General features: G+C 46.5%; 2 protein-coding genes and 1 long non-coding RNA gene across 4 annotated transcripts; 2 read left to right on the top strand and 1 right to left on the bottom strand.

Moving 5' to 3' along the window:
* Positions 1-82,592: 82,592 nt before the first annotated feature.
* hnrnpua (heterogeneous nuclear ribonucleoprotein Ua) lies at positions 82,593-105,437 on the top strand. The gene is made up of 14 exons (XM_085979785.1): positions 82,593-83,481; positions 87,901-88,027; positions 88,114-88,187; positions 91,261-91,400; positions 91,492-91,591; positions 95,232-95,344; positions 96,402-96,665; positions 97,276-97,395; positions 98,827-98,955; positions 99,423-99,591; positions 100,841-101,107; positions 101,965-102,173; positions 103,484-103,588; positions 105,088-105,437. The coding sequence occupies exons 1-14, from the start codon at positions 82,680-82,682 to the stop codon at positions 105,142-105,144; spliced, it is 2,676 nt and encodes an 891-aa protein (XP_085835911.1). The 5' UTR covers positions 82,593-82,679; the 3' UTR covers positions 105,145-105,437.
* An 11,502-nt stretch (positions 105,438-116,939) lies between these two features.
* LOC147120942 (uncharacterized) lies at positions 116,940-123,456 on the top strand. Its single transcript, XR_015075913.1, has 2 exons — positions 116,940-120,109; positions 121,051-123,456. It is a non-coding gene; the product is annotated as an uncharacterized LOC147120942 (long non-coding RNA).
* A 2,733-nt stretch (positions 123,457-126,189) lies between these two features.
* cox20 (cytochrome c oxidase assembly factor COX20) lies at positions 126,190-136,278 on the bottom strand. 2 transcript variants are annotated; one of them, XM_085979784.1, is made up of 4 exons: positions 136,077-136,278; positions 133,357-133,471; positions 130,576-130,639; positions 126,190-126,866 (listed from the first exon to the last, which is right to left on the bottom strand). In XM_085979784.1, the coding sequence occupies exons 1-4, from the start codon at positions 136,107-136,109 to the stop codon at positions 126,713-126,715; spliced, it is 366 nt and encodes a 121-aa protein (XP_085835910.1). In that variant the 5' UTR covers positions 136,110-136,278; the 3' UTR covers positions 126,190-126,712. The 2 variants fall into 2 exon arrangements, with proteins under 2 accessions (XP_085835910.1, XP_085835909.1); XM_085979783.1 differs by lacking the exon at positions 136,077-136,278 and adding an exon at positions 134,883-135,729.
* Between the last annotated feature and the right edge of the window lie 7,901 nt (positions 136,279-144,179).

Here is a 144,179-nt window from a genome sequence, read left to right as displayed (position 1 = left end):
GGCGTACTTACAGATGGAAGTTGAGGAAGAGTCACGCCAGTACCTCACGATCAACACGCATAGAGGCTTGTACCGGTATAATAGACTGGTTTTTGGAGTGGCATCGGCTCCAGCAATTTGGCAGAGGGCCATGGAGCAGGTATTACAGGGAATTCCAGGCACACAATGTTACCTGGACGATATTCTGATTACAGGAGATGGTGACGAGGAACACCTCGCAAATTTGGAACTGGTGCTCATCAGATTGAAAGAATATGGACTTCGAGTTAATCGGCAGAAATGTGAGTTCTTTCAGAAGCGGATCTCGTACTGTGGCCATGTCATTGACCAGGAGGGACTTCATAAGTCTCCTGACAAGATCGACGCGGTTGTGAAGGCTCCCGCTCCGGTTAATGTATCTCAGTTGAGGTCGTTCCTAGGATTGATTAACTATTACCATAAGTTTCTGCCAAATTTATCCATGGTACTGCACCCGCTGAATGCTCTTTTGCAGAAGGGTGTACCATGGGAGTGGAGCGAGGACTGTAAAAAGGCCTTTCGCAAAAGCAAGGAATTGATAACCTCAGAGGAAGTGTTGGCTCACTTCAACCCAACACTGCCTATTCGTTTGCCTTGTGATGCTTCTCCATATGGTATTGGAGCAGTACTCTCACACAAGTTGCCAAATGGCACGGAGAGGCCAGTCGCGTTCGCATCCAGATCATTGACCTCCGCTGAGCGCAACTATGCTCAGATAGATAGGGAGGCTCTCAGCCTTGTGTGGGGAGTAAAGAAGTTTAATCATTACCTGCAGGGCCAAAAGTTTACGCTTCTGACAGACCATCAGCCGTTGGTATCCATTTTTAACCCTAAGAAGGGTGTGTCGGTGATGACAGCACAGAGACTCCAGAGATGGTCCCTTTTCCTAGGGGCACATCAATATCAGATAGAATTCAAAGGTACAAAGCAGCATGGTAATGCTGATGGGCTGTCGCGCCTGCCACTACCTGAAGAAGAGGAGACAACGAAGGTTGACCCTGTTGAGTTATTTCACTCGACCATCATCGAGTGTTTACCAGTCACCAATGCAAGTATTGAAAGAGAAACCAGGAACGACCCGACACTGTCCCGAGTCTACGAGGTGACAGTGAAGGGATGGCCAGCACCTGGTGATTCTCTGTTACCGGCATTCTCGGCAAGACGAGACCAGCTGTCCGTCTGTCAAGGAACATTGATGTATGGAACGAGAGTGATTATTCCTCCTAAGTTAAGGGAAAGAGTTCTAAAGGAACTGCATGAAGGTCATCTGGGGGGAGTCAAGATGAAAAGCCTTGCTAGGGCTTATGTGTGGTGGCCGGGTATCAACCAACAGATAGAGGAGCTGACGAAAAGCTGCTCAGGGTGCCAAAAAGTGCAAAATGCACCTCCGATTGCACCGCTGCATCCATGGGAATGGCCTTCAGCCCCATGGCAACGCATACATATTGACTTTGCTGGTCCATTCATGGACTCCATGTTTCTAATTGCGGTGGACGCACATTCTAAATGGCCAGAAGTGATCAGGATGACTACCACTACTTCAGAAAAGACAATTGCGGTGTTAAGAACGATATTCATAGAAACATAGAAACATAGAGATAGGAACAGGAGTAGGCCATTCGGCCCTTCGAGCCTGCTCCGCCATTCAATGAGATCATGGCTGATCTTCGTCTGAGATCATAGCTGATCTTACCAGTTCAGTACCCCGTCCCCGCCTTTTCTCCGTAACCCTTAATCCCCTTAGCCTTCAGAAATATATCCAATTCTCTCTTGAAAATATTTATTGAATTAGCCTTCGCAGCCCTCTGTGGCAGGGAATTCCACAGGCTCACCACTCTTTGAGTGAAGAAATTCTTCCTCATCTCTGTTTTAAATGATTTGCCCGCTATTTTTAGACTGTGGCCCCTGGTTCTGTGCTCCCCGGCCATTGGAAACATTCTCTCTGAATTCAGCCTGTCCAGGCCTGCCATAATTTTATATGTTTCGATGAGATCCCCTCTCAATCTTCTAAACTCCAGTGAGTACAAGCCCAAACTATTTAATCTCTCTTCGTAGGTCATTCCCGCCATTCCAGGTATCAGCCTGGTGAATCGCCGTTGCACTCTTTCCATGGCAAGAACATCCTTCCGCAGATGGGGCGACCAAAACTGTACACAATACTCCAGATGCGGTCTCACCAGCACCTTGTACAGCTGTAGTAAGGTATCCCTATTCCTATACTCGAACCCCCTTGATATGAAGGCCAACATACCATTTGCCTTCTTAATCGCCTGTTGCAGCTGCATGCTCTCCTTCAGTGACTGGTGCACAAGAACACCCAGGTCCCTCTGCACTTCCCCATCTCCCAATCTATTGCCGTTTAGATAATAATCTACCCTCCTGTTTTTACCCCCAAAGTGGATAACCTCGCATTTATCCACATTATAGTGCATCTGCCACGTATCCGCCCATTCCCCCAACCTGTCCAAATCGCACTGTAGCCTCCTGACATCCTCATCAGAGCCCACCCCTCCTCCTAGTTTAGTGTCGTCAGCGAATTTGGAAATATTGCATCCAATTCCCTGATCCAGATCATTTATATATATTGTGAACAGCTGGGGTCCCAGGACAGATCCTTGCGGCACCCCGCTGGTCACTGCCTGCCACTCCAAAAACGAGCCGTTTATTCCAACTCTCTGTTTTCTATCCGCCAGCCAGTTCTCTATCCACGTTAATACTTTGCCCCCAATCCCATGAGCCTTAATTTTGCATGATAATCTTTTGTGTGGAACCTTATCGAAGGCTTTCTGGAAGTCAAGGTACACCACATCCACTGGCTCTCCCCCATCTATTTTACCAGTTACTTCCTCAAAAAATTCCAGCAGATTAGTCAAACACGATTTACCCTTTGTAAATCCATGTTGACTCTGTCCGATCCTTTCCCCATTTGTCAAGTGCTCCGCTATTTTATCCTTAATAATGGACTCTAGCATTCTGCCCACAACCGATGTAAGGCTTACTGGTCTATAATTCCCTGCTTTCTCTCTACCCCCCTTTTTAAATATTGGGGTAACATTAGCTACCCTCCAATCCACGGGTACTGTTCCCGAGTCAATGGAGTTCCGGAAGATGATCCTTAGAGCATCTGCTATCTCCAGGGCCACCTCCTTAATACCCTAGGATGTAGTTTATCAGGCCCCGGGGATTTGTCGGCCTTCAGTCCCCTCAACTTACCCAGCACCATATCCCTAGAGATACTAATTTCTGTCAGCTCCTCCCTCTCATTAGTCCCTATGTTTGCCGATATTCCTGGGAGGTTATTTGTGTCCTCCTTTGTGAATACAGAACCAAAGTATGAGTTTAATTGGTCTGCCATTTCCTTATTCTCCATTATATATTCTCCCGAATCGGACTGCAAGGGACCGACTTGGGATTTTACCAGTCTTTTCCTCCTGATATACCGATAAAAGCTTTTGCAGTCTGTCTTTATGTTTGCTGCAAGTTTACTTTCGTATTCTATTTTCCCCTTCCTGATTAATCCCTTTGTCCTCTTTTGCTGTATCTTGTACTGCCCCCAATCTTCCGGTCTGGTGCTTTTTTTTGCCAGTTGATATGCCCTTTTTTTTGATTTTATGCTGTCCCTAATTTCCCTTGTTATCCACGGTTGAGTCACCTTTTTAGGTTTATTTTTATGCCAAACCGGTATAAACATGTTCTGGAATTCTTCCATTCTATCTTTGAATGCTTGCCATTGTCTATCCACTGTCAATCCCCCCAGAAACACCACCCAATCAATCTTACCCAATTCCCGTCTCATACCCTCGTAATTCCCTTTATTTAAGTTCTGGACCTTAGTCTCTGATTCAATTTCCTCACTCTCCATCTCGACTGAGAGCTCGATCATATTATGATCGCTCTGACCCAAGGGGCCTCGTACAAGAAGATTGCTGATAAGTCCCTTCTCATTGCACAATACCCAGTCTAAAATGGCCTGATCTCGAGTCGGCTCCTCGACATATTGGTCCAGATAACCGTCCCGAAAACATTCCAGGAATTCCTCCTCCTCAGAATTTTTACTAGTTTGGGTAGTCCAATCAGTATGTAAATTAAAGTCACCCATGATGGCAGCTGTGCTCTTATCGCACGCTTCTCTAATTTCCCTTTTTATGCCTTCCCTCACCTCCATATTACTATTTGGAGGCCTATATATCACACCCACTAACGTTTTCCTCCCCTTGCTATTTCTCATTTCTACCCATACAGATTCCGTTTCATCCGAGTTAATATCCTTCCTTTCCATTGCATTAATCCCCTCCTTTACCAGCAATGCTACCCCACCTCCCCTACCTTTTTGCCGATCCTTCCTAAATATTGTATATCCCTGGATGTTAAGTTCCCAGCCTTGCCCACCCTGCAGCCACGTTTCTGTAATCCCAATCAAATCATACTTGTTTACCTCTATTTCCACAACTAATTCATCCACCTTGTTCCTAATGCTTCTAGCATTAAGATACAAAGCCTTCAGGCTTGCTTTTTTCACACTCTCATTATGAATTAGTTTGGCCCTTTGTGTTTCTCTCCTTTGCTTATTGCTTCTCACCTTTCTACCATCTATTTCTGACTTCATATGACTTCCCTCTTTTCCACTACCTAGGTTCCCATCCCCCTGCCAAATTAGTTTAAATCCTCCCGAACCGCCCTAGAAAATATTACCCCGAGGACATCGGCTCCCTCACAGTTCAGGTGTAGACCGTCCCCTTGGTACAGGTCACTCCTCCCCAAGAACTGGTTCCAATGCCTCAAGAATTTAAATCCCTCTCCCTTGTACCACTGCTCAAGCCACGTATTTAGCTTATCTATCTTACTCTCTCTAAACTTATTAGCTCGTGGCACTGGTAGCAATCCAGAGATTACTACCTTTGAGGTCCTACTTTTCAATTTAGCTCCTAACTCCCTAAATTCAGCTTGTAGGACCTCCTCCCTCTTTTTACCTACATCGTTGGTACCTACATGTACCACGACAACTGGCTGATCCCCCTCCCCCTTCAGAATGCTCTGCACCCGCTCCGAGACATCCTTGACCCTTGCACCAGGGAGGCAACATACCATCTTGGAGTCTCGGTCTCGGCCACAGAAACTCCTGTCTATCCCCCTTACAATTGAATCCCCTATCACTATAGCCCTATCCCTCTTTTTCCCGCCCTTCTGTGCAGCAGAGCCAGTCATGGTGCCCTGAACCTGGCTGCTGGTGCCTTCCCCTGATAAGTCATCTCCCCCAACAGTACCCAAAACGGTAAACCTGTTTTGGAGGGAGATGACCGCAGGTGACTCCTGCACTACCTTCCTGCCTTTACCCTGCCTTTTGGTCACCCATTTACTGTCTGAGCTAGCCTTTACCTGCGGTGTGACCAACTCACTGAATGTGCTATCCACAAGATCCTCAGCATCGCGTATGCTCCAGAGTGAGTCCATTCGCAGCTCCAGCGCCGCCATGCGGTCCGCTAGGAGCTGCAGCTGGACACACTTCCTGCACACATAGTTGTCAGGGACAGTGTCCCTGATTTCCCACATGGCACAGGAGGAGCATGACATGGGTCTGAGCTGCCCTTCCATGACTTAACCCTTACAAGACCCTTTTATTTACTACGATTTAGCTTAATTATTGAATTCTACTTAGAATAAGTTTGTGAAAGTACTCACCAACCAGTCACCTACCTGTTTTCTGGTGTTGTATTTTCACTGCCGCCTCCTGTCCTGGAACCTTTTCCACCTAGGTTAGGCTCCTGAAATAAAATAAATTGAACCTACCTTTTCAACTTCCCCTAACCCCTAAAAGGTTAGAGGAGGTGGAAGGGTGGGAGACACTACACTGTAGTGTTTCGGGTTTAGCAACAGCTCCACTTATATAAGAGTTACTGGCCTCCTGCTCTCCTGACTGCACCAGCTGTGAAAGAAAAAGCCCGCGAAAGGTGAGCTTTTAAACTCACCAGTTACTGGCTTCCTGCTTTCCCGACTGCCCCAGCAGTTACTGGCCTCCTGCTCTCCCGACTGCACCAGCTCTCTCCTGGAACCTGGATTGGTCGGTGCCTCTGACTGCTCCCTCTCAAGCCTTTAAGCTCTCCCGCCTCGGGCTGCTCCCGCGCAGGTCCGCTGCTTCTCCGGTCTCGGGGCTGTGGGCCTCTCTGCTCTGCTGTTGATTTGGTCCCGCCTCTGCTGAACCCGCCGCTTTTAAGTGCCGCCGGTCGCGCTGCTGCTCTCCCACAGGTCCAAGCTCTCTGACCTCGCCTCTGCTGAACCCGCCGGTTTTAAGTGCCGCCGGTCGCGCTGCTGCTCTCTCACAGGTCCAAGCTCTCTGACCTCGCCTCTGCTGAACCCGCCGGTTTTAAGTGCCGCCGGTCGCGCTGCTGCTCTCCCACAGGTCCAAGCTCTCTGACCTCGCCTCTGCTGAACCCGCCGGTTTTAAGTGCCGCCGGTCGCGCTGCTGCTCTCCCACAGGTCCAAGCTCTCTGACCTCGCCTCTGCTGAACCCGCCGGTTTTAAGTGCCGCCGGTCGCGCTGCTGCTCTCCCACAGGTCCAAGCTCTCTGACCTCGCCTCTGCTGAACCCGCCGGTTTTAAGTGCCGCCGGTCGCGCTGCTGCTCTCCCACAGGTCCAAGCTCTCTGACCTCGCCTCTGCTGAACCCGCCGGTTTTAAGTGCCGCCGGTCGCGCTGCTGCTCTCCCACAGGTCCAAGCTCTATTCGCAAGGAACGGATTGCCAGAACAAATATGTTCCAACAACGGACCACAGTTCGTGTCAGAAGAATTCCAAAAATTCTTAAAGAAGAATGGGGTGAAACATTATACCTCTGCCCCATATCATCCGGCTACAAATGGGTTGGCCGAGAGATTTGTACAAACATTCAAAAAGGCAATAAAGGCCATGAGCGAAGATCAGATTCCACTACAACATAAGGTGGACAAGTTTCTACTGGCATATCGAAACGCCGCTCATGCAGTGACAAACCAAAGTCCTGCCATGATGTTTTATAACAGGAGGTTGCGGTCCAGGTTGGACTTGTTAAAACCAAATGTGCGGAGGGAAGTTGAAAACAAACAGTTCCAGCATATAAATAACAAGACCACTCGGAGTTTCGAGGTAGGACAACCAGTGTTGGCCAGGGACTATGGAAACGAGAAATGGCAATCCGGAACAATTCGGGCCAGACAAGGACCCCTGATGTACACGGTAGATGTTGGTAAAAATGTAATACGGCGTCATGCTGACCAACTGGTAGAATCGAGAACAAGGGTCGAACCCATGGTTACGACAGAGACAACTGTGGAAGAAGTTAGTGAACCTGAAGCATCTACCTCGGCAGTGAATGTACCTGATGATGATGTCCAAGACATAAGAGACCAACTAGAGGAGTCACCTCAGCAACAAGAATCAGAGACCCCTGAAAGGCGTTATCCAACTCGAATCAGGAGGCCTCCTGAGAGACTGAACCTTTGAACTGTTTCCACATGAAGTTGTATATGTATATATGTTATTATGTTATGTTAAATGGGGATATAACTGTTAAGCTAAAAAGGGAGGATTGTGGTGTATGTAGCTTGTTCCACCTTAAGAGAGCTTAAACCTGTTCCACCTTAAGAGATGTACTACTTTCTCTGGCTGCTGTATACGGTAATACCGGTGGTGACCACACCGGTATATAAGTGCTGTGTAGTAATTTGCTGGGTAGTACAGCCCTAACCTCCGAATAGTAAAGACCCATTGAAAAGTTATTCTTGTAGTCTGTGTCAGTAATTGACCTTAAATATAACTGGAACACACAGACTTAACAGATATACTTACATTGGAGGCAGTTCAGAGACGATTCACTCGGTTGATTCCTGAGATAAGGAGGTTGACTTATGAAGAAAGGTTGAGCAGGTTGGGCCTATACTCATTGGAATTTAGAAGAATGAGAGGTGATCTTATTGAAACATAGAAGATACTGAGGGGGCTCGAAAAGGTAGATGCAGAGAGGATGTTTCCCCTTGTGGGGAAATCTAGAACTCGGGGGGCACAGTTTCAGAATAAAGGGACACCCTTTTAGAACTGAGATGAGGAGGAATTTCTTCTCTGAGGGTCGTAAATCTATGGAATTCTCTGCCCCAGAGAGCCGTGGAGGCTGGGTCATTAAATACATTTAAGGTGGAGATAGACAGATTTTTGCAAGATAAGGGAGTGAAGGGTTATGGGGAGCAGGCAGGGAAGTGACTTTGAACCCAAGATCAGCCATGATCTTATTGAATGGCGAAGCAGGCTCGAGGGGCCAAGTGGCCTATACCTGCTCCTATTTCTTATGTTCTTATGTCCTCTCGCCACTGATCCCGCTCCTCTCGCCGCTCAAGCTACTCATGCTGTATGCATGCATTTCTGGCTTCCCTCCCGCCCTCCCCCGCCCCGACTGCAGTAAGGAGGGATGATATACTAGCAGGTCCCTCTAATGAGGCCATATGGGTGGAGCTTAAAAACAAAAAGGGGGCAAGCACTTTGCTGGGAGTGTACTATAGGCCTCCAAACAGTCAGGGGGAGATAGAGGAACAGATATGTAGGCAAATCTCAGAGAAATGTGCAAATAATAGGGTAATAATAATGGGGGATTTCAACTTCCCCAATATTAACTGGGATAGTCAGAGTGTGAAAGGCTCAGAGGGTGTAGAATTCTTAAAGTGCATCCAGGAGAGCTTTTTGAGCCAGCATGTAGAAAGTCCTACAAGAGAGGGGGCGGTACTGGACCTAATTCTAGGGAATGTGGCTGGCCAAGTGGAAAAAGTGCTAGTAGGTGAGCACTTTGGTGACAGTGACCATAATATGGTAAGATTTAAGGTGGTCATGGAAAAGGACATGGATGGGCCTGAAATAAAGGTTCTAAATTGGGGGAAGGCCGATTTTAATAGGATAAGGCAGGATCTGGCCAAAATGGACTGGGATCAGCTACTTGTAGGAAAATCCGCATCGGAGCAATGGGAGGCTTTCAGAAGGGAGATTGAGATCATACAATGGCAACATGTTCCCGTAAAGGTCAAGGGTGGTTCCAAAAACCACAGGGAACCTTGGATGTCAGGGGATATACGAGAATGGATTAGGAAAAAAAGGAGGGCTTTTGGCAGATACAAAAGGCTAAAGACGGAGGAAGCCCTAGAGGAGTACAAAAAGTGCAGGGGATACTTAAAAAAGAAATTAGGAGATCAAGGAGGGGCCATGAAATAACACTGGCGAGCAAAATAAAGGAAAATCCTAAGATGTTTTATAAGTATATTAAGGGTAAGAGGATAACTAGGGAAAAAATAGGGCCCATTAGGGACAAAAGTGGCAATCTGTGTGTGGAGCCGGAAGATGTAGGAGGGGTTCTAAATGAATTTTTTGCATCTGTTTTCACTATGGAGAAGGACGATGTAGACATAGAAATAGGGCGGGGGGACTGTGATATGCTCGAACATATTAACATCGAGAGGGAGGAGGTATTGGCGGTTTTAGCTGGCCTAAAAATGGATAAATCCCCAGGCCCGGATGAAATGTATCCCAGGCTGCTGTGTGAGGCAAAGGAGGAGATTGCGGGGGCTCTAACACATATATTCAGGACCTCTCTGGCCACAGGGGATGTGCCAGAGGACTGGAGAACCACTAATGTAGTACCATTATTCAAGAAGGGAAGTAGGGAAAAACTGGGGAACTACAGGCCAGTGAGCCTAACATCAGTGGTAGGAAAATTATTGGAAAAAATTCTGAGGGACAAAATTTGTCTCCACTTGGAGAGGCAAGGATTAATCAGGGATAGTCAACATGGCTTTGTCAAGGGAAGATCATGTCTGACTAATTTGATTGAATTTTTTGAGGGGGTGACTAGGTGTGTGGATGAGGGTAACGCAGTGGATGTGGTATACATGGATTTCAGTAAGGCCTTCGATAAAGTCCCGCACAGGAGACTGGTCAAGAAGGTAAGAGCCCATGGAATCCAGGGTGCCTTGGCACATTGGATACAAAACTGGCTTAGTGGCAGAAGGCAGAGGGTGATGGTCGAAGGTTGTTTTTGTGACTGGAAGCCTGTGGCCAGTGGGGTACCACAGGGATCGGCGCTGGGTCCCTTGCTGTTTGTGGTCTACATTAATGACTTGGATATGAATGTAAAAGGTATGATCAGTAAGTTCGCGGATGATACAAAAATTGGTAGGGTGGTAAATAGCGAGGAGGGTAGCCTCAGTCTGCAGGACGATATAGATGGGTTGGTCAGATGGGCAGAACAGTGGCAAATGGAATTTAACCCGGAAAAGTGCGAGGTGATGCACTTTGGGGGGACTAACAAGGCAGGGGAATACACAATGAATGGTAAGACCCTAGGCAAGACGGAGGGTCAGAGGGATCTGGGTGTGCAAGTACACAGATCCCTGAAGGCGGCGGAACAGGTGGATAAGGTGGTAAAAAAGGCATATGGGATACTTGCCTTCATTAGCCGAGGCATTGAATATAAGAGCAAGGAGGTTATGATGGAGCTGTATAAAACACTGGTTAGGCCACAGCTGGAATACTGTGTGCAGTTCTGGTCGCCACACTACAGGAAGGATGTGATCGCGTTGGAGAGGGTGCAGAGGAGGTTCACCAGGATGTTACCAGGGCTGGAGCGCTTCAGCTATGAAGAGAGACTGGGCAGATTGGGTTTGTTTTCCTTGGAGCAGAGGAGGCTGAGGGGGGACATGATTGAGGTGTACAAAATTATGAGGGGCATAGATAGGATGGATGCTGAGGAGCTTTTTCCCTTAGTAGAGGGGTCAATAATTAGGGGGCATAGATTCAAGGTAAAGGGCGGGAGGTTTAGAGGGGATTTGAGAAAGAACTTTTTCACCCAGAGGGTGGTTGGAGTCTGGAACTCACTGCCTGAAAGGGTTGTGGAGGCAGGAACCCTCACAACATTTAAGAAGCATTTGGATGAGCACTTGAAATGCCACAGCATACAAGGCTACGGACCAAATGCTGGAATATGGGATTAGATTAGACAGGGCTTGATGGCCGGCGCGGATACGATGGGCCGAAGGGCCTCTATCCGTGCTGTATAACTCTATGACTCTATGACTCCCCCACTCCCCCAGCCACCATAACCCAACTCTTGTGCCTTTCTGCTTTCAGATAATTAACAAGCACCCGAGCAGCCTGTCCCCAATGAGGCGAGGGGGGAGAAGAAGGAGAAGGAAGAACACACCACGTCTCTGCATCTCTCACTCGCAGACACCAGCTCAGAAACTGGCACTGCGCGGACTTTAGAGGCTATGTTAGAAGCGGGTTCTGCACAGCGTGGGGCACCGGGCACGAGTGGGCTGCAGCAAGGCCAGGGGGAAAGGGTAGCTCGGAGGGCGAGTTTGCGTGCGAGCTCTGCTGCACAGGACTCGGATGAGGACCTCGATGGGGCGGTCTTCAGAAGAAGGGTGATGGGCACATTAGCCGACTTGATGGGTGCAATGGCAAGCCTGCCAGAGAGCATTTCAGCAATGTAAAGGAGCGTGGAGGAGTCCACCTCCAACATTGTACGTAGGCTCTGTGTACAGCATGGAGCCCAGGATTTCCAGCCTGGAAATGATGGTTTCTTTGGGAGTGTACCGTGCCGACCCAGATCTGATAGTGCGCATGTTGGGCGAAGTTGCAGTTTCCATTGCATCACAAGCGAAAGCAACCCAATGTCTTAGTGCTGCATTGGAAGCTCAGACTGCTCTCATCGTGGCTGCATGATGTCGCAGCAGGCCAGCAGTCTGTGCTCCCACAGATTGCTGTGAATGCTGAGGCGCCGCCCCGGGGGAGTGGCATTGAGTCAGTGGAGTAGGACCCTGCTGTCCTCTCGCAGGGTGACAGTATTCCTGTTCCCACCACTGCCACTCCACCATTGCCCTCACTGCTGTCTGTCTGCCAGCCAGCCCAGACTGCTGCCACCCGTGCTGAGGTGGTGCAGTCTACAGCCGGTTCTTCTAGGGCCAGAGCTGTTCGAGGTTGTCCTGCAGGGCCATCTGAAGTCTCCCGCATGGAAACTCGGCAGCCTTCCATCAGCCATCCTGCAGCCACTGGGGGAGCACTTTGTAGGAGCTCTAAATTAGGAAAAGCCACACAAACGACAGTCACGCAGGGATTGCACAAGGGTGATTAGTTAATATTTTTCTTGTAAATATGTGTGAATTGATTTGTGATAAATGTATTAATTTGGTTTGGAATCTTTTTGTGGTGTCTCTCATTTCAGCTTTGTGCCCAGGAGGACGCTGTGATATTCCATGAGACAGGGATGGTATGATGGGGATGTGGCGAGTGAGGAGTCGTTCACGGACAGCCCGTCCGGAAGGACAATTGGCTGCCTGCCTCCTCCCTCCCTTCTCTTCCTCTTGTGTCTCCCTCATCTCGAGTCCCGCAGTATCTGGTGGCAAGAGCTGCGTCCTCATTATGGCCAAGTTGTGAAGCGTGCAGCAGACCACCACAAAATGGAAGACCCGCTCCGCCGAGTACTGGAGGGCTCCTCCTGAGCAGTCAAGGCAGCGGAACCGTTACTTCAAATGAAGTACCGTCTTCACACTGAGGACACCCTCCATCGTGTTGTGTGGCACTACCACCGTGCTAAGTGGGATAGATTCAGAACAGATCTAGCAACTCAAAACTGGGCATCCATGAGGCGCTGTGCGCCATCAGCAGCAGCAGAATTGTATTCCACCACAATCTGTAACCTCATGGCCCGGCATATCCCTCACTCTACCATTACCATCAAGCCAGGGGACCAACCCTGGTTCAATAAGGAGTGTAGAAGAGTATGCCAGGAGCAGCACCAGGCGCATCTAAAAATGAGGTGCCAACCTGGTGAGGCTGCAGCACAGGACTACATGCATGCTAAAAAGCAGAAGCAGCATGCTATAGGCAGGGCTAAGTGATCCCACAAACATCGGATCAGATTAAAACACTGCAGTCCTGTCACATCCAGTCGTTAATGGTGGTGGACCATTAAATAATTAACGGGAGGAGGAGGCTCCATGAATATGCCTATCTTCAATGATGGTGGAGCCCAGCACGTGAGTGCAAAAGACAAGGCTGAAGCGTTTGCAACCAACCTCAGCCAAAAGTGCCGAGTGGATGATCCACATTGACCTACTCCTGAGGTCCCCACCATCACAGAAGCCAGTCATCAGCCAATTCGATTCACTCCACGTGATATCAAGAAACGGCTGAGCGCAATGGATACAACAAAGGCTATGGGCCCCGACAACATCCCGGCTATCGCGCTGAAGACTTGTGCCCCAGAACTAGCCGTGCCTCTAGCCAAGCTGTTCCAGTACAGCTACAACACTGGCATCTATCCGACAATGTGGAAAACTGCCCAAGTATGTCCTGTCCACAAAAAGCAGGACAAATCCAACCCGGCCAATTACCACCCCATCAATCTACTCTCAATCATCAGCAAAGTGATGGAAGGTTTCATCGAAAGTGCTATCAAGCGGCACTTACCAATAACCTGCTCAGGTATGCCCAGTTTGGGTTCTGCCAAGACCACTCGGCTCCCGACCTCATTACAGCCTTGGTCCAAACATGGACAAAGGAGCTGAATTCCAGAGGTGAGGTGAGAGTGACTGCCCTTGACATCAAGGTAGCATTTGACCGAGTGTGGCATCAAGGAGCCCTAGTAAAACTGAAGTCAATGGGAATCAGGGGGAAAATGCTCCACTGGCTGGAGTCATACCTAGCACAAAGGAAGATGGTTGTGGTGGTTGAAGGTCAATCGTCACAGCCCCAGGACATCGCTGCAGGAGTTCCTCAGGGCAGTGTCTTAGACCCAACCATCTTCAGCTGCTTCATCAATGACCTTCCCTCCAACATAAGGTCGGAAATGGGGATGTTTGCTGATGATTGCACAGTGTTCAGCGCCATTCACAACTCCTCAGATAATGAAGCAGTCCATGCCTGCATGCAACAAGACCTGGATGACATTCAGGCTTGGGCTGATAAGTGGCAGGTAACATTCGTGCCACAGAAGTGCCAGGCAATGACTATCTCCAACAAGCAAGAGTCTAACCACTGCCCCTTGACATTCAACAGTATTACCATCGCCGAATCCCCCACTATCAACATCCTGGGGGGTCACCATTGACCAGAAACTTAACTGGACCAGCTATATAAATACTGTGGCAACAAGAGCAGGTCAGAGACTAGGTATTCTGAGGCGAGTGTCTCACCTCCTGACTCCCCAAAGCCTTTCCACCATCTACAAGGCACAAGTAAGGAGTGTGTTGGAATACTCTCCACTTGCCTGGATGAGTGCAGCTCCAACAACACTCAAGAAGCTCAACACCATCCAGGACAAAGCAGCCCACTTGACTGGCACCCAATCCACCACCGTAAACATTCACTCCCTCCACCACCGGCGTACCGAGGCTGCAGTGTGTACTATCCACAAGATGCACTGCAGCAACTCGCCAAGGCTTCTTTGGCAGCACTTCCCAAACCCGCGACCTCTTCCACCTAGAAGGACAAGAGTAGCAGGCGCATGGGAACACCACCACCTCCAAGTTCCCATCCAAATCACACACCATCCTGACTTAGAAGTATATCGCCATTCCTTCATCGTCGCTGGATCAAAATCCTGGAACTCCCTCCCTAACAGCACTGTGGGAGTACCTTCACCACACGGACTGCAGCGGTTCAAGAAGGCGGCTCACCACCACCACCTTCTCAAGGGCAATTAGGGATGGGCAATAAATGCGACGGCCACATCCCATAAACGAATTTTTAAAAAGCTCTAAGGTCTGCTCAATGATGTTCCTGGTGGAAGCACGGCTCTCATTATGAATGCTGGGCACGAGTGTTGGGGTTGTGGAGGGGCATCATGAGCCAGTTGCAGAGTGGATAGCCCTTGACTCAGAGCAGCCACCCTTGAATTTACTGTTAAAAAAACAAAATAATAAGAACATAAGAAACATAAGAAATAGGAGCAGGAGTAGGCCATTCGGCCCTTCCAGCCTGCTCCGCCATTCAATGAGATCGTGGCTGATCTTCTGCCTCAATTCCATTCACCGGCCCTATCGCCATATCCCTTGATGCCCTTACTAGTCAGAAATCTATCGACTTCTGTTTTGAATATACCCAATGACTGAGCCTCCAGAGCCCTCTGGAGTAGAGAATTCCAAAGATTCACCACCCTCTGTGTGAAGAAATTTCTTCTCATCTCAGTCCTGAATGGCCTACCCTTTATCCTGAGGCTGTGGCCCCTGGCTCTAGACTCCCCAGCCAAGGGAAACATTCTCCCAGCATTCACCCTATCAAGCCCTGTAATAATTTTGTATGCTTCAATGAGATGCCCTCTCATTCTTCTGAATTCAAGAGAATACGGCCTAGTTTACTCAATCTCTTCTCATACGACAGTCCCGCCATCCCAGGAATCAATCTCGTGAACCTTCATTGCGCTCCCTCTATGGCAAGTATATCCTTCCTTAGGTAAGGAGACCAAAATTGTACACAGTACTCTAGGTGTGGTCTCACCAAGGCCCTATATAATTGGAGTAAGACTTATTTACTCCTGTACTCAAATCCTCTTGTAATGAAGGCCAGCATACCATTTGCCTTCCTAATGGCTTGCTGTACCTGCACATTCACTTTCAGTGATTCATGTACAAGGACACCCAGGTCCCTTTGAGCATCTGCATTACCCAATCTTTCACCATTTAGGAAATACTCTGCCTTTCTGTTTTTTCTACCAAAGTGGATAACTTCACATTTATCCACATTATAATCTATCTGCCATGTTCTCGCCCACTCACTGAGCCTATCGAGATCCCCTTGAAGCCTCTTCACATCCTCTTCTGACACTGACACTGCCACCTAGCTTTGTGTCATCAGCAAATTTGGAAATGTTACATTTAGTTCCCTCATCCAAATCATTGATATAGATTGTGAATAGCTGGGGCCCAAGCACTGATCCTTGCAGTACCCCACTAGTCACAGCTTGCCATCCTGAAAAAGACCCGTTTATCCCTACTCTTTGTTTTCTGTCTGTTAACCAATTCTCAATGCATGCTAGTATATTACCCCCAATTCCATGTACCCTAATTATGTTCACCTGTGGTGGAGCCACTAAAGGACTCAGATCGTTTGTATATAATTCCCTTTAACAACATGTTAGCTACAGCCTGAGTCTGTATCTTTATTTATACTGTTTACTTGTACAGAGCGTGATTACTTTAACAGCTCGGGTAAACGCGATGACGTCACGCCGTTCATCACGTGATCCCCCACTGGCGGGAAGAACGTGATGACGTCATGACATCAACCACGGGACCGCCCGAGCAGTCCTCATGGAGCCTCCGAACTGAGCAGACCTACACTCGATGTTCTCCTGTAGTTACTTGTTTAAACCTGTTAGTTTCCATTAAACTTCGTTTTGTTTGATCGCCTGAGTGGACCTCAGTCTTTGGATAGGAACTAGACATTCCTACACACCAACCTTTTGTGTGGCACCTTATCGAAGGCCTTCTGAAAATCCAAATACACCACATCTACCGGTTCCCCTTTGACTACTCGACTAGTTACATCCTCAAAGAGCTCGAATAAGTTTGTCAAACAGGACTTCCCTTTCATAAATCCATGTTGACTCTGCCCAATCTTACTATTAGTTTCTAAGTTTGCCCAGTATTTGCATCCTTTATAATAGATTCCAGCATTTTCCCAACTACTGATGTGAGGCTAACAGGTCTGTAATTCCCCGTTTTCTCCCTCCCTCCTTTCTTAAATAGCGGGGTTACATTTGCTACCCTCCAATCTGCAGGAACCGTTCCAGAATCTATAGAATTTTCAAAGATGGCAACCAATGCGTCCGCTATCCCAATGGCCACCTCTTTCAAAACCCTAGGATGTAGGTCATCCAGTCCTTGAGATTTATCGACTTTTAGTCCCATTAATTTTGCTAGTACTGTTTTTTTACTAATAATAATTTCTTTAAGTTCCTCATTCTCGCCACACCCTTGGTTTTCTCATATTTCTGGGAGGTTTTTTGTGTCTTCCTCCGTTTATTTAATTTCTCTGCCATTTCCTCATTCCCCATTATAAATTCTCCCGTCTCTGACTGTAAAGGACCTACATTTACCTTTGCCAGTTTTTTCCTTTTCACATACCTATAGAAGCTTTTACAATCTGTTTTTATATTTTTCGCCAGTTTGTGCTCATATTCCATTTTCCCTTTCTTTATCAATTTCTTGGTTCCCCCTTTGCTGATTTCTAAAAAGATCCCAAACCTCAGGCTGACCACTTTTTCTGGCAACTTTATAAGCTTCCTCCTTTGACTTAATACTAGCTTTAATTTCTTTTGTTAGCCATGGTTGGATCACTTTTCCTTTTGGGTTTTTATGCCCTAGAGGAATATATGTTTGTTGCAAATTATGCATTATTTCCTTGAATGTTAGCCATTGTATGTCCACCTTCATACCTTTTAGTGTAGTCTCCCAATCTACCATGGCCAACTTGTCCCTCATACCCTTGTAGTTTCCTCTGTTTAGATTGAAGGCCTTAGTTTCAGATTGGACTACATCACTCTCAAACTTAATATAAAATTCAATCATATTATGGTCACTTGTCCCTAAAGGCCCCTTTAACGCAAGATTATTGATTAGCCCTTTCTCAACAGAGTGCTGAGAGTTGGGTGAGTCAGGGAGTTAGGTGAGGCAAGGCCTCAGAGCTTCGGCAGGTGCTTCAGCGGTAGAGCGGGCCTACAAAGGGCTCCAGAGACCAGGTAAGGCTTACTTTACTGGTGGTATTGAATTAATTTAATTTAAGTTGATTAAAGGGGTAGGTTATGCCAGGAGAGCCCAGCCCCGTGATATGCTCCTCTTGCTCTATGTGGGCATTCAGGGACGCTTCCAGTGTCCCTGACCAACACGTGTGCCAGAAATGCATCCAGCTGCAGCTACTAACTTGGGGCGCTGGAGCTGCGGGTGGATGGGTTGTGGAGCATTCACGATGCTGAGAGGGTCACGAATTACTCGTACAGTGAGTTGGTCACACCGCAGAGTAGGGCTGCACAGGCAGAAGGGAAATGGGTGACCACCAGGCGGAACAATAGAAGCAGGCAGGTAGTGCAGGAGACCCCTGTGGCCATCCCCCTTTCAACCAGGTATACCGCTTTGGATACTGTTGGGGGGGATGACTTATCAGGGGAAGGCAGCAGCAGCCAACTTCCTGGCACTGGGGGTGCTCCTGCTGCCCAGGAAGGGAGGAAAAAGAGTGGGCGAGCAATAGTGGTAGGGGATTCTATAGTAAGGGGAACAGATAGGCGTTTCTGTGGCCGTAGACGTGAATCCAGGATGGTTTGTTGCCTCCCTGGTGCCAGGGTCAAGGATGTCACTGAGCGGCTGCAGGGCATTCTGGAGGGGGAGGGCGAACAGCCAGAGGTCGTGGTCCACACTGGTACCAACGACATAGGTAAAAAGAGGGATGAGGTCCTGCAGCAAGAATTTAGGGAGCTAGGTAGAAGATTAAAGAGCAGGACCTCAAAGGTTGTAATCTCTGGATTACTCCCAGTGCCACATGCCAGTGAGTATAGGAATAGGAAGATAGAACAGATGAATGCATGGCTAAAGGGATGGTGCAGGAGGGAGGGCTTTAGTTTCCTGGATCACTGGGTCTGCTTCTGGGAAAGGTGGGACTTGTACAAGTCGGACGGTTTACACCTGAACCAGAAGGGGACCAATATCCTTGCGGGGAGGTTTGCTAGCACTGTTGGGGGGGGGGTTTAAACTAACTTGGCAGGGGGATGGGATACAGAGTGGAGCTATAGTAGGGGGTGATTTACAGCCAAATACGGAGGAAAAAACAAGTCAGCTGGGAAGGCAGAGCAAATATGTGAAGGCAAAAGGGAATATGGCAAGGCTGGAAGGCATTTATTTTAATGCAAGGAGTCTTGCAAATAAGGTGGATGAACTGAAGTTGTTGTTGAACACATGGGAGTACGATATTGTTGCTATCACGGAGACATGGTTGAGGGAGGGTCAGGACTGGCAGCTCAATATTCCAGGGTATAGAATCTTCAGGCGAGACAGAGGGGGGTGTAAAAGGGGAGGGGGTGTTGCAATATTAATTAAGGAGTCAATTACTGCTGTAAGGAGGGATGATATATTAGCGGGTTCCTCTAATGAGGCCATATGGGTAGAACTTAAAAACAAAAAGGGGGCAAGCACTTTGCTGGGAGTGTACTATAGGCCCCCAAACAGTCAGGGGGAGATAGAGGAACAGATATGTAGGCAAATCTCAGAGAAGTGCGAAAATAATAGGGTAATAATAGTGGGGGATTTCAACTTCCCCAATATTAATTGGGATAGTCAGAGTGTGAAAGGCTTAGAGGGTGCAGAATTCTTAAAGTGCATCCAGGAGAGCTTTTTGAGCCAACATGTAGAAAGTCCTACAAGAGAGGGGGCGGTACTGGACCTAATTCTAGGGAATGTAGCCGGGCAAGTGGTGGAAGTGTCAGTAGGAGAGCATTTTGGCGACAGTGACCATAATTCGGTGAGATTTAAGGTAGTCATGGAAAAAGACAAAGACGGCCCGGAAATAAAGGTTCTAAATTGGGGGAAGGCCGATTTTAATATGATAAGGCAGGATCTGGCCAAAGTGAACTGGGAGCAGCTACTTATAGGAAAATCCACATCAAAGCAGTGGGAGACTTTCAGAAGGGAAATAGAGAGAGTACAACGCCAACATGTTCCTGTAAAGGTCAAGGGTGGGACCAACAAGCAAAGGGAACCTTGGATGACAAGGGATATACAAAAATGCATTAGGAAAAAAAGGGGGGCTTTTGGCAGTTACAAAAGACTAAAGACGGAGGAAGCCCTAGAGGAGTATAAAAAGTGCAGGGGCATACTTAAAAAAGAAATTAGGAGGGCGAGGAGGGGCCATGAAATAACACTGGCGAGCAAAATAAAGGAAAATCCTAAGATGTTTTATAAGTATATTAAGGGCAAGAGGATAACCAGGGAAAGGGTAGGGCCCATTAGGGACCAAAGTGGCAATCTGTGTGTAGAGCCAGATGATGTAGGTGGGGTTTGAAATGAATTTTTTGCATCTGTGTTCACTATGGAGAAAGACGATGTAGACATAGAAATCGGGCAAGGGGACTGTGATATACTTGAACATATTAGCATCGAGAGGGAGGAGGTACTAGCGGTTTTAGCAGGCCAAAAAGTGGATAAATCCCCAGGCCCGGACGAGATGTATCCCAGGCTGCTGTGTGAGGCAAAGGAGGAGATTGCAGGGGCTCTGACACAAATTTTCAGAACCTCTCTGGCCACAGGGGATGTACCAGAGGACTGGAGAACAGCTAACGTAGTACCATTATTCAAGAAGGGTAGCAGGGATAAACCAGGGAATTACAGGCCAGTGAGCCTAACATCTGTGGTAGGGAAATTATTGGAAAAAATTCTGAGGGACAAAATTAGTCTCCACTTGGAGAGGCAAGGATTAATCGGGGATAGTCAGCATGGCTTTGTCAAGGGTAAGTCATGTCTGACCAATCTGATTGAATTTTTCGAGGGGGTGACCAGGTGTGTGGATGAGGGAAATGCTGTGGATGTGGTATACATGGACTTCCGTAAGGCTTTTGACAAAGTCCCGCATAGGAGACTGGTCAAGAAGGTAAGAGCCCATGGGATCCAGGGTGCCTTGGCACGTTGGATCCTAAACTGGCTGAGTGGCAGGAGGCAGAGGGTGATGGCCGAAGGTTGCTTTTGTGACTGGAAGCCTGTGTCCAGTGGGGTACCTCAGGGATCGGTGCTGGGTCCCTTGCTGTTTGTGATCTACATAAATGATTTGGATGAGAATGTAAAAGGTATGATCAGTAAGTTCGCAGATGACACGAAAATTGGTGGGGTGGTAAATTACGAGGAGGAACGCCTCAGGCTACAGGACGATATAAACGGGCTGGTCAGATGGGCGGAAAAGTGGCAAATGGAATTTAACCCTGAAAAGTGCGAGGTGATGCATTTTGGACGGACAAATAAGGCAAGGGAATACACAATGAGTGGTAGGACCCTAGGAAGCACAGAGGGTCAGAGGGACCTTGGTGTACATGTACATAGATCCCTGAAGGCAGCGGATCAGGTAGATAAGGTGGTTAAAAAGGCATATGGGATACTTGCCCTCATTAGCCGAGGCATAGAATATAAGAGCAGGGAGGTTATGATGGAGCTGTACAAAACGCTGGTAAGGCCACAGCTGGAGTACTGTGTGCAGTTCTGGTCGCCTCACTATAGGAAGGATGTGATTGCTTTGGAGAGGGTGCAGAGAAGATTCACCAGGATGTTACCTGGGATGGAGCGCCTCAGCTATGAAGAAAGACTAAACAGGCTGGGGTTGTTTTCCTTGGAGCAAAGAAGGCTGAGGGGGGACCTGATTGAGGTGTGCAAAATGATGAGGGGCATAGATAGGGTAGATAAAGAGGAACTTTTCCCCTTAGTAGGGGGGGTCAATAACAAGGGGGCATAGATTCAAGGTAAGGGGCAGGAGGTTTAGAGGGGATTTGAGGAGGAACTTTTTCACCCAGAGGGTGGTTGGAGTCTGGAACTCACTGCCTGAAAGGGTGGTAGAGGCAGGAACCCTCACAACATTCAAGAAGCATTTGGATGAGCACTTGAAATGCCATTGCATACAAGGCTGTGGACCAAATGCTGGAAAATGGAATTAGATTGGACAGGGCTTGATGGACAGCACAGACACAATGGGCCGAAGGGCCTCTTTCTGTGCTGTATAACTCTATGACTCTATGACTCTATTACACAGTACCAGATCCAGAATAGCCTGTTCCCTGGTTGGTTCCTTCACATACTGATCCAGGAAACCATCTTGCATGCATTCCAAGAATTCGTCCTCCACACCATTAGTGGTAATTTGATTTGCCCAGTCAATATGTAGATTAAAGTCCCCCATGATTACCGTATTGCCCTTGTTACATGCACTTCTAATCTCTTGATTGATACTGTGCCCTACATTACCACTACTGTTTAGTGGCCTATACACAACTCCCGCCAGTGTTTTCCGCCCTTTGCTGTTTCTTAGCTCCACCCAAACTGATTTCAGTTCTACATCATGATCTGCCAAGCCAAGATCTTTCATCTCTACCGTACCTATCTCATCCCTTATTAACAGCGCTACGCCACCTCCTTTTCCTTTTTGTCTGTCCTTCCTAAATGTTGAGTACCCTGGAACATTCAGTTCCCAGCTTTGGTTACCCTGCAACCATGACTCTGTAATGGCAATTACATCATACCCATTTACTTCTATTAGTGCCATTAATTCATCCACCTTGTTGCAAATGCTACGTGCATTTAGATAAAGTGCCATTTAAATAATGCGAATCCTGGAAATCTGAAATAAAAACAGAAAATGCTGGAAATACTCAGTAGGTCAGGCAGCATCTGTAGAGAGAGAAACAGAGTTAACGTTTCAGGTCGATGACCCTTCATCAGAACTGACGACAGGTCATTGACCAGACTTATACCTGGGATGGCAGGAATGACGTATGAGGAGAGATTGGATCAATTGGGCTTATACTCGCTGGAGTTTAGAAGAATGAGAGGGGATCTCATTGAAACTTATAAAATTCTAACAGGACTAGACAGACTAGATGCAGGAAGGATGTTCCCGATGGCCGGGGAGTCCAGAACCAGGGGTCACAGTCTAAGGATAAGGGGTAAGCCATTTAGGACAGAGATGAGGAGGAATTTCTTCACCCAGAGAGTGGTGAACCTGTGGGATTCTCTACCACAGAAGGCAGTGGAGGCCAATTCATTAAATATATTCAAGAAGGAGTTAGATATATTTCTTAAGGCTAAAGGGATCAAGGGATATGGGGAGAAGGCAGGGACAGGGTACTGAATTTGGATGATCAGCCATGACCTCATTGAATGGCAGAGCAGGCTCGAGGGGCCGAATGGCCTACTCCTGCTCTTATCTGTAACATTTGTGATGTGCCTCAATAATTCCGAGACTCGATGTTAGCGAAACAAAACAAGGCTTTTATTAACTTAGAAGGTAACACGTAGTGGAGAGAGGTATCTTCCATCCGGAGGGCTGCAGTACTGGATATGAGGCCAGACTGAGCTTGCTTACATAGGGGCCAGGTATGAGCGGAGCCCTACACACAACACATTCCAATATACAATACAATGGTGAGGAAACGGAACTGGGGGAAGGGAAATGAAACTGGAACCGACCACAGTCACAGGCAGTGATGAATGGAATATTTCATCACATTCACCCCTTCTATAGATTTAGTCTGTTCGGGGGTTTGATAGTCCTCTGCGACCGACGTGGCTGTTGCAGTGCCGCGGGTGTCGGCTGGGTGTCCCCGGTAGCCTCCTGGGTCTCTGCCGGGGGTGCCGCCAGGGTTGTTGAAGGGGTAGTTGGTGGGGGTGCCGTTGGTCGATGTTCTTCCGGGGGTGATGAAAGAGTAGTGGGTGGGTAAGAGTTGCTGCGATCGTTGTCGCTGCTATCGCCGTGGTTGTTGTCGTTACCGGCTGGGGCGACGTCTTTTATGGACACGGTGTCCTCCCTTCCGTCGGCGTGCCGGACATATGCGTATTGGGGGTTGGCGTGGAGTAGGTACACTGGCTCCATGAGAGGGTCCGTCTTGTGGCCCCTCACATGCCTTCGCACGAATACCGGACCTGGGGTGGAGAGCCATGACGGCATGGATACGCCTGAGGTGGATTTCCGGGGAAAGACAAACATTTGTTCATGAGGCGTGGCATTAGTGGCAGTACACAATAGCGACCGTATCGAATGGAGCACATCCGAGAGGACTTCCTGCCAGCGGGAGATAGGGAGGCCCTTGGTCCTTAGAGCTAGAGTGACTGCTTTCCATACTGTCCCGTTCTCTCGCTCCACTTGGCCGTTACCCCGGGGGTTGTAGCTGGTGGTACGGCTCGTGGCGATCCCCCTGGACAGCATGTACTGGCATAGCTCTTCACTCATGAAGGACGCCCCCCTATCCGTATGGATGTAGCTCGGCATACCGAACAGGCAGAACAGGCTGTTGAGGCATTTAATGACCGTGGCGCTGGTCATGTCTGGGCAGGGGAAGGCGAATGGGAACCGGGAGTATTCGTCCACAATGTTCAGGAAGTAAACATTGCGGTCGACGGACGGGAGGGGGCCCTTGAAATCTAAGCTGAGCCGCTCAAAGGGCCGTGTAGCTTTGATTAAGTGGGCTCTATCTGGGCGGTAGAACCGAGGCTTGCACTCAGCGCAAGTGCGGCAGTTCCTGGTCAGAGACCGAACTTCCTCAATCGAGTAGGGTAAGTTACGGGACTTTATGAAGTGGAACAGCCGCGTGACCCCTGGGTGGCAGAGGTCGTTGTGGAGGGTCTGTAGCCGATCCCCGGTGGCGCTGGCACACATCCCTCGTGAGAGGGCGTCAGGGGATTCGTTAAGGGCCCCTGGCCGGTAAATGATGTCATACTCGAAGGTGGAGAGCTCGATCCGCCACCTAAGAATCTTATCATTTTTAATCTTCCCCCTCTGTTTATTATTGAACATAAACGCTACCGACCGCTGGTCGGTAAGTAGGGTGAAGCGTTTGCCGGCTAGGTAGTGGCGCCAGTGGCGCACTGCCTCCACGATGGCTTGGGCCTCCTTTTCCACGGAGGAGTGTCTGATCTCGGGCCCTTGGAGGGTCCTCGAGAAGAAAGCTACGGGCCGCCCCGCCTGGTTGAGGGTGGCCGCCAAGGCGAAGTCAGACGCATCACTTTCCACTTGAAATGGAGTGTTCTCGTCCACTGCCTGTAGCGTGGCCCGCTCAATATCCTGCTTAATGCTTTTGAAGGCGGCGTGGGCCTCAGCAGAGAGCGGAAAAGAGGATGCTTTCAGGAGGGGGCGGGCTTTGTCGGAGTAGTTGGGGACCCATTGGGAATAATAAGAAAATAACCCCAGGCACCTTTTCAGGGCTTTGGGAGTGTTGGGCAGGGGCAGCTCCCGTAGGGGGCGCAATCGGTCGGGGTCTGGTCCGATTTCCCCATTCTCCACCACGCTGCCTAGTATGCAGAGGCGCGTGGTGTTGAAAACGCACTTGTCCTCGTTGTAGGTGAGGTTGAGTTTTTGTGCGGTTTCCAGGAACCTCTCGAGGTTCGAGTCGTGATCCTGCTGGTTGTGACCGCAGATGGTGACGTTGTCGAGGTAGGGGAAGGTTGCCTGCAAGTGGTGGTCATCGACCATGCGGTCCATCTCCCTCTGGAAGACCGAGACCCCATTCGTCACCCCAAAGGGGACTCTGAGGAATTGGTAGAGGCGTCCGTTCGCCTCGAAGGCGGTGTACGGGCGGTCCTCTGGTCTGATAGGGAGCTGGTGGTACGCTGACTTGAGGTCGATGGTGGAGAACACCCGGTATTGGGCGATTTGGTTCACCATTTCTGATATGCGGGGTAGCGGGTAGGCGTCTAGTTGGGTGTACCTGTTGATCGTTTGGCTATAGTCGATCACCATCCGTTTCTTCTCGCTACCCCTTACCACTACCACTTGGGCGTGCCACGGGCTGTTGCTGCGTTCAATAATGCGCTCTTTCAGGAGCCTGTCTACCTCGGTCGCGATAAACCGCCTGTCCTCCCAGCTGCACCTCCTGCTTTTGGTCGCTATTGGCTGGCAGTTAGGGGTAAGGTTCGCGAATGGCGAAGGCGGCTTTACCTTCAGGGTAGCCAGACCGCACACTGTGAGGGGCGGCTGGGACCCACCGTACTTGAGCGTGATGCTTTGGTGGTTGCACTGGAAATCCAGGCCCAAGATCACGCTCGCACATAGATTCTTCATGATTAATACTTTAAAATTATCATATACAGTTCCGTTAACGGACAATTGTATCGTGCAGTAACCCAGAATGGTCGATGTCTGGGTTTTATCAGCCATCGAGATGGTACCCTGAGTAGGGACCACCTTTAGGGAGAGTTGTTGTGCCAGTTCAGGGTGGATAAAACTCTCCGTGCTTCCACTGTCAATTAAACATTTAACCCTGCACCCGTTTACCTCGATGTCCACCATTGATTTGGATCAGCGGGCCCTGATCGAGACAAGATGGCGTCCACGCTGTCTGCTCATAAGATGGCGGACCCCACGAGGTCGGGCAAGATGGCGTCCAAGATGGCCGCTCCCACGGCGCGCACGCGGCGGTGGCGGGTTTTCCGGCAGTTGGTTTTCCGGCGGGGTTCCCTCTGCACACCTTCCCGAAGTGCCCGTTCTTACCGCACTTAAAGCAGGTGGTGCCTTTCGCCGGGCACAGGTTTCTGGTGTGCTTTGGCTGCCCGCAGAAGTAGCAGTTGGGTCCCCGACGCGTCGCGGCTGTCGTAGGGCTTCTGGGGGGAGAGCGGGGCCCCGACGGTGTCGGGCTGCCAGGCGGGGAAGATGCCTTCCAAGATGGCGGTGCCCTTGGTGCACACGTGGCGGCGTGGACGGCGCGGGCTGAAGAGTAGGCGTCCGAGTTTCTCTGGGCCACATCCAGGGATCGCGCGGTGTCCGCAGCCTGTTTCAGGTCCAATCCCGTTTTTTCCAGCAGTCTTTGCCGGATGTAAGTGGAGCTGAGGCCTGTGATAAAGGCATCGCGAACAAGCTCGTCAGTGTACACTGCGGCTTTTACATCTCGGCACTTGCAGTCTTTGCCAAGCATTTTCAGGGTGCCTAGGAACTCCTCCACCGATTCCCCAGGTCGCTGTGCGCGAGTAGATGCCTAGCATACACCTCATTCGTAGGCTGCTGGTAGTGCACCTTTAAGATGTCGCAGGCGGCCAGGTACGTGTCGGCGTCTTGGATGAGGGGGTAAACCCGGTGGCTTACCCAATTCCGCAGGATTCCGAGTTTCATACTCGCAGCGTCCGTAGCGTCTTTGACGGCTGCGGAATTGTCCAGGAAGAATTCCATACACATAAACCAGTGTCCGAAGCGTGCTGATGCGTCCGGAGCATGCTGATCCAAATCCAAACGTTCGGGTTTCAGGAGTTGATCCATTGTGTTGAAAAATAAGTTAATAAAATTGATGTGCCTCAATAGTTCCGAGACTCGATGTTAGCGAAACAAAACAAGGCTTTTATTAACTTAGAAGGTAACACGTAGTGGAGAGAGGTATCTTCCATCCGGAGGGCTGCAGTACTGGATATGAGGCCAGACTGAGCTTGCTTACATAGGGGCCAGGTATGGGCGGAGCCCTACACACAACACATTCCAATATACAATACAATGGTGAGGAAACGGAACTGGGGGAAGGGAAATGAAACTGGAACCGACCACAGTCACAGGCAGTGATGAATGGAATATTTCATCACAATTTGCATACTGAATTATCATTGGCCCGCAGGCATCTGTAAGGAATACCTATTATATTCACATGTGACCACATGCTGAGTTGTCATTGGCCTGCAGGCATCTGTAAGGACTGCTATTGTTTAGAAGACCCAGGGGGTCCTGACTCCATCTTGTCCACACAGTGCTGTATTGATTGAGAAAGCTTACAGACCTGATGCTTCATTAAAAGAGTTTAAACGGTAATACTCCGTTGTCCTGCAATTTATTATTTTTTACAAAGTGTGCAAAACAAGACATGGTGTCAGAACAGGGATTTGAAATGGACATCGTTGGAGCTCCCTTACCTCGAATTAATTGGGAATCTTTGAACTTAGCTGGAGAATGGAGCAAGTTCAAGCAACACGTGGAATTGATGTTCTCGGGTCCACTGAAAAGTAAAGGGGAGGAAGAAAGATGCAGCTACCTACTCCTGTGGATCGGAGAAAAAGGGAGAGACATTTTTAACACATGGTCTCTCACCGCGGATGAAGCAAAGGTACTGAAAAGTTATTTTGACCGTTTTGAAGCATATGTGATGCCCAAGACAAATACGATATTCGCTAGGTACAAGTTTCAGGAGAAAGTACAAGGAGCTAGTGTGTCGTTTGAACAATTCGTGACTGAGTTAAAACTGCTGGTAAAAGACTGTGTATATGCAGATAAAGATGAGATGGTCAGAGACCGCATCGTGTTTGGAATACATTCAGTTAAAGTGAGAGAGAAACTTTTGAATGTTGGGTCCGGGCTAACGCTGGACAAAGCTATGGACACAGCTAGATCGCACGAGATAGCCCAAGCACAGTTGAAAACCATAACTGACGCCACGAGCAGCTCGAGTGAACAGACAGTGCACGCAGTTAATAGATACACACCAAAGAACACTGCCCAGAGAGCGTGTTTCAGAACAGAAAGAACAGCGAGAGTTCTAAAAATGGGCGACACAGACATAAAATGCTTCAAAAACTGTGGATATTGTGGAAACAACTGGCATGGAGAAAAGGAGTACTGCCCTGCCAAAGGAAGGCAATGTACTAAATGTGGTAAACGGAACCACTTTGCTAAAGGTTGCAAGACTGTTTTCAGAAAAACAGTACACACAGTGAGTGACAGCCAAATGCCAGATAGAGAGCCAAATGCAGAGGAACTGTTTATTGATTCAGTGTCACAGAAAAAACAGATTTCAGAGACTGAGCAAGCCTTTGCCGATATTGAGATAGGAAAACAGGGCAAAGAACTTAAGTTTAAACTAGACACTGGATCTCAGGTTAATGTAATTCCTCTGAGTGAGTATCACAGCTTGAAGGATGAGTGTGAGCTACAGCCCACCTCATGCAGACTGACCGGCTATGGGGGTGAGCAGCTCATTGTAAAAGGCACATGCGTGATGAAATGCAAGTACAAAGAAAGCAACATGATGTTGGACTTTTACATTATTGACACTCGAGCACCTCCAGTGCTAGGTCTAAAGGCATGTTTAGACATGGACCTCGTCAAGCTAGAGCTATCATTGACAGCACCAGTTGAGAAGCAGACAGTCATGGAAGAGTTTGCTGACGTTTTCACAGGAATCGGACTATTCCCAGGTGAATGCACTATTCACCTTGACCCAGCAGCAACCCCTGTGGTTTGCCCACCGAGAAGGATACCCCTTGCTCTACGTAGTCGCCTGAAGGAGGAGCTGCAGGGCATGGAGAATACACAAATCATCGTCCGGGAAACAGAACCGACAGAGTGGGTCAACGCGTTAGTAGTGGTTGAGAAACCACGTACAGGCAAGCTCAGAGTCTGTCTCGACCCCAGAGATTTGAACAAGGCTATCAAACGCCCTCACTACCCTCTACCAATGCTAGATGACATCACACCCAAGCTAGTAGGAGTACGTTACTTCAGTGTAATGGACGCACGATCAGGATACTGGACTATCAAGCTCACGGAAGAGTCATCTAAACTAACAACATTCAACACACCATTTGGATGCTACCGATTTCTGCGTTTACCATTTGGTCTTATCTCAGCTCAGGATGAATTCCAGCGGAAGATCGACGAAACCTATGAAGGCCTCAACGGAGTCATCGCAATCGTAGATGACATCCTTGTCTATGGCAGGAATAGAGAGGAACATGACAGGAACCTCCGTGCGATGCTACAAAGATCACGGGAGAAAGGTATCCGGCTCAACCCCGAGAAAAGCATAATCGGATCCACCGAGATCAGTTATTTTGGGCATCGCCTCTCAACTGATGGAATTAAGCCGGATCCGGAGAAAATCTCCACCATCAAGAAGATGGAGCCGCCGAAGAACCGCGCAGAGCTAGAGACAGTACTAGGCATGGTTAACTACTTAGCCAAGTTTGCCCCGAGCCCCTCCGAAATCAACGCACCTATGCGTCAGTTGCTCAAACAATCCAATGAGTTCCTGTGGGACAAACAACATGACACAGCATTTCAGAAAATGAAAGACTTAATCACCAGAGAACCAGGACCAGTTCTTGCCTACTTCGACCCCAACAAAGAGCTCAGGCTACAAGTGGACGCGTCAAAGTACGGACTAGGTGCAGTATTACTGCAAGAAGGAAAGCCCATCGGCTATGCTTCCAGATCTCTCACAGACAGTGAAATCAACTATGCTCAAATCTGTTTGGATGTAAGCGTTTCCACCAGTACGTCTATGGCCGACAAGTCATTGTGGAATCCGACCACAAGCCCCTCGAGTCAATCATGAGGAAACCACTAGCCACAGCCCCACCAAGGCTACAGAGAATAATCCTTCAGCTACAGAAGTACGACTTCACAATCATTCACCATCCAGGCAAAGACATTCCTGTCGCAGACACGCTCTCCAGAAAGTCTCTTAGCTACCAGGACAGCAGCCTCAGTGAAGGTATGGATGTGCAGGTGCACATGGTGTACAACAGCTTACCTGTGAGTGACTCAAAACTGAAGGAGATCCGAGCAGAAACAGAGAAAGATGCACAACTCACACTGCTGAGCAAAGTCATACATGAAGGATGGCCTGAGGAAAGGAGGAGATGCCCTCAGAGCATATCTGAATTCTGGAACCACAGAGACGAACTGTCACAAATCAATGGAATCATCTTCAAAGGGGAGAAAATCATCATCCTACCAGTCTCAGAGAAGAGATGTTGACAAAAATTCATGCTGGACATATGGGCATGGAAAAATGCAAACAAAGAGCACGTGACAATGTAGGAACGGAGGTTCCTATCTGAATAAAGGTATTCGACTCGATGAATCAAATCAACAGGTTTTAATGAACAACGAAGTTAACAGGGAAACTACAGGAGAAACAGTACACAGGTCTAATCAGCTTGCTGGGCACTCGACGACTCCTGGAAGATTCTGGAAGCTGACATCATGATGTCATCGCGTTCTTCGCGCCACTGGCGGTCACGTGATCGGCGTCATGACGTCATCACGTGGAGTGCAGGAAAGTACAATACAGTACAGTTAACAGGCAGTTTAAAGGTGCAGTCCGCGGCTGCACTACACTGTAGTTAAAGGGATTATTACTAATTGTTCTGAGACCCTTGGTGGCTCCGCCACAGGCGCCCCCCCAGAATCCACTTTAACGGACATTGTCAACCGAGCAGGAGGTTTAATGATCCTGGCCGAACGGCGACGAAACTCAGGGAGCGGAAACGGAGCGTTAGTAAACGAACCAGTGCCGGGTTGCGGCAGAAGCGGCGTCTCGGGCGAGGCAGAAACGGTAGTCAGAGGTGCAGGCGCATCTGAGGCCGAATCAGGCTGTTAGACGGTGGGCTGGTGCACGGCTGGTCTGGCGGTCAACGGCGGTCGGCGGCGGTTGGGCAGCCACGACAGGCTCACTCCGATCTAGGTGTGCTGGTTTAAGCCGGTCGATAGAGATGGTATCGGACTTTCCACCGACTTCGACTGTGAAAAACTTTTCCCCTGATGAGATGACACGAAACGGTCCGGTATACGGCGGCTTGAGCGGGTCTCTGTGACCGTCCTGTCTAATAAAGACATAGTCCGAACTCATGAGTTCTGTCGGGGCGTGAGGCCTCTGCAGGTCATGATGCGAGGTTGGGATGGGCAGGAAATTCCTGGCCGCCTCCTGATGAAGCAGGAGCTGTTGAGTTGCAGATAGGGTTGCAAAATTCTGGGAATTTTTAAAAGAGGAAACTTTCCATGGGAATTTATGGGAATTTTGAGTTTTTTTGCACACTGATTGTTTTTGTCTCTGACCCTTATATTATCTTTGTCGTCAAAATAGACATACTGTTCCATACAAATAAAAACAGGCTTTCAAAACTTTATTTAGGTTATAATTTTGAACTTTATTGAACCCCCACAAAAAAGACCCATCTAAAATAAAATAAAAAGAGCGTCAGCTTATTTAGCCTGTAATTTGTCCTTATTTTGTCCCTTTGAGTCTTCTACTCATGATTCTTCTGAGTCTTCTACTCCTCATTGCTCCTCCTGATTCTCTGACTCTGGCTCTGACGTGTCTGTTAAGTCTGTGAGTTGTTCAAGTAATTAATACTCAGACTTAATCAGTAACAATAAAACAGATCTTTACTGGTTGGAGGTAGGGACTACACTGAATACAAGATTACTGCACAGTGCTTATATACCGGTGTGTTCACCCCCGGTATTACGTCTACAGCAGCCTGAGAAAGTAGTGCATCTCTTAAGGTGGAACAGGCTTAAGCTCTCTTAAGGTGGAACAGGTTACATACACAACACTCCTCCCTTCTTAGCTTTATAGTCATCCCCCCATTTAACATAACGTAATAACATATATACATATATAACTTCATGTTTAACGTAACATATCACAGATTCAGTCTCTGCGGAAAACAGTTCACAGATTCAATCTCTGTGGTGTAGTCGGTTCACGTTACTCATTCAATAGTCCTTTCATGGATTTAACAGCTTGAACTTCCGAACTGATTTGGCTCCGTTCGGAGGGACCACGTGTGTGATCTGGTAGAGGTGATAATGGTTCAGATGGGTCATCTTCTGTTTTTACTTTTCCTTTTCTGCTTCTTGGAGACTCTCTGGGCTCCATTGTCAGCTGCCACAGCTGCCAGCTGCATGCGCAGTTCCTCCTTCTCTTCCTCCTGTTTCCGTCGTAGAGCCAGCTTCTCCCGATGTTCCGTAGACTTTTGGTGCTCCTCCATGATTTCTGCACTTTGGGAGTCGAAGTTACAAGCTGGGCAGGACAGGACATCGTAATATTCGGTGTCGTCCACCAGGTCATGGTAATATTCGGTGTCGTCCTGAGCTAGACCAGTGAGAGGGTCGTCTATTTCCTCCATACCCAGCTGGACGTTAGCCAGCTCTTGTTCCAAATCCAGACATCTTTCCTGAAGAGACTTCTTCATGTGTACCTCTGCATCCAGCTTTTTCTGGGCTTTCAGCAAGTCGTTTACTAGTGACCTCATTTGTGATTTTAATACTTCAACTTCCTTTGGAGATTGATTGATCGGACTATGCAATCCCTCTACCGGAGCAGCTGTTTCAGCGGTCTGTTGTTCTACATTGACGTGAGTCAGCGTACTTTTGGCATCCAATGGCTGCTCTGTTGCAGTCGTTTCAGTCTGTGTCGTCACATCAGCCATCTCAATGACTTTTGAGAGCTCCGAACCCTTTTCCTTTGAAGATCGCAGCTCGTGTTCAAGTTTTTCCCATTTCAGAGTCTTGTCCCTCAGCATATGAAGGAGTTGGCTGACCGTTAACTCTTCTGACACCAGATTATGGCACGCACCTTCAGAACCTGAATCAGCTTTGATTCGTTCGGCCTCCTCGCGCAGATGGTTGGTGTGCTCCTGCTCCATTTTCCCCATCAGTTGCTTCTGTTGCCTTTCCAGATTCTCCCACTCTGTAACAAAGAACTTTTTTATTTCATTCATCTCTTGCTCAAAACGGCGAATCATTTGTTCTAATTGCTGTTGTAGTTTGAAATGGAGTTGAGTTCGAGCCCAGTGTCCCTCAAAAATGTGCATATCAGTAGACTTGACAGACTCAGAATTCTCTGTTAAACTATGTTGTTGTTGCTCAGTGGAATTCTGTGCTGAAACTTTGTCTTTTGCACATGGGTTGGTCTTACCATCATCAGTTCTAGAGTCTGGGCTGATTATCTGCACCGAGTTCTCACTCTTTATGGCTTTTAGCGAATGCCAGTCCATATTTATGTTTCTAAACCACTCCCGGCCTAGTAGTGGTGGACCTCCCTCCGGTAGCACATATAAGTCCATTATTTGACTTCCTTCGCCCTTGTTGGCCACTGCAACCTTTATTGTCCCGATGGGGTACACTCTCTGCCCCGTGTAGGTTGTCAATATAATCTCCGTATCCTGTAGGGGAATATGTTGGAATAACCTTCTGTAATCTTTCTTATTCATGACCGACAATGCCGATCCAGTGTCCAATTCCATTTTTACTTGGACTCCTTCTATCTGAAGAGTAACCCAAATTGTCTGGAGGTCTGCACCCTTACCAACGTTGAGTACCCTTAAGCTAGCCAGTTCAATACTGCTTAAGCCAGCCAGTTCATTACTGCTAGCGTCTGAATCGGACTCCTGTTCGGCCACCTTGTGTACCTTTGCGTATTTCCCTTGCGGTGACTTCTTGTTGCTGGTCTTCTTCCCTGACCTGCATACTCTAGCTATATGTCCAAGCTTACCACATGTTCTGCATTCTTGGTTTTTAAACCAACACTGGTTCTGATCATGCGTTGTCTTTCCACAACGATAACATTTAACAGAACTCACACCCAATTTGTGTGCACTGAGCTCCGGTGACCGTAGCTGCATTACTGCCGTGCCTCTCGCTGCGGCTTCGTGTGCTGCTGCCATAGTGACCGCCTTCTCAAGCGTCAGCTCATTCTCCTCGAGCAGTCGCTTTTGTGTATCCTGTTTAAATAAACCACACACAAATTTGTCTCGTAGTGCATCTGTCAGTCCTGTTCCAAACTGGCAATATTTCGCTAATTTACGCAATTCCAGCAAATATTCAGCATTGCTTTCATGCTGTAGCTGCCTTCTGTCGTAAAATTTAAATCGTTCCGCTAGCATCAGCGGTTTGGGGTTTAGATGATCTTTCAGGACAGTAACAATCTCATCGAACGTCTTATCTGCCGGTTCATCTGGTGATAACAGGTGTTTCAATTGCCCGTATGTCTTCGCACCCATTAAATTTAATAATGTTAGAGCTTTATCTTGGTCACGAATTTTATTGGCCTTACAATAATTTTTTACTCTTTCAACATATATGGCCCAATCTTCGATGTCACTATCAAAGTTGCTAATATTCCCATGTTTAGGCATTGTAGTACTTTATCAGATTTGCAATTTCTCAGATTTTTTTTTTTTTTACTGCTATCCAAGATGGCGGCTTCCCGCTCTTGCCGTCGTCCTCCGCCCACAAAATGGCGGTTTTCCCGCGCTTGGCGGTCTTCACCCGTCCCCCGACGCCGTCTCCCTTCAGCCCCGAGTGCGGCCCTTATCGGTGGTTGCGATCGATGGCCCGGCTGCGCCCCTCACTTCAAAGCGGCCCGGCCCTTATCTGCCGATCGCTATCGCCCTGTACCTCTCTCTTCCCCAGTCCGGTCTTCTACTCCGGTTCACAAGCTGATGGAGGCTTCAGGGTCCTAATGCCTGTCGCTTCCAGTGGGGTGGTGAGTGGTGAGGTTTGAAACCTCTCTTCAACCGCCGTGGAATAACTGCCGCAGGGTAAGAACCTGACTCGTCGCCAGTGTTAAGTCTGTGAGTTGTTCAAGTAATTAATACTCAGACTTAATCAGTAACAATAAAACAGGTCTTTACTGGTTGGAGGTAGGGACTACACTGAATACAAGATTACTGCACAGTGCTTATATACCGGTGTGTTCACCCCCGGTATTACGTCTACAGCAGCCTGAGAAAGTAGTACATCTCTTAAGGTGGAACAGGCTTAAGCTCTCTTAAGGTAGAACAGGTTACATACACAACAGTGTCCATTTCCTCCTCTGTGTCAGTGTCTAGCTGTGTGGTGGACACTTCTGTATCTGGCTCAATAAGTTGTAGGTTCGCCCGGATAGCCACCAGTTTCTCCGCTCTCTTGTTAGTCAGCCTGTTGCGCACCTTTGTATGCGTATTCCCAAAAAGTGACCAGTTTCGTTCAGAGGCCGCTGATGAAGGTGGGATTTGGAGTATCACCGATGCAATAGGTGACAGGGCCTCAGATGCACAAAGTCCCTTCCACCAGGCATGTGCACTGATATGCTTGCATGATTCCCATATCCCATCCTCATTCCAAAGACCTTGCTTGGTAGAGAACTTTGCCAGACTTCCCAGAACTTTGCCCACATCCAGATTGCGATGGTGTAAGAGGGTAGAAATCACACTGTAAGCGCTGTTGATCTGTTCTCCAGAAAGTATTGGTCTCCCAACATGCTTTGGGTCCAGCATGTATGCTGCAGCATGAATCGGCTTGACACAAAATTCTTGACGCGTCTGTATGAATTGAACAATTGCCTTCTCCTCTGCTTTGAGCAGCAGGGATGTGGGTAGGGCAATGCTGATTTGTTCTTTTAAATCAGTAAAAAGCCTGAGAACATCTGACAAGACAGCGTCATCTCCTTCAATCTGAGCAATTGCAGATGCTACTGGTGAGAGTAGTTTAAGGCTGCTAACCACTCTCTCCCAAAACACATCATCCAGCAGTATTTTCTTGATGGTGGTTTCCATATCCCCAGACTGGGATATTGCCATTTCTTGCAGCGACTCCTTACCCTCCAGAAGGCTGTTGTACATCTAGTGTTGTTGGGCAGCTTCAGTGTGGTGTTCTTGTTCTTTGTCATTTGCTTGGAGTTGTAGGTTGCTGCAACTACCTGTTTTCCCCTGACATACTTAACAACTTGCTTGGCTCTCTTGTACAGTGCTTCCATGGTTCTCAAACCCATGATGTCCTTGAGGAGCAGGTTAAGCCCATGAGCTGCGCACCCAATAGACGTAATATGAGGGTAGGCCTCCTCCACTTGAGCCCAAGCAGCCTTCATATTCGCAGCATTGTCAGTAACTACTGCAAAGACCTTTTGTGATCCAAGATCGTTGATGACCGCTTTCAGCTCATCAGCAATGTATGTGCCTGTGTGTCTGTTGTCCTTCGTGTCTGTGCTCTTGAAAAACACTGGGAGAGGAGTGGAGACGATGTAGTTTATGATGCCCTCCCCTCGTACATTTGACCACCCATCTGAGATAACTGCAACACGGTCTGCCATCGCTATCATTTCTTTGAGCTTTCCTTGGACTCTGTTATACTCAGCCTCCAGCAAATAAGTAGACAAAGCATGTCTGGTGGGAGGACAGTATGCAGGGCGAATAACATTGAAAAATCTCTTCCAATACACATTGGCTGTGAGCATGAGGGGTGAGCCTGTTGCATATACAGCTCGAGCAAGGCACTCATCTGCATTCTTCTAGCTATGGTTATCCATTGTATCAAAGAACCTTCCAAGTGGGCCAGGAGTTGCTGATGATAAGGAGCCTGATGCTGAATGAGAACCATCATCTTCTTGAATGGAAGCAGAGGAACTCTGGGCTGACTGCTGTGAGCTTTGAGTGAAGTTGTTGGATAAATGCTGCTGCATCTTTGTGGCATTCTTTACATATGGCTTTCTACAGTGTTTGCACATGTACACAGTCTTTCCATCTTTAATGCCTGGGGTAAAATGCTTCCACACATCCGACGGTAAACGTGGCATTGTTCTATGCAGAGAAATAAAGGGCATTCATCTCTGTCGAACTGCGGTCGATCAGCATGATTGCAACAGGGTGAGTACATTTTTGCTGATGCTCCATGTGATGGAAGCATGACCTGTACACACACGACGCTACATCACCAATAGTGTATTATTTTGTATATTTTAAATTGAAGGACAACAGAGTTCAACAAGTAACTGGTTTATTTGGTATAAAGTCTGATTTACTTACTGCATCATCACAACATCAGCAGAAAACAAAATGACTTCCCTCAGGACCCCTAACCTGGATCTTAAAAAAACTATAGCAGTCTTACAGATGCCTGCAGGCCAATCACAATTCGATATGCAAATATTACAAATAGAGGGAGCTAATCGCTCATCCACTCATCCAACCAATCAGGACACATTTGTTCACAGTCACACACAAAACTTGTAATTATTAAAACAAGCCAAGTAAGAAGATAAACATATATTGATTAAGAAATTCCTTAATAATTAAGATTCCATCTCTGTTAGTAATTTTAAGAGAGGACCTGTGGGAAAAAAAAGAAAGAAAAAAAAAAAAAACAATATTATGCTAGCATGTGCTTTTTTGGGCAAAATTCCCAAAATTCCCAAGCTAAACTTCCCGTGGAAAATTTCCAGAAATTTACCGGAAACTTTCCACCCCTTTGCAACCCTAGCTGCAGACCATGGTTCGTTGTGTGGAGGGAGAAAGTCACCTGGCACTCGGAGTGTCTGGCCATAAACCAGCTCAGCCGATGAAGACTGAAGATCCTCCATTGGGGCTGTCCGGAGGCCTAGCATCACCCATGGGAGCCTGTCCACCCAGTTGGGTCCCCTCAAGCTAGCACGGAGGGACGCTTTGAGAGACCGATGGAACCTTTCACACAGACCATTCGCCTGTGGATGGTACGCGGTGGTACGGTGCAGCTTGGTACCCAGGCCTTGTGCCACTGCGTTCCACAGCTCTGATGTGAATTGCGGACCGCGGTCTGAGGAGATGTCCGATGGCACCCCGAACCGAGCCACCCACGACAAAAGAAACGCCCTGGCGACGTCTGCTGCGGTGGTAGCGGCCAAGGGAATCGCCTCTGGCCACCTGGTGGTCCGGTCTACTACCGTCAGGAGGTGTGTGAATCCACGTGACCCGGGAAGGGGGCCTACTAAGTCCACGTGAACGTGGTCGAAGCAGCGCTCAGGCACCGGGAAGTTGGCCACCGGAGCCTTGACGTGACGGTGGACTTTGGCTTTTTGACATTCAACGCAATTGTTTGTCCAGTCCCGGACGTCCAAATGCATGCCTTTCCAAACAAATTTGCGGGACATGAGCCATTGAGAAGCCCGCATCCCCGGGTGAGATAACCCGTGGATTTCCTGGAATACTTTCTTGCGCCATTCGACCGGCACAATGGGCCGGGGTACTCCCATGGATGTGTCGCACAAGAGCGTGGTTCCTGCCGCTTGAAACGGCACGTCTGCAACCTGCCAACTGGAAGGCGTGGTCCTAAACGCTTGTACCTCTGGGTCTGCCAGTTGATCCTCTGCCAGTCCGACGAAATCGATGCCCAGGTGGACTGCCTGGACTGGAACCCGGGAAAGGCAATCCGCCACGAGATTATCCTTGCCTGACACGTGCCGCAAATCCGTTGTGAATTTGGATATAAACGTGAGGTGGCGCTGCTGCCGAGCTGACCAAGGTTCCGCCGTTTTGGCCATGGCGAAGGTGAGCGGCTTGTGGTCCACAAATGCAGTGAACGGACAGCCTTCTAGAAGGAAACGGAAATGCCGGATGGCCAAAAACAGGGCTAGCAACTCTCTGTCAAAAGTGCTATACTTTCGCTCGTTCTTGCGCAGTTGGCGGCTGAAAAAGGCTAACGGCTGCCAACTCCCGTCGACCCACTGCTCTTGAACTGCTCCGATGGCGTAGTCGGAGGCATCCGTGGTGAGGGCAATAGTCACGCCCGGGAGTGGGTGTGCTAGCATAGCTGCATCTGCCAACGCCGCCTTGGTATCGCGGAACGCCTGGTCCATTTGCGGTGTCCAAGTGAGAGCATCCTTGCCCGACTTTCCTTTTAGTGCTTCGTACAGAGGTTGCATTAACCGGGCCGCCTTGGGGACGAAACGATGGTAAAAATTTACCATCCCCAAGAACTCTTGCAAGGGTTTGACTGTGTGAGGCCGCGGGAATGCGGCAACTGCCTCTACCTTGGTGGCTAGCGGGACGGAGCCTTCTGGGGTAATCCTGTGTCCCAGGAAATCATTACTGGATACTCCAAACCTGCATTTGGCCGGATTGACAATAAGGCCATGTTGGCTGAGCCGGGCGAAAGTGTATGTAAATGGGCCATGTGAGCTGTCGTATCCTTGTTGGCTATTAGGATGTCGTCCAAATAAACAAAAAGGAAGGGCAGATCCCGTAAGACAGAGTCCATCAACCACTGGAATGCTTGAGCTGCGTTTTTCAGACCGAACGGCATGCGGAGGAACTCAAAAAGGCCGAACGGAGTGATGACCACCGTTTTGGGGACGTCTGGAGGGTGCACCGGGACTTGGTGATATCCACGAACGAGATCCACCTTAGAAAATATAGAGTTGCCAGCCAGATGTGCCAAAAAATCTTGGATGTGGGGAATAGGATACCTGTCTGGTGTCGTGGCGTCGTTTAAGCGTCTGTAATCCCCGCAAGGTCGCCATCCGCCGCCTGGTTTGGGTACTATATGCAGTGGGGAGGACCAAGGGCTGTCCGAGCGCCGGATGATCCCGAGGCGCTCCATGGTCTGGAACTCAGCCTTTGCGGCTGCCAGCTTGCCGGCTTCTAATCGCCGCACCCGAGCGTAAACGGGTGCTCCAGTCGTGGAGATATGGTGCTCCACCCCGTGCTGTATGACTGCAGCTGAAAAAGTAGGCCTGGTGAGCTCCGGGAATTCGCCGAGCAGGCGCGTAAACCCATCTTGCGACGGAACCGCACAGGCCACCGACCAGGACACAGCGGTGCTATGGTGGCAGGGCACTGTGTGGAAAGTGGACGCATTAATGAGTCGGCAGTGTTGGACGTCAACCAGCAGACTGTTGGCACAGAAAAAATCAGCTCCCAGGATGGCCTGTGAGACCTTAGCTGTAATAAAGTCGCAGACAAAACACTGACCGGCGAAGGTTAAGTTTACCGTCCGTTTACCGAACGTACGCATGGCGGCGCCGTTTATTGCCACGAGGGAAGGCCCCTGGCTGCCGGATAGTAGGTCCAGCTTGGAAGCTGGCAGGGTGCTGCACTGTGAACCAGTGTCGCACAGGAATCGTCGGCCCGTAACGGAATCCGTAACGTAAATGAGTTTGCCCGCTGAGCCCACCGCCATAGCTAACTTGCCGTGCTTTTCAGACCTTGTCGTCCGTCCAGGAGTTTTTTTTTTTCCTTGAGGGAAATTGCAAGGCGGCCGGCAGCCTCGGGCTTTGGCGCCGAAACGGGCGTGGTACGTGCACCATCCTGCTGGGGGAGTGCTGGGCTTCGCTCGCATGGGGGAAAGGCGCCTCGTGGCTGCACAACATTGCTGAGTAACAGTAAATATCTTGTCTGCCTCTGCAGCGAGTTCAGCACCGTCTGTGATGGCAGTGTTGGCCAAGGCCGCCTGAACCGGATCGGGTAGCTGGCAGAGGAAAAGCTCACGGCATAAAAAACATTGGGGTTCCGCACCCAACAGCGTGAGCATTTGACTCATCAGTTCTGACGGTTTTGAGTCCCCGAGGCCGGGCATGGAAATAAGCTTGCGTGCACGCTCCGACTTATTAAGATCAAATACCTGTAGCAAACGGGCTTTAAGCGCTTCGTACTTGCCATCCTCCGGTGGGCTGCCCAGAAGGCTGACGACCCGCGAGGCCGTGGCACTGTCGAGAGCGGAAACCACGTAATAATAACGGGTCGAATCTGCTGTGACTTCCCGGAGAGCGAACTGTGCTTCTGCCTGGAAAAACCATGCTGCTGGCTGCTGTTCCCAGAACTGCAGCAGTTTAAGGGCGACGGCGTTCGTGTTCATCCTCGACGAAAGTTGTCCGACGAGATCGGAGTCACCATGTAGGAACGGAGGTTCCTATCTGAATAAAGGTATTCGACTCGATGAATCAAATCAACAGGTTTTAATGAACAACGAAGTTAACAGGGAAACTACAGGAGAAACGGTACACAGGCCTAATCAACTTGCTGGGCACTCGACGACTCCTGGAAGATTCTGGAAGCTGACATCATGACGTCATCGCGTTCTTCGCGCCACTGGCGGTCACGTGATCGGTGTCATGACGTCATCACGTGGAGTGCAGGAAAGTACAATACAGTACAGTTAACAGGCAGTTTATAGGTGCAGTCCACGGCTGCACTACACTGTAGTTAAAGGGATTATTACTAATTGTTCTGAGACCCTTGGTGGCTCCGCCACAACATTATGTTTTGCACCGGAATGTGCAAACACATTGAGGACATTGTCGGAAAATGTTCCATTTGTCTAGAACGCCGCCCATCAAATGTCAAAGAGCCCATGATACCTCACCGTATCCCAGACAGGCCCTGGCAGGTCGTCAGCTGCAAGCAAGTGCATGCAAAACGTGTACAGAGACAGCAACACCAAAAGAGATACTATGACAGGTCAGCTAGACTACTGCCGCCGCTGCACAATGGAGAATCCGTCAGAATCCAGGAGCATGACTACTGGAAGCCAGCAGTCGTCATCCAGCCAGCTGACACTGAGCGATCGTATCACGTCTGCACCCCAGAAGGACAGGTGTACCGCCGCAATCACAGGCACCTCCTGAACACCATCATTCCAACGAGAGGTCAAGCCTAGAGTTATCCTTGACTTGTGAACTGCCAAAGGGTGTAGGCGGATTGCTGCCCTAAAAACACTGTACATCGTTATTGAAATGTTGAGATGTTTTCAGTGCTAGTTAAATGTTGAGTTTACTTATATGTTGATGCTACTGAGAGCATTATGTAGAAGAAAGGTTCAAAAGTAATGCATAACATTTTTCTTTTAAAAGAAAGGGGATGTAACATTTGCATACTGAATTATCATTGGCCCGCAGGCATCTGTAAGGAATACCTATTATATTCACATGTGATCACATGCTGAGTTGTCATTGGCCTGCAGGCATCTGTAAGGACTGCTATTGTTTAGAAGACCCAGGGGGTCCTGACTCCATCTTGTCCACATGGTGCTGTATTGATTGAGAAAGCTCACAGACCTGATGCTTCATTAAAAGAGTTTAAACGGTAATACTCCGTTGTCCTGCAATTTATTATTTTTGTACAAAGTGTGCAAAACAAGACACTATCTTCTATGTTTCTATGAAAAGTTAACTCTTGTTTCTTTCTCTACAGATGCTGCCTGACCTGCTGAGTATTTCCAGCATTTTCTGTTTTTATTACTCGAGTTTACTATGGTGGCTGGAAAATTGCTGGCACATCGGACTGACGCAGGATGAAGGCATCATGGCTGCTGCCAGCATAGCGGGCATTGACATTGAGGAATGGCTGTGCGTGGCCACACGCCACCTGCACATTAAGTGAGTGGTAGCCTTTGCGGTTATAAAAGATCTCAATGCGGCACCCGCAAAGCCACATATGTGCAGTTGATGGTGTCCTGCACCATGGGGAAGCCCGCTATCCTGGCAAAGCCACATGTGCGTTCATCCTGCTTCTCTGCTCAGAGAAGACAATGTAGTCCCTTCTACTGGTGCAGAGAGCCTCAGTGACCTCCTGGATGCAGCGATGGATGGCAAACTCTGAGAGGCTACCTATGCCTCCTGCTGCAGACTGGAATGATCCACCGGCGAAGAAATTGAGGACCACGGTGACCATGGCTGCCACTGGGAGAGCCGTGGTCGCCCTGCTCTCAGGCTGCAGGTCTGGTTGCAGGAGGTGACAGGTTTCTGCGACCACCTCCTTGGTGAAACGGAGCCTCCTACCTCCACTTAAGCCAGGAGCAGTATATTAGAAGTGCTGTCGGAAGACCCAAGGTGGGTAAGGCCTCCTGTTGAGAGCCCTCGTGGCCCTCCTCCTCCTCCTCCTCCCTCTGTATGCATGTTCCCGTCTTCCTTGCTGTCTCCGCTCCCTCTGCCGAAGATCCTGGAGCACGTGGTTGACTGCCAGTACAACCCCCATGACAGTCAGCAAGTGTTGTGAGCAGAAGCCTTTAAAAAAACAATGAATGCATTCTGCACTTGCAACAACATAAGAACATAAGAAATAGGAGCAGGAGTAGGTCATTTGGCCCCTCAAGCCTGCTCCGCCACTCAATAAGATCCTGGCTGATCTGACCTTGGCCTCAACTCCACTTTCCCGCCCGCTCCCCATAACCCTCAACTCCCCTGTAGCTCAAACATCTGTCTATCTCCGCCTTGAATATATTCACTGACTCCGCTCCCACAGCTCTCTCGGGTAGAGAATTCCAAAGATTCACAACCCTCTGAGAGAAGAAATTCCTCCTCATCTCCGTTTTAAATGGGCGACCCTTTATTCTGAAACTATGCCCCCTAGTTCTAGGTTCCCCACAAAGGAAACACCCTCCCTGCATCTCCCTTGTCAAGCCCCCTCAGAATCTTATATGTTTCAATAAGATTACCTCTCATTCTTCTAAACTCCAATGAGTATAGGCCCAACTGAGTATAGACCCAACTTGCTCAACCTTTCTTCATAAGACAACCCCTTCATCTCAGGAATCAAACTAGTGAACCTTCTCTGAACTGCCTCCAATGCAAGTATATCCCTCCTTAAATAAGAGACCAAAACTGCACTCAGTACTCCAGATGTGGTCTCACCAATGCCCTGTACAGTTGTAGCAAGACTTCCCTACTTTTATACTCCATCCCCCTTGCAATAAAGGCCAACATTCCTTTGCCTTCCTAATTACTTGCAGTACCTGCATGCTAACTTTTGTGTTTCATGTACGAGGGCCCTCAGATCCCTCTGTACCGCCGCATTCTGTAGTCTCTCTCCATTTAAACAACACTCCCGGTTACCTTAGAACCTGGAAAGAAGTTAATAAAGCTGGATGGAATTGCAGAAAGTAGCACAGAGCCAGTCAAACGGCATAACCATGACGGGTGCAACTGATCGCTAATGATCCCTTTTAAATACCATTGCTGGAGCCTCCTTCCTGCTTTTGAACGCTTGCTCTGCTTGTCATTAAGACATGCCGGTAAGTTGAACGGTGAAATCCAATACTGCAGATCGGGCGTCCAGTGAGCGTTGCACATTCACTTACACACGATCTGGTTCATTGCAATCCCTTCAGCGATCACTTTTATTGGCAGCGCAGTCGGCCCTCTCAAAATGGCAGCTACCGCGGGACCCGCCACCAGCTGGCGGAAGTGCAGCGCCGCCATCTTTTCACCATATTATACCGGTAACGGGTGGCATTAAACACACGAATCCCTCTAACCTCCAAAAGACCATTTCAGTATTCTAGTCCTCATTGTATTAGCCCACTATACTTAATTATATTTGATATATTATTGTAGGAAGTAACCTGTGGAGTCAGTCTGTAGTACATAAAGGGCCATGTTTGTTACTTTAGCATTACTTCGCTTGAAGTCAATTTCTGCAGGAAACCCAGCCAAAGTAGAAAATTGGAAATAAAAACTGAAACTGCTAGAAACACACTGCAGGTCAGGCAGCATCTGTGGAGAGAGAAAGAGAGTTAATGTTTCAGGTCGACGACCTTTGTTTCTCTCTCCACAGATGTTGCTTGACCTGCTGAGTGTTTGCAGCATTTTATTTCAGATTTCCAGCAGCTGCAGTATTTTTCTTCTGTTTTAAAAAAAAGACTTGCATTTATATAGCACCATTCATGACCTCAGGACAGCCCTATGAAGTACATTTTGAAGTGTAGTCACTGTTGTAATGTCGGAAATGCAGCAGCCAATTTGCACACAGCAAGCTCCCACAAACAACAATGTGATAATCTGTGTTTTAGTGATGTTGTTTGAGGGATAAATATTGGCTAGGACATCGGGGATAGCTCCCCTGCTATTCTTCAAAATAGTGCCATGGGATCTTATACATCTACCTGAGAGAGCAGACGGTGCCTCAGTTTAACATCTCATCTGAAAGACGGCACCTCCGACAGTGCAGCACTCCCTCAGCACTGCACTGGAGTGTGTCAGCCTAGATTTTATGCTCAAATCTTTGAAGTTTTAGAAAATTGGGAATGTAGATTTAGAAACATAAAAAATAGGAGCAGGAGTAGGCCATTCAGCCCTTCGAGCCTGCTCCGCCATTCAATATGATCATGGCTGATCCTCTATCTCAATACCATATTCCCGCTCTCTCCCCATACCCCTTGATGCCTTTTGTGTCTAGAAATCTATCTATCTCCATCTTAAATATATTCAGTGACTTGGCCTCCACAGCCTTCTGTGGTAGAGAATTCCACAAGTTCACCACCCTCTGAGTGAAGAAATTTCTCCTCATCAGTCCAAAATGTCCTACCCCTTATCCTGAGACTATGACCCCTTGTTCTAGACTCCCCAGCCAGGGGAAACATTCTCCCTGCATCCAGTCTGTCTAGCCCTGTCAGAATTTTATACGTTTCAATGAGATCCCCTCGCATTCTTCTAAACTCCAGTGAATATAGGCCTAGTCGACCCAATCTCTCCTCATAGGACAGTCCTGCCATCCCAGGAATCAGTCTGGTGAACCTTCGCTGCACTCCCTCTATGGCAAGTATATCCTTTCTTAGGTAAGGAGACCAAAACTGCACACAGTACTCCAGGTGTGGTCTCACCAAGACCCTGTATAACTGTAGTAAGACATCCTTGCTCCGGTCGCCTGTCATTTTAATTCACCGCTCCATTCCCACTCGGACCTCACCATCCTTGGCCTCTTGTATTGTTCCACGGAAGCTCAACGTAAACTCGAGGAACAGCACCTCATCTTCCGATTAGGCAGTCTGCAGCCTTCCGGACTCAATATCGAGTTCAACAATTTCAGATCATAAGCTCGGCCCCCATTTCATTTTCTCTTGTAATTGTTCCACACCTTTCCCCCCCCACCCCCTTTCCTTTTGTTTCTCTCTCACACCTGGCAGCTATCTTTTGCCCTGCCAGTACACTTTACACCTAATCCCAGCCTATTACTATCTCGTCTAGCTTCTAATCTCTTTTACTTCTTTTGTTTCTTTTATTCTTTTGTCCGATCGCAGCCCTGCCTCCGATCTAGTTTCTTTTCTTTCCAGTTTTGAAGAAGGGTCCAACCCGAAACGCCAACTCAAATTTCTCTCCACGGATGTTGCCTGACCTGCTGAGTTTTTCCAGCATTTTCTGTTGTTATCCTTGCTCCTGTACTCAAATCCTCTTGCAATGAAGGCCAACATACCATTTGCTTTTCTAACTGCTTGCTGCACCTGCATGTTTGCTTTCAGTGACTGGTGTACAAGGACACCCAGGTCCCTTTGTACATCAACATTTCCTAATCAATCACCATTTAAATAATACTCTACCTTTTTGTTTTTCCTACCGAATTTAGTCACCAGTCTGCCCCCGATCTGAAGACACAATATAATTTCTTTTTTAAATAATGAAATGCTTCAGAAAAACTCCTGAAGTTGTGGCATTTGTTTATGAAATGGTATGGTTTTTAAACTGTTCAAATGCATTTAACTGTGCTCTGCCTCCACATTCCCATGTGCTCCACACTTCACCTGTTTATGGTAATAGCTGCCCCTTAACACCTAGATATCCTATTATCTTTTCATCACGGATTTACAATCTCTTAATGCCTCATGCCCTCTACTCCTTCCTTGAACAGCAGCCCGACTACCCACGTGAGACAGGGACAGGTCACAGCTAGATCGACAGGTTCCTTTTTTTAAATTTAAAGTGCCTGTATTTACAATACACTTCAAGGAATTGAGATCAGTGGCCATGGCGCGCGTGCATTTAACACCTTGTGCTGTACCGGTTTAGCAGTTAATCAGTAACTGGTGTACCAATATCAATATTCTGAATTTGAATGGTACTAATCGCCTACATTTACAGCCGATTAATACCCATGCATTCACCTCCTAAACGTGACCGAGAGCTTTAGCAAACCCTGCCGGTTAAAGCTGCTTTTATATTGATGCTGTGCTCGTGACACCACTTCGGATGCAAGACTCGTGTGCAGCCCACAGAAAAACTTTGCGAATCGTAACGAGTTGTACTCTTCAGGTTACAGAGACTTCATGACGCCTGCACGTCGGAAGCTACGGTTCGAGCACGGGGCTCCCTAATGTAGAAGTCGTTTGAGGAGCTTACATCAATTTGGTTAGAGGCCTCATCCATTACACACTTTTTTTTTACCTTGTAGTCTTTTTTGGTGCGAACAATAAACAAGTAAACTGTAAATTGACTAAAAAAAATTAAAGGAAACTTAACAACTTAAATTAAAATTTGGTTGCCCGTGGCGATGAAACACTCCAGTCCCTGCGGTGCCCACCGGTCGCAGAAGGCCTCGAGCGTGCCGGCAGACACCGCGTGCTCTATCTCCGGGGCCACCCGGGCGCGAACGTGGCCGTGGAACAGAGGCAGGCGGTCGGGCCGAGCGAGCGACCCCCCCCCCCCCCCCCCCTTCGACCACCCGCTGCCCGGACCAGTTGATGGCCACTTTGACCAGGCCCAGGAGCAGTCCCACGAGGAGGTTCCCCCGACCTGCCCGTTCCCTTCCGCACCGGGTGACCAAAAATCAGGAGCGTGGGACTGAAGTGCAGCCAAAAATCGAGGAGCAGCCCCTTCAAATAATGGAAGAGGGGCTGCAACCTCTCTCTACCCTTTACCTTGTAGGTAAACCGTGCAAGATGTGAAATGCACGATGATTAAAAGATTAGTGTAAGCTGACTCTAATTGGACTCAGAACACCAGCTCCAGCACAGTTGGAAAAGAGTAAACTATAGTAAAGGGAAAGAAAAATGAAAAGCTGGGTGGGGTGAACTTGCACAGCCACAGAATCACAGAGCAATTGGGGCTCTGATTACTGCACTGTCCATTGAGGTTGCAGTAGGTGTAATAAGCAGTCAAATCTGATGGGCTTTAACCAGAATCTAGGAGTGAACTGCTCTTTGCTGTGGTGACAATGATCGATCAGTGGAAATAAATGGGGAAAAGCTGCTGCAAATTTGAAGTAAAATGAAAAATGATGGGAATACACAGAAGATACAGGTTAATGCTGCAGGCCGGAGAGCTTAGCTAGTTCTAACAGTCCGCAGCATTGACTATCTGTCTACTTTACAGATGTTGACAAACTTGCTGCATATTTCCAGCATTTTCTGCTTTTGTTTAGGATTGGTCAGTTTGGATAATAGACATTGGTTATGATTGGTCAGTTTGGATAATATTTACCAGAATGGTTCCGGGGATGGGGGGATCTTAGCTACAAGGACAGGTTGGAGAAGCTGGATTTGTTTTCATTAGAGCAAAGGAGGTTGAGGGGTGATTTGATAGAGGTGTACAAGATTATGACGGGTTTGGACAGGCTAGACAGGGAAAGGCTCTTCCCACTAGTTGATGGTACAAGGACTAGGGGACACAGATTTAAGGTTTTGGGCAAGAGATACGGGGGGGGGAAACGTGAGAAAAAACTTTTTTACGCAGCGAGTGGTGATGACCTGGTACTCGCTGCCAACGGAAGTGGTGGAAACGGGGGGACACTCGATGTTTTCAAGGGGAGACTGGATAGGCACTTGAGGGAAATAAACTTGCAGGGCTACAGGGATAGAGCGGGGGAATGGGACTGACTGGATTGCTCTACAGAGAGCCGGCACGGACTCGATGGGCCAAATGGCCTCCTTCTGTGCCGTTATGACTCTATGACATGCAGGATTTTACGTTTCATGCCCTTACATTTGTTACATAGAATCCAATTAAACAACATGTTATCCTTCCCTCTCCTCACTCAGTCCTAATTTCTTATCTGATCAATTTTACAGCCATGTTCCAACTGTGCAAGAAACAGTAATACTGAATGTTTCAGAGGAGACTCGGATCTTTTAGCATATTCATATGAAAATAACCAACCACTATGTTCTCCTTAAAGCAGAGAAGGTGAAGGGAGATTTAATAGAGGTATTCAAAATTATGAGGGGTTTTGATAGCGTGGATGGGGAGAAAGTGTTTCCACTGGCAGAACACAGATTTAAGATAATTGGCAAAAAATGCCAGCGGGGAGATGAAGGGAGAATTTTTTTATGCAGCCAGTTGTTATGGCCTGGAATGCACTGCCTGAAAGGATATAATAATAACTTTCAAAAGGGAATTGGATATATATTTGAAAAGGGAAAAAATGTAGGTCTGGAGGACATAGACGCTGGTGAAATGAGCGGACACGTGGCGGAGTGAAATTTAACGCAGAAAAGTGCAAAGTAATACATTCTGGTAGGAAGAATGAGGAGAGGCAATATAAACTAAAGAGTACAATTCTAAAGTGGGTGCATGAACAGAGAGACCTGGGGGGATATGTGCACAAATCGTTGAAGGACTTCAGTTATGTGGATAGACTGGAGAAGCTGGGGTTGTCCTCCTTAGAGCAGAGAAGGTTGAGAGGAGATTTGATAGAGGTGTTCAAAATCATGAGGGGTCTAGACAGAGTAGATAGAGAGCAACTGTTCCCATTGGCGGAAGGGTCGAGAACCAGAGGACACAGATTTAAGGTGATTGGCAGAAGAACCAAAGGCGACATCAAGGAAAACCTTTTTACGCAGCGAGTGGTTAGGATCTGGAATTCACTGCCTGAAAGGGTGGTGGAGGCAGATTCAATCGTGGCTTTCAAAAGAGAATTGGATAAGTACCTGAAGGGAAAAAAAATTACAAGGCTACGGGGAAAGGGCGGGCGGCGGGGGGGAGTGGGACTCGCTGAAGTGCTCTTGCAGAGAGCCGGCACGGGCGTGACAGGCCTCTTTCTGTGCTGTAACCATGTTATGATTCAATGGGGAAAGAGCAGGGGGAGTGGGACTAATTGGCTAGCTCTTTCAAAGAGCTGGCACAGGCACGATGGGCCAAATGGCCTCCTTCTCTGCTGTGATTCTATGCACACAGGCCTGCCAGACTGAGGGGTTGAACTCGTGTCAATCTGCATTATAACATTGTGACATCATGGAAATCATTTGACTGTGGAATGTTGTATCTGATCCACTTGTTGGATTGCTCCACCTCTGAGCCACTTTTGTGTGAAGGCAATGCCAGTACATGCAGAAAAAAAACAGCTATAAAGGGAGATGCCACAGGGATGGCGAATGCGAAGAATTGAACTATCATACTGATGCTCTTCTAAGACTGGACCACATTGCTGCAGCAGCACTGTGGAAGTGACTCTCTACCTATCCCTTTTGTACATACATTTAATATTTCCATGACCCGGGAGCACTTAAGGCTGACATTAGGTGCAAAAATATTCCATTACATAGCACTGAAAGAACTCGATGACCCCATCAGACTGGAAGTAACTTCTTCCAGTTCTGACGAATGGTCATAGACCTTGTAATGATCAATAACATGTCATTCTATAGTGGACACTAGGTGGAGCCGTAGAGCTGTGTAGAGCTGTATATAGCTGTATGTATAAGACTACACTACCCAGCTGTATGTATATTAGGACTACATTACCCATGTGGCACTAGGCTACCCACAAGGCAGCAGTCAAGATGGATGCCTCTACAGATACTGTACCTAGTCCACATGAGCTCAATAAAAGTATCTAGCAAAAGCTAGCTGTGTTCATAATAAGAATGTCTATTTATTAATGAACATAAGAGACCTGAAACTTTATCTCTGTTGCTCTCTCCACAGATGCTGTCTGACCTGCTGAGTATTTCCAGCATTTTCTGTTTTAATTGCTAATAAAACACTAATCGTTAATTTAAACTGAAAGATGCACAGAAATAAAATATCCCTAAATCTATTCTATTTTTAATGTCTATTATACAGTTAATGCCCCATGGGGCCCACTGGTTGCGGATGGCCTCAAGCGTACCGGTGGGCACTGCGTGAGTCCTTGCCAGGTCCACCCGGGTGCAGACAAGACCACAGAAGAGAGACAGGCAGTCAGAGCAACCATCCTCTACACATCCTGGACCTGAAGGGGAAGGAGGAGAGAGCGAGAGGAGCCACTGAAGATAAAGGTAGGCCCGATAGCCTGGAGGGAGTGCAAGCATCAGGGAGCAAGGTAAGTGCCGTCAGCACAAAGGAAAGAGAGAGAAAAAAAATTGGTGAGTATTTTAGGGAGCTAGGAAAGAGGTTAAAAAACAGGGCCTCAAAGGTAGTAATCTCCTGATTGAACATAAGAACATAAGAAATAGGAGCAGGAGTAGGCCAATCGGCCCCTCGAGCCTGCTCCGCCATTCAATAAGATCATGGCTGATCTGATCCTAACCGCCAATCTACTATCACAGAACCATCTCCTGAATCTAACAGAGTTAGACACACAAAATAGGAGCAGGATCAGGCTACACGGCCCCTGGGCCCGCTCCGCTACCCACAGGGCCATGACCGATCCGAACCTAGACTCATGTCCAAATTCCTGCCCGCTCCCCGTAACCCTTAATTCCCTTTACTTCTAGGAAACTGTCTATTTCTGTTTTAAATTTATGTAATGATGTAGCTTCTACAGCTTTTTGGGGCAGCATATTCCATGGACCTACCACCCTCTGAGTGAAGTAGTTCCTCCTCATCTCAGTTTTGAAAGAGCAGCCCCTTATTCTAAGACTATGCCCCCTAGTTCTAGTTTCACCCATCATCGGGAACATACTCCCCGCATCCACCCAATCCAACCCCTTCACAATCTTATATGTTTCAATAAGATCGCCTCTCATTCTTCTGAACTCCAATGAGTAGAGTCCCAATCTACTCAACCTCTCCTCATATGTCCATCCCCTCATCCCCGGGATTAACCGAGTGAACCTTCTTTGTACTGACTCGAGAGCAAGTATGTCTTTTCTTAAGTATGGACACCAAAACTGTATGCAGTATTCCAGGTGCGGTCTCACCAATACCTTGTACAACTGAAGCAATACCTCCCTATTTTTATATTCTATCCCCCTAGCAATGAAAGCCAACATTCCATTGGCCTTCTTAATCACTTGCTGCACCTGCATACTAACCTTTTGAGTTTCGTGCACCAGGACCCCCAGATCCCTTTGTACTTCAGTACTTTCCAGTTTCTTGCCATTAAGATAATAACTTGCTCTACGATTTTCCCTGCCAAAGTGCATAACCTCACACTTTCCAGTATTGTATTCCATCTGCCAAATCTCTGCCCACTTACTTAGCCTGTCTATGTCCCCTTGCAGGTTTTTTATGTCCTCCTCACTCACTACTTTCCCTCCCATTTTAGTATCATCTGCAAACTTTGATATGTTACACTCGGTCCCCTCCTCCAAATCATTAATATAGATTGTAAAGAGTTGGAGACCCAGCACTGACCCCTGCGGAACACCACTAGTTACTGATTGCCAGTCTGAGAATGAACCATTTATCCCAACTCTCTGCCTTCTGTTAGATAGCCAATCCTCTATCCATGCCAGAATATTACCCCCAATCCCGTGATTTTTTATCTTAAGCAATAATCTTTTGTGTGGCACCTTGTCAAATGCCTTTTGGAAGTCTAAATACACTACGTCCACTGGTTCCCCTTTATCCACCCTATATGTTACTTCCTCAAAGAACTCCAGCAAATTTGTCAAACATGACTTCCCCTTCATAAAACCATGCTGACTTTGTCCTATTAAATTATGTTTATCCAAATGTCCTGTTACTGTCTCCTTAATAATGGACTCCAAAATTTTGCCTACCACAGATGTTAGGCTATAGTTTCCAGCCTTCTGTCTACTGCCCTTTTTAAATAAGGGTGTTACATTAGCAGTTTTCCAGTCTGCCGGGACCTTTGCTGAGTCCAGGGAGTTTTGGAAAATTATTACCAATGCATCCACAATCCCTACCATCACTTCCCTCAAGACCCTAGGATGTAAGCCATCAGGCCCAGGTGATTTATCCGCCTTGAGTCCCATTATTTTACCGAGTACCACTTCCTTAGTGATTTTGATCGTGTTTAGCTCCTCCCCCCCATAGCCCCCTGTTTGTCCAGTGTTGGGATATTCTTAGTGTCCTCTACTGTAAAGACTGATACAAAATATTCATTCAGTGTTTTTGCCATCTCCATATTTCCCACCATTAATTTCCCGGTCTCGTCCTCTAAGGGACCAACATTTACTTTAGCCACCCTTTTTCTTTTTATATAACTATAAAAACTCTTACTATCTGTTTTTATATTTTTTGCTAATTTACTTTCATAATCTATCTTCCCTTTCTTAATCAATCTTTTTGTTATTTTTTGCTGTCTTTTAAAGTTTTCCCAATCCTCTATCCTTCCACTAGATTTGGCTACCTTATATGCCCTTGTTTTTAGTTGAATACTATCCTTAATTTCTTTACTTAGCCACGGATTGCTGTCTTTTCTTTTACACCCTTTTCTTCTCAGTGGAATATTTTTTTTTGGAAGTTGTAAAATAACTCCTTAAATGTACACCACTGATCATGTATCGTCTTACCCTTTAATCTATTTTCCCAATCCACTCTACTCAATTCCACTCTCATACCTTCATAGTCTCCTTTATTCAAGCTTAGCACGCTTGTTTGAGATCCAACCTTCTCACCCTCTAATTGAATATGGAATTCAACCATGTTATGGTCACTCATTCCAAGGGGATCCTTTACTAGGACATTTTTAATTAATCCTGTCTCGTTACACAGGACCAGATCTAAGGTTGCTTGCCCCCTGGTCGGTTCGGTTACATACTGCTCAAGAAACCCATCCCTAATACACTCAATGAACTCATCCTCAAGGCAGCCCTGCCCAATTTGATTTGTCCAATTAATATGATAGTTAAAATCCCCCATAATTATAGATGTTTCCTTATTACAAGCCTCAACTATTTCCTGATTGATACTCCGTCCAACAGAGTTGCAACTGTTCGGAGGCCTATATATAGACTACGCCCACTAGTGTTTTTTTCCCCTTATTATTCCTTATCTCCACCCAAACTGTTTCATTATCCTGATCTTTTGACCCAATATCATTTCTCTGTATTACAGTGATTCCTTCCTTTATTAACATAGCCACCCCACCTCCCCTTCCTTCCTGCCTGTCCTTCCTGATCGTTAAATAACCTGGTATGTTTAATTCCCAGGCATTGTCACCCTGCAGCCATGTTTCTGTAATGGCCACAAGATTATACCCATATGTAGTTATTTGTGCCGCTGCCACAAGCTAGCGAGTATAGAAATAGGAGGATAGAACAGATGAATGTGTGGCTGGAGAGATGGTGCAGGTTCAGATTCCTGGGACATTGGGACCGGTTCTGGGGGAGGTGGGACCTGTACAGGCCGGACGGGTTACACCTCAACAGAGCTGGGACCAATGTCCTCGTGGTGGGGGGCGGGGTTTGCTAGTGCTGTTGGGGAGGGTTTAAACTAATTTGGCAGGGGGATGGGCACCAGGATGTAGCATTAGAAAGGAGAAACAAAGGGCACAAAGGATTGGGAGAGATGGATAGCACTAAAGTAAGAAATGGTAAGGTATTAGGTGGGGTCAGACTAAGTGAGAATACAAGAAGGTCTAAGATAGGTTTGAAGTGCATGTGTATAAACGCACGAAGCCTGGTGAGTAAAGTTGGTGAGCTGCAGGCGCAAATAGCCACATGGGAATATGATGTCGTGGCGATAACGGAGATCTGCCTCAAAAAAGGGCAGGATTAGGTTTTAAATATTCCTGGATATAAGGTGTTGAGGAAAGATAGGGAAGGAAAGAAAGAAGGTGGGGTGGCAGTATTGGTTAAGGAGAATATTACAATGCTGGAGAGAGAGGATGTCCTGGAGGGGTCAAGAACAGAATCTATTTGGTTAGAGTTAAGAAATACAGGGGTGCTGCCAGAGGACTGGAGAATTGCAAATGTTAAACCCTTGTTTAAAAAATGGCGTAAGGATAAACCCAGCAACTACAGGCCAGTCAGTTTAACCTCAGTAGTGGGGAAGCTTTTAGAAACAATAATCAGGGACAAAGTTAACAGTCACTTGGACAAGTGTGGATTAATTGAGGAAAACCAGCATGGATTTGTTAAAGGCAAATCGTGTTTAACCAACTTGATTGAGTTTTTAATGAGAGTTGAGGAGGGCAATGCGGTTGACGTATACATGGACTTCCAAAAGGCAATTGATAAAGTGCCACGTAATAGGCTTGCCAGCAAAGTTGAAGCCCATGAAATAAAAGGGACAGTGGCAGCATGGATACGAAATTGGCTAAGTGACAGGAAACAGAGAGTAGTGGTGAATGGTTGTTTTTCGGACTGGAGGAAGGTGTTCTCCAGGGGTTGGTTCTAGGACCACTGCTTTTCTTGATATATATTAATGACTTGGATGTGGGTGTACAGGGCACAATTTCAACATTTGCAGATGACACAAAACTTGGAATTATGGTGAATAAGAGCTGCCTGCCGTAGTTCAGGCCATGCACTTGGCAGAAGAAAAACGTCACCAATGCACGCCATTTCGGAGGAACTTTCACATAGAGGTATCTGTACAGGGTTTAAAGGCAGAAATTCACAACCTGCACACCAACGCCTGACCACCCTCCCTAAGCGGGAGACGCAGAACTGCCGCAGGGACTCAGTCCTTCCTGTTGTCCCAGAAGAAGCGTCATTTGGAACTTGGCGACAAATTCAGGGAGAGGGATCAAAGTGACCAACTGATATCATAACAAAGCGTTCCACCAGTTGGCTTATGATAGCGTTTGATCCTTGTAGGAAAGCACTTGGATTAATCCTGTCCAGCGCCCTATGGCTCTATCCAATTTGTTGGCCAGGCTTCCTCAGCTGAGCTCTGATAGACTCCCAACAAGTGGGTGATTCTCCAGGTGAAAGCCCAGAGCACCCGACACCTGACCCACCAGGAGTCCAGCACACTTCTCCCAATTGATCTTTGCAGAGGATGTAATAGATTACACCTCTTGGTGCTCCAGTGAAGAGGGGGTGGCACGAATGCAATCTTCAACATTTTGTGGCATGAGATTAAGATTAATAAATCTATTTTATCTGATCGTTTTAACACTTGGACACTATTGAGTAATGTGTTTGTGCAGGTTGACATAGAAAAATTTTTAAATGAGCATTCCAATGAAAAAGATGAGCAGATTTCTAAATGAATGTCACTAGGCCCTGTCTAACTTCAGCAGTAAGCAAACTCTTAGAATCCATTGTTTGAAATCAAATTAATGAGCATTTTAGAGATACAGGCCTAGAAATTGGGTTTTGGCTTAGCCAGGGCTTTAGCGCCGGAAATTAGTGCCGGCGCTAAGTCCCCTGCGCGTGCCAAAAATTCAGTGGCGCCGCGCCCAAACGGCTGCCGGCGCTACTAAAGGGTCTTAGCGCCTGGAAAAGGGCGCTAACTGCCGTTTCGCGCCGCAATTCCGGCGCTGCGGCACCCGATGCGGTGCGGCAGGCTGGGGAAGTGCAGGCCTCCTCCTTCCGTTAAGGAGGAGCTGCCTGCACCCGGCCGCGGCCCGCGCAAATCTGCTTAAAAATGAACCCGGCACCTCGGACAAGTGCCGGGCTTGCATCTGTTCCGGGGGGGGGGGAGAGAAGTCCGGGGAGGGAGCTGCGGGCAGGCGGCCGGCGGGAAAGCGGCCGGCCGCCGCGGGGCCTTTAATGCGCCGGCGCTAACTGCAGTAAGGCACCTCTGACAAAACGCTGGTTGCGGCTGCCACGGGCGAGGCGGCCGCAACTCAATTTCAGAGTTCGGGCGGGTTACCACGGCAACCGGGATGCTGCGCACACCGATGACGTCATCGGTGCCGGCGCAGCGCTACCGGAGCAACGCCGATTTAGGGCCCCAGGGAATTTCACTACTGGCCATAACTCCGGCGCAAGGCCCTCTAGCGCCTCAAATGAGGCGCTAAGGCTACTGAATTTTCAGCCGACAGGGAATAATCAATGGCAGCCAGCATGGACTTGTTAAAAGAAAATCACATTTGACAAATGTAATAGAGTTTTTAGAAGAAGTGAAATACTCATATAAATGGAATGCAGTAGATGTTGTGTATATGGGTTTTCAGAATACATTCAATAAGGTGACTCACAAGAAGCTTGTTACAACAATGTAGGCATATTGTAAAGGAGATGTAGTAGCATGGACAGGAAATTGGTTGGTGGACAGGAACTGGCCGTTGCTCAAATGGAAAGTGGCATACCCGAGGGTCAGTGTTGGGTTATTTTATTCTTGGTATAAATAGATGATTTGGACTTGTGTATAAAGCTTCTGTAAGATGTACACAGGTGAGCAGAATGGGCAGACAGCTGGCACATGGAACTTAATGTGGAGAAGTGTGAGTTTTTTTTTAAATTTGCTCTCAGGATGTGGGCAACGCTGCATTTATATAATCATATAGCACACAAAGAGGCCATTCGGCCCATCGTGCCCGTGCCGGCTCTTTGAAAGAGCTGTCCAATTAGTGCAACTCCCCTGCCCTTTCCCCATAGCCATGCACGTTTTTGCCTTCTAGTATTTATCTAATCCCCTTTTGAAAGTTATTATTGAATCGGCTTCCACCACCATTTCAGGCGGTGCATTCCAGATCACAGCAACTTCAGTGCAGCATTGATCATCCCTAGTTGCTCTGAGAGGGTGGTGGTGGCCTTCTCCATAAACTGATGCAGTCCCTCTAGTGATAGTGCTCCCACAATGGTATTAAGTTGGGAATTCCAGAATATTCACCCCATGAAAATAAAGGAATGACAATATATGTCCAGACCAGGATGGTGTGTGACTTTATTAATAATAATAATAATAATAATAAACTTTATTGTCATTGTTAGTGCACAAGTGCAGTGCAACGAAATGTAAGCTTGCGGCTCCCGAGAGTGTACATTTTGATTAAGACATTTAACATACATTTGGCTTGTAACATAAACATAAACATAATAAAGTGCATTGACAGATGTGCAGGCTTTAGAGTTTATTAGCAGAGTTCAGTAGGATGACAGCCCTGGGAAAGAAGCTGTTCCTAAATCTGGTCGTGCGGGTGTGAATGCATCTGTAGCGTCTCCCAGATGGCAAGGGGGCAAACAAACTGTGGCTGGGGTGGGTAGGGTCTTTGATGATGGTCAGTGACCTCCGTAGACAGCGTTTCTGGTAGATGTTCTCAATGCTCGGTAGCCGGGTGCCGGTAATGCGTTGGGCAGTTTTGACTGCCCGGTCATAGGAGGTACAGCTGCTATACCACACTGTGATACAGTTCGTCAGGATGCTCTCTATTGTGCAGCGGTAAAAGTTAGAGAGGATCCGGGGTGACAGGTTGCATCCCTTCAGCCTCCTTAGGAAATATAGGCGCTGCTGAGCCTTCTTCACCAAAGAGGAGGTATTGAGGGACCAGGAGAGGTCTTCCGTGATGTGGACTCCGAGGAACTTAAAGCTGCCCACCCTTTCCACCACAGCCCCTTGGATGTGGATGGGGGTGTGTCTTCCGCCTTTAGACTTCCTGAAGTCCACAATGATTTCCTTGGTTTTCTTGATGTTAAGGGCCAGGTTGTTGTCGACGCACCACTTCACGAGGTACTGGACCTCCTCCTTGTAGGCTGACTCATCGTTGTTGGTGATCTGGCCTACCACCGTGGTATCATCCGCAAACTTGATGATGGTGTTGGAACCATGAACAGCCACACAGTCGTGGGTGAAGAGGGAGTAGAGGAGGGGGCTCAGCACACAACCTTGTGGGGCCCCCGTGTTCAGGGTCAGGGGGGGTGGGGGGAGGTGTGGTTACCTAATTTGACAGACTGGGGTCTGTTAGTTAGGAAGTCCAGGGTCCAGTTACAAAGGGAAGTGTTCAGGCCAAGAGTGTGGAGTTTGGTGGCCAGCTTGTTGGGGACGATGGTGTTGAATGCTGAGCTGTAGTCTATGAACAGCATTCTGATGTAGGTCTCTTTACCGTCTAAGTGTTTCAGTGCAGAATGAAGAGCAGTTGTGATTGCATCCTCCGTTGATCTGTTTGCGCGATAGGCAAACTGGTGTTGGTCGAGAGAGGCGGGAACACTGGCTTTGATGTGAGCCAGGACCAGTCTCTCGAAACACTTCATTATGATGGGTGTGAGTGCGACAGGTCGATAGTCGTTCAGACACGTCACAGCCGTTTGCTTTGGCACAGGAATAATGGTGGCGGTCTTGAAGCATGTAGGGACTACTGCCTGGGCCAGTGACAGATTGAAGATGGTGGTGAAGACATCAGCCAGCTGATCAGCACATTCTTTGAGTACCCGTCCAGGGATGCTGTCAGGTCCAGCAGCCTTACGTGTGTTCACTCCGCGTAGAGCACCCCTTACGTCGGAGGTGGACAGAGTGAGCACCTGGTCTTCCGGGGGTGGCAAGGCTTTGGTAGCCGGCTCCCTGTTGTCCCTGTCAAAGCGAGCGTAGAAGTTGTTAAGCTCCTCCGGAAGGGAGTCATCGCTAACCGGGGGGCTGGTGTTTTTACTCTTATAGTCAGTGATGGACTGGATGCCTTGCCACATGCGCCGGGGGTCCGAGTTGTTGTGGAAATGATCCTCAATCCGCAGTGTCTGTTTTCTTTTGGCAGTCCTGATCCCCTTTTTTAGGTTGGTCCTAGCTGCACTGTAAGCCGCCGCGTCGCCAGATTTAAATGCTATGTCGCGTGCTTTCAACAGCGAGCGGACCTCCCCGTTCATCCAGGGTTTCTGGTTGGGATATGTCCTGATATTTTTATAGGTCGTGACGACCTCGACACAACTATTGATGTAGAATAGCACTGTGGATGCGTATTCCTCGATGTCAGTATGGGCAATCATGCTCCAATCAGTGCGTTCAAAGCAATCCTGAAGCTCTGAGACTGCCCCCTCTTGCCATACTTTCACTGATCTTACTGATGTTTTCACTCTTTTGATAAGCGGTTTGTATGCCGGGGCTAGAAACACGGAGAGGTGGTCAGACTTCCCAAGGTGGGGGCAGGGAATGGCCTTATAAGCATCTACAATGCTCGTGTAGACTTGATCCAGTGTGTTCTCCCCTCTTGTGGGGCAGGAAACATTCTGGTGGAATTTTGGGAGTACAGATTTTAGGTTTATGTGATTGAAGTCCCCCGCGACGCTAAAGGCGCCGTCTGGGTGCACAGTTTGTTGTTTGCTGATGGCCCTATAGAGGTCCTTCAGTGCTAGTTTGGCATTAGCACGTGGTGGGGTGTAGACCGCAGTGATGATAACAGCCGTGAATTCCCGAGGCAGGTAGAAGGGTCTGCACCTTACCATGAGGAATTCCAAATCAGCAGAACAGGATCTATCGATTATGTCCGTGTTAGTGCACCAGGCATTGTTAGTGTAAATGCACAAACCGCCTCCCTTGCTCTTACCGGAGTCTGCAGTTCTGTCGGCACAGAAGACCGTGCGTCCTTCTAGCTGGATGGTGGTGTCAGGGATGCCGTTGTTCAACCAGGTCTCTGTGAAGATCATGGCGCAGCATTCCTTTGTCCTTTTCTGTAAGGAGAGATCAAGTTTGATCTCATCCATTTTATTTTCCGGTGACCTAACGTTGGCCAGGAAAATACTTGGGAGGGTTTGTGTGGGGCCCTCTTTAACCTGTTGTGGATTCCGGCCCTCTTGTCCCGCTTCTGTTTGCGCTCTCTGCGCCGACTTCCAGCTGGGGGAGGACGCCACGCTGGTCCCGGGGATCGAGCAATGTCGGGAGGCAGATCGACGGCGCCGAGTGTGAGTCGCATGCAATCGACCCCGATATCGAGGAGCGTCTGCCGGCTGTACAGCAGGTCCGCCCTCAATTCCCGCGTGAGCAGAGTCAAGAAGAGATACAGGAAGAAGGTAAAAACGCACAGTCTCGGGAGAGACAAAGCCGCTGCGTCCATGCGCGCCGCCATCAAAGGCACTTTTAGTTCAGGGTGATGCTCACCTGGGAACTGTTCCGCTCCGTCCGCCTACATCAACCTACATTTATATAGCACCTTTAACGTAGTAAAACATCCCAAGGCGCTTCACAGGAGCGATTACCAAACAAAATTTGACACCGAGCCATGTAAGGAGATATTGGGACAGGTGACTAAAAGCTTGGTCAAAGTGGTAGGTTTTAAGGAGCATCTTAAAGGAAGAGAGTGAGGGAGAGAGGCGGAGAGGTTTAGGGAGGGAATTCCAGAGCTTTGTGCCTGGGCAGCTGAAGGCATGGCCGCCAATGGTGGGGCGATTAAAATTGGGGATACACAAGAGGCCAGAATTGGAGGACTGCAGAGATCTCGGAGAGTTGTAGGGCTGGAGGAGGTTACAGAGCTAGGGAGGAGCGAGGCCATGGGAGATTTTAAAACAAGGATGAGAATTTTGCCAACTTAAAGTTCGCTCTTCTAGATAGTAGAGTGGGGGGGGGGTGGCAGGGAGAAGTTGTTGAAGTAACATCGGCAGTGCATTTTGAGACGATAAACAAGGGTTGGGAGTATACATTCAATAAAGTCATAAAAAGGTCAATAGCAGTTTGGATTTTCTAAATAGGGTCATAGAGTACAAGAGCAGGGATAAATTTGTATAAGACATTAGTTAGACCACAATCAGAGACTGTACAATGTAGAATCAACAGGATGATGCCCCAGGGATGAGAAACTATACTTATGAGGAGAGACTTGAGATATTGGGCCTATTTCTATTGGAGCAGAGAGGCTAAGAGGAAATTTGATAGAGTTTTCATTTTTTAAAAAGGAGTCAGTGACAAGGTATCATCAATTTAAGATTGTCACTAAGAGATTGAGGGGAGGGATTAAGAGAAATGCCTTTATGCAGCGAGTTGTTCGAGCATGGAATGCTTTACCATAGGGGGTAGTTGAGGCTGAGACCATTGCAGCTTTTAAAAGAAAAGAAGATAAACATCTGTTCAGTGTTTGAGGAAGAACATGCTTTTCTATTTAGACTTAAATCTAACTGGGCCACAGAGTGGCCTTGCCAACATCTGTTATTGTGGGGCTCTTTTTCATTAGAATAGAGGAGAAATTAGGTGATTTGATAGAACAACAATTTGCATTTATATAATGCCTTTAATGTAGTAAAACATCCCAAGGTGTTTAAGATTATGAAGGGATGGAACAGCATTGATAGAAACCGACTGTTTCCAGTGATTGAGGGGTCTAGAACGAGGAGACATTCATATTTTGTTTTATTCGTTCCTGGGATGTGGGGGTCGCTGGCAAGGCCCGCATTTATTGCCCATCCCTAATTGCCCTTGAGAAGCTGACATATAAAATTAAATGTAAGAGATTTCATAGAATCATAGAATGATTCATAGAAAATACTTCATCGGTTGTAAAGTGCTTTGGGATGTCCTGAGGTCGTGAAAGGCATTATATAAATGCGTGACAATAATCCGGGATAAAATTAATTGGCACTTAATATGGGTTAATAGATTAAAGCCAGCACGGATTTGTTAAAGGCAAATCGGGTTTGACTAACTTGATTGAGTTCTTTGATGAAGTAAGGGAGAGGGTTGATGAAGGAAGTGCGGTTGATGTTGTGTATATGGACTTTCAAAAGGCATTTGATAAAGTACCATGTAATAAACTTGTTAGCAAAATTGAAGCCCATGGGATTAATGGGGCATTGGCTGCGTGGATACAAAATTGGCTAAGGGGCAAAAAGCAGATCGTAGTGATGAACGTTTGTTTTTCAGACTGGAGGAAACTATACATTGGTGTTCCCTAGGGGTCGGTATGAGGACCATAGAAACATAGAAGATAGGAGCAGGAGTAGGCCATTCGGCCCCTCGAGCCTGCTCCGCCATTCAATGAGATCATGGCTGATCATCCAAACTCAGTACCCTGTCCCTGCCTTCTCCCCATATCCCTTGATCCCTTTAGCCTTAAGAAATATATCTAACTCCTTCTTTAATATATTTAATGACTTGGCCTCAACTGTCTTCTGTGGTAGAGAATTCCACAGGCTCACCACTGACTGTGACCCCTGGTTTTGGACTCCCCCGCCATCGGGAACATCCTTCCTGCATCTAGTCCTGTTAGAATTTTATAAGTTTCAATGAGATCCCCTCTCATTCTTCTAAACTCCAGCGAGTATAAGCCCAATCGATCCAATCTCTCCTCATACGTCATTCCTGCCATCCCAGGTATCAGTCTGGTGAATCTTCACTGCACTCCCTCCATGGCAAGAACATCCTTCCTCAGATAAGGTGACCAAAACTGCACACAATACTCAAGGTGTGGTCTCACCAAGGCCCTGTACAACTGCAGCAAGACATCCTTGTTCCTGTACTCAAACCCTCACGCTACGAAGGCCAACATACCATTTGCCTTCTTAACCGCCTGCTGCACCTGCATGCTTACCTTCAGCGACTGGTGCACAAGGACACCCAGGTCTCGTTGCACTTCCCCTTCTCCCAATCTATTGCCATTCAGATAATAATCTGCCTTCCTGTTTTTGCCACCAAAGTGGATAACCTCGCATTTATCTACATTATACTGCATCTGCCATGCATCTGCCCAATCACCCAACCTGTCCAAATCATACTGGAGTTTCTCGGCATCCTCCTCACAGCGCACACGCCCACCCAGATTTGTGTCATCTGCAAACTTGGAGATATTACATCTAGTTCCCTCGTCTAGATCATTAATATATATTGTGAATAGCTGGGGTCCTAGGACCAATCCCTGTGGTACCCCACTAGTCACTGCCTGCCACTCGGAAAAAGACCCGTTTATTCCAACTCTTTGCTTCCTGTCTGCTAACCAGTTCTCTATCCAAGTCAGTACCTTGCCCCCAATCCCATGTACCTTAACTTTACACGCTAATCTCTTATGCGGGACCTTATCGAAAGCCTTCTGAAAGTCCAAATACACCACATCCACTGGTTCTCCCTTATCTATTCTACCAGTTACATCCTCAAAAAATTCCAGTAGATTAGTCAAGCACGATTTACCTTTTGTAAATCCATGTCGACTTTGTCCGATCCTGTCACTGTTTTCCAAGTGCTCTGCTATTACTGTACATCTTTTATAATGGACTCTAGCATTTTCCACACTACCGATGTCAGGCTTACCGGTCTATAATTCCCCGTTTTCTCTCTACCACCTTTTTTGAATAGTGGGGTAACATTAGTTACCCTCCAATCCATGGGAACTGTTCCAGAGTCTATAGAATTTTGGAAGATGACCAGCAATGCATCTACTATTTCTAGTACCCTAGGATGTAGATTATTAGGCCCTGGGGATTTATCGGCCTTCAATCCCGTCAATTTCCCTAACACCATTTCCCTACAAATACTGATTTCATTCAGTTCCTCCCTCTCATTAGACCCTATGTTCCCCGACATCTCTGGGAGGTTATTTGTGTCCTCCTTTGTGAAGACAGAACCAAAGTATGTATTTAATTGGTCAGCCATTTCTTTGTTCCCCATTATAAATTCCCCAGATTCTGACTGCAAGTGATCTACGCTTGACTTCACCAATCTTTTTCTCTTCGCATATCTATAAAAGCTTTTACAGTCAGTTTTTATGTTCCCTGCAAGCTTACTCTCTTGATATATATTAATGACCTGGACTTGGGTATTCAGGGCATAATTTCAAAATTTGCAGATGACGTTAAATTCAGAAAGGTAGTAAACAGAGGATAGTAACAAACTTCAAGGGGACATAGACAGACTGGTGAAATGGGCAGACACATGACAGATTAAATTTAACACAGAGAAGTGTGAAGTGATTCATTTTGGTAGGAAGACAGTATAAGTTAAATGGTAAAATTTTAAAGGGGGTGCAGGAACAGAGAGACTTGGGGGTGTATGTACACAAATCTTTGAAGTTGGCAGAACAAGTTGTGATGGCGGTTAATAAGGCATACGGGACTCTTGGCTTTATAAATAGAGGTATAGAGTACAAAAGCAAGGAAGTTATGCTAAACCTTTATAAAACTCTGGTTAGGCCCCAGCTGGAGTATTGTGGCTAATTCTGGGCACCACACTTTAGGAAGGATGTCAAGGCCTCAGAGAGGATGCAGAGGAAATTTACTGGAATGGCACCAGGGATGAGGGACTTCAGTTATGTGGAGAGACTGGAGAAGCTGGGGTTGTTCTCCTTAGAGCAGAGAAGGTTAACAGGAGATTTGATAGAGATATTCAAAGCCCTGACTGGTTTTGATAGACTAATTGTTGCCAGCGGCAGAAGAGTCGGTAACCAGAGGACACAGATTTAAGGTGATTGGCAAAAGAACCAGAAGTGATATGAAGAAACATTTTTTTACACAGTGAGTTGTTGTGATCTGGAATGCACTGCCTGAAAAGGGTGGTGGAAGCAGATTCAATAGTAACTTTCAAAATGGAATTGGATAAATGCTTGAAGGGGAAAAATGTGTAGGGCTATAGGGAAAGAATGGGGGCGTGGGAACAGTTGGATAGCTCTACCAAAGAGCTGGCACAGGTGTAATGGGTTGAATGGCCTCCTTCTGTGCTGTATCATTCTATGATTCTATGGTAAGAATACCACATGTCTGATTTTGAACTGGCGACCATCCTGAAATTTCTAACAATGTAAAGTGAACTCCAAAGTCTGCTTTTTCTAAGATGGGAATCCATTTTTTCCACAATGCTTCTGTGTCTAATGATTTCGCAGCCTTAATTATTATTAAGGTTTATAATGAATTTTCATCAGAACCAAAGTAAACATCAGAATGCAAGCCATGATTCCACTCCCTTGTCCTTCCAACATTTTGAACTTGGAAGGCGGCAGCAATCGTACCGTAGATGTAAACTCACTGGTATCTGTGCACAGATGCACTCTTTGACATAACCTCCATTATACTGGATGTTGCACACAGCCAGATACAGTGATGTAAGTTCCAAAAAAAGTGGTTTGTCTGCACAGCTAGTACTTTAGATATTCTTCTTTCTTCTTAGGCGGTCCCTCGGAACCGCGGATGACTTGCTTCCACATTAAAATGAGTTCTCAGGTGACTGATTAGTCCAATGCGGGACCTACAGTCTCTGTCACAGGTGGGGCAGACGGTGGTTGAAAGGGCGGGTGGGTGGGGTGCTTGGGTTGACGTGCGCTCCTTGCACCGCTTGCGCTTGGCTTACGCTTGCTCCTGGCGAAGAGACTGGAGGTATTGGGTGCCTTCGGATGCTTCTCCTCCACTTTGTGTGGTCTTGGGCCAGGGATTCCCAGGTATCAGTGGGGATGTTGCACTTTTCGAAGGAGGCTTTGAGAGTGTCCTTGAAGCATTTCCTCTTCCCACCTGGGGCAATCTTGCCGTGTCGGAGCTCCGAGTAGAGCGCTTGTTTTGGGAGTCTCGTATTGGGCATGCGGACGATGTGACCCGTCCATCGGAGTTGATCAAGTGTGGTCAAAGCTTCGATGCTGGGGATGTTGGCCTGCGCAAGAATACTGACGTTGGTGCACCTATCCTGCCAATGGATTGGCAGGATCTTGCAGAGGCAGCGTTGGTGGTACCTCTCCAGTGCTTTGAGGTGCCTGCTGTACATGGTCCATGTCTCTGAGGCATACAGGAGGGCAGGTATTACTACTGCTCTGTAGACCATGAGCTTGGTGCCGGGTTTGAAGTCCTGATCTTCAAACACTCTCTTCCTCAGGAGACCGAAGGCTGCACTGGCACACTGAAGGCAGTGTTGGACTTAGTCATTGACGTCTGCCCTTGTTGACAGTAGGCTCCCGAGGTATGGAAAGTGGTCCACGTTGTCCAAGGCCTTGTCATGGATTTTGATAATCGGGGAGCAGTACTGTGTGGCGGGGGCAGGTTGGTAGAGGACCTTTGTCTTACGGATGTTTAGTGTAAGGCCCATGCGCTCGTACGCTTCGGTGAAGGTGTTAACGATGGTTTGGAGTTCGACCTCCGAGTGTGCGCAGACGCAAGCGTTGTCTGCATACTGTAATTCGACGACAGAGGAAGGGACGACCTTGGATCTGGACTGGAGGTGACGGAGGTTGAAAAGTTTCCCGTTTGTTCTGTAAATTAGCTCCACTCCAGCGGGGAGCTTACGGAGGGTGAGATGGAGCATTGCCGTTGGTTTGTCTGCACAGCGAGTACTTTAGATATACTCACTTGTATTGGAACAGGAGTAGGTCAATCAGCCTATCTAGTCTGTCACTTGTATTAGCCCTGCCAGCTCTATCTTTTTTACTGTCAATTCCCTGCACTTTCTCCATATAGCTGAATACCCTTGATACATTTCTGGGTCTCTTCTGTCCTTTTTAGCCTAAGTACTTTGGCTGTTGTATTTAGATTACTCTCATCAGTGAGGTCATAGTTTTTGACTGTCTGGAGAGTATCTTCACTGGCTTAAACCCACAACCTTCTGACTGAGAGGCGAGAGTGCTGCCAATGAGTCAAGGCTGATAAGAAAGAAGCCAGTAACATATCTTATTTTTGCTAAAGAGAGAGAGGTGGGCAATGTTGTAGCCTTTGTGCTGGATAAGATATGGGATTTGAAGGTCAGATCAGGCTCAAATTGGACCTGTACCATCTGACTCGGCTTGAGCAACTATCCAGAGAGAGGGATGGAATTGGGGGCCAGGGTGCAGAGATTTTGGCAGGAGCTGATCAGGATAGCTTTGGTCTTGCTGATGTTTGGCCTACTCCTGTTCCTATGTAACCTATCAGCCCTCAAGCCAATTAGATCATGGCCTCATCTGTAGATCTGTAGATCTGTACCTCAACTCCATTTACCCGCCTTTGATCCACATCTCTTGACACCCTTACCTAATAAGGGAAAAAGTTTTGGCACATCCACGACTTGATGTTGAATCAGAAAACAGAGGAGTTAAGGGTGGTGGTAGAGATTTAGAAGCGGGCTATCATCAGCATCTATGGAAGCTGGTCCCATGCCTACAGATGATCTGAGGGGAAGTATGTTGATGAGGAATAGGAAGGAGCCAAAAATGGAACCTTGGGCACTGATATCTGCAGACAAATAGCCATTTAAATGCCATCACTGGTGTTTGCAGATAAGACAATGCACAGTAACTGGTGTTTCTAGTCGGACAGTACTTTAGACACACAGTGACTGTGTGTCTCTTGTGTGCAGTGTCTCGACAGTGCTTTAGAGACAGTGACATAATTGCTCTTGGACTTGGCCCAGGTTGGATGTGGGTGGTGTTGGGGGAGGGTTGTCGCTCTGGCTGTCTGCCTCCCTTCCGCGGTTTTGTTTGCGCCTGGGGCTGCCCTGGAGAAGGAGCGTGCGTTGTCCACTGGTATGCTTGAGGCTTTCCACAACCGGCGTGTGTGGTGGATAATAGTAATAACATTATCATTTTTAAGTTTCTTTTTTGGGTTTTGTGGTTACGTTCAGAGAATGATACAGCACAGAAGGAGGCCATTCGGCCCATCGTGCCTGTGCTGGCTCTTTCGTAAAGCTATCCAATTAATCCCACTCCCCATAACATTCCCCATGGCCCTGCAAATGTTTTCCCTTCTATGATGAGTTGTGCCTCTTAAAAGGGGGTTGGAGTGGGGGCACTTTTGTTTTGTGACACCCAGCAGCCACTTGGTAATCCACCAGCAGCAGCCACTTGGTAATTCACCAGCAGCAGCCACTTGGTAATTCACCAGCAGCAGCCACTTGGTAATTCACCAGCAGTAGCAGCCACTTGGGAATCTGTAGTGTCCGTGTGTTGATAAAGACACTGAAGACAGGAGTTGGTTCATAGGTATTTACTAAGCAAGTCTGGGGGGGTTTCTAAAAGATATACACAATACACAGGCTTATATAGCCCAAGTGGCAATTACCGGCATTACGCACACCTGGGGCTCTTAAAGGCACATACACCACAATTCCTCCCCTTCTAGCTAACTAGTACATCATATTTTAAGTAATTATTAATTACATGTTATATGCAAAATAATATACATTGCTGTATTAATTAATTATAAGTTAGTCTCTCAGGAGGCTTCCTGACTCGGTCCGGATAACGCCTCGGGGGTGTAGTAGTTTCTGGTGGTGTAGTAGGTTCTTCTGGCAAGGCTGATTCGGCTTGAAGGCCAGTGTCGGGTTCATTGGGCTCCAGTATCACCGGATCGGAGGTAGATATGGGTATTTCTACTTCATCGTTAGATGTATAGAGTGGTGGTGTAGGTTGTCCCTTTTCGGATGACTTGATGATTTGGTCAGCATGGCGCCTTATTATGCTGTCTCCGATGTCCACGGTATACATCAGTGGTCCTAATCGTGTGCAGATAGTTCCAGGCTGCCATTTCTCGGTACGGTAGTCCCGGGCCAAAACCGGTTGGCCTATCTGGAAGGCCCTAGTTGGCCTTTCATTCATGCCCTGAAACTGTCGGTTCTCCACGTCCCTTCGGATGTTGGGCTTGACCAAATCCAGCCGGCATCTTAGGTTTCTATTGTAGAACATCATAGATACATAGATACATAGAAGATAGGAGCAGGAGTAGGCCATTCGGCCCTTCGTGCCTGCTCCGCCATTCGATGAGATCATGGCTGATCTTTTAATTCAGTATCCCGTCCCCGCCTTCTCTCCGTAACCCTTAACCCCTTTTGCCCGTAGAAATATATCTAATTCCCTCTTAAATATATTTAATGAGCTGGCGTACACTGCCCTCTGTGGCAATGAGTTCCACAGGTTCACCACTCTCTGAGTGAAGAAATTCCCCCTCATCTCTGTCCTAAATGGTTTAGCCCTTATCCTCAAATTATGTCCTCTAGTTCTGTTCTCACCCGCCAAGGGAAACATTCCTTCTGCATCCAGTCTGTCTAGACCTGTCAGAATTTTATACACTTCTATGAGGTCCCCTCTCAATCTTCTAAACTCCAGTGTGTACATCCCTAAACTACATAGTCTCTCCTCATAGGTCATTCCCGCCATTCCTGGTATCAGCCTGGTGAATCGCCGCTGCACCCCCTCCATGGCAAGAACATCCTTCCTCAGATGAGGCGACCAAAACTGTACACAGTACTCGAGGTGTGGTCTCACCAGTGCCCTGTACAGCTGCAGCAAGGTATCCCTGTTCCTGTATTCTAACCCTTTTGCTATGAAGGCCAGCATACCGTTTGCCTTCTTGACCGCCTGTTGCACCTGCATGCTCGCCTTCAGTGACTGGTGTACAAGAACACCCAGGTCTCTCTGTACTTCCCCCTCTCCCAATCTATTGCCATTTAAATAATAATTTGCCCTCCCGTTCCTGCACCCAAGGTGGATAACTTCGCACTTGTCCACATTATAGTGCATCTGCCATTTATCCGCCCAATCGCCCAGTCTGTCCAAATCGCTCTGGAGCTTCCTGGTCTCTTCCTCTGAGCCCACCCCCCCTCCTAGTTTAGTGTCGTCTGCAAATTTGGAAATGCTGCATCCGACTCCCTGATCCAGGTCATTAATGTAAATTGTGAACAGCTGGGGGCCCAGGACAGATCCCTGTGGTACCCCACTTGTTACTGCCTGCCATTCAGAAAATGAGCCGTTTATTCCAACTCTCTGTTTTCTATCTGACAGCCAGTTCCCTATCCACGCCAAAACTTTCCCCTTTATCCCATGAGCCTCAATTTTCCATGCTAATCTTTTATGTGGGACCTTATCGAAGGCCTTTTGGAAGTCCAGGTACACCACATCTACTGGCTCTCCCCCATCTATTCTACCAGTTACTCCCTCAAAAAATTCCAATAGATTAGTCAAGCACGATTTACCCTTTGTAAATCCATGTTGACTCTGTCCTATCCTGTCCCCATTTGCTAAGTGCTCCGCTATTTCATCCTTAATGATGGACTCCAGCATTTTGCCCACAACTGATGTAAGGCTTACAGGTCTGTAATTACCTGCTTTTTCCCTACCCCCCTTTTTGAATAGTGGGGTAACGTTAGCTACCCTCCAATCCATCGGCACTGTTCCCGAGTCTAATGAATTCTGAAAAATCATCCTTAGTGCATCCGCTATCTCTAGGGCCACCTCCTTCAGTACCCTAGGATGCATGTTATCAGGCCCTGGGGATTTGTCCACCTTCAATCCCTTTAGCTTCCTTAACACCATATCCTTAGAGATATTGATTTGCGTCAGTTCCTCCTTTGCCAATGTCCCTATTTTTCCCGATATCCCAGGGAGGTTTTTTGTGTCTTCCTTCGTAAAGACTGACCCAAAGTATGCATTTAGTTGATCTGCCATTTCCTTATTTCCCATTATATATTCCCCCGTATCTGACTGCAATGGACCAACTTTGGTTTTCACCAGTCTTTTCCTTTTGATATACTTATAAAAGCTTTTGGAGTTAGTTTTTATATTTTCCGCCAGCTTGTTTTCGTAAGCTATTTTGCCCCTCTTGATTATGCCCTTTGCCCTCCTTTGCTCTATCTTAAACTGTTCCCAATCTTCCGCTCTGGCGCTTTTTTTGGCTATTTTATACGCCCTATCTTTGGATTTTATGCTGTCTCTAATTTCCCCTGTTATCCACGGTTGAGTCACCTTTTTAGATTTCCTTTTATGCCAGATTGGTATAAACAATTTTTGCAATTTTGTCATTCTATCTTTAAATGTTTGCCATTGTTTATCTACCTCCAGTCCTCCCAGGAACGTTGTCCAATCAGACCTACTCAGTTCCCGTCTCATGGCATCATAATTCCCCTTGTTTAAATTCAGGACCTTAGTCTCTGAGTCAATTTCTTCGCTCTCCATTTCGAGTGAGAAATCGATCATGTTATGATCGCTCTGACCCAAGGGTCCCCGTACAACAAGATTACTGATTAGTCCCTTCTCATTGCACAGTACCCAGTCCAATATAGCCTGTTCCCGAGTTGGTTCCTCGACATATTGATCCAGATAACCATCCCTCAAACACTCAAGGAATTCCTCCTCCTCATTATTTTTACTGATTAGGCTAGTCCAATCTATATGTAAGTTAAAGTCACCTATGATGACAGCTGTGCTCTTATTGCACGCTTCTCTAATTTCCCTCGTGATGCCCTCCCTAACCTCTATTTTACTATTTGGAGGCCTATATACCACTCCTATTAATGTTTTTCGCCCCTCGCTATTTCTTAGCTCCACCCATATAGATTCTGTATTAACTGAGTTAATATCCTTCCTTTCAATTGCATTTATCCCCTCTTTTACTAGCAATGCTACCCCTCCTCCCTTTCTTTTTTGTCGATCCTTCCTAAATACTGAATACCCCTGTATGTTAAGCTCCCAGCCCTGAGTTTGGTTAGTAACCATATGCGTTGCATTCCTATATGCAAATAAGAAGTTACCCACCTTGTGCTGAAGTTTTATGTCTTCATTACCCATGGCCTTGATGGCCTTCTTGAAGGTCTGGACAAACCTTTCAGCCAATCCATTGGTGGCGGGATGGTATGGGGCGGACGTGTAGTGCTTTACCCCATTGTTCTTTAAGAACTTTCTGAATTCTTCGGACACAAATTGCAGTCCATTATCAGAACATATCTGCTCCGGCAGCCCATTCCTGGCAAATATGGTCCTTAATACTGTGATGGTTTTTTCCGTGGTGGTGGAGGACATCTTTATTACCTCCGGCCACTTGGAGTGTGCATCAACTGCGATTAAGAACATTGAGTCCATAAATGGACCAGCAAAGTCGATGTGCACCCTTTGCCAGGGAGATGAGGGCCACTCCCATGGATGTAGAGGGGCCTGTGGCAGAGCATTTTGGACCTTCTGGCATCCTAGGCAGCTCTTGGTCATGTCTTCGATGTCTCCATCGATACCTGGCCACCATACAAACGCCCTAGCTAGGTTCTTCATTTTCACTCCACCCAGATGCCCCTCGTGAAGCTCCTTTAGCACTTTATCCTGGAGTTTGGGTGGAATCACCACTCTGGATCCACACATCAAGGTTCCTCGGCACACTGACAGCTGTTCTCTTCTTTGCGAGAATGCTGGCAACAGTGGTTCGCCATGTGCTGGCCATCCCTTCACTGTTAAATCGTAGACCCGTGAGAGAGTAGGGTCATTTCTTGTCTCCCTTTCAATGGCAGAATTTGTCACCGGTAGACATTCCACTATGGTAGAGTGGAATATCTCTACTGGGTCTACTGTAGGTGCCTCTTCTATCGTTGGCAACGGTAGGCGTGATAAACCATCAGCATTCCCATGCTGTTTTGACCCTTTGTATTCAATGTTGTATTAGTGTGCCCCTAGAAAAAGGGACCACCTCTGTAGTCTTTGTGCCGTCATAATGGGGACACCTTTTTTAGGGTTGAATATGGAGATGAGGGGTTGATGGTCAGTCAGCAAGGTAAATTTTTGTCCGTGTAGGTAATGGTTGAATTTCTTCACTCCCCATACCAGGCTGAGTGCTTCCCTGTCTATCTGGGCATAGTTACGCTCAGCTGAGTTCAACGAGCGTGACGCAAAAGCTATCGGCCGTTCCGAGCCATCAGGGAATCTATGGGACAATACCGCTCCTATGCCGTAAGGGGATGCATCGCACGCCAGTCTGATTGGTAGTGATGGGTTGTAATGAGCCAAAATTTTCTCGGATGTGATTAAGTCTTTACATTTATGGAAGGCATGTTTACAGTCTTCGTTCCATTTCCAAATCACTCCTGTCTGTAGGAGCTCATTAAGAGGGTGTAGAATAGTTGATAAGTTCGGTAAAAATTTATGATAGTAATTTATTAATCCCAGGAATGACCTTAATTGTGAAACATTTTCAGGTGCTGGGGCTTTTATAACTGCTTCAATTTTTTCAGGTGACTTATGCAACCCTTCCTTATTAATTATGTGGCCACAATATGATATCTGATTTTGGAAAAATTCGCACTTGGGGCGATTTGCTCGTAGGCCCCGTTCTTTCAGCCTAGTGAGCACCTGTTCCAAATTGGCAAGGTGCTCGTTGTCGTTTTCTCCTGTTATAAGGATGTCGTCTAGGTAGCATTGAGTCCCCGGAATCCCTTGCAGGACTTGCTCCATAGCTCTTTGCCAGATAGCTGGAGCTGATGCTATTCCAAAAACCAGTCGATTGTACTGGTACAGGCCTTTGTGTGTGTTTATTGTGAGATACTTTTTAGAGGTCTCCTCAACCTCCATCTGTAGATATGCCTGTGCCAAGTCAATTTTTGTGAAACGTTTCCCTCCGGATAGTGAGGCGAAAATATCTTCTATCCTCGGAAGAGGATACTGTACCGTGTGAAGGACCGGGTTTACAGTCACCTTAAAGTCCCCACAGATGCGAATTTTTTTCTGTTCCTCAGAGTTATTTTTCAATGTTTTTTTCATGACTGGAACGATGGGTGTTGCCCATTCGCTCCAATCTATTTTGGATAATACGCCTGCCTTTTCCAAATTCTTCAGCTCTGCCTCGACTGCCGGACGTATTGCGTATGGCACCGGTCTTGCCTTAAAAATTTTTGGAATTGCTGTATCTTCCACTTTTATTGAGGCGGTGATGCCTTTCAAGGTTCCTAGTTTCTCTTGAAACACTTCTTTGGCGTTGGCCAAGATGTCTTTTAATCGTTCAGGTATGATGTCATCATTGTTTTTTTCCTTACTGGTCACCGTCAGTGCCTGAATGGAGTGCCAGTCTAAACGTATCTTCCTTATCCATTCACGTCCCAACAACGGTGGACCACCATCTTGTAGAATGTATAAATACAACTTTTGTATTTCTTTGCCGTTGTATACCACAGGCACCCTTATTTTTCCTTTGGGGTAGACTTTCTGCCCCGTATATGTTTTTAAGATAATGGATGTGTCTTTTAGAGGTATATGCGAAAATAGCCTCTTGTAATCTCGTCGATTTATTACGGTTAGAGCTGATCCTGTATCTAGCTCCATTTTAACTGGGGACCCTGCTATTGTGAGGGTAACCCAAATGGTTTCGTAATCCTCTTTGGCAAGTACATTATGTAATTTGAGACAGCTTAGTCTCTTGTTTCCGGAGTCGCTATCGCTATTCTGGTCTTCGGAGCTATTGTCCGTCATCATTTGTACCTTCCTGTACTTTTCTTTATTGATTTTTTGTTTTCTGTCAGTGGATTTATTTTGTCCAGATTGGCATACCTGTGCAATGTGTCCAATCTTACCACATTGCCTGCATGCTTTGCCCTTGAACCAGCAGTCCCTCTGGTTATGGGTGGATCTGCCGCAGCGATAACATCTTCCGAACTCCTGTGTCATTTTATGGGTGCCGAAGTCCTGTGTCTCTTGTTGTATCTCTGCAGCTCCTTTTGCTGCTGCTTCGTATGATACAGCCATACTGAAAGCTTTGTCCAATGTTAAATCTTTTTCAGAAAGCAGTCTTTTTTGTGTTCCTTCACTTAAGAGACCGCAAACAAATTTGTCTCGAAGATAATCCGATAGTCCTGCTCCGAATTGGCAGTACTTTGATAGCTTTCTTAATTCGGTTAGGTAATCAGCGTTACTTTCATTCTTGTGTTGATTTCTCTTGAAGAACTTGAATCGTTCCGCTATCAGCAGCGGTGTTGGGTTTAAATGCTCCTGCAGGGTATCAACAATTTCTTTAAAAGTCTTGTCCTTTGGTTTGGCTGGAGTGATTAAATTTCGTAACAGCCCGTATGTCTTCGCGCCCATTAAGTTCAGAAGTACTGAAGCTTTTTTTTCATCTGTTATTCCATTTGCAGTGCAATAAACCTCTACTCTTTCCACGTATGTGGTCCAATCTTCTATTTCGCCATCAAAAGCCTCAATATTACCAGATTTAGGCATTTCAGAAAAGATATGGCGCTTCCCGCGCTTTTTTTTTCTCTGTAGCAACGATATGGCGCTTCCCGCGCTTTCCCGCCGCTGCTACCGATAACAACGCTGTTTTACTGTGGTTTCCGTTTATTCACTGTTGGAGACTCGTTCCCGACGGAGGTCTAAACGCTGACCTGCTTGCCGCGCCGGCCGTCTCTCGAGTGCACCCTCCCAGTCCGTTATTGCTTGCCTCCGATTTCGCTGCCTGTCTCAGCTGTAGAGCCCGCCGCTGGAGCTCCAGCCTGACGCCCAGGAAGGGTTAGCGCAGTACCTGTCACCAGCTTGGCCAGCTGGTGAAACCACAGTTTCTCCTACTTCCTTGAGTCTTCTGGACGCTGGAGGAATCGATGTCCTTGAGGTGCTGCCGAATTGCAGGTAAGTCCGTTTCCACTTCGTCGCCACTGTAGTGTCCGTGTGTTGATAAAGACACTGAAGACAGGAGTTGGTTCATAGGTATTTACTAAGCAAGTCTGGGGGGGGTTTCTAAAGGATATACACAATACACAGGCTTATATAGCCCAAGTGGCAATTACCGGCATTACGCACACCTGGGGCTCTTAAAGGCACATACACCACAATTGCTCTTAAAGGCACATACACCACAGAATCCACCAGCAGTCAACTGGTAATCCACCAGCAGTCAACTGGTAATCCACCAGCAGTCAACTGGTAATCCACCAGCAGTCAACTGGTAAACCACCAGCAGCCACTTGGTAATCCACCAGCAGCCACTTGGTAATCCACCAGCAGCCAACTGGTAATCCACCAGCAGCAGCCACTTGGTAATCCACCAGCAGCCACTTGGTAATCCACCAGCAGCAGCCACTTGGGAATCCAGCAGCAGCCACTTGGGAATCCAGCAGTAGCAGCCACTTGGGAATCCACCAGCAGTCAACTGGTAATCCACCAGCAGCCAACTGGTAATCCACCAGCAGTCAACTGGTAATCCACCAGCAGCCAACTGGTAATCCACCAGCAGCCAACCGGTAATCCAGCAGCAGCCACTTGGTAATTCACCACCAGCAGCCACTTAGTAATCCACCACTTGGTAATCCACCAGCAGCCACCACTTGGTAATCCACCAGCAGCCACCACTTGGTAATCCACCAGCAGCCACCACTTGGTAATCCACCAGCAGCCACCACTTGGTAATCCACCAGCAGCCACCACTTGGTAATCCACCAGCAGCCACCACTTGGTAATCCACCAGCAGCCACCACTTGGTAATCCACCAGCAGCCACCACTTGGTAATCCACCAGCAGCCACCACTTGGTAATCCACCAGCAGCCACCACTTGGTAATCCACCAGCAGCCACCACTTGGCAATCCACCAGCAGCCACCACTTGGCAATCCACCAGCAGCTACTTGGCAATTCACCACCAGCGGCCACTTGGTAATCCACCAGCGGCCACTTGGTAATTCACCAGCAGCAGCCACTTGGTAATTCACCAGCAGCAGCCACTTGGTAATTCACCAGCAGCCACTTGGGAATCCAGCAGTAGCAGCCACTTGGGAATCCATCAGCAGTCAATTGGTAATCCACCAGCAGTCAACTGGTAATCCACCAGCAGTCAACTGGTAATCCACCAGCAGTCAACCGGTAATCCACCAGCAGCCAACCGGTAATCCACCAGCAGCCAACCAGTAATCCAGCAGCAGCCACTTGGTAATTCACCACCAGCAGCCACTTAGTAATCCACCAGTTGGTAATCCACCAGCAGCAGCCACTTGGTAATTCACCAGCAACCACTTGGTAATCCGCCAGCAGCCACTTGGTAATCCGCCAGCAGCCACTTGGTAATCCGCCAGCAGCCAACTGGTAATTCACCAGCAGCCAACTGGTAATCCAGCAGCTCCAGCAGCAGCCACTTGGTAATCCACCAGCAGCAGCCACTTGGTAATTCACCGCCAGCAGCAGCCACTTGGTAATTCCCCACCAGCAGCCACTTGGTAATTCCCCACCAGCAGCCACTTGGTAATCTAGCAGTAGCAGCCACTTGGTAATTCACCAGCAGCTACTTGGTAAACCACCAGCAGCCAACTGGTAAACCACCAGCAGCCAACTGGTAATCCACCAGCAGCAGCCACTTGGTAATTCACCACCAGCAGCCGCTTGGTAATCCACCACTTGGTAATCCACCAGCAGCCACCACTTGGTAATCCACCAGCAGCCACCACTTGGTAATCCACCAGCAGCCACCACTTGGTAATCCACCAGCAGCCACCACTTGGTAATCCACCAGCAGCCACCACTTGGTAATCCACCAGCAGCCACCACTTGGTAATCCACCAGCAGCCACCACTTGGTAATCCACCAGCAGCCACCACTTGGTAATCCACCAGCAGCCACCACTTGGTAATCCACCAGCAGCCACCACTTGGTAATCCACCAGCAGCCACCACTTGGTAATCCACCAGCAGCCACCACTTGGTAATCCACCAGCAGCCACCACTTGGTAATCCACCAGCAGCCAGCACTTGGCAATCCACCAGCAGCTACTTGGCAATTCACCACCAGCGGCCACTTGGTAATCCACCAGCGGCCACTTGGTAATCCACCAGCAGCAGCCACTTGGTAATTCACCACCAGCAGCCGCTTGGTAATCCACCACTTGGTAATCCACCAGCAGCCACCACTTGGTAATCCACCAGCAGCCACCACTTGGTAATCCACCAGCAGCCACCACTTGGTAATCCACCAGCAGCCACCACTTGGTAATCCACCAGCAGCCACCACTTGGTAATCCACCAGCAGCCACCACTTGGTAATCCACCAGCAGCCACCACTTGGTAATCCACCAGCAGCCACCACTTGGTAATCCACCAGCAGCCACCACTTGGTAATCCACCAGCAGCCACCACTTGGTAATCCACCAGCAGCCACCACTTGGTAATCCACCAGCAGCCACCACTTGGCAATCCACCAGCAGCTACTTGGCAATTCACCACCAGCGGCCACTTGGTAATCCACCAGCGGCCACTTGGTAATTCACCAGCAGCAGCCACTTGGTAATTCACCAGCAGCAGCCACTTGGTAATTCACCAGCAGCCACTTGGGAATCCAGCAGTAGCAGCCACTTGGGAATCCATCAGCAGTCAATTGGTAATCCACCAGCAGTCAACTGGTAATCCACCAGCAGTCAACCGGTAATCCACCAGCAGTCAACCGGTAATCCACCAGCAGCCAACCGGTAATCCACCAGCAGCCAACCGGTAATCCAGCAGCAGCCACTTGGTAATTCACCACCAGCAGCCACTTAGTAATCCACCAGTTGGTAATCCACCAGCAGCAGCCACTTGGTAATTCACCAGCAACCACTTGGTAATCCGCCAGCAGCCACTTGGTAATCCGCCAGCAGCCACTTGGTAATCCGCCAGCAGCCAACTGGTAATTCACCAGCAGCCAACTGGTAATCCAGCAGCTCCAGCAGCAGCCACTTGGTAATCCACCAGCAGCAGCCACTTGGTAATTCACCGCCAGCAGCAGCCACTTGGTAATTCCCCACCAGCAGCCACTTGGTAATTCCCCACCAGCAGCCACTTGGTAATCTAGCAGTAGCAGCCACTTGGTAATTCACCAGCAGCTACTTGGTAAACCACCAGCAGCCAACTGGTAAACCACCAGCAGCCAACTGGTAATCCACCAGCAGCAGCCACTTGGTAAGTCACCACCAGCAGCCGCTTGGTAATCCACCAGCAGCCACTTGGTAATCCACCAGCAGCAGCCACTTGGTAATTCACCACCAGCAGCCACTTGGTAATCCACCAGCAGCAGCCACTTGGTAATCCACCAGCAGCAGCCACTTGGTAATTCACCACCAGCAACCACCACTGGGTAATTCACCACCAGCAGCCACTTGATAATTAACCACCAGCAGCCACTTGATAATCTAGCAGTAGCAGCCACTTGGTAATCTAGCAGTAGCAGCCACTTGGTAATTCACCAGCAGCTACTTGGTAATCCACCAGCAGCCAACTGGTAAACCACCAGCAGCCACTTGGTAATCCACCAGCAGCCACTTGGTAATCCACCAGCAGCCAACTGGTAATCCACCAGCAGCAGCCACTTGGTAATCCACCAGCAGCCACTTGGTAATCCACCACCAGCAGCCACTTGGTAATCCACCAGCAGCAGCCACTTGGGAATCCAGCAGCAGCCACTTGGGAATCCAGCAGTAGCAGCCACTTGGGAATCCACCAGCAGTCAACTGGTAATCCACCAGCAGCCACTTGGTAATCCACCAGCAGTCAACTGGTAATCCACCAGCAGCCAACCGGTAATCCAGCAGCAGCCACTTGGTAATTCACCACCAGCAGCCACTTAGTAATCCACCACTTGGTAATCCACCAGCAGCCACCACTTGGTAATCCACCAGCAGCCACCACTTGGTAATCCACCAGCAGCCACCACTTGGTAATCCACCAGCAGCCACCACTTGGTAATCCACCAGCAGCCACTTGGCAATTCACCACCAGCAGCAGCCACTTGGTAATTCACCACCAGCAGCAACCACTTGGTAATCCACCAGCAGCCACTTGGTAATCCGCCAGCAGCCAACTGGTAATTCACCAGCAGCCAACTGGTAATCCAGCAGCTCCAGCAGCAGCCACTTGGTAATCCACCAGCAGCAGCCACTTGGTAATTCCCCACCAGCAGCAGCCACTTGGTAATTCCCCACCAGCAGCAGCCACTTGGTAATTCCCCACCAGCAGCCACTTGGTAATTCCCCACCAGCAGCCACTTGGTAATCTAGCAGTAGCAGCCACTTGGTAATTCACCAGCAGCTACTTGGTAAAATACCAGCAGCCAACTGGTAAACCACCAGCAGCCAACTGGTAATCCACCAGCAGCCAACTGGTAATCCACCAGCAGCCAACTGGTAATCCACCAGCAGCCAACTGGTAATCCACCAGCAGCAGCCACTTGGTAATTCACCACCAGCAGCCGCTTGGTAATCCACCAGCAGCCACTTGGTAATCCACCAGCAGCAGCCACTTGGTAATCCACCAGCAGCAGCCACTTGGTAATCCACCACCAGCAACCACCACTGGGTAATTCACCACCAGCAGCCACTTGATAATCTAGCAGTAGCAGCCACTTGGTAATCTAGCAGTAGCAGCCACTTGGTAATTCACCAGCAGCTACTTGGTAATCCACCAGCAGCCAACTGGTAAACCACCAGCAGCCACTTGGTAATCCACCAGCAGCCACTTGGTAATCCACCAGCAGCCAACTGGTAATCCACCATCAGCCAACTGGTAATCCACCAGCAGCAGCCACTTGGTAATCCACCAGCAGCAGCCACTTGGTAATCCACCAGCAGCCACTTGGTAATCCACCAGCAGCAGCAGCCACTTGGTAATCCAGTAGCTCCAGCAGCTACCTGGTAATCCACCAGCAGCCACTTGGTAATTCACCAGCAGCAGCCACTTGGTAATTCACCAGCAGCAGCCACTTGGTAATTCACCACCAGCAGCCACTTGGTAATCCACCAGCAGCAGCCACTTGGTAATTCACCACCAGCAACCACCACTGGGTAATTCACCACCAGCAGCCACTTGGTAATCCACCAGCAGCAGCCACTTGGTAATTCACCACCAGCAACCACCACTGGGTAATTCACCACCAGCAGCCACTTGGTAATCCACCAGCAGCAGCCACTTGGTAATTCACCACCAGCAACCACCACTGGGTAATTCACCACCAGCAGCCACTTGATAATTAACCACCAGCAGCCACTTGATAATCTAGCAGTAGCAGCCACTTGGTAATTCACCAGCAGCTACTTGGTAAAATACCAGCAGCCAACTGGTAAACCACCAGCAGCCAACTGGTAATCCACCAGCAGCCACTTGGTAATCCACCAGCAGCCAACTGGTAATCCACCATCAGCCAACTGGTAATCCACCAGCAGCAGCCACTTGGTAATCCACCAGCAGCAGCCACTTGGTAATCCACCAGCAGCCACTTGGTAATCCACCAGCAGCAGCAGCCACTTGGTAATCCAGTAGCTCCAGCAGCTACCTGGTAATCCACCAGCAGCCACTTGGTAATTCACCAGCAGCAGCCACTTGGTAATTCACCAGCAGCAGCCACTTGGTAATTCACCACCAGCAGCCACTTGGTAATCCACCAGCAGCAGCCACTTGGTAATTCACCACCAGCAACCACCACTGGGTAATTCACCACCAGCAGCCACTTGGTAATCCACCAGCAGCAGCCACTTGGTAATTCACCACCAGCAACCACCACTGGGTAATCCACCAGCAGCAGCCACTTGGTAATCCACCAGCAGCAGCCACTTGGTAATTCACCACCAGCAGCCACTTGGTAATTCACCACCAGCAACCACCACTGGGTAATTCACCACCAGCAGCCACTTGATAATTAACCACCAGCAGCCACTTGATAATCTAGCAGTAGCAGCCACTTGGTAATCTAGCAGTAGCAGCCACTTGGTAATCCAGTAGCTCCAGCAGCTACCTGGTAATCCACCAGCAGCCACTTGGTAATCCACCAGCAGCCACTTGGTAATCCAGTAGCTCCAGCAGCTACCTGGTAATCCACCAGCAGCCACTTGGTAATTCACCACCAGCAGCCACTTGGTACTTCACCACCAGCAGCCACTTGGTACTTCACCACCAGCAGCAATTTGGTAATCCAGTAGCTCCAGCAGCTACCTGGTAATCCAGCAGCAGACACTTGGTAATCCAGTAGCTCCAGCAGCTACTTGGTAATTCAGCAGCGGCCCCCGCCTGCGCGCACACTCGGCTATTTACGGTAGCACGCCGCTGGCCGCACGGAGTGCGCGCGACGCCTCGCGGTGGGTGAGCTGAGCCGAGCCGAGCCTTGCTGCAGGGACCGAGCCCAGCGGACTCCGCCACCATGAGCGACATCAACGTGAAGAAACTGAAGGTGCCCGAGCTCAAGGACGAGCTGAAGCAGCGGGGCCTCAGCGTGCAGGGCCTGAAAGCCGAGCTCCAGGAGCGGCTGCAGGACGCGCTCGACAGCGAGGCCCAGGAGCCCGAGGAGGCCGAGCTGGGGGAAGGGGAAGGGCTGCAGGAAGCCGGCGAGAACGGCGAGGGAGAGGCCGGGGAGAACCTGGAGGAGCCGCCCGAGTCGGTGCTCGACGACGACGAGGAGGAGGAAGATGAGGAGGATCAAGAAGAGGAGGAGGAACCGCCACAGGCGGCGGCGGCCGGAGCAGCAGACAAAGCCGAGCCTGAGCCGTCGGGCCCGGGACTCAATGGCGCTCCTCGAGGGGAGCCGGCGGCTGCTAGGCCGCTGATCGAGCCGGCGGCCGCCGTAATCGCAGCAGCAGGAGGAACAGCCGCCCAAGCCGGCGGGGAGCCCAACCCGCCTCCCAGCGCTAACCAGGCCGCGGCCCAGCCCGCCCGAGGGGGAGGGGAAACCACCGCCAACCAGGAGGAGGAGGCCGCCGCCGAGAGCGGCGACTCGGAAGCCGAGCCCAAAAGAGCCGAAAGCGGCCTCGGCGAAGAGGAGGAGGAGGAGAACGGGATGGCGGAGGAGCCCGAGGCCCAGGCCGCGCTCGCCAAGCCGCAGGAGGGAGCGGGAGGAGAGGAGACAATGGAGCTGGGGGACAGCGAGGCGCGGGATCCGCCGGCCGCTCAGAAACAGAAACAGCAGCAGCAGGCGGCCGCCCCGGCCCCCCAGCACTCCAGTAAAGGTGGGGCCCCCCCCGGGGGAAGGGACAGAAGCCTGGGGCTTGATTTATTCTCATTTCTCTCTCTCTCTCCCCCCCCCCCCCCCCGGACTTTAAGGCGCTCTTTTTTTTCCCCTCCTCCCCCCCCCTTTTTCAAACGGTAAATGTGGGCCTCAGGGCCGCCACTTCCGGCGGCGCGCCTCGCCTCCATTGGGCCCAGGCTGCTGGCTGGGCGCGCGTGTTCGACATGGAGACAAGGTGAGGGGGGAGGGAGAGCAGCAATAAAAGGAGGCCTGGAGATGGATGGGAAAATTGGGGTGGGGGGGGGATGAATGTGGAGCAAGGGTCAGCAGAAGAGAGAAAATGGAGGAGAGATTGGAAAGCAAAATGGAGTAGGAAAGGGAGTGAGCAAACTCTCCTGGGAGGGGAGGGGAGGGGGGAATTGGCATGTGAGAACAAAAATAACTTTGCAACAGCTTTTTTTGCATTTTTATATAGCGTCTTTTAACATAACCTAGAAAAATCATTCCCAAGACATAATCCACCTCCACCCAAATGAAGCATAAATCCATAGTGTACTTGGCCATGTCAGAAGATGTAGATTGAGGGTGTTGGTTGCATGTAGATAACATCCCTTCTACACCAGATCTGTAGCCAACTCCAATAAATAGGTCAGATGTGCCGACCTTCCCCTTCTGCACCCATGCTGGAGGCCTCTAAGCTGATTTCTAGGATAAAAACGGACAATGCTGGAAATACTTAGCAGATCAGGCAGCATCTATGGAGAGAGAGAGTAACAGTTAACGTTTCAGGTCGCTGGCCTTTCATCAGATAAGGCATTTGTATGATGGTTTTGTTGGAGGATGGGCAGAGGTGGTCAGTATTGAATGGTGGAAGTAGGTCCCTGTGATGGAGTGGACACAGCGTCAGAAGCTGAAACTTGGTTGAACAGGACACAGGTTGCAAAGACTGATTCGGTCTGAGACGGTGTTCAGGGAGTCTGTGGCAATAGTAGAGGTTTGTGGTTGGGGGGGCGGGGGGGTTAAGACGCTAGCTTCCATCTTCCCCTTGTTTAGCCAAATCCTGGATATCATCCAAGCAGCATTGGAGGGAGTGGGAGAAGTGGTGGAGAGGTAAAGCTGGCTGTTAGTGCCATACATGTGGAATATGATCCTATATGTGTGGGTGATGTTGCATGGAGATAAGTTCTAGGTTTAGGGCCAAGATTGAGTTCTTGGCAGTTCCAGAGCTGACATGGGGTTGGGAAGAGAAGCCACTGATAGATATGCCCTGGGTTCCATATAGATGAGGATGGAGCCATGCAAAGTCAGTCCCACAGAGCTAGACAACAAAGCAAAGGCATTGGAGTGGTGTGCTTGACCATGTCAGAAGCTGTAGATTGAGGATGCTGGTTGCAAGTAGAAAATGAGTACCAATACAGTCTCTATAGAGCTGCAGCACAAATATGCCAAGTAGTTCAGGTTTAAACCCCAAGATAGCAAAATTTGTATTTGTTTAAAAAAAAGAGTAATCTTTGGCCTAATAGTTTTCAATCTTGTTTCTAACCCTGCTTAACATTCTGCTAGATGGGTGTTTATCTAAAAGTCCAGGTATGTTCATTCCACTTAAAAATATTAGACTATATTTTTTTTAAAAGTAGATAATTTCATGCTAACTGCTCCTGAACTGGGAATTATCAGCAAAGTTCCCTCACCGGCGGCAATTAACACCTAACTGAGCTCAGGGCATATCTATTTAAATTATACTTCGTGGTCTTAATTGCATCTCAGCAGCAGAATGATAGACTATGGAATCACAATATAACAGCCCTGTCATTGTAAAGCAGCATGGCATGCTACGTACTATGAGCAATGCCACGGGAGAGCCATTCATAAACAATTTAGCTGCTACAGTAAGTGTGTGTGTGATGACACTGGCTGTCAAATTATAATTTGGAAATACAGCTGAGATCAAAGTGGACGCTTTTCCATCCGAGAAAAGGCTGCTGCATCAATCAAAAGCTGAGTTTGCTCTGTGCCCAGATTTGAAGAAACAAGCAATATTTAAGATGGCTGTTTTGCTAGTATGCGAAGAATGCAGTTATAAGGCTACGTTACAGTAGACTTCTGATCAGTCATTGCAATATCGATTTGCAGCCAGCTGCATCTTGTTTATGCTGCTTGGCTGCGAATCCAATTCTCTGGGACGAAGATAGCTGCTCACTGCTTATGCACAGAGCTCTATTCGGGCTGGTCTATTTTGAGTGTTTGAGAGCTTTCAGGTTCAAAGAAAAACTTGTCTATGAAATGCCCAGGTGGTCTAGTTGTACTCTCGTGTATTATCAAGCCCATGTGGTGTAAGTCTTGAGAGGGTCTCCCATAGTTTTACTCCATTCTGGGCAGGTTGCTTCTTGTGAGCCAGCATTTGAACTTGGCTGCAGTGGCTGTTATATGAGACTTCTATACTACAGTAGAGATCTAAATCAGCTAACCTTTTTATGTTTAAAGTTTAAAAAGCATTACTTCTAAATCTCAACTAATCAGTCTGAAGTGGAAATGCTCATTGTGTTGTTGAGTTTAGTGAGTTGTCCACATGTTCTCTTGGACCATTTTTGCATTACTTTGGTTGCAATTAAAAAATAAAAAATTAAAAAAAATAAGGACCAAAAATCAACCAACAATTTAGTGTGTCCCAAATTGGGCTAGATGCAGCAGTTTTTGGAGTAGATTTCATTTTGTGGTGAACTTTTTAAAAGTATTAAAATGTAACCTGGTTGGTCGATCTGACAGTAACCTGCCTTTAAATAGCATTGTGATGCTTACCATGCTCTTCCCCTGCCCCTGCCCCCACCCCCACCCTAAAATTTACTTACTGCTTTTGGTGCTCTACTAATACTGAACAGTTTAAACTGGGCAGCTGGTCTCAAGCTAACAGCAGGACTTGCTTATTAACGGCCGAGAATTATTTTTGGAAGCAGCTTTGTGTCCCATTTCAATCTCCCAATGACCGAGCTGTCCTATTTATGCCGCAGGGGTGTTTCGTCAGCCCGTTTCCACCGAGGAATAAAGTAGCGAGGGAGGAAACTATTCCAAATGCAAGTATTCTGTGAAATACTTCGGCTGCATTCACAAAATAACTAGCATCTGTGCAGAAACGGTTTCATTTTGTACTGATGCTGTGTTTATAGTGTAAATGCTGTCTGAAGCTGGAGTCCAGGCCAGGAGCAGGCAGTCTGCTGCTTTGCACTGATGCTAAACTTGTGGCATGAATGCACAGTAAATTAGCACCTTGGGTTCCTCTATATTAATGTTGGTGCAAACTGTAACATTGTATTAAAAAAATTACAAATGCATGGGGATTTAGTGGTGCACTGGGTCACTTCTGGAGCAAAGGCTAAAATCTGAAAATGACAGTGGATGAAAGTCTCTCTTCTGCAACTATAACATGAATTTGGGCAGTTTTAAACCTTTTCCTGTATGGGCCCACGGTGCTAATCTGTCCCTAAATCAGGATTCTAATTCAGAGATATCGGTGTGTCTGGTCTAGGAATCGATGGGTGAGGAGTCATGTTGGTACAGTTGAGGTTGATCTGAGACATATAGTTTCTGCAAAGGGAACTTCTCTAAGTGACTCGTTGGTACTGATTTGACATCCCCCATCAGCAGAGTGGAGGTGATGAGCTCTGCACGATTGTGTGGGGTGGGAGGGAGGAGGTCTGTGGAGGGTGGCACTGGAGAACTGCCTTTGGCTGGTTTTTATTTTAAATAATGGCATGGTACTTGCAGTGAGCTGATCCAAAAAAAAGACTTTGTTGAAAAGTTCTCATGTGCAGTAAAACAAGAATTTGTAGTTAAGCAGTGGTAACAATTGAGCTGTTTAGAAGGGCTGTGCTGAATGTTTACCAGATAGCTGGCTGTGTAGAAAATTCAAGATGCATAACTTAATCCTTTCAATGAGAAGTAGTGTTCTAATGGAAAGGTTCTGTTTATGAATAATCCAGTTCATGGGTTAAATATCCTCTAAATTGCAGAAGAGTATTACAGTGGTTAACATTAAGCCAATAAATTCTTCTGTAATTGTGTGCACGTTGCAGAAATTTGCTTTGCAAGAGTGAAACTTAAAAGGCCATTTATACTTTTTCCCCCTGTAGTGTGAACAATGATTTAGCTCCGTGTAGTAACCTGAAATGTATTTAAAGGAAGCACATTGACGTCCTAGTGAATTACATGGGTGATACTTTAACTGTTCCAAATGAGGTCAATCGTGAAATACCCATATTTATGAATTATGTTCATGTTTAATTTCCTTACATAGTTTATACATAAATTGTATGTTGATCTCTTCACCCCTCCCCCAGTTTAGTGGATCACTGAGGTCTGAAATCGTTGTAATCTTGCTTTTGGAGCCAATATTGGTCAGTTTGTAACCTGCTTTCCTTTGTAGGAAAAGAGAGCCAGGTTGAACAGACAGCTGATAAGAGTAAAGAGCAAAATCGCAGAGGCGTCAAGAGACCTCATGAAGACCATGGACGTGGCTACTATGAGTATATCGAAGAAAACAAATATCGGCGGTATGATTAACTATATATTATCAGTTCATAGTAATTTGCTACTGTTTAATGCCAAGCTATTAACCAGTATGTATGGCTGTTTCCAGGTCTAAGTCTCCCCAACCACCTGTGGAAGAAGATGAGGAGGAGTTTGATGATACTGTAGTTGCCCTGGATACATGTAAGTGATCTTAAGTAAATCTGGTAGCACGTGCATTCTAAAAATGGGATCAGTTGGGAATTTGAATTACAGGAAACTTTGTGTTATCCGGAGGCTAAGTGTCCGGCAAGCTCGAGCCACCGGCAAAAATCAGGAGCCGTTTTGTTAGATTTTTTTTCATCTCGTGGCTTTTTTTCCCCCCAACAGTCAGGCTCTGGAAAGTCTCTCTGAAGCTGTTGCTAAGCTACAGAGACGCTTCCAAGGTACGGGCCGACTGTTTAGAAGCTGTTGCTAAGCAACAGTGTTTGTTGTCAGATACGGAGATGAAAAGCTCCGTATGCTTCAACATTAACGCTGGTGTGTCCGGCAGTTTTGAGGGAACTGCAACAGCTTGGTCCCGTCGGTGCCGGATAGCACAAAGTTTCCTGTACCAGGAACTTGTGAAGAATTGCTGCTGATGTCAAATGTTGCAGATATGATCGACCTAAAGACCACACCATCCACAGAACTCCCCACAATGAGACATGATGCAGCCACCTACTACTGTTGTGGCACCTCCCCAAGTCATGCAGTTTCCTGGGAGAGGCAAAAAAATCAGAGGCCTATTTAGGAAAAACTCTTGGGGAAATTCTTCTCCTAGGGCAATCGCACAAGCTCCAGGAAATTCTTGTAACCCCTGGCTCTATTCCCAGCCACTTTGTAATTTGCATCCCTATATATATTTGTTCCAGAGGATGATGCCTCTCAGAGAGAAATGTTTAATGTCGTTGAACCTGCCTATGTATTTCAAACGCATGCCCTAACTCCTGCCATCTCTCTGTATCTAAAATAATGTATGCAGTTGGATAGAATCAAGTCTGTTCATTTCTCATATCTACTTCTGAGCCTGCATTTCTCCAAAGAAAGTAACTGAGCCTATCCTGATTACCCAGAGCCCCAAGCCTGGGTAGCATTGGTCACCCTCCTGTATCTAACCCAGACCCCAACTCTTCCCCAGCATGTTTGAAGACTTGAACAGACATATCCCTCAGCTTAATGTAGTAACTTTATATTGTACATTCCCAACCATTTGATCTGAAACAGTATTCGCTTATCCATTGACCTCATTACATTACCTGTGAATCTACATTACCTGTGAACCTTCAATGACTTATCAACTATGACCCCCTCCCCCAGGTCCCTATACTGTTCCATTACCCATTGTACAACTCACGCTAGACTGCCATCATTCATTAATTTGGTCACTTCCTCGGTCACGTTAGTGGGGCAGGGCCTCTGTTTCCTTAAGCCATGCTGGGGTTCTCTAGTAATTGCTGACCTCTCCAGCTGATCATAACATCCAACATCTTTCCTACAGCGAACGTCAAACTAATAGATCCATAATTCCTAGTTTCTGATTTCTCGCCCTTCTTAAATATTGGAACCACATAACTCCCTTCAGTCAATTGGAACTAGCCTAGGCCTCGGAACTCTTAAACAGATGAACACATGGCTTGCATAACAGATCTTGTGTCCTTTAGCTCTCTGGGTACATGGCATCAAGTCCAGTCGCCTGATCAGCCACGGGTGTCTTAATCTAAGACCATTTCTGGATCAAATTTAGAAGCACATAAATGGCATGTTCTTATTGTTTTCAACAGTGAAAGCATGCAAGGTGTTCATTTACATTTCAGGCATATCCTTGTCCTCAAAGCTAACCTGCCCCGCTAAGTCTCTAAGGACCATTTCTTGGCTTCTGGCATATCCAAAGAAGGGTCTGCGATTGCTACTATAGCGGTCCACAATCCTTGGCCTTTCTAATGACATGGCATGCTTTTAATTCAGCAAACAGCTCATTCTTCACGGCTAAAAATGTCCTGGAATTTTGCCATAATTATAGTAATGTTCATGACAGATGTCATCTGTCAACACAGTATTAGTTATGGGGAGACAATGCATGTTAAAGTTACAGCATTCACTTTTTAGCATTCACTTTTTAAAAAGTTTTTTTCCAATTCAAATTCTGGAAGTAAAAATGTATTTTTCCCTTCATAGCCGTAGGATAAGCGTTCTCTGACTCCCTGTGGTATGTTCAGCTTTTTGAGCATGCCACATACACAGGGAAGGGGAATGAGAGAGTAAATAAAACAGTTCACAAGTTCTTACTGGTTTGTTACCAAGTGTCGCAGGCTTTTGATGGGTGATGTTTATTGCAATACCATAAAGAAGGGAGGACAAGATGGGGTGGGGGTGGAGTTCTAATGTATGATATATTGTGTGCTGGGGCATGTGTGCAGGTTAGTAATCATCGCTCATGATAAAAGTTTATAGGAAAGCTGGGTTTCACTTTCTCTCCACTAGCTCATTTCTGCTCCTCCACCCAAGCATAAGCTTGTGACTTAATATAATTTAGTCAGTTAGTTTCCTTGTTAGTCGTCTCATCTGGCATCCATTTTAATATGTTATTAAAAAGACTTATTGTAGCTAAGTTAATTATTTATTGGGAAAAATCCCTTGGTCTTGCAGCATAGTTCAACTGATTTTAAAGCAGTATAAAGTGTGGCAATTAAAAAAAAAAAAAAAAACTGCTTTAAAAAAATGTCCTTTCAGTTTGTCTAATGCCACAATGATTGCGTAACAGTATTTAGCCTTGGATGGAGAAGGAAATTAGTGTCTACCATCCTTGTGTGGGTGTTAAAAATATCTGGAGCCCGAGAGTTGTTAATACTCTAGAGCTCCAGTCTATTTTGGTGCCGTTTAGTCCCTGAAAAGATAGATGTTACCAAATCAAAATGTTCTTGTCGTTAGTCCCTCTGCTGTACTGATTCCATTGTAAAATAAGCAGCATAATATTAGTTAGTACAGATCACCTTTTTATGTGATTTTAGGTTCAGTTTGCCTCCCTTTTGTCTTGTTACACTGTAGTTTCTATTCCGTGATCTGGTACTGTAGTTGATTATTTGCTTAGTTGATGCGTAACGTTATCTTCAGTTTGTGTTCCAGTGGGAAATGTCCCCGTTGTGTTAAATACACACATGCTTGTCAGTGTGTACTAGCAATGGGCTTCCTATTATGCTAGGTAGCTTGTACTCACAGGTGCCATATTCTTTTACAGACAACTGCGATTTGCACTTTAAGATCAATAGAGATCGTTTTGGCGCGATGCCCCTGACTATGGAAGGATTTGCCTACCTCTGGGCTGGAGGAAGAGCTTCCTACGGAGCTAACACAGGCAAAATCTGCTTTGAAATGAAGGTAAATGTCTGATGTAATTTTGTAAGCAATTTTTTTTTAAGTCACCAAAATTATGATAGTATTACCTTGGCTTTAACATTTGTCTCAACAGGTAACTGAGAAGATACCAGTTAAGCATTTGCCACCAGATCAGATTGACCCACATGAAGTGAGGATTGGCTGGTCGCTGGCTTCCTACAGCATGTTACTTGGTGAGTTTATTTTCAACTTTCTCTTTTCCTCCCCCCGGCCCCTGCTCCCAATCCTTTACTCCACCCCCTCTATCTCTTCACCCACTAATAGAGGTGAAAATGCACAACCATTTCTGTTGAGGGTGCCTGATTTGTATTAAAATGCCATTTCCTTCTCCATCCAAGGCTTAAACATTGCTCACCTGTTGGGTGTGTAGTAAGCCAGTTGAATGTGACTTGCTAACGTGTGATTTTTTTGATGGAGTATTGGGAAGGGAGAGGTTTTATGGTGGAGTTTACAGCAGCTTACTTGCTAGTCACCATGTGGCAGTGGACTTGGAACTATGTTGCAATGGCTTCATTGGTGCTTTTCAAAAATGGAGCCACATGCTGAATCTAATAATGATTATTTTGTGAAAAGATAAACAGTGTTGCAGAACGTTGTGTTTCCCATTATGTAGACAATTTGATTACATCGGGATTTTTTTGTTAGTGTTTCTGATTTTTTAAAAATCCCCAAGTGATGGTTGTGGGTAGTACAATATGTTAGACACTCTTCTTTCACTTGTGAGTTAGCAGGCTCTTTTGGGGGGGGGGGGGGGGGGTGTACTGTGAAATGATGGGCAGTTTCAATCCAGTACTAAGTGGGATGTGCAGCATAGAATTGCCCCATATTTGACATTAATTGTTCATAGGCCACACCGAGGGAGGTGGAACATGTCCTGGTGTCGTGAAGAAAGCTGTTCTTTAGATGGGGTTATAGTACATTGTTGGAGCAGGATAGAGCGATGTTTGCAGTCCATCTAACTATGTTATATCTAATCTGGGAGTACTTGATACTCCGTGCTAAAAATGGGAATACAAACACTTAACATTTCTCATTGATGAACACACCAATGACGGCAAAATAGGGCAAGCAGGGAGCCTGAGATTTGGAGAACAGCATGTGGCTGAGTGCAAGACTTTATACTTTGTATTTTTTTTTAATTTTCTTGCCATTTTGAGGGCTAGTTCTAGTTTGCTTTGACACAAAAAAGCTAACCTGAATAATACCTGCTGGGAACTCTCAGCACGGAGATCCCTCGCCTAATGAAAATAAGTCGAATTGTGTGTCCTCTAGTTTTGTTGTGCAGTACTCGATTGCAGGCAATGTTGTGTTGGTATTTCTACTTCCCAGATGGCTTGGTTGGTAAAGGCAGTGTGTGACTGAGCAACATAGACCAGAGGATTCAAGGTCCGAGTCTCAGTCTGCACTGAGTTAGCTGGTGTCAGGTGCTCCAATTTGGTTTTAATGTCCTAGGCCGAAGGTGGATTTCCACAAAAAAAAAATCGAACTTGAGTTTCTGCTTGTGATTGGAATCCAGTGACATCTGCTGCAGCGTGCAGGTTTGTGAACGTTCGGTGAGGTGGTTGTGATGCCACCTGGTGAGCTTTTCGGTGTCTCGGCTCAAGCAAAGAATGTCTGCTTGCTCGGTGGACTGAGCCCTGGTAAGTGTGCATATCTTCAAGAAAAGCAAATTGGGAGGTTGCTTGCTGTGGTTAATACAGGAAACATATTTATATGGGAAAGAAACACTGAAGGAGGAAAAAGAAATAGAGACAGTGAATTAGCACAACTTAGTCTCGCACTATAAAATGTTTGTATTAAATAATATGGGTCATATATCAGGTTGTAAAGAACACTTTAAAACAAATTCAACGTGCATTCTATTGGTTAAATGATTTGTAACCTGTGTGCATCTAAAAAACATTAGTGGGTCATTCAACACCTAAAGTTTGAGGGGCTTCTGGTTTCTCAAATTTTTAAAACCTGATATGACCCATATTACTTAATGCACAAATGTTTTATAGTGTGAGACAGTGTGCTATGCCAACTCTTGTATCTTAATTCTCTGCCTCTATTTCCCCATAACTAGTGAGACATTTGGATATTTCGGGCATTCGTCGTTCCCTTGATTTGGAGGTTAGATTTATAGCTACTGGGAACATTTGCCAGACTTTGAGTCTTGTAGAATATTGAGCCTGAGGACTTTCACAATGATCACTAGGACCCTGTTCCTTTTTTTTTCATTTAATACTCTTCGGAGCATCTCTGATGTCTTCGGTGTGCTTGTGTACTTTTTAGGCAAATAATTACAGCGCAGCAACAAAGTAATGTTGCAAATCACCATACATTAATCAAATGTGCAGCCAACCCTACAGAGACCATACCTGAGTCCCAGGACACGCAGAGTTTTCTTTGTTCTGTCTAATTGGTTTCACCGATGCAGCGTTGTTGATATTCTTTGACCTTTTGTGTTTAAGCGATCGCATTCTTTAGAATTCTTTCGCTTAGAAATCAGCCCTCATCAACATAATTTTTTGGTGAATTTTTCCTGATATTTCTGAGTTACCCAGTCTCTCTAAATCATGCCGTCCCAGGCCAAGTATAGGACAGCAAGATGCTTTCTATTCTAATAGCTTATTCCTGGTTTTGTTTGTTCTTTTCCTATCCTTCCCTTTGTTTGATAGTTCTTTGCTATTATGGTCTCCCTAACTGTCTCTCCGCCGCAACAGTTTCACCTTTATCAGTATTTGACCCAGAAAATCTTTGTGCACAGATCACATGGATAATCAATTAGTAGATTTCCTATTTCCACACTTTTTATCATCTGTGCACATGTAGATTGCCTGCTCTCCTTTCAAAAGCAACACTCGAGTTTACATACGTTGTGTTGTATAATTACCCCAGATGGGATTTCACCATAGACGTCCCACCTTTCATAAACTGCCAATGTAACAGCATTTCCACCTCTTCACATGAGGCATTCCGCCTTGGTCTGCCCAACAATGCAGTTTTATCCAGCTATCGGCATGGTCTCCGAGTGTGCTCCTGAAACCAAGCGGTGGTCCAGTGTTCTCGAGGGTTTCTGGCCCAAAGCACCGTCGTGAAGATAGCATGTGACCCGAGACCCTTTGAAAGTTTATCACTTAAGGGGGTAAAACTGCCACTTCTGCGGGAGGAAAGGAGAATTTTACGGCAATCCTGGAACATTCTCTCTCCTTTCTGCCCATTTCAGGTCCTTCCCGTCAGTTTGGGGTATCGGCTGTAGCTCCATGCTCCTGTTGCCTCCACGAAGCTGCGTTTACACAATGCCTGCGATGGGTTTTCATTTATGTACATTTGCATACACGTGGGAATAATTTGTGTGCTTGAATAACTTGTGCACAATTAAGTGGTGACATGAAATGTTGAGGGATGTCTTCATTACGCTTTACTAAAATTAGGAGCATAGGAATTGCTGGACGAAGAAAGACCAAGGTCTATCTAGTTCGCCTTCTACCGTCCTGATAGTTGCATGATGCAACGATTCTGATAACTCTGGGATGACTGGCCACTTGTGTGCTTTATCTTGTATTCAGTGTACCTAACCACTGCCTCCCATTCTTGCTTTACACCAATTGTAATGCGATTCAAATCGTAACCAGTTCTAATGAGAGGTCTACTCCCAAAGGGTAAACCTGCCTTTTCTCTACTGAGTGGCCCGTGTATTTCCAGCGTTGCTGCCATTTTATTTTCTTTCCAATAGTTTTTTTGTTGGGATACTGTTTGTTGCTCTCTAACTTACACAGCATTGGTTGCTTGAGGGGTCTAAATCATATAAAACTCTCTTGCTTTCAGGGGAAGAAGAACTTTCCATTGGGTACTCCGGAAACGGAGCAAAATGTTCGAATTGCAAGTCCGAAGAGTATGGTGAAAAATTTGGGGAGAATGATGTGATTGGTTGCTTTCTTGTAAGTTAACTGTTTATCGGGAATCTCGCCATCGGGACCAACAAAAGATTCCCATTTGCATTGTATTGTTTTATTCCACCGTTTCCGCTGTGTTTTCAAATCTTAAAATGGGTAGAAATAACATTGGGTGACAAAGGGTGGCAGAGGCAGAAACTCGCATCACATTTAAAAAGCACTTGGATGTGCGCTTGAAGAGCCGTAACCTACAGGGCTGCGGACCTAGTGCTGGGAAGTGGGATTAGGCTGGGTAGCTCTTTTCTGACCGGCACGGACATGATGCGCTGAATGGCCTCCTTCTGTGTCGTAATTTTTCTATGATTCTATGGCTTGAAGGGATCGACGAACCCGCTCATTTGACTGCCAATTTACCATTAGTAGATGGTGATAAATTGAAAGATGATTCAGTGTCCACTTTATTATTTTATTTAGTTAGCTTCTTCACATTGGGTTCAGTAATCCTTCTATGCCAATGATGTCATTTTTATCAGGGTGCAAGGTCTTAAAATTAATAAATGAATTGGATTTTATTTAAAAGGAAATCCCCAAAATATATGGGCGGTTATTCGTGGAAGGAGCTTTTTAAAAATGTCTACTTGCACGTATACTTAACATCAAGAACTGAGCATTACAGGTCCTAAACCTGAGATCGACGTTTCACAGTGAGGATCAGTAATCCAGTCAGGATTTTTTTGATGATGCCATTTTAATACATTCTCGGATTTATAGAAAATCAGGGTGATTTTTAATCCTGCGTTTGGTATAATGATTGACAGATCTCGTGGCCAGTGTTCCCTCTTAATTTTTTGGGGGGTGCGCAGCCCATTCAAATTTCTACCCATGCACGGATTTTCCATTTAAAAGCCGCGGAGCGACCTGCGCGGGACTGGCCGCACAGCTTAACCGGGACATTGTTCACGGCACAGCATGGGTATTAAATAATGGGTGGCAGAATTTGTTCTGCAGTAGCTGTGGACTGCAGTCAGTCCACTTGAATTTTGCTCTCTGCAGGAAGCTCTGCCAGCGCTCCCAACATTATTTTGTGTGTTTTTTGTTACAGAACTTTGATGCTGATGAAATTGAAGTCTCTTACTCCAAGAACGGTCAGGATCTGGGTGTTGCATTTAAGATTGGGAAAGACAATCTCGCTGACAGAGCCTTGTTTCCGCATGTTCTGTGTCACAATTGTGCAGTCGAGTTTAATTTTGGACAGATGGAGACTCCATACTTTCCTGTACCTGAAGGCTTCACCTTCATTCAGCAAGTCTCATTGGAGGAGCGTGTACGAGGGCCAAAGGGACCCAAAACCAAAGCAGAATGTGAAGTATGTGTGATATTTTAAAATCATTGATTTTTAGATATTGGTGCAAAAGTAGTAGGCTATTGAGCCCCTCAAGCCTACTCTATTAGATCACGGCTGACTTTGTACCTCAACTCCATTTACCTTACCTGCCTTTGTTCCAGATCTCTTGATACCCTTACCTAACAAATCTACTCAATGTTGAAAAGTAGCAAGAGCTGTTTCATACGTAGGGTTTCCATTTTCTACAATATCTGACATACAAGTTTCCCCTGTGTTTAAAACATGGTTAGATTCCACACCTGATACTGCAATGCTCCATTTAAAAAGTTACTGTTCTCTTAACCCACCCTAGATATATCTAATATATTAAATGTCTCCTATATACAGTAGCACACTTGTACTTCCTTTCTCACCTAGATGTTGCACTTCAGAAGTCACTGAGTAATGCCATGTGTGTATGTTAGAAACTATAGTGAAATATAGAAGTGTGACAGATTCGCAATGCAAAGTGAAGTCTGCAATAAATATTTTATTAACTATCAACAATAACAATTATTAGTGATCAGTTTAGATGGGGATATTTGAATTAGTCTGTAATTATGTTGTTTGTTGACTGGTTGGTTTGTTTTAGGTTTTGATGATGGTTGGCTTGCCTGGGACTGGTAAATCAGTATGGGTTTCGAAGCATGCAGCAGAGTACCCGGGCAAATATAACATTTTGGGGACAAACAACATCATGGATATAATGAAGGTGAGATACTTGAGAAACTTACCTTTTTGATGTGCGTGGGTGCAAATAAAATAAGATTGATTGCATAAGAATTGAATTGTTCCTGACCAAACCAGATTTACATCGCTGTTTGTTTATGATGTCTCCCAGATGCACCTCAAAGTGCTATGAGTATGAATTACTTTTCTTTTGAACTGTAAAGATGTATGTATTAGCATGTATATGCGCGCACTTCCAATCCAACTTTGGTTGTGTTTTTTTTTGTCACGCTTTTATTCCATAATTTAACATTGAAACTGCCTATCTAAACACTTAATGGAAATCCTGTATGTAAACCGTTGCCTGTAACAATGTAGTTGCACCCTACGGCAAGTAGGTGGCACTATTGAGTTTCTCTGTTCCCATATCTATTCCTCGACTGGGCAATTTACTAGTGTTAGGAAAAGAAATGGATTAACCTAAAGCACAAGGAAAGGATTCTACTGTGGCAGTTGGATGCTTAGTGTAGAGGAAATGAATAAGTTGTTTTACCACAGAATGCCTGCAATGGTTTATTTGTAAAATGGCACCACAAACTAAATGGCAACTGTACAAATGTCAATAATGGTGTTCATGCATATCAGCACAAACATAGAAAAGTGCTATGGAATGTGCGCGAGTAAAAATTCTTGTAAACAACAAAAGCTTACCATGGCCTTTCCAGGAAAGAATCTATGAACAGATTAAAACCATCTTTTCAAGAATGTTTGGTCTTAATTTACATAGAAGATAGGAGCAGGAGTAGGCCATTCAATGCGATCATGGCTGATCATCCAAATTCAGTACCCTGTCCCTGCTTTCTCCCCATATCCCTTGATCCCTTTAGCCATAAGAAATATATCCAACTCCTTGAATATATTTAATGAATTGGCCTCTACTGCCTTCTGTGGTAGAGAATTCCACAGGTTCACCACTCTCTGGGTGAAGAAATTCCTCCTCATTTCTGTCCTAAATGGCTTGCCCCTTATCCTTAGACTGTGACCCCTGGTTCTGGACTCCCCGACCATCGGGAACATCCTTTCTGCATCTAGTCTGTCCAGTTCTGTCAGAATTTTATAAGTTTCAATGAGATCCCCTCTCATTCTTCTAAACTCCAGCGAGTATAAGCCCAGTCGACCCAATCTCTCCTCATACGTCATTCCTGCCATCCCAGGTATCAGCCTGGTGAATCTTCGCTGCACTCCTTCCATGGCAAGAACATCCTTCCTCAGATAAGGCGACCAAAACTGCACACAATACTCGATGTGGTCTCACCAAGGTCCTGTACAACTGCAGCAAGACATCCTTGTTCCTGTACTCAAACCCTCTCGCTACAAAGGCCAACATACCATTTGCCGTCTTAACCGCCTGCTGCACGTGCATGCTTACAATATTCTTGGATGCTTTCTGTTCAACTTCTGCACCCTATTTCAGGTATTGAGCTTCAAACGTCAAAAGACTGACAGAGGTAAACTAACTACATTGATTCAGCAAGCTACACAGTGTTTGAGCAAGTTTATTGAGATTGCAGCTCGCAAGAAGCGCAACTATATTCTTGATCAGGTATGTGGGAAATTGATTTTTCCCTAATTTAACACATTGAATTGATATGTCCATCTGACTGGTTGTATAATTATTTTTGTACCTGTATATGGTCTATGAAATAGGTCAGAGTGTTTGGGAGACAAAAGGATAGAATTAGGGCCACAGTTTTATATATTTAAAGAAATTTATATTGGAGTACAGATTAGAGATAGGACACTTAAGTTCTCGCTAAATAGGAAAACAATCAAATAACCCAGTATAATTGCACTTTCGTTCCTTATTGTAGCCGTTCCTCTTTGTAATATGTTTGCTGTAATGAATCGTATACTTAATGCACAATAACTAGTGCTGTCTATCCGCTATGCTGGGCTTAATTTAAGAAAGATGGAATGCTGTGAAAGAATGGGAGGGGCGGGGGTGCCTGGATATCTCAAATGAGAAGCACAGTTTTTTTTTCAAAAAAAACTTTTAATTTTCTTGTGTAGACAAATGTGTGTGCAGCTGCACAGAGAAGGAAGATGTGCCTGTTCGCAGGCTTCCAGCGTAAAGCGGTTGTCATTTGCCCATCAGATGAAGAATATAAGGAGCGTTCAAAGAAGAAAGCAGAGGAAGAGGGAAAGGATGTCCCAGAGCATGCTGTTCTGAAAATGAAAGGTGTAGATCCAATTTGAGTGCAACTCTGGTCTTGCCTTGATCAGGTTTCTTTGGAAGCTAGAACACCTAGTCTTATTCTATATGGTTTGGATGTGTTGGTGGTACAACAGTGCACCTATTAATCACCTGGTATTTTTACCAAACCTTTTAAAAGTATAGTTTCCCCTTTTGGATTTTTTTCATATATATACTGGTAACCTATTACATTGGATCTTTTGGCCTTTCTGATCCATAGAAAACAATATTAGTAAAGTGTAATTTTAGAGATTTATTTAACTCGAGTGTTTTATTTGCCTGCTATAAAACTAAAATGTTTTGTGCCTTTGATTTTAAAAAAAAGTCTTGCTTCGGAAGTGATCTTATAGTTATATAAGCTACTCTGATGCAATACAGCTATTCACAAATGGTTTATTTTACTCAAACTTGTAATTTTGGTCTAGTGTGATATTTTATAAGCCAACACTTTCACATTGACACAAAGTAGTTTCTGATGTGCCGGGATAAGAATCCGGTCAGTGTTCTGACTGCTAGGATATTGTGTCTCATTACTTGGGCTGCACACTGGTGTAATTCCAACGTAAAAAAAAAACAAAAAATCCCAGAATACTCCCTTTTGATGTGAACTTCATAAATTTATTTCTCAAATGTTTTTAAAGTTGGTGTCCTTTGTCACTGAGCTCAGTGTGAGGTGCAGCCTGGATCGAAGGAGGAGACGGAAAGGGTGCTTTCCTGGATTGTACAAGCTTCTGTTTGCGCTCCTCTGATACTTCAGTTGGTAAAATGCATTGCTCTGAGAAATGCAGATCAAGGTTATCCCATGTTTGATGCCAGATCTGTACCGTTGGCTGATCTTGGATAAATAATACTGCTGGAGTGGCTCTTGCACCTCCTTGGACCCTTGGTTTCTTGCCGCTGTTCAGTGAGTCCCTGCTGGAAAAAGGCATGCACGTGGACATTGGGTGAGTACAGAGCTCAGCTGTGATGCTTCCCACAGTTGAGTAGTCTATTTACACTCTGTCTAGCCTGACATGTGAAGAAAAGTGGCAAAGGACAGCTGGTGCTATGGAGCTGCTCTCCAGCATGAGTCGGAGAATGGGAAGCGAGGAAGGTTTTATTAAAAGGAATGGTGTCACGTGGCTGCAGTGCTCTGCTCCTCCAAGGAGGGTACTGTGGACGTGCAGACAAATTAAAGCAGAGATCTTCTACTGCACCGTGCAGATTCTTACTTTTGATGGTCTGTTTTTTCAAGGTATCTTCGCACTGCCCGAAGCGGGTGACTTTCTGGATGAGGTGAGCTACGCAGAACTGCAGAAGGAAGATGCTCAGAAATTGCTTGAGCAATACAAGGAGGAAAGTAAAACGGCCCTTCCACCAGAGAAAAAGCCCAATACCAATGCTGGGAAGAGAGGGATGAATCGGGGGCGAAGTGGTCAACGAGGCGGAATGAACCAGTACAACAGAGGTGGCCAGAGAGGAGGGCGTGGTGGATATCAGAACCGTGGGAATTATCGAGGCGGTAGGGGAATTGTATATATTTTTTAAGTTTGTACAAATGGATTGAGGTTCAGTTTCACCTGGGTGCTTTCTGTTGGCAAATGTCCTTCTTTCACAGTAACCCATGTACTCGCACTGGAGAAACTTAATCCTACAATCACTGCTGACCAGAAGTAATACTTGGAAGAAAATTTTGTGTGCAGTTTTATTTTATATAGCGTCGCTGGCCACTAGGTGTCTATGCTTTCTCCCCATCTCTTCTGAAGAGACGAACCTTTTGGGCTTTGGAGGATGCCAGGGGCACCAATGAAATCAGTGTTTTGTCCAAGTAGTCATGATTCTTGCGTGAGCCTTGACAAACTGCTAATAGGGTTGGGAGCATTGCAGCCAAAGCCCAATTTTGTTCTTGCCCGATTCCTGCAAGTACACGTGCAGCGAGAGATTGCTGGATACAGATCAGGAGCAGGAATCCTCATTAATTTCCCCTCCCGGATCTAGGAACTCCAACACCAATTGTGTAGCAGCTTTGGCAAAGATCCGAATTCGGCACAGATCAGACATCAAACGTGAGACCTGGCCAGTTTGTAGGGTTCAGCTGCTCACTGGATCAACTTGGTTATCTGTATGCCTTGGAGAAATACCTTCTGCAGGGAGCACATTTTCTGTAAACTGACTATTTCTCAAGGTTACCTTTTTATTATAGAATCGTAAGCACAGAAGGTGGCCATTTGGCCCATCATGCCTGCGCCAGCTCTTTGAAAGCACTGTCGCCTGCTCATTTCCCATAGCCCTTTGAAATTTCCCTTTCAAGTTTTTAATTGAAGTATTAAATAGAAATGAAATGTGATAACACCAAGACCCTCTGCCTTTTCTACACAGGTTCAAACCGTGGACAATATAATAGAAGAGGAAATCAACAGAATCGTGGCTATGCTCACAATCAACGCTTCAGTCCGATGGGAGGCTACAACAGGGGTGGTTTTCTCGAACGAGCCTCTTACAGTGGCAGAGGAGGTTCTTACAACCACAGGGGTGGTGCAGCAGACACCCACAGAGGTCCAGGCAGCAACCGAGGAGGCTATGGACAGGTAAAGTACAGATTTTGGGCTATTTGTCCCTAAAATAATTCGGTCTAGCGGCAAACTGTTTTTGAAACGCAAACTACCCAAGTCTTCTAAATTATTCTGTTCTGTAGGACCATAAATCTGTTTTGGGTACCAGTAAGCTCTTCAAAGTTTGTATCAAGCAAATACAGGAAACTCTCGTTTAAACGGCACCTAAATATCAAAAATTCTCTCTTAACCGGCAAAATTCATACTCCAAAAACAACACCTCAATAACCGGAAATGTTGCCGAGTCCGAGTCTCCCGCTGTGGCCGAGTTAGTCAGTGTGGGTAGTTCTCCAAACTGCCACTACTCAGCTTCTTGGCACTGTCAGAAGTCCGAACACCTCAATAACAGGAGTCTGACTGTTTGTTTAAAAATAGCCTCGGTAGATAACCCTCTTTGTCATCCAGAATTTTTAATCAACCGGCACCATCCTGGTCCCGTCAGTGCCGGATACCAGAGAGTTTCCCGTAGTTTGGCCAAGACCTCAGTTACTGACCAGTTATTTTTTTCTTCAGTTTTCCTTTTGGTCTTTCTCTCCAGTCTTTGCTTCCCTTGCCTGTTTCTTATTTTTGTTCACTGAATAACTGAGACTAGAAGGTAGGGACTCTCTTATTCTTCCCGCCAGTTGTATGTATTGCACAGTATTTCTTCCTCCTTACTGACTTTGTAATGCACAGTACGCATTCCTCTTTCCAGCTGTGTGCCTTGCACTGTAATTGGTCCTCCCACCCAGTGCCACCTCAAACATTGTCATGGTGGTTAACTTTAAGAATAAAGCTGTTCCTTTAAAGATAAAACTTTGAAATGGTGTCGCCATGAGGTTTGTTGCTGCCTTTATTTAACTATTTATTGGATATCCAAGCAGGATTGTGTGATGCTGCTTAGAAAGTGAGGGCTTGCAGAAAAACTGGGTTAGATTAGACTGTGGAAAATCCTTCCGCACTGTGGTTCATCCTTCAATGGGAATGAGAGAATTGTGTTGTTCACCATTGCTGTTGAAATGGAGCTGGCAATTAATGTATCTCTATGTATTCATTACACTACATTAGTCATTTCCGATCAAAGCCCCACAATACAATACCAAGGAAAACTGGTATTTCCTACTATTAATGACGCCTGTTCCCTTCAATCACAATGACTGGTGTAGCACGACAGGTAGCTGGGAAAACTCCAAATGGTGCAACTGAACAGTGCAATATGCATTACTGTGGATACACCTTGAGTTTTAGGGGGCAAGTAGAAAACTGCAAACCTGTCTCTTGACTAAAACGCTTTTTTTTTGTGACAGAATTTCAGGGGCAGGGGAAATCGTGGCTATAACCAAGGCTACAGAAATGAAAACTACAACCTAGGTCAGGGCTACAAACAGAACTGGAACCGTCAGCAGCAGGCGGTAAGTGACCAGACAGTCCAAGACGGTGAACAGCAGACACCGCGCGTTTACCTGCAGCCCTGCAAAAGCTGTTTCAGACAGTGACTGTTCCATTGATGGATCGTGATGTGCAGCTTTCTGGGCTAAAACTGTTCTTTTTACAGGTGTCTGTCAAGCGCTGTTGCTGAATTTGGTATCTGCTTAGTATACTTTAAAAGCACGGCGTCATCTGCAGGTTTTCTGCCTCTTCAAAACTTTTTTTAAAAACTAAATGACGACCTGATATCAAACTAGGGTGGAACATGGTGAGGGTGAGTGCTGATAAGATAATTGATGCAGAAGGGGGTTGCTGTTTAGCCGTATTGCAATAGAGTTTAAAAGGGAATTGGGTGCTCGAATAATAAAGATTATGGAGGATCTTGAAGCAGCTTAGAGTGGGAAGATTGATGCGCAAAAGTGGGACATGCCGTCCGGTAGCCTCTGGTGAAAAGATTACTGGTAATGATTTAGTATTTCAATTTTAAACCCGGTTCCTTGTAATGAGAGAATCTCCGGACTGAAGCAGCAACTTCTAAAATGGATTTTGATGGTGAAATACTTCTTTGCTGCAAGATATAGTCATCCTGACATTGCTAATGCATTCATTTTTTGATAAACAAATGAATAAATTGTTGCTTCAATACTATTGCGTTTGCTGAAGCTACTAGACTATCCCTGGATAGATGTCATACTTTTCATAGTCTGCTGCTGCTAGGTGTGGAGGTCCTCTTGGGATGGTACCCTAGGAACAGTCATTTTGTGTAGAAGGTGGTCTCCAGTGTGTTAAGATAATGCAGTGTGTATTTGTATAGAACCTTATCACACCTCTCCAATGTCTCAAAGCATTTCACATACATTGAATTATTTTGAAGTGCGCTTACTGTTATACGGCCATTTTGTGCACAGCACCAAACATCAATGAGTTGAGTGACCCAGGTAGGCTCTTTTTAATGATCTAGTTGGGGGTGGTGGGGACTGTTGGCTAGGATGCAGAGAGAGCACCCTGCTCCTCTTTGAATAGCGCGGCATTAGATCTTTAATGTTGGTGGGGGGGGGGGGCTGTTGGACGTGACCATTGTTTCAAATCTCATCTGAAGGCTGGCACCTCGTAACAATGCAGCACTCCCTCAGTACTGCGCTAGAGCCTCGATTGAGCCCATGGCCATCCCTGACACTAATTAGGAAAGCGAACAATGGGCGGCTCAACCTCACAATGTCACCGGAAGGCTGCCTGTACAGAAAAAGCATGTTCCCTGGCTCTCTGCCGCGCAAAAGGTAGAAATGGAAGGGAACCCGGAGTGGTCATTTGGCACGTTTTTCATGCCATCTAGGGTTATGTGCACTTCATGATGCCACTCCTAGCTTAGTTATGCCCACTTTTTAAACTTAAAACCTTTCTGGATTTTTATTTTCAGAAAGGTGCAATTCTTTTGGGTTTTTTTCTGATTCTCACACGTTTTGTTTTGTTTCAAATGTTGCAGCGACTTCAACAGTTCTGGAGCCAGTACAGCAATCAGTATAACAAAGACTACTACTAGGATCTGCAGTGAGTGATCCAACAACGGTTTCACCGCAGCTGTAACTTCAACCAAGAGATGTCAACTTTTTTAATCTTGATTTTTAAACATTCCAAAACAAAGTGCCTGCAGGTCGTATTTGGAAGCTTTATCAATTAATTGATTTTTAAGTGTCTTTTATTTTTTTACATTTTAATTGTAATGTTTAGGTGGAATGTGGTGAACCTCCAATTTCTAGAGGATGAAAAACATTTTCAGTTTCTGCATTTTTTCTGTAAAATTTTATCAAATAAAAAACCCCCCCTGAACTTGTCCTTTTATGTGTGTTGCTCGTGTTTATTAATGAACCAGCGTGGTGATGGTTCCTGATTCTACTAATTTTAATACTTTCCTTCCCCTCCTCCCAATGGTGCAACCTAATGGACTTCCCTCCCCAGCCACTTTCAGTGATGACTCTTGAGGAAGGAAAAATTCCTGTGGCCAATTTCAGGCGAAACTCTGGGAAGTCCCCCCCAGTCTCTTTCCCCCCCCCCCCCCCCCCCCCCCAACAAAGTTAACCTGTAACGTAACCAGGTGAATTGAAAAGCCACCACCACCTGCTGTAGTGCTCTCCTCACTCCTAGGAACTTGTCGAGCCTCTTTTTATAAAATTTAAAAAAAAAACAGGGACTGAATTTAATGGTACCATATTGGCCAGAAGGGGGTTACTATTATTTAACATCTCCCCATGAAGTTGGTGGCTTGTGCTGGGCAGTGAACATGTGAATGTGGCTCGATCTAGCTCGGCTGTGATTCTTCCTACCATGGGGATTCTGACCAACTGATGTACACTCAACTGCCTGGGCTCAACACCTGAGGAATGGCCAGTTGAGTGAGGTACCAGAGGGCTTCTGTGGAATTACACCCCCAGCCTTATGAGGAGAAAACCAGGGTGGGGGAGTGGAAAAAAAATAAAATGAAAACCACCTAGCAACAATAATGGATGCTTGGAAGGTAGTTGTGATATTAACTGATTCTCTGAATATGTTCAGCTGTGAGTGAAGTGCCAGTCTACTGATGCCAGCCGAGCCCAGAGTAGAATTTGTAGCATTTTTATTCCCTCCTCTCTCAATATCTTGCTTCTGTATACTATAATACTAAATCTGCTTTCTTCACTGTTGCACTGTGCTACTTAAATGTAGACAGGGGAATATGTTCATAGGTTGCATCAACAAAGCTGCTCACAGGAGGTGATTGCAGAGTGGTTTCTGTTATGCCTTGATGTGATAGTGATATTAACTCCAGAGCACACCTGAAGCAAAAGCTTGAGTCCACATCTAGTAGGCAGTCTTATCCGGGTCTGGTGTTGCACCAAATGAACTCCAGCTTGTTGGACCCTGGGATCTTCATAAATGCTTTGATTCTTGAGCTTGGCTGAGTGGCAGCTGTCTGAGAGATTGCTGCGTCGTTCGAGATGCTGTGTTTTCGCCTTGCTCAGGTGGACAAAAGACCTCTACTCTTTGAAGAGCAGTAGAGTTCTGGTGTCCTTGCAGCTTAGCTTGTCATTTATCTCATTGCTGTTTGTGGGAGCTTGCTGTGTACAAATTGGCTTCCAAGGCTTTGTATTTAAAAATGACTCCACTGCCAAAGCAATTCTGAAGCACTTTGGGCCGCCTTGAGGACTTGAAAGGCACTCTATAAATGCAAGCTTGTTCTTTTGAGAGAAGCAAAGTGTCATTCCTAACCCAAAATTCACAACCCAGGCTACATACAGAGCTCAGTACATCGAGCAATTGGTAATGTAGCTCAGCTGTCCGTGGCTGATTATTCATAATTTGAACAGTCGTGTTTCGCTCATATTGAGGCTATTAACCTGTTGAGAATTGCTAGCAGACGCTCGGCGGCGGGGGGGGGGGGGGAAACAGGTTACGTTCCAAGTGTTTTAATTCTACTTTCATAACCTGTGAGAAAACAATTGGGCTCAGCTATGATGTCTCCCATGATTGGTTAACTTAACCATCTAGGTTCGCGCATGAATGACTGTTACTTGGGTAGGCCACCTGTGAATAGGCCCAATTAAGGAGACAATGGGAGGCGGGTAATCGTTACATAAGTACCTTTGCTCCCCTTTTGCGAAATATAATTGCAAGGCTTGTGGGTACTTCTGTCTGAACTCGGCGATTAATTTGGCTCCGTCTATGGGGAACTTAAAGCAACAAGGAAGACGATGAATTATCTTAAAGCATAAATAACAGAAAATGCTGGAAAAACTCAGCAGGCCAGGCAACATCCGGGGAGAGAAATTAGAGTTGACGTTTCGGGTCAAAACCCTTTTTCAAAACTGGAAAGGAAATGAAATAGATCGAAAGGAGGGCTGGGGAGGGAACAAAAGAAGTGAATAGACGTTATTTCGGATTTCCAGCATCTGCAGTATTTTGCTATCGTATCTTAAAGCATAGTTGCATAAGCATTTGATTTGAAAGGTTGTATTTTAAAATAAAGTCCATGTGGGGGAAAAGAGGTGGTCTGATCAACTAAATCAAGTTCCTTAATAATTACTTCAGAATTTTGTTTGGCTGACAACTATCCAGCCCTGGAAGAAATATGAGGCAATGTCTCTCGGCTGTTGACCCTTTTAACAAGATTCAAGATCATTTTATTGCCATATGTAACTAGTACAATGGAATGCTTACTCCCCACTCACTCCCACAATACAAGCATATAAATATAAAAGCAAAAAATAAAAACAAATTTAAATAAAAACAATAAGCAAATAAGCAGAAAGTATAGCAATAACAGTCCAAGTTGCAGGATATGATGAATAGTGCAAAAAAGCCTCAATTACCACTGGAAATAATAGTAATGTAATATGATAAATATATGGTAATATAAGTATAATATATATATTTACATAAACATGAATGTAGAGTAAGGGTTTACACCTAAATCATTCATTGATCTTTTCAGGTGCTGCGTATTTCCTGATTTTTTTTTTTCCTGATTTCCAGCTTTTTTTTTTAAAAATCACCTAAACTGTTTAAAATCAAATTTGCCAAAAATTATTTTTTCCCTAAATAAGGTTTGCTTGCACAATAATAAATCATTGAGAAAATAAATGGTAGTGGAAGTATTGACTTGTAACTTACAACAGACAGATCACATGGGGCATTGCTTAAAGGTTTAGATAGAAATTTTACAATTTTAAAACCATAGAAGCGCTGAAAGTAAACTCTTTCCTCCCCATTACCCTTACAAAAACCCACTTAAATAAATGCGAGGTTATCCACTTTGGTGGCAAAAACAGGAAGGCAGATTATTAACTGAACCGCAGTAGATTGGGAGAAGGGGAAGTGCAACGAGACCTGGGTGTCCTTGTGCACCAGTTACTGAAGGTAAGCATGCAGGTGCAGCAGGCGGTTAAGAAGGCAAAGGGTATGTTGGCCTTCGTAGCGAGAGGATTTGAGTACAGGAACAAGGATGTCTTGCTGCAGTTGTACAGGGCCTTGGTGAGACCACACCTTGAGTATTGTGTGCAGTTTTCGTCGCCTTATCTGAGGAAGGATGTTCTTGCCATGGAGGGAGTGCAGCGAAGATTCACCAGACTGATACCTGGGATGGCAGGAATGATGTATGAGGAGAGATTGGGTCGATTGGGCTTATACTCGCTGGAGTTTAGAAGAATGAGGGGATCTCATTGAAACTTATAAAATTCTAACAGGACTGGACAGACTGGATGCAGGAAGGATGTTCCTGATGGCCGGGGAGTCCAGAACCAGTGGTCTAAGGATAAGGGGTAAGCCATTTAGGACAGAGATGAGGAATTTCTTCACCCAGAGAGTGGTGAACCTGTGGAATTCTCTACCACAGAAGGCAGCGGAGGCCAATTCATTAAATATATTCAAGAAGGAGTTGGATATATTTTTTAAGGCTAAAGGGATCAAGGGACATGGGGAGAAGGCAGGGACAGGGTACTGAATTTGGATGCTCAGCCATGATCTCATTGAATGGCGGAGCAGGCTCGAGGGGCTGAATGGCCTACTCCTGCTCCTATCTTCTGTGTTAAGCAAAAAATCCCAGATTATTACTTTGAGCTATACTAATACTGCACTGCATTAGTGAGGGAGCGCTGCACTGCTGGAGGTGCCATCTTTCGGATGAGATGTTAAACCGAGGTCCCGTCTGCCCCCTCAGGTGATATAAATGATCCAATTGCACTATTTGAAGAAGTGTAGGGGAGTTCTCCCTGGTGTCCTGGCCAATATTTATCTCCCAATCAACATCACTAAAACAGATTATCTGGTTATTGTCACATTGTTGCTTGCTGTGTGCAAATTGGCTGCCAGGTTCCCTACATTACAACTGTGACTACACTTCAAAGGTACTTAATTGGCTGTAAGGCGCTTTGGGACGTGCTGAGGTTGTGAAAGGTGCTATATGAATGCAAGTCTTTTTTTCTCTCAACCAAGCATGGCACCAAAGAGTTCTACAAAAACAGATCAATGGGGGTGAAAAGGAAAACCGCCAATACCTGGAGTCATACCTGATGCACAGGAAGGTGGTTGCCAGAGGCTAATTATCACAGCCCCAGTACCGGTACATTGCTGGCAGAATTCCTCGGGGCAGTGTCCTTGGTCCAACCACCTCAGCTGCTTCATCAACATTTTCCATTTGTCATAAAGTTAGGAGTGGGGCTGCACCATGACAATCCCAAAGTATTCGGCTCCTTTCATAACTCATAATAAAGCTACAGCAGGACCTGGAGAACATCCATCACCTCCCAAGTTCCCCTCCCAATCACTCGCCATCCTGATTTGGACATGTATTGCTACTCCTTCACCGTGGCTGGGTCAATATCCTGGAATTTCCTACCTAACATCATTGTAGAAGCAGCATCACCACAAGGACTGGAATGGTTCAAGTAGAAGGCCCACCACCACCTTCTCCGAGCAACTAGAGATGGACAATAAATGTGGCCTTGCCAATATTGTCCATATTCTGAAAACAATTTTTTTTTTTTTTTAAGTGCCCCAACCATTCTTTTGCAGGTGTTAGAAGGCAATGAACATTGGTAGGCAATTCAACTGTAGAATGCATCATATACAAGCCCACTCTTGTCCTTACAATAGCGAAATACTGCGGATGCTGGAAATCTGAAATAACAACAGAAAATGCTGGAAACACTCAGCAGGTCAGGCAGCATCTGTGGAGAGAGAAACAGTCAACGTTTCAGGTCGATGACCCTTCGTCAGAACTGGAAAAGGTTAGAGATGTAACAGATTTTTAAGCAAGTGTAGGGCAGGGAAAGGGAGCAAAGAACAAAGGGACGGTCTGTGATAGGATGGAAGGCAGGAGAGATTAAAAGACAAAAGGGATGATGGTGCAAGGCAAAAGGAGATGGTAATGGGACAAGTTAAACTAAAGATGACTAGATGAGGTGTAAGTGGCAATGGCAGAATCATCAACAGCTGCCATGTGAGAGAGAAAAATTATCGGGGCCGAGGTTATAGTCTGAAATTGTTGAACTCGATGTTGAGTCCAGAAGGCTGTAAAGTGCCTAATGGAAAGAAAGGCCACTCTTGTCCTTGCCTGACTTTCCTGTGTATGGTCCGTCCAGCAGGGGTTGGTTGCACAGCAATCTGGAACCTGTCTGATTCCCATCACAGGGCACTGAGACTAATTGTCGCACCTCTACTGCTGCCCCCTGCATCTATTTTCTATTTTGTTTGTCTTCCTCTTCATGCTCCTGAGTTTTTCACAGAGGGCTGTTAAGATCGGGAACACACTACCTGAAAGGATGTTGGAATCAGATTCCATAGGAACTTTCAAAAAGCTATTGGACATGTTCTAGAAGAGGACTCATTTGCAGAACGTTTCCCCTAAGTAGAGGGGTCAATAACCAGGGGGCATAGTTTCAAGGTAAGGGGCAGGAGGTTTAGAGGGGATTTGAGGAAAAACTTTTTCTCCCAGAGGGTGGTTGGAATCTGGAACTCACTGCCTGAAAGGGTGGTAGAGGCAGGAACCCTCACAACATTCAAGAAGCATTTAGATGAGCACTTGAAACGCCATAGCATACAAGGCTACGGACCAAATGCTGGAAAATGGGATTAGAATAGACAGGGTTTGATGGCCGGCACAGACACGATGGGCCGAAGGGCCTATTTCTGTGCTGTATAACTCTATGACTATTATAGGGATAAAGCTAGGATGTGGGATTAAATTAGATAGTTCTTTCAAAGAGCTGGCACAGGCACGGCGGGCCGAATGGCCTCCTTCTGAGCTGTAAGATTCTATGATTCTATTCTATGTTGTTTATTTATTTTACCATAAGTTCCTGAGGCCTGTCATGTATTTTAAATGGGAGTAAGTTAACTAAATTAGCAGAGTCAAAGCTGCATGAAGGTTAGATGGTCTTATGCCAGTTCAGTTCTGTGACAGGACCTGTTAGAGCCTCGTCTTATTTATTCAGCCAAGTGTAGGAGTCTCTGCACTCCTAGCAAAGAATCTGTAAACTCACTGGAAGTTAACAAACTGAGTTTAATGTATTAAAATTTTACAAAACAAGAAAATGCAGGAGAAGCTCTAAACAGGTCTTTTCTCTAACTCTCTACACGAGGACTGGCTGGCCACGCCCTCTACCTCTGACGTCATGGCGTCATCACATTTCCCGCCGTTGGGGACGTCACATGACCCACGTGATGACGTCATCGCGTCAGATCGCGATTTTGTCGATCTAGCTCTGTTTAACCAGAGCTAACACTGAAAGGTAATAACATGATTAAAGGCAATTATACACATCACTGTGTGAGTCTCTTAGTGGCTTTGCCACACAAGTGTTTTTTATCGTGGGTGTGTGTTGCGGGAGTTGGGCGGAGAGGGTATAGCTCTGCAAAATGTACTGTTCGCTGGATGCTTCGGGATAGTTCAGAGGGATCCACGATGAAGACCCTGGAGAGAAATGGGGAGGCATGTTGGGGGAAAATTACTAATAAGAAATGTTAAGGAAGTGGTATCAGGGCACTTAGAAAATCATAATATGATTAGGCAGAGTCAACATGGTTTTATCGAGGGGCCATATGGCCTACTCTTATTTCTTATGTTAGATTGAAAGTTATGTTTTGAGAGAGCACAAAACTAGTGAGAAATATAGAAGGTGGGTGAAATTTAAATGTTTTATGTTGCACTTTCTCTCACACAAACTGTTCATACTCATTCACTCTCCTTTCAATTCAATTCAATTTTATTTGCCATATGTAACCAGTACAAGTACAATTACAATGGAATGCTTACTCCCCGTAGGGACATGTCAGCTATTCTTACAGTGCCGTGTTCAGAAAGTCAATACAATGGCTTCCAGTGGCAGTGGGAGCACGATGTCCCTCAGCCGCTCCGTCCTCCTCGTCACCGCGGCCTCCTCCTCACTGTTGCCAGCTCCACGTGTGGTGGCCTGCTTCTCCTGCTCACGATCCGACCTCTGGCCGCCGTGCCCGGCTCCCCTCCTCCCAGTCGGACTGCGAGCTTCCCGCCATGGAGCTGCCGGCCGACGTGCTGCAGCGGGTCGTCGTGGCTGCTGCTGCTGCTCCTGTTTAGTAATAAAACTAAAATCCAGGGTACAACATGACACTGGGAAAAGCTGAAAATGGGTAGTAATCAGAAGAGGTGTAGCGTCAGATTGAGGGAAGGTGCTGAGTGGAGTATCACAGGTTTTGTTTCCACATAAATGACCTGGATGCAAAGATCAATTGTTAATCTTTTGGCAATACTAAAACAGGGAGTGCAGAAGGGATGGGGGATGCAGTTGATATTTTGCAGAAGGATTTAGATGGGAGAAAAAAGGATAATGAAATTTAATACCCACATATGCAAAATATTGCAAATTGGCAACCAGAATGAGCACCACAGGTATACAATGAATGGAACAAAAATGAGCACAGGGTACATTTGAAAGGGAGCTGGGAATGATAGTAGACTTGACAGTTTAAAAATCAGGACAGTGGGCGAGAAGCTGTTAAATAGACTGTTGGGGCACAGAGCCAGAGTGTCAGTCCACAGAGGCCTCATCATTGACTGGTCAGATCAGACTTGGGAGTAATGTGTGTGGTATTAGTCACCACCCCTCAAAAACGGACCGGGTCAAGCAAGGCTGTGTCATCGCACCAACGTTCTTCCCGATCTTCCTGACTGCAATGCTCCATCTCACCCTCAGTAAGCTGGAGTGGAGCTAATCTACAGAACAAACGGGAAACTGTTCAACCTCCATCGCCTCCAGTCCAGATGCAAGGTCGTCCCTTCCTCTGTCGTCGAATTACAGTATGCAGATGACGCTTGCGTCTGCGCTCACTCAGAGGTCGAACTCCAAACCATCGTTAACACCTTCACCGAAGCGTACGAGAGCATGGGCCTTACACTAAACATCCGTAAGACAAAGGTCCTCTACCAACCTGCCCCGCCACACAGTACTGCCCCCCGATGATCAAAATCCATGACAAGGCCTCAGACAACATGGACCACTTTCCATACCTCGGGAGCCTACTGTCAACAAGGGCAGACATCGACGACGAAGTCCAACACCGCCTTCAGTGTGCCAGTGCAGCCTTCGGTCGCCTGAGGAAGAGAGTGTTTGAAGAGCAGGACCTCAAATCCGGCACCAAGCTCATGGTCTACAGAGCAGTAGTAATACCCACCCTCCTGTATGCCTCAGAGACATGGACCATGTACAGCAGGCACCTCAAAGCACTGGAGAGGTACCACCAACGCTGCCTCCGCAAGATCCTGCAAATCCATTGGCAGTATAGGTGCACCAACGTCAGTGTTCTCGCTCAGGCCAACATCCTCAGCATTGAAGATTTGACCACGCTTGATCAGCTCCGATGGACGGGCCACATCGTCTGCATGCCTGATACGAGACTCCCAAAACAAGCGCTCTACTCGGAGCTCCGAAACAGCAAGAGAGGCCCAGGTGGGCAGAGGAAACACTTCAAGGACACCCTCAAAGCCTCCTTGAAAAAGTGCAACATCCCCACCAACACCTGGGAATCCCTGGCCCAAGACCATACAAAGTGAAGGAGAAGCATCTGGGAAGGAGCTGAATACCTCGAGTCTCTTCGCCGGAAGCCAAGCGCAAACAGCGCAAGGAGCGCACGTCAACCCAAGCACCCCACTCACCCGCCCCTTCAACCACCGTCTGCCCCACCTGTGACAGAGACTGTAGGTCCCGCATTGGGCTCATCAGTCACATGAGAACTCATTTTTAATGTGGAAACAAGTCATCCTCGGTTCCGAGGGACTGTCTAAGAAGAAGATTAGTCACCACACTTCAAAAGCAGACATGTCTCCATTGTAAACTGTGCAGAGAAAAGCAACAAGAATGGTCCCAAGGGTACAGAGGAGGGTCTATGAGGAAAAGAGGCTTAAGTTCTACAATCTAGAAACAACACAGGTAAAGTGGGGACCTCGTTAAAGTATACAATATTAAGTGATATAGATAAGATGAATCCAGAATGTTATTTCAAGGCCAGAGGACATGATTTTATTGATTGGTAAACTTAAAATAGATATTAAAAAGAAATCTTTACTCAAAGGGTGATGAACGTTTGGAATAATCTAACAGTTGAGGGTGTTCAAGATGCAGTTGGATGCTTGGCTGGAAGAGCTGGAGTACTAGAGGGACGAACTCTATGGGCTGAATGGCCTTTTCTTGTCTTTCACACTCCTTGTTATGCTTACAGGTTCCTTCCCTAATGCCTCATTTACAGTGACACAGGAGTTGAGTAGACCAGAGAAATGGTAGGGATCGGTTCTCATTTGTTATGGCAAATAGAAAATAGGCAGGAAAAATAAAGGTCACTTTTACCATTTACTTTTGTCAATGTTGAATTTTCCATACTTCAGGGGGCTCCTTGGAGTTCCTGTCACCATTAGAGTTACCAGGTACAATAACCAGCAACCTGCCTGCTTCCTGCCCTCCTTCAATCCATCCTGGGCATTGGCATTTTATTTTGTTGCTGTGGGCGTAAAATGCTCATCAAGAAAGTGGAGCGAGGAAGGAAGGGGAAGGTGCGTTTGTTTGGGGGGTCATGTTGTAGGTTGGCTGAAATGCTATGAAGATGATCTGGCGAATACAGAGGCTGGCGAGGTGGAAGGCGAGGACCAGGGAAACTCTGGTCACGGTTGTCACAGAGGGAAGAGGCAGAAGCATGGGAGAAGGGACAGACCTGGTCAAGTGCCCTGTGGACCACAGCAGAGGGGAATCCACGGCTGAGGCAAAGGGAGGACATTTCAGAATCTCTGGAGCGGAAGGTAGAGCCATCAGAGCACAATTGTTCTGATCATATTAATACGCCTGTTCGCCTCTTATTTTGCAGTTCTGAAGAAAGGGCCACACCTGAAATGGAAATGTATCTGTTACTTCCACAGATGCTGGGTGTTTCCAGCATTTTAGGTTTCTGTTTTAGCCTTCCCCATCTGTCTTGTGATCTTAGATGACTAATTTCCACACCAGCCAGTGCATGCATTCACTTAATCCACTTGGGGGAGCTGAATGCTCCATTCTTTGAATTAATCGTGTGCCAGTATAGAATACAACACCTGCAGCAAACATTACACATGCAGACGTGGACAGAAGCAAAGTACCACAGATGCTGCCAATCACTTCTCTACCTCTGGGGATAGGCTGTCCACTGACATCTATTACAAACTCGCTGACTCCCAAAACTACTTGGATTATACTTCTTCCCACCTTGTAAGGACTCCGCTCCCTTCTCCCAATTTCTCCATCTCCCATCGCATCTGCTCTGATGAGGCTACTTTCCACACTAGATGGTGGATAAGACCCTTGACTGAGTCCGTTCCATTTCTCGTGCTTCTGCGCTCACCCTTTCTTCCCCCCTCCCCTCTCAGAATGGTGACAGGGTCCCCTTGGTCCTCACCTTCCACCCCCACCAGCCTCCATATCACCATCCGCCATTTCAGCCACCTCCAATGTGATTCCACCACCAAATACATCTTGCTCTCCCCTCTCTGCATTCCAAAGGGACTGATTCCTCCATGACACCCTGGTTCACTCTTCCATCATCCTCACCACCCTGGTCATTCACCACCTCTCGCACCACTGTTCCAGGCTCCAAACATTCCTTCCGGGTAAGACAGAAATTTACCAGTACTTACCTCTAACCTAATATACTGTATTCGCTGCTCATGGTGCGATCTCCTCTCCACCGGGCTAACCAAATGCAGATAAGGTGACCGCATTGCCGAACACCTCTGTTCATTTCACAAGCGCGACCCAGAACTCCCTGGCGCCTAGCACTTGCTAACGTCAAAATTAATTCTTCAGTTCTAGAAGATTTACTTGGAGTCGGTGCAGAGGAGATTTACTAGAATGATACCAGGGATGAGGGACTTCAGTTATGTGGAGAGACCAGAGAAGCTGGGCTTTTTCTCCTTCGAGCAGAGAAGGTTAAGGGGAGATTTAATAGAGGTGTTCAAAATTATGTAGGGTTTTGATAAGAGTAAATAAAGATAAAGGCCTAGAAATTCGGTAGGCTTAGCGCCGCTTTTGAGGCGCTAGAGGGCCTAGCGCCGGAGTTATGGCCAGTTTGGAAATTGAGTGGGTCCCTAAATCGGCGTTAGGCCGTTAGCGCTGCGCCGGCACCGATGACGTCATCGGTGTGCGCAGCGTCCCGGTTGCCATGGTAACCCGCCCGAACTCCGAAATTGACTTGCGGCCGCCTCGCCGGTGGCAGCCGCAAGCAACGTTCTGGCAGAGGTGCCTTACTGGACTTTGCGCCGGCGCATTAAAGGCCCCGCGGTGGCCGGCCGCTTTCCCGCCGGCCGCCTGGCCGCAGCTCCCTCCCCGGACTTCTCACCCCCCCGGGACAGATGCAAGCCCGGCACTTGTCCGAGGTGCCGGGCTCATTTTTACAATGATTTTCGCGGGCCGCGGCCGGGTGCAGGCAGCTCCTCCTTAAGGGAAGGAGGCCTGCACTTCCCGAACTTGCCGCACCGCAGCGGGCGCCGCAGCGCCGGAATAGCGCCGCAATTCAGCGCGTAGCGCCAGTTTTCAGGCGCAAACAGCTTTCAGCAGCGCCGGCAGCCGTTTGGGCGCAGAACTAGTGAATTTTTGGCCCGCCCAGCGCGACTTAGCTCCGGCACTAACTTCCGGCGCTAAAGCCAGCGCTGCGCCAAAACCCAATTTCTAGGCCAAACTGTTTTCAATGACTGGAGGGTCGACTGGAGGGTTGGAAACCAGAGTGGAGATGAGCAATTTTTTTTTTTACGCAGCGAGTTGCTATGACATGGAATGCACTGCCTGAAAGGGTGGTGGCACCAGCTTCAATAGCAACTTTCAAAAGGGAATTGGATATATGCTTGAACAGAAAAAATTTGCAGGCCTACGGGAAAAGAGCAGGGGAGTGGGATTAATTGGATAGCTCTTTCAAAGAGCCGGCACAGGCACAATGGGCCGAATGGCCTCTTTTTGTGCTGTATGATTCTATTCTATGAAAAGTTGGTTCTTGGAAAATCATAAATGATAAAGGGCTGAATATCATTGTCATTAAATGTTAAGGCTGCCACATCTAATGATGATGAGGAACTGGGAATTGCGAGTGCTCCCACTGGAATGGCAGAATCACCCACCAGGAAACAACAGTGGAAGCATCATTGCGAGTGCACTGGATCCTGGGATATCAAAATAAATTCGTCTTTATCAAATGTCTCGGGACTTTTTGTTTTACATTAGTACTGCTAATATAAGTGCAGTTGTTGTAAACCCTTTAGCGATACTGAGATTGCGAAGGAATGCTTGCTGGAAATAACAAAAGCAAGAGTTAATGAGAGACTGGTGAAAGGCATTCAAAAAGTCCCATTTTTTAATTCAACAAGTGTGTGCCACGTAGAAGTTTTGTCTGATGGTTTTAACAGGTAATAATTAGATCTGAAAGGTGCACAGTGCTGTCACTGCAGTGGATGAATCAGGCGACATAAGCGACATTGCATAGTTGTCCAGTTGTACAGTGATAAAGCATTTATTGAAGACCTATTTATAATGTTGCCTTTGAAAAATCACACAGGAGAAAATGAGCTTTTTGAGCAGCTGTAACCATCGCTCCAGGGGCAAGAGCCCAGTGTGTTCAGAAAGTGTCCATAACCACAGACAGAGCTCCTGCAATTATGAGAATAGGTTGGTGGCCAAAGTGAAGGAACAAAATCTAGCTCTGTGGGGGCATTATTCATCAGTCCGTGCTTCATGGAAAACTCAAAAGCAAAGTTGAGGATATCTAGTGCACACTCGTGCAGTTGACCAACTTAATTTCCTACAACAGTGACGACACCTCAAAAGTGCTTAATTGGCTGTAAAGTGCTTTGGGACATCCTGAGGTGTTGGCACGTGGAACTCGGTTAATTCAGCTTCCGAAAGGTGTTCATGTTTAGTTCATTCAATATAGGGGAAAAATATGGTTGGCATCATTAGAGTGAGAGATACAGATTTCACTTAGCAACAGCCAGTGTTCAAGATTGAAGTAAGGTCATGGGATGTTTATAGTATTGCCATACTGTAAACCTCCCAACACATACCATTGCAATCTTTGCAGGAGGATGTTGAAGTACGAGGCGGTTGAAGGATGGTACATTGAACGTAAACTACCGAATGTTGATATACAAAAAACGTAAACTTGTGTGCATCGGCTGAAGGACGGGGCTTTTGACCGGAGGCTACCAAATAAGGCCAGGCGACTTCCAGTTTGATATAGTGTCTAAATACAAGCTTTTTCCTTTTTTCAAGCAGCAAGAGGTGGCAGCCATGTCTAGGTTCGCGTGGTCTATCTGTTACTATACTCCGCTTGTAAATTGCTTTTTATGCTGAAGTTAAAGACTAAAATGATTATAACCAGAAGATTGAATTCATTACTACTCAAGTGAACAAACAGAACACTGTTTTACGACAACATTGGCCAGCCGAGCGAAGGATCTATTCTTGTTGCTGTTTGAAAACCGGGGGCGTCGAGACGGGACTGAATTCGAACCTCAGCCATCAAGAACTCAATCGCAAACGAGCTCTGGGGTAGGAGGTAGACTACTTTCACCAACGACAAACCAAGGCAACGTAGCAGGACTCAGGATAAAAGAACACATACATGTGTGAGTAGTATTCAATTTAATGACAGATAAAATGTTATATGGTGTTTTAACGTGACAGTGGCTGAAGGACCACTGTACTAATCATATAGTTCTCAATCTCTTATAGGCATCATAGAAAGGGGGAGGTTGTGGTAAGTGGGGAAATTGGAGACTGATCACCTCCAATAAAGGCCGAGTCCAAGAAGGAGAGGGCCAAATAGGGAACAGCTGTAAAAATAAACGATAATAAAAGAATTTTATTGTGGATGTTGTGGGCAGGTTACGTCTAATAGCACACTCGGGAAGGACCTTTTGAGGAGGGCAACAGTGACCCTTACAGGGACCTTACGATGAAGTGTGATAAAGGTCGAGTCCAAGAAGAGGGCCAAACAGAGAATAACTGTAAAAATAAAATGTTAAACAATAATATTGAAGTACCCCCATGGAGGGTGTGGGCAGAAGATGATAAAGGCAGGCTGTCGTTACACTATGCAGCTCACGTTTGCACACAATGTGGTGACGTAAGGGTTAACTACAATGAGAGAGATGAAAGAGAGGGAAAATGGACACTAGCAGCAAGGAAACAGGAATGGTAATCTAAACTGTATGCTAACCAAACTCCAGGCAGGGGCTGTGGTAGCAGCTGCACAAGTTCTAGGAACTCAGCAAATGAATGAAAAGAACATTAAGTTACAGCATCAAACTGGGCTGCTGAGTTGATCGTTTAAAAGGAAGGGAAAAAAAACGTAAAGTTGAACCGTCACTGAAGCGGATGGTACATGCAGCCTGCTTCTGTACCAAGAAAAATAAAACACAAGATTACCGAGTGAAAGCAACCATAAAGGATGCTGGAATTTCAGTTGTGTGAAAGTGTGCAAGTTTTTAAAAGGTACAAAGACTGAGGGGAAAAAATATTAAAAAGATGGCGTTTGGGAAAGTTTTCTTAAATTTACATGAAGTGACGCAATGGCGTCTGACAATGTTTTGCTCTGCCTTCTTATAAGCCTACAAAGAAGTTAACCCTTTCCGCTGACAGCTGTTTGCTTAATTCAGCAAGGAGCCATTTTGTTTTGCTGGATGTAAATTTATATGGGGAATTAATAAACTTAAGTTTCTTAATTTAAGTGGATATTTCCCCACGGTAACAGGAGGAAATTATGAATTGTCAAATTAACCCATTGGGCTCTTAAGCAGAGCCACAATGGATTCTCTGTTTTTTTGTTCTTATAAACAGGGTATACCACTGTTTCCTGGACTGTATGGAGGTTGATGGCATAGCAAGAGATCCAGCAGTTTTAAGAATTTATCTGCAGACATCGAATGTCACAGCGTGGTGACAAAATTGGACTTAAGACTTTAACCTATTGGGATCGTTTGTTATTTTCCAAGACACATTGTTCGGAGGGGAAAATAAATGACTTGTATCCAAACGCAATTGTTACTTTTGTCTTCTTTTGTAAAATCACAAAGTCTGGACATAACTTGTTTGTGAAATTAAAAGTTGCTGTTCAAGCACTTGGGAAGGGAAATTTATCTGAAATTTAAGGGGAAAATCAAATTTTATTTTTGAAAAGGTCCAGTCTACATGGTTCCGTCCAAACTGTATTCAGAAAGATCTTTTTTGGGGGAGACTGTTGTGTTATAGGTAACTAACATCCCTCATCTTGCAGATTGAATTGCTCTCTGGCATATTTTCAGGTTCTTTTAGAACAATGAAAGGCCCAAGAGGTTCAGTTAAATAAAATTAAACAAACAAAATGTGTTAAAACTTGGACCAAGTGGGAATGTTTGATCTATGTTTTAAAGATATTATAATATTGTATTATATAGAGCGCCCCAGATGGGCAGAGGAAACGCTTCAAGGACACCCTCAAAGCCTCCTTGAAAAAGTGTAACATCCCCACCGACACTTGGGAATCCCTGGCCCAAGACCGCACAAAGTGGAGAAGCATCCGGGAAGGCGCCGAACACTTCGAGTCTCTTCGCCGGGAGCAAGCGGAAGCCAAGCGCAGGCAGCGCAAGGAGCGCATGTCAACCCAAGCACCCCACCCACCCGCCCCTTCAACCACCGTCTGCCCCACCTGTGACAGAGACTGTAGGTCCCGCATTGGACTCATCAGTCACCTGTGAACTCATTTTTAGTGTGGAAGCAAGTCATCCTCGGTTCCGAGGGGCTGCCTAAGAAGAGAAGACTGTAAAGTTCCTCCGGGGCTCATGAATGAAATGGGGAATACTGTATAAAATTGAATGAGAGGAAGTGAGTGAGGATGTAAGATGAAAACAGGAAAACTACACCACCAAATGGGAATTTTACTAAACTCATTGTTCTTAGGTGAATTGGCATAAATCACCTGGGTGCAATCTGGTATTAATGTACCTTCTTGTGAAAGTCAGGGAAGTGTAGTAAATTGATAAGCTTTCTCTTGGAGATGTTTGTGTTATTGCCTATTCTGAACAATAAGAAAACTGCATTTGATAGCCTGGCCACTACCCGAGACATTGAGACCATGCAGGGGGACGTGAGCAAAGATCTCCAGATGCCCCACGATCTTTTGATAAGATCACCTGAAAGCCCGAGAATGGCTTGGATCAGATGTCACGTGTGGCGTGATATTGGGATACCGGCATGCTTGCAAATGTAAATGTGTTATGTGTGAAGTAACTAACATGCGGGAATCCATGATGAATTTGCACTGAAGAACGGGTCTCAGACATGCTCAGTTGTTGACAACAGCACAACATGAAATGGTTATTGTGGCCCAGGAAAGTGAGACAACTTTTTAATTCATGAAAGCACTGAAACATACTCCATAGAGAAACCAACTCTGAAATAATCAGGATAGAGTTAAACACACTGCTATCTTCCTATGGGATTCTGGCATTAAAGAAAATAGCTTTAGGGATTCTGGTCATTGCGTTATGCTGTGTAAGGAAGTCGATTATTAACATAGAAAACATAAGGAAAGGTAGGGAGATACCAAGGGATCACCAAGAGGAAGCCAGGATTATTAAAGACAAAGGGGAAATTCAGTTGTTTGCGCCTCCCGTTAGCACCTTAAGAGGGCGCTAATGGAGCGCAAAGCAACTAGCGCCCGGGCGCAGCGATGTTTATGCCGCTCGTGAAATTAACTAGACATTTTGCGGCGGTGCTAAACACTACCGCCACGGTCTCCTGCGCCGGCAGATTGTGACGTCAGTCGAGTGCGTAACGCCTCGTTAGCACCCCGGACCGGATATTGAGTGGCGCCCCCTGCCTTACCGCCTGCTGCTAGCAATGGCAGGTTGAGGGGAGCGTTATGCTGTCAGAAAGGGACTAGGGAGCACTATTTAAAGGCGACCGCTTCCTGCCTTTTTTTGTCGGTGACATTTTTGCACCACGCATTCTGAGAGACACTTCTGGAAAGATTCAACGCTGTGTGAAGGAGTTTTGAGTACTGAGCAGCACTTTGCAGGTTTATTTTGATTTGCCCTTCCTTGCTTCGCCAGCGCTCCTCGGCCTTTGCGCCTTAAGACAGGTGTGAAGCGCCTGATTTAGCGCTCCAATCACCTCCAGGGGCGATAAAAGCCAAGTTTACTGTCGGAGGTGATAATTAGCGCCAGGCGCTAAACTTTGCGTACGGCCGATAACAGCGCCCCAAATGGGGCGATACCGAATTTTTCCCCCAAAAAAGGATATAAAGCACTTTGCTAAGAGTTAATGTAACCCATAAAAAAAGGACATGTTGGCATATGGAACTCGGTTAATTCAGCTTCCGAAAGGTGTTCACGTTTAGTTCATTCAATATAGGGGAAAAATGTGGTTGGCATCATTAGAGATACAGATTACACTTAGCAACAGCCAGTGTTCAAGATTGAAGTAAGGCCTTGGGATGTTTATAGTATTGCCATACTGTAAACCTCCCATCACATACAATTGCAATTTTTGGACGAGGATGTTGAAGTACAAGGCGGTTGAAGGACAGTACATTGAAAATAAACTACCGAATGTTGATGTACGAGAAATGTAAACTTGTGTGCATCAGCTGAAGGACGGGGCTTTTGACCGGAGACTACCAAATAGGGCCAGGCCACTTCCAGTTTGATAGAGAGTAGTGTATAAATATAAGCTTTTTCCTTTTTTCAAGCAGCACGAGGTGGGAGCCATGCCTAGGTTCGCGTATTCTATCTGTGACTGTACTCCGCTTGTAAATTGCTTTTTATCCTGAAGTTAAAAGAATAAAATGATTATAACCAGAAGACTGAATTCATTACTACTCAAGTGAACAGAAGAAGTCTGTTTTAAGACAACATTAGTCATCAAAGGTGCAATATAAATGCAAGTTCATTCTTTCTTTAATTCCCCACCGTAGCACTGGCAACGAACAATAAGCATGACGACCATCTGGTGCACTGGGATGTCAGACAGCCAAGTGAAGGGCGTGTGTTGTGAAGAATGAGGTAGTCTTGGAATTCCTCAAAAGCCTCCACGGTCTGCTGACTGCTTGGAGAAAGATACCAATCCTTCCTTCTTTATCAGCCATTTTGGAACGCCTAAAAATGAGCTCAATGGGGACCTCCTGGAAAGGTAGGAAAACCATCCTAACCGAGGTTCGGTGTACAAGCTTTCAAAAGCAAGCTGCACTTCTTTCAGGGAGTTGTAACATCAAAAAAGTTGCTCCACTCCCCCAAGATTGGCTGAGCAGGTGTTGGTGGTGAAGGGTCCTCGCTTGTAATTATTTACCAGCTACCTACACAGCCTGCAGAGAGAGTTCCTCACTTCAGGTGAATTGATACAGCTCGTCCTTAACTCATTTACATTGCAGCCCAACGGCAACTGGAATCAGCAAATATAATCGTCTGTGCAGAGGGAAGTTTCATAGGAACAGGAGTAGGCCGTTTAGCCCCTCGAGCTTGTTCCGTCATTCAATGAGATCATGGCTCATCTGTGACCTAACTCCATATCCTCATATCCCTTAATACCTTCGGTTAACAAAAATCTATCAAGCTCAGGTTTAAAATTAACAACTGATCTAGCATCAATTGCCGTTTGCGGAAGAGTTTTACAACCTTCTACCACCCTTTGTGTGTAGAAGTGTTTCCTAACTTCACTCCTGAAAGGCCTGGCACTAATTTTTAGGCTATATCCCCTAGTCTTAGATTCTTCAATCAGTGGAAATAGTTTCTCTCTACCATATCAATTATTCTTAATATCTTGAAAGCTTTGATCAAATCACCCTTTAATCTTCTAAATTCCAGGGAATACAACCCTAGTTTGTGTAATCGCTCCTCGTAATTTAACCCTTGGAGTCCAGGTATCATTTGGTAAATTCAGGCTGCAGACCCTCCCAAGGCCAATATATCCTTCCTAAGGTGTGGTGCCCAGAACTGCTCACAGTACTCCAGGTGTGGTCTAACCAGGGTTTTGTATAGCTGTAGCATGACTTTTTCCCCCTTGTATTCTAGTCCTCTAGATATAAAGGCCAGCATTCCATTAGCCTTTTTGATTATTTTCTGTACCTGTTCATGACATTTTAATTGGAACAAAGGAGGCTGAGGGGAGACCTTATTGAGGTGTATAAAATTATGAGGGGCCTAGATAGAGTGGATAGGAAGGACCTATTTCCCTTAGCAGAGGGGTCAACAACCAGGGGGCATAGATTTAAAGTAATTAGTAGGAGGTTTTGAGTGGATTTGAGGGAAATTTCTTCACCCAGAGGGTGGTGGGGGTCTGGAACTCACTGCCAGAAACCCTCACCACATTTAAAAAGTGCTTGGATGTGCACTTGAAGTGTCGTAACCTACAGGGCTACGGACCAAGAGCGGGAAAGTGGGATTAAGCTGGAAAGCTCTTTGTCGGCCGGCGCGAACACGATGGGCTGAAATGGCCTCCTTTCCATGCTGTAACTTTCTATGATTTTAATGACCTATGTACATGGACCCCTAAATCTCTTTGGACCTCCACTGTTTCTAGCTTTCAAACTAGAATGGATTCACTTGGACGCCAATGAGGGTTGAAGCAGGAACAAGAGCAGAAAGACTGAAGAAACCTCAGGAGAACCTGTAGAAAATAAAAAGTGTCCAACTTTTTAAAAATAAGTCCTTGCAGTTGCCATATGCGCAAAGTCTGGTTCCACCCGTTACATAAACTAGGCTTGTATTCCCTGGAATATAGAAACTTAAGGGGTGATTTAATTGAGGTTTTTTTTTAGGATTTTGAAAGGAATTGATAAGGTGGATAGAAAGTTTTTTCCGCTGATGGGTCTAGGCACAAGGGGGCATAACCTTAAAATCAGTGCCAGGCAATTCAGGAGAGAAGTTAGAAAATATCTTCTTCACACAAAGGGTGGTAGAAGTGTGGCACTCTCTCCCATAAAAAGCAGTAGATGCTAGCTCAATTAATAATTTTAAATCTGAGTTTGGTAGATTTTTGGTAGACAAGGGTATAAAAGGATATGGAGACAAGGAAGGTGGATGGAGTTGAGATACAGATCAGCCATGATCTCATTGAATGGCGAAACAGGCTCGAGGGGCTGAATGGTCTCCTCCTGTTCCTATGATCCCCCCGCCCCGCCCCAGATTCGCCAGCCTACATTCAGTGCCGTGAATCTAACTGAACAAGCAAAACACTTTGATGATCAAAATCTGTGCACGCCTCAAGGACAGTTTTAAACAGGCCAACCTGTTTGGCTTTGAGCAAAGCAATTGGGAGTGTTGGGGGGGGTGGTGGGTGACAGGAAGGCAGATCAAAGACCCTGGCTGGAGCAGAACAGGGAGCACAGTCTGGGAGAACCCAGCCTCAAACAGTGCAGGAAGGTGAAGCTGAGGTAGAAGATCAGCCATGATCTTATTGAATGGCGGAGCAGGCTCGAGGGGCCGAATGGCCTACTCATGTTCCTATTTCTTATCTTCTTGTGAGACACAAGAAACTCACGTGAGGTTTGTAATTGTATAAGCTTTAAATACACAAATTATGATAAAATTGCAACAACCTAATCTTAGAGGCCTTTAATTTAAAGTCAATGTATTTCTGAGCCCTTTGTATAAGCATCATCGATTCTTTCTACACAAGGGATAATTTTCTGGCTTTGCATTCAGCAGAGACCTTTACCCACCAGTAGCACACATCAGAAACTCGAGCCTATGCTGTGTATGATTTTCCAACCATTGAAATGAATAGTGAAAAAAAAAATTGCACGCCTAAATTGCCAGTATACACGTCCCACTAGGAGCTCAAAAATCAGAAAATTACCCCTGGAGGCTGCTCGTTATCTTGTCAAGGCAACAGCAAATACACCCCCTCGTGAGCAAAGTGTACAGCTGCACACTGTCTCAGCGGTGCCCCTCGCACTGGACCACGTCTCTTGTACGTTGGACACCCATGTATAGGAAAAGACTAGGCTTTCTCAATCCAGGGGGGGCTGGGACTACAACCCACGGTATGAAATTAGATTCTTTGAACTCGCAAGAATTCGTCTTTCTGGCCACAAGCCACATTGTTCTCAGGGGCAATGTTCTATGATTTGTCTCCTGGGTTGTCTTTGTTGCTTCTATCCGGTTTTCTGGTTGGATCCATGTTGGTCCCTTCGAACGTAACCTTGTTTTTCACGCCTTCCTGCACCATTCGGTGCTGGATTCGCAGCTTTGCGTTCTGATACCTGCAGAACATCCTGAAGAGGATATACGCATATTTGAAATGGTTTATTTTGCCTCAAATCACACAGAATTTCAGGTGCATTGAGATACTGCCACAGCAGGCTGAAAGCCCAGTTGTACTGCAGTCCCTGCATCAATACAGCAGTGTCTGCACAAAGCCCAGCATCACTGTGGTTGGAAGTTACCAATCTGAGGGCGATATGAGTTTTGGCAAATGACACAAGACCCCTCCTCTCATGCAATACAAGTGTAACTTTTACCAAGCCCTTTTATCCCCCTCAACAATTGTCTCCCTTCCCTGAAGCTGCTGCCTAACAATGCTGTACACGTGTTTGTAGTCACCCTTCAGAACCTCAGCCAAGTGACCATTATTCATGTGTGAACCTTCATGGGGAACGCTGGCAGGCTACTTGACTGCAGGGAGCATCACAGGTGAGCTCTCTCCCGACGGCCTGGCATGCGCACTTCCAGCGAGGGTGGCTCGATAGCAAACCCTGGCTGAATTTCTCCTCCCGAATCCAGCCACATGAAGGCAAACTGCAAGTCCCCTACCACCATTCCTCCCACCTCCCAGCTGAGGAATAAAACTGGGATCGTTCTGGCCTGTATGGTTCACATACTTGTTGGATAAACTCACCAAGCGTTCAAGTGAGCCAAAGGCATCTTTTTAAAACTTTGCTTTTTTTTTAAAGTTTAAATAAAATTACCACTTTTAAGTATTAATATAGAATTTACAGCACAGAAACAGGCCATTCGGCCCAACTGATCTATGCCAGTGTTTATGCGCCACACAATCAATGTTCCCTGTAAGCTGCGCTTTGTTCTGCGCGGCCTGTTTCCTTTAATGCGCGGACTCTTTAAATTTCTGCGCATGCGCGGTATTTACAACGTAAAAGCCGGGACCTTACAGATTTAAGGTGGTCATGGAAAAAGACAAAGACGGCCCGGAAATAAGGGTTCTAAATTGGGGGAAGGCCGATTTTAATATGATAAGGCAGGATCTGGCCAAAGTGGACTGGGAGCAGCTGCTTATAGGAAAATCCACATCAAAACAGTGGGAGACTTTCAGAAGGGAAATAGAGAGAGTACAACGCCAACATGTTCCTGTAAAGGTCAAGGGTGGGACCAACAAGCAAAGGGAACCTTGGATGACAAGGGATATACAAAAATGCATTAGAAATAAAAGGGGGGCTTTTGGCAGTTACAAAAGACTAAAGACAGAAGAAGCCCTAGAGGAGTATAAAAAGTGCAGGGGCATACTTAAAAAGGAAATTAGGAGGGCGAGGAGGGGCTATGAAATAACACTGGCGAGCAAAATAAAGGAAAATCCTAAGATGTTTTATAAGTATATTAAGGGCAAGAGGATAACCAGGGAAAGGGTAGGGCCCATTAGGGACCAAAGTGGCAATCTGTGTGTAGAGCCAGAGGATGTAGGCGGGGTTTTAAATGAATTTTTTGCATCTGTGTTCACTATGGAGAAAGACGATGCAGACATAGAAATCGGGCAAGGGGACTGTGACATACTCGAACATATTAGCATCGAGAGGGAGGAGGTGCTAGCGGTTTTAGCGGGCCAAAAAGTGGATAAATCCCCAGGCCCGGACGAGATGTATCCCAGGCTGCTGTGGGAGGCAAGGGAGGAGATTGCAGGGGCTCTGACACTAATTTTCAGAACCTCTCTGGCCACAGGGGATGTACCAGAGGACTGGAGAACAGCTAACGTAGTACCATTATTCAAGAAGGGTAGCAGGGATAAACCAGGGAATTACAGGCCAGTGAGTCTAACATCTGTGGTGGGGAAATTATTGGAAAAAATTCTGAGGGACAAAATTAATCTCCACTTGGAGAGGCAAGGATTAATCGGGGATAGTCAGCATGGCTTTGTCAAGGGTAAATCATGTCTAACAAATCTGATCGAATTTTTCGAGGGGGTGACTAGTGGGGTGGATGAGGGAAATGCTGTGGATGTGGTTTACATGGACTTCAGTAAAGCTTTTGACAAAGTCCCGCATAGGAGACTGGTCAAGAAGGTAAGAGCCCATGGGATCCAGGGTGCCTTGGATCCTAAACTGGCTGAGTGGCAGGAGGCAGAGGGTGATGGTCGAAGGTTGCTTTTGTGACTGGAAGCCTGTGTCCAGTGGGGTACCTCAGGGATCGGTGCTGGGTCCCTTGTTGTTTGTGATCTACATAAATGATTTGGATGAGAATGTAAAAGGTATGATCAGTAAGTTCGCAGATGACACGAAAATTGGTGGGGTGGTAAATTGCGAGGAGGAAAGCCTCCAGCTACAGGACGATATAAACGGGTTGGTCAGATGGGCGGAAAAGTGGCAAATGGAATTTAACCCTGAAAAGTGCGAGGTGATGCATTTTGGACGGACAAATAAGGCAAGGGCATACACAATGAGTGGTAGGACCCTAGGAAGTACAGAGGGTCAGAGGGACCTTGGTGTACATGTACATAGATCCCTGAAGGCAGCGGAGCAGGTAGATAAGGTGGTTAAAAAGGCATATGGGATACTTGCCTTCATTAGCCGAGGCATAGAATATAAGAGGAGGGAGGTTATGATGGAGCTGTACAAAACGCTGGTGAGGCCACAGCTGGAGTACTGTGTGCAGTTCTGGTCGCCTCACTATAGGAAGGATGTGATTGCTTTGGAGAGGGTGCAGAGAAGATTCACCAGGATGTTACCTGGGATGGAGCGCCTCAGCTATGAAGAGAGGCTGGACAGGCTGGAGTTGTTTTCCTTGGAGCAGAGAAGGCTGAGGGGGGACCTGATTGAGGTGTACAAAATAATGAGGGGCATAGATAGGGTAGATAAAGAGGAACTTTTCCCCTTAGTGGGGGGGTCAATAACAAGGGGGCATAGATTCAGGGTAAGGGGCAGGAGATTTAGAGGGGATTTGAGGAGGAACTTTTTCACCCAGAGGGTGGTTGGAATGTGGAACTCAATGCCTGAAAGGGTGGTGGAGGCAGGAACCCTCACAACATTCAAGAAGCATTTGGATGAGCACTTGAAATGCCATTGCATACAAGGCTATGGACCAAATGCTGGAAAATGGGATTAGACTGGACAGGGATGGATGGGCGGCGCAGACACGATGGGCCGAAGGGCCTCTTTCTGTGCTGTAAAACTCTATGACTCTATGACTGCGTGGCCACATGCGTGCATGCCTTAGCGGGAACATCACACATGATTTTAATGTTAAGGAGCCAAGAGTAGGCAAGTTGTGTCTTCGCTAATGTTAAAGACCGCACTAATGTTCCAGGGACAGGGTACTGAGTTTGGATGATCAGCCATGAACTCATTAAATGGCGGAACAGGCTCGAGGGGCCGCATGGCCTACTCCTGTTCCTATCTTCTATGTTTCTAACCCCGGTGAGCTCAGCACTGCTCACGTGTTTTAAGTATGCATTAAACAGAGCTCCGGTTAGCCTGAGCAAGAGACAGTGCGAGTGGGATAAGGGCGTCCCCCTCACATCGCTCTCGACGCAGCTCACTCTATCAAGCTGCTATGTGCAGTAGAGAGACACAGTATCAGAGGCTACAGGTAACAGCAGCAACAAATCCAACTAACGCCAAAGCAAAAAGAAAGCAGAGAAAGAATACGCTAAAAAAAACAAAATGTCACAAAAAAACTCAAAATCAAGCAAGAAAATAAAACAAAAGAGAACCTTGCAACCATAGAACAAAGATACATTCTCGAGATGAACAGACTTACCAAGTCCCCAAAGTCGTAAGTAGGAAGCTCCCCACACCAAAGTCAAAAGATCGCTTTACTCTGCCTGCAGGTAAAGAGAAGGCAGAATTATTGTAAAAATTAAAACAAAATTCAAGGATGATCACCAATTTCATATCCCCGACTTTAATCCCTCCACCGCTGGCGGCCGTGCCTTCAGCTGCCTGGATCCTAAGCTCTGGAATTCCCTCCCTAAACCTCTCCGCCTCTCTCTCCTCCTTTAAGATGCTCCTTAAAACCTACCTCTTTGACCAAGCTTTTGGTCATCTGCCCTAATAGCTCCTTATGTCGCTCAGTGTCAAATTTTGTTTTAGAACGCTCCTGTGAAGTGCCTTGGGACGTTTTACTATGTTAAAGGCGGTATATAAATGCAAGTTGTTGTTGTTATTATTATTGTACTGTAGTGTGTAAATGAGCTGTAGGCCAGAAGGTCCCCGGTTCCATTCCCAGTCTATGCGGAGTTCACTGGTCCCACCCAGGGTAGTGACGGAGCTACTACTATTGGTCTCGATTACCAGTCACTTATTGTTGGAACAAAGGAAAATACTGTGGGTGCTGCAAATCCAAAATATAAACAGAAAATGCTAGAAATACTCAGCAGGCCAGGCAGCGTCTGTGGAGTGATGCTGCCTGGCCTACTTATTGTTGGAAAGTAGACAACCAGATGAAGATAGGATCAGGCTTGGCTATGCCCCCTCCTATAGTTGTATAGCCTGCTGACACTCACCAAGCCAGGCCCACACGTGAGAAATGGCCATTGGGCAAGATAACAGAGGAGAGCAGAGTCCGATAGTGCTTGATGTGGTCCAGCCAGATCTGGCGAGGAATGGCTGAACCAGTTGTGCGCCATATTCGGCGCCCCTTGGATTTAAGCGAGCAAAGATGGGGGGGGGGGGCCGCACCAGCATGAACGACCAAGGTGGAAGAGGGTAAGGGCTTTACTGGGAACGACGACATTAAAAGTTGGACGTGAGTATGTGATTGAGCAGATCAATAACCTCAGAAGTAGCGTGTCGAATGGAGGGCCAACGGCTAGACAGTTCGGAGTTTGAAAGTGCCGTTGTAAGTGACTTGGGGGGAAGAGCTTTTCTCCCCCAGGGGAAGTGGGATTGAAAGTGGGATGCGAGTGGTGAGGGATAAAAGGAAGTGGCCAGAGATGGCCTTGTCCGTGATTGAGACGATGGAAATAGAGAGGCCACGCGAGATGGCAAGGTCAAGGGGGTGGCCGTGAATATGGGTAGGAGAGTTTATACAGAGGAAGAGGTTAAAGGAGGGCAGTGAACTCGGGGGAGCCAGGGCAAGGTGAGTTAACCTGAGCAAAAGAAAAACACATCACATCATAGCTCATACCTTCCCATCGATACCACACCAATTCTACCCTGCAATCTGCTTAATACACCCAAAAGTAAATTTAAGTCAATATAGATTATACAAAATAGAAATTTGGGGACTTTTTAAACAATATGATTGAGTTTCTGTGTAATCCTGAAGTCTATAAACCATTTGCGTTTTAATCTTGTGGTTTATGACTTGGTGCAGTAAGGCACAGCACTGCTTCCGAGGCTCAGGTCTCAACACAGTGCTGACAGGATGGGGGGAGGTCTCCACCTTCGGCAAGCCGCAAAGGTCCCGTCTGAAATTAGTTTGAGTAGATTTAACCCATCTCAATGTAGGCATGAATCGAGATCTCAAAATCACTCACAATTCAGAATCCAGAGGCAGCACAATGACAACTGGCGGACAGAAGTGTCACATTGGTGCAGGAGGAGGTGCTCTTCCAAGATGGAAGTTCAAGTAAATCATTAGGGCAGAGTAGAGGGCGCTTCACACTGCATATGATTGTGGCGTCATATTTGAACCCCAGATGAGCTTCCGACCATATATCCGCGCCATCATTAAGACCGTCTATTTCCACCTCCGTAACATCGCCCGACTCCGCCCTTGCCTCAGCTCATCTGCTGCTGAAACCCTCATCCATGCCTTTGTTACCTCTAGACTTGACTATTCCAACACACTCCTGACCGACCTCCCACATTCTACCCTCCGTAAACTTGAGATCGTCCAAAGCTCGGCTGCCCGTATCCTAACCAAGTCTCGTTCACCCATCACCCCTGTGCTCGTTGACCTACATTGGCTCCCAGTTACGCAACACCTCAATTTAAACATTCTCATCCTTGTTGTAAAATCCTTCCATGGCCTCGCCCCTCCCTATCTCTGTAATCTCCTCCAGCCCTACAACCCTCCGAGATCTCTGCGCTCCTCTAACTCTGGCCTCTTGAACGTCCCCGATTTTAATCGCTCCACCACTGGCGGCCGGGCCTTCAGCTGCCAAGGCCCTAAGCTCTGGAATTCCCTCCCTAAACCTCTCCCTCCTCCTTAAAATCTACCTCTTTGACCAAGCCACAATAACTCCTTGTGTGGCTCGGTGTCCAATTTTGTTTGATAATGGTCCCGAGAAGTCCCTTGGGACGGTTTACTACGTTAAAGGCGCTATATAAATACAGGTTGTTGTTGTTTGCCTGACACTAGGTGCAAGTAGGAAAATGGAGACGGTCTATTTTCCCAGCACTGACGTCCTTCACCTTGAGCAGAATGATCACTTCCAATACAAAACAAATCCTAACATTATTCAGACACACACACACCTCAAGTATTACAGCACTGCCAAAGGCAAACCTTTTCTGTTCTTATCGACCCTATGATAAATGTTATAGAATAGAGCTCTGAAAAAAAAATCACTGCAATATTGTGGAGGATGCTTACTTGTTGCTAGGAAGTGGCCAAGCCCAGCTACTACAGCGCCCGCTGATCCATACAGCACAGAGTCTCGGGCACAGGGAACGTTCTGCACATCCAAGATTCCCAGGAGCTTGAATGACTGAAAGAACAAAAAAAAAGTTTTGACTAATTAGAAGAAATATGATTTCTTTCTAACAACAAGATTGGAATCCCTAGGTTTGCACACAATTCAAAGAAAACTAGACAAAGCCGAATAAGACAATGCAGCCCACACCATGAAGTGCAGTGACTGTTGTATAAGCAAACACAGCACCTGTATCAGCAACAGCCATGAATGAATAATCAGTCAATCTCCTTTCAGTTGGCGAATGGATGTACGTTGGTTACAAAACGTGGAGCATTCTCTGCAAATTTCAAAATTCGAAATGTCCTGGCCAATATTTATTCCTCAATCGACATCATTAAAAAAAAAGATTATCTGGTCATTTTCACATTGCTGTTTGTGGGAGCTTGCTGTGCGCAAATTGGCTGCCGCGTTTCCTACATTACAACAGTGACTAGTACTTCATTGGCTGCAAAACGCTTTGGCACGTCCTGAGGTCGTGAAATGCGCTATATAAATGCAAGTCTTTTTCTTTCAAATTGTTCCATGGAATATTTAATGTCTTCCCGAAACATCAGAAGAAGCAGAGGAGATCTCGATTTAACGTCTAAACTGAAGGACGACATTCTTGAAAAGGCAGCATTCCTTCAGTATGGAACTGATCCCTGTGGGGCACAGTTCCACAGCCTATTCTTTAACGGTGAATGTCAGTAGGCTATTTGACTGGGGATGGGGCGGGGGTATCAGAGTGATCCTGTCCTCACCTGATCACACACAGACCTGCAGCATGAGTTGCTGGACACTGATCAGGTTTGGGAACCGTGGCCGACTTTCCCTTTCCAAAGATGTGCGGGTTAGGTTGATTGGCTATGATAAATTGACCCTTAGTGTTAGGGGGATTAAATACGTGGGGTTACGGGGATAGGGTGGGATATGTGTCGGTGTAGGGGTTACGGGGATCGGGTGGAATATGTGTCGGTGCAGGCTCGATGGGCCGAAATGGCCTCTATCTGCACTGTGGGGTTTCTGTGATTCTGTGAACCAGTGACTCCAAGAGCAATTGTTGCATCCCTGTAGCTGTCATGGTTGAGGGAAGCGAACAGTATAGACCAGGGATCAAACCTGGGCCCTTACGTAGGAACAAGTAGCCCTTCGAGCCTGTTCCGCCATTGCTCATCTGTAGGGCTTCAAACACCAGGAAAAATTGCAGCGTCATTTTTTAATTTTTAAAATGTGCTGTGCAGTTTTTCATTCCTCAAAATTGCGAGCCAATCTTGAAACCTAGGGCTCTTGCATTGTTCCACGGAAACCCAGCGTAAGCTCGAGGAACAGCACCTCATCTTCCGATTAGGCACTTTACAGCCTACCGGACTCAATATCGAGTTCAACAATTTCAGATCATAACCTCGGCCCCTATTACATTTTTACATATATTTTTTATCCACACCTTTGTTTTGTGCCCTTCCCCTCTTTTTTTCTCTCCCACATGGCAGCTGTCTCTCATTCTGCCAGGCATTTCACACCATCTTTTGTCTCTTTACTAGTCCTATCACCATCTCGTCTCGTTCTGAATACCTCTTAATGTCTCTTCATTTCTCTTTTGTTCTTTCATCCCCATTTCCCAGCCCCCAAACTGGCCTTTTAATCCGTTTCATTTCCTGTGTTTTTTTCAGTCCCGACGAAGGGTTTCGACCTGAAACGTTGACTCTATTTCTCTCTCCACGGATGTTGCCTGGCTTGCTGAGTTTTTCCAGCATTTTCTGTTGTTATTTTGAAACCTAGAATGTCCAAGTTGAAAACCAAACAGGTGGTCACCACAGTTAGGTGATTTATGGTCACAGAACAAAAAAAGACTTGCATTTATATAGCGCCTTTCATGTTCATCGAACGGCCCAAAGCACTTTACAGCCAATGAAGTACTTTTTGAAGTGGAGTCACTGTTGTAGGAAAAGCGACAGCCAATTTGCGCACAGCAAGCTTCCACAAACAGCAGTGTGATAATGACCGGATAATGTTTTTGTTATGTTGATTGAGGGAAAAATATTGGCCCCAGGACACCGGGGATAACTCCCCTGTTCTTCTTCGAAATAGTGTCATGGGATCTTTTACATCCACCTAACAGGGCAGACGGGGCCTCGGTTTAACGTCTCATCCGAATGATGACGCCTCCAATAATGCAGCGCTCCCCCAGCACTGCACTGTGGAGCGTCAGCCTAGACTTTTGAGCTAAAGTCTCTGGAGCGGGAATCGAACCCACAGCCTTCTGACTCAAGAGGCGAGTGCCACAACGGCTGACACAGATTTTTGCGAACACTTGCACAAAATGGAGCCGCGTTTATTTTTTCAGAAGTGACTTGACAGGTAGGCACCAAAAGGTGGTGCCATTTTCAGAGCTTGTAAGAATTATGCAAAAGAGTAGAGCAAGCCCACTTCACCCATGCAAAAAAGCTGGAAATCTGAAGAGAGAAATGCTGGAACACTCAGCAGGTGGCTGAGCAGTTGCAGCATTTTCGGCTTTTTGCATTTCAGAAGGCCACTTCTCCCCACGGAGCAGCAGCGACCTTGGCTTGACATTGACGGTGCCGAGTGCGCATGCCCGTGACCTTTCACCCGCCCCAACCAGCCGTTATGACGCGTTCACCTTCGGATTCTCCGCCTCACTCTCGGTCGACATGGCGGCTTCTCCTGCTCACCGTGGAGGTGGGTCTAAAACCTTTCCCCGCCCCGCTGTATGTTCAGTGCTACCGAGTCCGCGTTCAATCGGCGAAACAATGGCCGCCAGCGAGCGCCGAAAGCGTCAGGTCAGGAGCGGAAGAGACGGGCGGGCAGTTCTGCGCTTGCGCGTACTTGGGTGGGGCGAGGGGAAGTTGAATTCTGCACACTTAAGTGGGCAAGAGGAAAAGTTTGAGTGTTCGTAAGGACACCAACAATAACCCGCAGTCTTTTTTTTTTAAAGCTCCTTTAACTTAGAAAAACGTCCCCAAGAACTTCACATAGTGCAATCAGTTGGACATGGATCCAATAGGGAATTTAGGAGAAAGAAACTTCTTTACCCAGAAAAAGAAATAAGAACAGAACAGTTCTGACGAAAGGTCATCGGCCTGAAACATTAACTCTGTTTCTCTTTCTCTCTCCACAGATGCTACCTGACCTGCTGAGCATTCCCAGCATTTTCTGTTTTTATTTCAGATTTCCAGCATCTGGCACGGACTCGATGGGCCGAATGGCCTCCTTCTAACATAGAAACATAGAAGATAGGAGCAGGACTAGGCCATTCGGCCCCTCGAGCCTGCTCCGCCATTCATCCAAACTCCGTACCCTGTCCCTGCCTTCTCCCCATATCCCTTGATCCCTTTAGCCTTAAGAAATATATCTAACTCCTTCTTGAATATATTTAATGAATTGGCCTCTACTGCCTTCTGTGGTGGAGAATTCCACAGGTTCACCACTCTCTGGATGAAGAAATCCCTCCTCATCTCTGTCCTAAATGGCTTACCCCTTATCCTTAGACTGTGACCCCTGGTTCTGGACTCCCCGGCCATCGGGAACATCCTTCCTGCATCTAGTCTGTCTAGTCCTGTTAGAATTTTATAAGTTGCAATTCTGTGCCGTTATGACTCTATGACTATCTGCAGTATTTTGCTTTTGTAAAAGAAAGTCTTGCATTTATACAGCACCTTCCACATCCTCAGGACGTCCCAAAGCGCTTTACAGCCAATGAAGTACTTTCAGTCACTGTTGTAATGTGGGAAACACGGCAGCCAAGTGGCCAACAGCAATCTCCCACAAGCAGCAATATGATAATGACCTGATCTGTTTTTTTGTGATGTTGATTGAGGGATAAACATTGGCCAGGACACCGGGGATAACTCCCCTGCTCATCTTTGAAATAGTGTCATGGGAAAAGTGTTGAGAATGTTGAACTCGCTACCACATGGAGGAGTTGTGACAAATAGCATAGATGCATTTAAGGGGAAGCTAAATAAGTACATGAGGGAGAAAGGAATAGAAGTGTATGCTGATAGGATTAGATAAAGTAGGGTGGGAGAAGGCTTGTGTGGAGCATAACACCAGCATGGACCAGTTGGGCCGAATGGCCTGTTTTTGTGCTGTACATTCTATGTAAGAGCCAAAGAAGAAAATATTAAGAGGGTAACCTCGCCCTATCTGCTCTAATTTTGCTGCCTTACTGCTCTCGCTTAACCGCTCTCCATATAAACTCGCCTGCTCATATTCATGGTCATCCCCCTCGACCGTACCATCTCACGTGGTGGCCTCAGTACCATGGTCTCGATCACAGATAATGGCCATCTCCAATCACTTCCTTGTATCTCTTACCATCCTCACCCCCCTACCTCTTCCAATCCTACTTCTGCGTCTACCCTTGGGGGAAAAAAAAACCTCTCCCCTAAGTCACTTACAACTGCACGTTCAAACTGCCAATTGCTTAGCCTTTGGCTCGCGATTCGCCACGATACGTCTGCAGCTGTCGATGTGCTCAACCGCTCCCGGCCCTCCATCTTTGATGCTGTTGTCTTCGACAAAACCTTCAGAGGAAATTAGGACCACGTGTAGGCCATTCAGCCCCTCGAGCCTGTTCTACCATTCAATCCGAGCGTGGCTGATCTGTACCTCAACTCCATTTACCTGCTGTTGCTTCATATCCCCAGATTCCCTTTCCCAACAAAAAGTTATTGATCTCAGTCTTGAAAATTTCAAGTGACCCACCACTCACGGCCTTTTATGGGGAGAAAGTTCCAGATTTCCACAGATTGGGTGACCGCTTTGCGGAACACCTCCGTTCAGTCCGTAAAGGTGACCCCGAGCTTCCGGTCGCCTGTCATTTTAATTCACCGCTCCACTCCCACTCGGACCTCACCGTCCTTGGCCTCTTGCATTGTTCCACGGAAGCTCAACGTAAACTCGAGGAACAACACCTCATCTTCCGATTAGGCACTTTGCAGTCTTCCAGACTCAGTATTGAGTTCAACAATTTCAGATCATAACCTCGGCCCCTATAACATTTTTACTTATATCTTTTATCCACCCCTTTGTTCTGCCAGAACATTTCACACCTAATCTGAGCCGTCTTTTGTCTCCACTAGTCCTATCACCATCTCGTCTCGTTTTGAATACCTCTTAATGTCTCTTCACTTCTTTTGTTCTCTCCCAGCCCTGCCTTCGATCTATTTCATTTCCTTTCCAGTTTTGAAAAAGGGTTGGACCCGAAACGTCGACTCTAATTTCTCTCCACGGATGTTGCCTGGCCTGCTGAGTTTTTCCAGCATTTTCTGTTGTTATTCCATATTTCCACTGCTGATGTCACTCCTAAATGGCCCAGCTCTAACTTTAGATTGTGTCCCCTTGTTCTGCATTCTTCCACCAGAGGAAATAGTTTATCTACTCTAGTGAATCCTGTTATCATTGTAAACACCTCAATTAGTTCACCCCTCAACCTTCTACACTCAGGGGAATACAAACCAAGTTTGTGCAACCAATCCTCATTATTCAACCATTTATGTCCTGGTATAATTCTGTTGAATCTGCACTGTAACCCCTCGAACCCAGTATATTCTTCTTGAGGTGCAGTGCCCAAAGTGGAACACAGTTCTCCAGATGGAGTACAGACTTGAGTGATTCTGGCACACAATTGAGTTAACCATTCATCACCAGGATGTGTGGACCACACCAAGCACTATCAGGCCTCATTCTCCTCTGCCAAAACCCACCCACTGCGCCAGGATCATCTGAAGAGAAAATGTAACTCCTGGCTTCATTTCGTCACTATTAATCATCTTCTTAAACATCTCTCCTTCTGCCCCTCCGCTCTCACCAACAAATGCGAGGAGCTCATGGACTTCTTTGTCACTAAGATTGAGACCCACCTGTTCAGCTGCCTCTGCCACATCTTGGGTTTCTCTTGCACACCAAGCCAAATCGCCCCCAAAACCTCCCCTTACACTAGCCGTGTGTCAGGCGTGGCTCAGTGGGCAGCACTTTCGCCTCTGAGTCAGAAGGTTTGTGGGTTCAGGTCCCACTCCAGGAACTTCAGTACAAAAATCTAGGTCGACACTCCAGTGCAGTACCAAGGGAGTGCTGCACTGTTTGGAGGTTCCCTCTTTCGGATGTGACTTTAAACTGAGGCCCTGTCCGCTGTCTCAGGTGGACATAAACGATCCCAAGGCATTATTTTGTGGAAGAATAGGGGAGTTCTCCCGGTGTACTGGCCAATAATTATCCTTCAATCAGCATCACTATACCAGATTATTTGGTCATTATCACTGCTGTTTGTGGGACCTTGCTGTATGCATTTTTGATTGCAGCATTTCCTACCTTACAACAGCGACTACACTTCAAAAAGTACTTAATTGGCTGTAAAACACTTTGGGACGTCCTGAGGTCATCAAAAGCGCTATATAAGTGCACGTTTTTTTAAATTTTTAGTCCTGAACCTGCATCTGGCTGGCCTCCCAGCCTCTACCCTCCATAAACTGTAACTTACCCAAAACACTGCTGCCCGTGTCCTAACTCACACCAAGTTCCGTTCACCCATCACCTCTGTGCTCGCTGACCTACATTGGCTCCCGGTCCAGCAAGGCCTCGAATCTAAAATTCTCATCCTTGTGTTCAAATTCCTCCGTGGCTGCGACCCTCCCTATAGACATAGAAACATAGAAGATAGGAGCAGGAGTAGGCCATTCGGCCCCTCGAGCCTGCTCCACCATTCAATGAGATCATGGTTGATCACCCAAATTCAGTACCCTGTCCCTGCCTTCTCCCCATATCCCTTGATCCCTTTAGCCTTAAGAAATATATCCAACTCCTTCTTGAATATATTTAATGAACTAGCCTCCACCGCCCTCTGTGGCAGAGAATTCCACAGGTTCACCACTCTCTGGGTGAAGAAATTCCTCCTCATCTCAGTCCTAAATGGCTTACCCCTTATCCTTATCCTTAGACTATGACCCCTGGTTCTGGACTCCCTGGCCATCGGAAACATCCTTCCTGCATCTAGTCTGTCCAGGCCTGACAGAATTTTATAGGTTTCGATGAGATCCCCTCTCAATCTTCTAAACTCCAGTGAGTATAAGCCCAATTGACACAATCTCTCCTCATACGTCATTCCTGCCATCCCAGGTATCAGCCTGGTGAATCTTCGCTGCACTCCTTCCATGGCAAGAACATCCTTTCTCAGATAAGGCGACCAAAACTGCACACAATACTCAAGGTGCGGTCTCACCAAGGCCCTGTACAATTGCAGCAAGACATCCTTGTTCCTGTACTTGAACCCTCTTGCTACGAAGGCCAACATACCATTTGCCTTCTTAACCGCCTGCTGCACCTGCATGCTTACCTTCAGCGACTGGTGCACAAGAACACCCAGGTCTCTTTGCACTTCCCCTTCTCCCAATCTATTGCCATTCAAATAATAATCTGCTTTCCTGTTTTTGCCACCAAAGTGGATAACCTCACATTTATCTACATTATAGTGCATTTGCCATGTTTCTGCCCAATCACCCAACCTGTCCAAATCGTACTGGAGTTTCACGACATCCTCCTCACAACATACCCTCCCACCCAGCTTTGTGTCGTCTGCAAATTTGGAGATATACATCCAATTCCCTCGTCCAGATCATTAATATATATATTGTGAACAGCTGGGGTCCTAGGACCGATCCTTGCGGTACCCCACTAGTCACTGCCTGCCACTCAGAAAATGACCCGTTTATTCCAACTCTTTGCTTTCTATCTGCCAACCAGTTCTCTATCCAAGTCAATACCTTGCCCCCAATCCCATGTGCCTTAATTTTGCACGCTAATCTCTTATGCGGGACCTTATCGAAAGCCTTCTGAAAGTCCAAATACACCACATCCACTGGTTCTCCCTTATCTATTTTACCTGTTACATCCTCAAAAAATTCCAGTGGATTAGTCAAGCACGATTTACCTTTTGTAAATCCATGTTGACTTTGTCCGATCCTGTCACTGATTTCCAAGTGCTCTGCTATTACATCTTTTATAATGGACACCAGCATTTTCCCCACTACCGATGTCAGGCTTACCGGTCTATAATTCCCTGCTTTTTCTCGACCACCTTTTTTGAATAGTGGGGTAACATTAGCTACCCTCCAATCCATGGGTACTGTTCCAGAGTCTATTGAGTTCCGGAAGATGACCAGCAATGCATCTACTATTTCTAGGGCCACTTCCTTAAGTACCCTAGGATGTAGATTATCAGGCCCTGGGGATTTATCGGCCTTCAGTCCCATCAATTTTTCCAACACCATTTCCCTACAAATACTGATTTCTTTCAGTTCCACCCTTTCATCAGACCCTATGTTCCCCGGCATCTCTGGGAGGTTATTTGTGTCCTCCTTTGTGAAGACAGAACCAAAATATGTATTTAGTTGGTCTGCCATTTCTTTGTTCCCCATTATAAATTCCCCTGATTCTGACTGCAAGGGACCTACGCTTGACTTCACCAATCTTTTTCTCTTCACATATCTTTAAAAGCTTTTACAGTCAGTTTTTATGTTCCCTGAAAGCTTACTCTCATATTCTATTTTCCCCTTCTTAATTAATCCCTTTGTCCTCCTTTGTTGAATCCTAAACTGCTCCCAATCCTCAGGATTATTGCTTTTTCTGGCCAATTTATATGTCCTCTCCTTGGATCTTATGCTATCCCTAATTTCCCTTGTTAGCCATGGTTGAGTCACCTTTTTTGTTTTATTTTTATGCCAAACTGGGATGAACAAATTCTGTAGTTCATCTATTCGGTCTTTGAATGTTTGCCATTGCCTATCCACCGTCAACCCTTTGAGTGACATTCCCCAATCAATCCTACCCAACTCATGCCTCAGACCATCGTAGTTTCCTTTATTTAAATTTAGGATCCTAGTCTCTGAGTCAACTACTTCATTCTCCATCTTAATGAAGAATTCGATCATATTATGATCGCTCCGACCCAAGGGGCCTTGTACAACAAGATTGCTAATTAATCCTTTCTCATTACATAATACCCAGTCTAAGATGGCCTGATCTCTGGTTGGTTCCTCGACATACTGGTCCAGGAAACCATCCCATAAACACTCCAGGAATCCCTCCCCCACAGTATTGTTACTAAGTTGGTTAGCCCAATCTATATGTAGATTAAAGTCACCCATGATGATTGTTGTGCCCTTATTGCACGCTTCTACAATTTCCCTTTTAATGCCATCCCCAACCTCTGCATTACTGTTTGGAGGTCTATATACCACTCCCACTAACGTTTTCTGCCCCTTAGTATTTCTCAATTCTACCCATACAGATTCCACATCATCAGAGATAATATCCTTCCTTACAATTGTGTTAATCCCTTCTTTAACCAGTAATGCTAACCCACCTCCCTTTCCTTTTTGCCTATCTTTCCTGAATATCGAATACCCCTGGATGTTGAGTTCCCAGCCTTGGCCATCCTTGAGCCACGTTTCCGTAATCCCAACCAAATCATATTCGTTTACCTCTATTTGCGCAGCCAATTCATCCACCTTATTACGAACGCTCCTCGCATTAAGAGACAAAGCCTTCAGGCTTGTCTTTTTAACGCTCTTAGACCTATTAGAATTATTATTTACCGTGGCCACGTTTGATTTAAACCGTTGATTTCTCTGACTGCCACTTTTGTTTTTCTCCTTCCTATCTTTTGCTTTTATCCTTGTTTCCCTTTCCTCTGTCTTGCTGCTCAGGTTCCCAATCCCCTGCCATTTTAGTTTAAACCCTCCCCCAGAGCACTAGCAAACACTCCCCCTGGGACGTCGGTTCCAGCCCTGCCCAGGTGCAAACCGTCCGGCTTGAACTGGTCCCACCTCCCCCAGAACCGGTTCCAATGTCCCAGGAACTTGAATCCCTCCCTGTTGCACCATTCCTCTAGCCATTCCTCTATCTCCTCTGTAAGAGCCATAAAAGCTTAAGAAAATACTTTAAAATAGTGACTAAATGGCATAATACAGTTAATTTACCTGAACGACTTATTGTATTAAGAAACCCCCTATTTTCTTGCTCCAGTAGTATAGTCCGACACCCCCTTCATTCTTGCCACAATGGAACAGTCCCTAAGCCACACATGGGTGCAGCCATCTTACAGTTTTAAACTGCACGTGGTGAAAGAGGCAGAAGCTGTGAGGTTTGGAGCAGTACAGTTTTTGACCGTGTTCGTTTATACGTGTTTGCTTTGTAATTCCGTTTGTTAAGTGTTATAGTAAACAGTTTAAAAGACAAAGCTACGTTTGGGAACGTTTTATTTCGACACGCGTCTACTCGTTGTTAAAGGCCCCACAGCTCAGTGGCCTGCCTGTTTGGAAACTAAGAAGCGCCACTACATTAGTCAAAAACTAGCTCCCTAAGAAGGAAGGGACGGAATCGTCGGTGAACGTATACATGAATGGTCACGGAGCCAGACGACAATTTAAGAAAGCGAAGGTACAGTGACTGTTACTTGCTTTGTTCATTCTGTTGAGAAGCTAAATAAGAGCTGCGGGTAAAATGGCCGAGGCCTTAAGGAGCCAGGAGCTTCCCCCAGCCAGAAGGATTGCTGGCCAAAAGAGGGAAATAAAGCTCACCCCAAAGGCAAGGGAAGAGAAGTTACATAGAAGCATAGGTGCAAGGAAGGCTAAATTAGTTCAGGTAACTGGAAAAATGAAGATAATTGATCATCTCATGGAAGATAATGCTAATATTAAGAAAGCTGAAGACATGATGTATTACG

The sequence above is a fragment of the Somniosus microcephalus genome, chromosome 3 (assembly GCF_052327205.1).
Source record: "Somniosus microcephalus isolate GS21.2 chromosome 3, FLI_Smic_1.0, whole genome shotgun sequence".
NCBI classification, from domain to species: Eukaryota; Metazoa; Chordata; class Chondrichthyes; order Squaliformes; family Somniosidae; genus Somniosus; species Somniosus microcephalus.
Note: the sequence above shows the minus strand (reverse complement) of the source record. Positions and strands in the feature narration are given on the sequence as shown.

Bases quoted from the DNA above. Each gene is read 5' to 3' on its own strand.
- hnrnpua (XM_085979785.1), top strand. From the start codon at position 82,680: ATGAGCGACATCAACGTGAAGAAACTGAAGGTGCCCGAGCTCAAGGAC. The intron at 101,108-101,964 runs GTAGGGGAATTG...TTTTCTACACAG, and splicing joins CCGTGGGAATTATCGAGGCG to GTTCAAACCGTGGACAATAT. The intron at 102,174-103,483 runs GTAAAGTACAGA...TTTTTGTGACAG, and splicing joins ACCGAGGAGGCTATGGACAG to AATTTCAGGGGCAGGGGAAA.
- cox20 (XM_085979783.1), bottom strand. From the start codon at position 134,951: ATGCCTGGCAGAATGAGAGACAGCTGCCATGTGGGAGAGAAAAAAAGA. The intron at 133,472-134,882 runs GTGTGGATAAAA...TTGTTCTTTCAG, and splicing joins GGGAAGGGCACAAAACAAAG to TCATTCAAGCTCCTGGGAAT. The intron at 130,640-133,356 runs GTAAGCATCCTC...CTTTACCTGCAG, and splicing joins TGGCCACTTCCTAGCAACAA to GCAGAGTAAAGCGATCTTTT.